We start from the raw sequence: 109,930 nt of genomic DNA, 5'->3' as shown, positions 1-109,930 counted from the left end.
TAGGAGAAGATTTTTAAATAAGGGTGGGAAGGCCCTGGCACGGGTTGCCCAGAGAAGCTGTGGCTGCTCCATCCCTGGAAGTGTCCCAGGCCAGGCGGGACAGGGCTTGGAGCACCCTGGGACAGTGAAAGGTGTTTGTAGCAAAGGAGTGGAATGAGATGAGCTTTGAATTCCCTTCCAAGGCAATATATTCTATAAAAACCCCATAGACTCCCATTGGAGAGGTCTCTGGGGGGAAGAACTGACTTTAAATCTGTTTAAGATCCCTCACCCGGGACTGGGCGTGCTCTGGGGCCCGGCCGGGGTGGGACACCACCGATCCCTTCCCCTTCCAGCCGCGCTCCGGACCGGCGAGTGTTTTGTGTTTTGTTGTGTTTGTTTGTTTATTTGTTGTTTTTCTGTTTTTTTTTTTCCTGGTGGGTCTGAGTTGTCTCCTTTATTTACTTGTTTTCCGCCGGGAAAACAAATAAATACGTAAAACCCCTCTCCAAAGCGGAACCCGAAGGCGCGGCGATGGCGCGGACGGTATGAGGGGAGCGGCCGCGGGTGGCATCCGGGCGGGTGTCCCGGCTCCAGCCTTTCGTGTCCCAGCTCCTTCTGCGCCCTCCTGGGAACGCAGGTGAGCACAGGGAGAGCAGAGGGTCCGGCACAGCTCCTTCCATCCACGCTCCTTTCCCTTCCGGCCGTCCCGGTTTGCTGCATTCCCAAGGCCTGGAGCGACACCAAGCTTCCCTGGAAGGTTCTGCACGGCAGCTCGGCTTTGGGAGCCTTCGTCCTCACCCTGCTGGGGCTGTCGGCTGCTTTTCTTTCCCTTTTCTCCTCATCTTTTTCGCCCTTTTTTCTTTCATTTTCCCACCTTTTTTTCTTTTCCGTTGCCCCTCACCGTTTCCGCCATTATTCCCCCCTTTTCCCACCCTTTTTCACCTCACCTCACATTTCCAGCCCTTTCCCCCTCATTTTATCTACTTTTTCCTGCCTCTTCCCCATCATATTCCTCACCCTTTTTTTTCTCCCTTTTCTCCTTACCTTTCCCACTCTTTTTCCCCTCATATTTCCCACCCTTTTTCACCTCACACTTCCAGCCCTTTCCCCCCCCCATTTTATCTATCTTTTCCTGCCCCTTCCCCATCATATTCCTCACACTTTTTTGTGTCCCTTTCCCACTCTTTTTCGCTCATCTTTCCTGCCCCTTCACCTCACATTTTCAACCCTTTTCCCCTCCTTTTATCTATCTTTTCCTGCCCCCTTCCCATCATATTCCTCACCCTTTATTCCCCTCTCTTTTCTCCTGACTTTTCCCACTCTTTTTCACCTCATGTTTCCAGCCCTTTCCCCCTCACTTTATCTACCTTTCCCTGCCCCTTCCCCATCATATTCCTCACACTTTTTTGTGTCCCTTTCCTGTTCTTTTTTGTTCATCTTTTCCACCCCTTTTCACCTCACATTTCCAGCCCTATCCCCCTCATTTTATCTACGTTTTCCTGCCCCTTCCCCATCATATTCCTCACCCTTTTTTTGTCTCCCTTTCCCCCTGAACTTTCCCACTCGTTTTTTGTCCTCTTTCCCCTCAGTTTGAACCCTGCAGCTGCCCTGTCCCTTGTCACCCTCACTGTCTGTCATCACACTTCTCAATCACTCTTAGAACCACCTGTCAATCAATTTGGTAGCCTGTCAATCACCTAGTCCCACCTGTCAATCACTTCTCCTCCCACCTATAAATGACCTTGCTGTCCCCATGGCTGTCTTAGCCCTCACAAGCCCCAACAGACCTCAAAGTCACATTTTAACATTCATGGATCCCATAGCCCCCAGAATCCTCACAGCCCTGAGAGCTCTCAAGGACCTCACAGACCCCAAACCTTCCAAGTCCCTCTAGTCCTCACAGCCCCCACAGACCTCAGAGCACTTATAGCCTCACACAGCCCCTCTGTGCAAGGCTTAAAATCAAAGTTTTCTCCTCCCCGTTCCTTCTGCTGATAGAGAAGGAAAATCACAGCTGCTATCCCATGACTGGTGGAGCCTGGCCAGGGCTGGCCTCCACCAGGGGAAAAATCCCAAATCTCCTCCTCTCTTTCTCTCTCTGGTATTTCTCATCCTAGCTGAATACCAAACTGGCTTTTCTATGAGGAGTTTCAGGTCGTTTGTGTAAAAATCGCTCCTGTAGTTAAATCCTAAAGAAGATTTGATCCCCTTTTGCCATGTATCTGCTCCTGGGCTCCACCAAAGCACAGCTGGGGGAAATCACTGCCTTCAAGGCATTCCTTGAAACAGAACCTCATATCTCTATAGCCACACAAATCAGTTTAAAGCCACAAAATGCACCCCAACCCCCTCAAAACATCACTAGAAGTCAGCAGGCCTTGGGACATGCTGGACACAGTGATGGTCCCTGAGCTTGTTGCCTTCCATGAGGGATTTATGCAGCTGCCAGGATGATGCCAGAGGGAAAGCCACTCCTATTATAGCCCAGTATCCCTTTCCTATTCAGGTAATTTAAGTGCCCTGCCAGAGCTCACCTTCTGGTGTGTGCGCCCAAACTGGGGAGGGAATGGCAATATGGAAAAGCTGAGGGATTGCCTAGAGTGCTGCAGCCTGGGCTGGGCCTTTGCAGGATACATAAAGATGGATAAAGCTTCCCTTAGAATCAAAAAAGGATCACATTCACCCAATAAATTGCACAAATATTTTCTGGTTAGTGATAATCTCACCACTGGCCAGGCTGGATGCAGGTCCTGCTAATTAAAGGACAACAAGCCTGATGGGTTGATGAATCAGAGCTGCCATGTCAGATGGCAAAACCCCAAAATTCCAAAGAATTAGGTTGCTCTGAAGGCAGAGAGGGAGCCTAGTGCAGATTAACTGTGAAAGAAATGCTGGTGTTTGTGGATGCTGCTTGTTGGCAACTTGCCATCCCTCTCCTTGCTGCTTGGGGGACCAGAGACCCCTGAGTGTTAGATAAAAAACCACACACAGATTAAAGCAAGAGAAGCCAAGGTTTAGGACCCATCCCTACTGATGAGTACACTCCTCTCTGTTTTCATGCATCCCATGGAGGTACAGGTGAGCTTTGAGCTGGAGCATCAGTTATCTGGGATGCAGAGCCTTGTCCTGGCACATGGCTGGGCAGCAGCAGTTTGCCAAAGGGACAGGATGGTGGAGGTTCCGTGTGTTTGGAAGGGGTTGGACTGGGCAGGCTGCAGCTGGACTTGCTGTCAAGAGGATTAAACACTCCCTGTGGAAATGGAGCAGGCTCCATACTCCAAAAATCCAGTGCCTGAGCTTTGCAGAGCAGGTTCAGATGAAAGGGACACCCTTGGGGGTGACAGTGCAGAGTGCCTGGTCACAGTTTGGGACAGGCCATCACTCACTGTGAGCTCATCCTCTCCATGCATCTCCTTCCTCGGCATGGGGATGTGCCAGCCCAGAGGGAAGGGGACAGCACTCCTGGCCGTGTTGTTTTTGTTCCTCAGGCAGCCATCAGGCTCATTCTGCCTGAGCTTTGCTCCCACAGATGCTCAGTCCCGTAAAGATCATCCCTGTTCCAGCTTGCTTGTAGGTGACAGGTGACCTGCTGCCACACTGGGAGTTTTTAGGGACAAGCACGCTGCTGTTCCACCTTGGGGAAATGATGTGATTTTCACGTGTCCCCGCTGCAGGATGAATGAATGAGCCATTTGACAGAGGATACTTTGTGAGGCTGGCAAGGCCTCTGGCTCCAGGTTTTATATGGAGAGCTGAAGGCTATTTTTCCACTCCTTCTGCCACGGGTGTTTGGAAAGGGTGATAAACAGCAACTGTAACCATGCAAAGCCATCCCCACCTCTTCCTGTCCCAGCACAGGTTGATCTTTCACATCCAGGGACATCCCCAGCCCAGGGGCTGCAGCAGGATCCTGGCACTGTGAGAGCTGCAGGTGCTGGTTGCCCAAAGAGACACCTAAATATGGGGGAAAGTTCATTAGAGGTTTCCCATTAATTTGGAGATGCTTCCCAATAACAACCTCCTGAGTCTCTCAAAACTGAACAACCTCCTGAGTTTCTCAAAACTGAACTACAGGAAAAAAACCTCAAATTCTCCTCTGGCTCTCTAAAACCAGGCTGGCTTCCTTAGCAAAAAAACCCCAAAAAAACCAACGAATCCTCTTGCCAAGCAAATTAGCAAAACTACATTATTTTCCTCAGGAAAGTAATTTCCTAGTTTTTTTTTTTTTACCCTTTTTATCCCAATTTTAAGCAGAGGCTTACACCTGGTCACTTGTGCTGCTGTACCAGATTAATTTGGTTTGTTTTTCACAATTTGAAAATTACTTCAGTACCCAATTAAGGTCTCCCACTTTCTTACTAGTTTGTATTTGACTGCGTGGGAATAACCTGGCAGTGCTGATGTTTGCTTTAAGAAAAATTCTCCAACAGAGCTGTCATGCAGCAAATACCATCTCTCTGAAAATTGCCTAGACCAGCTTCAAGTGAGCTTCTAAAGGCAAAACCTTTGGCTTTTTAGCTTCCAGAGATTTCCCTCCTTGTTTGAAACTCGGCATCTCCAGATGTATCAAACATCTCAAGCACAAGTTGTTCCATATGCTCCATATAAATTGTGGACAAGCCCCTCAGGAATAAATACATACCGACCACATACGTGCTGTTTCCTGGGATTTTTTGGACATGAGCTCCAAACAAAACAGCCGCGACGTGGAGATGATGTTTATGTAAGCTCCCCCATCAACCGACGGGAAGTTTACAGGGAAGAGAGGAAAACGATGCAGTCTGGATCCCTTTGCCCACCCAGGGGAACTCCTATGGCTCCAGGGAGACCTCAGAGAACCTCCCAGTGTCTACAGAGCCTCCAAGAGAGCTGGAGAAGGATTTTTAGGAGAGGCATGGAATCACAGGGTGGGGGGAAATGGTTTCCTGTTGCCAGAGGGAAGGGTTAGATGGGATTTTGGGAAGGAATTCTTCCCTGTGAGGTTGGTGAGGCCTTAGCACAGGTTGCCCAGAGTGGTTGCCCCTGGATCCCTGGAAGTGTTCCAGGCCAGATTGGATGGGGCTTGGAGCACCCTGGGATAGTGGAAAGTGTCCCTGCCCATGGCAGGGGGTGGGATTGGATGAGCTTTAAGGTCCCTTCCAACCCAAACCCTTCAGTGATTCTATGGAAAGAGATGCAGAGTGGATTCAACTCTCCTCAAATCCCTGTGAGCAGAATGTAGGGATTGTCCCACATCTTAATTAAAAGTCAGGAGAGTGGCCCAATTTTCACAGCTGAATTAAGCCTGTTCAACTTAGCCCCAAGATTAAAAAGCAGCAGCATTTTGGACAGGCACCCTGTCAGGAAATCACAGCCAGGGCTGACCTGGTGCTTGGAAGAGTTCCAGGCCAGGTTGGATCCCTGGAAGTGTTCCAGGCTAGGTTGGACGGGGCTTGGAGCACGCTGGGATAGTGGAAGGTGTCCTTGCCCATGACAGGAGGTGGGATTGGATGAGCTTTAGGGTCCCTTCCAACCCAAACCCTTCAGTGATTTTGTGGAAAGAGATGCAGAGTGGATTCAGCCCTCCTCAAATCCCTGTGGGCAGAATTGCAGGGATTTTCCCACCCCTTAATTCAAGTCAGGAGAGTGGCCCAATTTTCACAGCTGAATTAAACCTGTTCAACTTAGCTCCAAAGATTAAAAAGCAGCAGCATTTTGGACAGGCACCCTGTCAGGAAATCACAGCCAGGGCTGACCTGGTGCTTGGAAGAGTTCCAGGCCAGGTTGGATCCCTGGAAGTGTTCCAGGCTAGGTTGGACGGGGCTTGGAGCACGCTGGGATAGTGGAAGGTGTCCTTGCCCATGACAGGAGGTGGGATTGGATGAGCTTTAGGGTCCCTTCCAACCCAAACCCTTCAGTGATTTTGTGGAAAGAGATGCAGAGTGGATTCAGCCCTCCTCAAATCCCTGTGGGCAGAATTGCAGGGATTTTCCCACCCCTTAATTCAAGTCAGGAGAGTGGCCCAATTTTCACAGCTGAATTAAACCTGTTCAACTTAGCTCCAAAGATTAAAAAGCAGCAGCATTTTGGACAGGCACCCTGTCAGGAAATCACAGCCAGGGCTGACTTGGTGCCCCAGGGGAGGAGCAGAAGCCCTGGCAAGGTTGGGGTGTGGGCCACCATCCCCACAGGTCATTTCAGACTCCAGCATTGCTGATCCCCAGCTTCCATCTCACCCTACTAACAGGCAAGAAAATCCATGGAATAGTCTATCATGTAAAAAAATAAGACAAAAGATAAAAAATTTATTTTCTTATTTCTTTATTGGGGAACATCTCCCTGGGCTCTGCATTTCCTGGGCTCTCCTCTCCCTTTTGCCATTACACATGATTTTTTTCTCTTCAGCGCTGGGACACAATGACCACAGGTTTCCAAGGAACTGCCTACAGCAAACCCCCCCAGGTCTATTTTTCCCCTCTGCACCTTCCCAAACAACACAACACTCATTCATGGGTATGAATAATTCCTTACAATTCCTCTTGGAGTACAAATAATTCCCTGTAACTCCTCTTCGGCTCGTCTGCCGTTACATCATCCTGTCCGTGTGGGCAGTGAGTATTTCTGGCCTCTCCGTTTTTCTGACTCCAGCTCTTTTCAAGCCACCTCACCTCTCTCCCTGTAGTTAGTAACAGCCTTTTCCATCACAAAAGTTGGAATTTTCGTTGAACTGTTGAAATCCAGCCCATTCCTAACAGTTCTTTTTGTGCAGCACAAGTTGCCACAGGACACTGAGGCCAAGACTTGGGAAGGTTTTTTCACTCCCTTGTGCAAGGCATCACCTGGAAGGGTCTAAAACAAGAAAACAGGAGTAACCCAAAGCAAAGGCTGGCAAGGTCTGTGTTGACCAAAATGCACTTCGTGCTCCCTGAGTTATCTTTTATTCTGAAAAAGAGCTGAGCTATCTTTCCTAGAAGCCAAGCATCACAGTTCACATTAGAGTTTATTGACCTACAGGCTGTGCATTGTGTTAGAGGGGAAAATATCCACATTATTTACATACTTGAGCATAGTTTGTTCCCTGTAATCACTGAAAATCCCTTCTAGCAGGAGGGCTTTTTGCAGGATGTGGTTGGTTTGAGCTCCAAGCTTCACCTTCTGAATTATGATCTCTTTTGCAGGCTGTGGATTAAGTGTGTGTATATACACTCAGATAATGCACACAGCCTGGTGTGGGCTTGTTTTTGTTGCTGAGATTTTTTTATGAGAGGGAGGAAAAAAACCCCACAGAATCATAAAATCACAGAATGGTTTGGGTTGGGAAGGACTTGGAAGTTCATCTTGTTCCAACTACCTGCCATGGATAGGGACACTTTCCACTAGACCAGGTTGCTCCAAGGCCCATCTAACCCAGCCTTGAGCACTCCCAGGGATGGAAGATGAAAGATTTTGCAGAGATGTTTTAAATTCTTGGCCAGTGCTGCAGGATGGGAAGGGCAGATCCAAGTGTCTCTTATCTTTTCTTAATTCCCACTCTGACCTGCCCATCTAGAGATGCTCTTGCCCCTTTCCCTGACTGTTCCAAAACCATTTGATGAGACAAAAAACCATCAAGAAATATTTGCATGAAGGCAGACAGACCAACAGAAAGCACAGGAGAAGAGCAGAACCAAGAGAACTTCAGGAAAATATTTCCTGGACCACTTCCTAACCAAGGTGCTGGGGAGGCATTTGGATAAAAGCAATAGCAAATCCTTTGGAGCTAATGAAAACCATCTATTGCAAGCAAAATTAAAATGCAATCTGCAGCCCTGCCCTCTGTCCCAGCAGAGCTGCTCTTTGCCTTCATTTCCAAGCAGCACAAAGAGTTTGTTCTTTAAAACAGGGCTGTGAGAGGTGGGATCCTGCACCCCTGATCTGCTGTGCAGATGGGAAAGTAGTGGAGCAAGCCTGGGGTTTGGTGGTACTCCCTGATTTCAGAGCAAGAAGCTTCTCTCTCTGCAGGAGCAGCTTTTATTTGAGGGGCAAAAGGTGACTTTGGGTTTTGCAGATGCCCGAGGAGTCCCTGGAGGAAAAGCCAGTAGATGGTGCTCAAGGATGGAGCCAGGATGTTCCTGGGTGTCACCATGTGTCCCCAGGGACCCGCAGCCAGCCAAGCAAAATCCTCAGAGGTTTCCTAAGTCAGGGTGGAAATTGCCCAGCTGAGGCACATCAGAAAAGAACTGCGAAATTTAACCACTCTCTGCCAGTTTCACTGGATGTTTTTTTAAGCTGGGACCCTCCTTCTGGCGGTGGGAGGACATCAAAGCCACCTTTGCATCCTGGGGATGATGTAGCACACCGGGCTTTTAATTTTTTTCATGGGTAGAAAGAGAATTCCTCAAAACCCTCTTCCTGACTCATAGCATTAATCACGTCTAGTTACTAATGCACCAGGGAGGAAATATTACTGAACTTAGTCCCAGATGCCTCTAGAAATTACCAGTGGGATGTGATCCAGTCTTTAACTAATTATCAGAGGGTTTTTTTGGTGTCTGGGGGTGGAAAGTAGACTGTCCCTGCAGATGTCACCCTCTTCCCAGGGGTGTCACCCACCCCCAAAATGCCACAGCAGCCACAGCCCAGGTTCCCATGATGGATGGGAATCATTTCTCTAGGACTCACCAACACAAATTGTAAGGGAACTGCTAAAGGAAGGATTGTAAAGGGTTGTGAGTGAAAGGGGGGAAAAAAATAACCCCACCCCAAAATGCCCTGAGCATCCTATCTGGCTGCTCCCCTGCTATGTGTCAGTGATAAAGCCCCTTTTTGGAAAGGAAAATCTTCCAGCTTGGTTATTACAGCCATGAGGCAGTCAGATGGGAATTGAAGAGCTCTTGCAGCCTCATTTAATTACTGGAGCACTTGGTAAAAGTCACTTCAATATGAAAACCATGTTAAGTCAAAGGAAAAAAAAAAAAAGAAATGCTAACAGCATGAAAAGAAATCAATCTAACTCCCCAGTTAATCATGTTCTCAATTGAGCTGTGATAGGCACATTACACTGCTCACACACATTTTCACCAGTGTTGTTACATTATTTATCTGGAATTCTCTGACTTGGCTGTTTTTCACCACTGTTCCGGGGGTGCGTGGAGCTTTCCTGTGATTTGTTCTTTTGTTGTTTTTTTTTTTTTTTTTTTTTTTTTTTTTTTTTTTTTTTTTCAGCCAATTAAAGTGTTCCCCTGCACTCCCTCACTGCCACGCAGAAAACTCTGGTTTTCCAGGCAGATCTGAAGAAAAGGCCACACAGATCCCAGCTGCATACTGGTTACCACTGGTGAATATAATTCTTCATTACAATAGCAACTGTAGCCTCAAGTTCTTGCTTTACTGAATCTCAGAATAGCCTGGGTTGGAAGGGATGTTGAAGACCACCTTGTTCTATCCCCCTGCAATGGGCAGGGACATCTTCCACTAGACTTGGTTGCTCCAAGCCCTGTCCAAGCTGGCCAGGAACACTTCTAGGGATGGGGCATCCCAGCTGAGCTCTGCCTGACAGCTGAAATCACCTGGAAAGGCCTTTGGTTTGGATCCTTCTGCCCACATAATGCTCCTCCATCATATGAATTTTATTTTTTAGCCGCTGTCCCTCACCCTGGGTGAAAATAAAAATAAATTTTTTTTTTAAATGAAATAAAAATAAAATAAAATAAGCTTATTGTCATGGCTTTCCAGCAGTTCCTGTTTCCACTACCCCCAGTTCAGTGCCCTCTGACACCCAGTGAGGAGCTGCAGCTCCCTTTGGCCAGGCTCATTTGTTATTTGGGAACTCCCTGCCTGTAAGCTGCAGCTTGACAGATTTTGGAGGGGTGGCATAATGCCCTGCTTGCCTTTGGCCACAAGGCTGGGGAGTTTCTCCACTCTGTCTCCAGCCTCTGCCAGCACCAAGCCAAGCACAATTTCTAAAAGGAGTTATTGCCTCAGTCCAAGGGCTCAGCACTTCCCTGAAGCATTCCAGCTATTTCTTTATGTGGCTGCTCTTTCAAACAGCACCAACCCAAGAGCAAACATCATAAATCCCCCATTTGAAAAGAAAAGAACTTGACTGTTTGGTTCCAGGGGCTCCATCTCCACTCCCGCCTTATATGGAACCGAGCAAGAACAAGAGATAAGAGTTAAAGTTTCCATACCAGTGCTTATTGCAAAACACAGCCCAGCCCAGCCTGAAATCTTTGACTTTAGCCAGTGGTCCTGCTAGAATACAGGAACAGAAAACAGGATTAAATTAGCCCCAAATTTATTAGACTCTGCTTAATGAAAGGTTAAAGTATTCTTTCACTTCACATGTGCTTAAAAAATTTTTAAAAAACAGCCAGTCAGGAACTTGCAGACTGGACTGGCTGCCTTTTAAACTTATATACATTTTAAAATACATATCCTTATGCTAAGGTGTTATAAGTTATGAATAACATATACCCTCCACTTCTGCCTGCCCATCTGGGGATGTATAAATGCTTTATCCAGCCTCTCTCCCCTTGTGCTGGTGTTAGAACCATTCAGGCAGAGATGCTGTGCTTTACCCAGCCTCGAGCATCTCCGAGCGGCGCTGCTCCGTTGGGATGGTCCTTGGCACATCCCCGCTCCTGCAAACATCCAGCACCAAAAGACATGGTTAATCAGCTTCCTCCAATCCCACAGGGCTGTTTTTTAAAAATCTTTCCTCCTTATTTTATTTTTTTTTTCTGTTTGTTTTTTAAATTTTAATATCTATTTCCCACCAACAAGGGATCAGCGCTTTGGACGCGGCAGGGCCAGCGCGGCGAGGGGAAAGCCGCAGATTGCGGAGGCGTCCCCCGAAGAGAGAAGGGGGGGGATGACTTTGTGTGTGTGTGTGTGTGATGAGCAGCTCTGACCTCAGCCCCGGGAACGCCAGCACCAACCATCTGGATCCCATTTGCGACGCCCGGCCCCCCGGCATTGCCGAGCCAGCCGCCTCCTCCGGCCGCGCTCAGACCCACGGCAGCCGCCGCGCAGGGACCAGCGTCCCTCCAGAGCCCTGTCCCGCCGCTCTTCCCTCATCCCAGCACTGCCTGCACCCCGCCAGAGGGGACCGGGGAGGCTGAGCAGCGCCGCACGCCATGAAGCAGCGGTGAGAGGCGCTCCGGAGAGGAAAATCCTGGAGTAAGGAGCTCTTCTGGAGGTTCACTCAGGGGTAAGTGCTGCTTACCCCTCGGCAGCTGCTAAGGCATGGTTCTTCTCCTTGGTGGGGTGGTATATTTGGCGGTTTTTCAGCCACCCCCAGGTTTGCATCACTCTTGGGAAAGCTGCCGGCTCGCTCAGCCCGTGAGCTCCACCTGGAGCTGATGCACCGCAGGTGTGTGGGAGCACTCCTGTCCCCACCACTGCAGGGGAACTAAACCCATTCAAGTCTATTTCCCCTGTTGCCTCAGCGTGGGTTTTGGATTTGGTGCTTCGGAATTGCTGCAGCAGCAGAGTGATGGGATGGGATGGGAGCAGGATGACAGGGGAAGCAGTGCCCCAAGGAGGGCATGTGGTGGTTTTTGGGAAGATGTATCAGCACAGGGAGTTGGAGGCATCAATGGGACCTTGCAAGGAACGTGCTGAGGGGGTATCTCAGTGCCCCTTTCCTGCTCCCAGGACTAGGGGATGTTGGATAGCTGCCCTCACCCCTCCTGCCCCGAGGTGAGGTAGGATGAACCCAGCAGAGGTGTTCAGCTGTGCCAACTCAGGTTCTGCTGCCAGGCATGTCCCCACTGCTCTGGGGTGGGCCAGCATATGGCTCCAAGGATAATCCTCATCCTCTTGTGGTCATCCACAGAGAGGGAAATTACCCAAACAGCAGCTTTTCCCCTAAGGGAAAGGGCTCTCCAGCCATGCATGGAGCTACTGTCCCCCTCCACAGCTCCCTCTGCTCTCCCTCCCGCCTTCCCCAGCCCTTTCCCCCCGCAGCCCCAGTTGCCCTGAGCCTCCTGGGACGTGCTGAGGGGGTGGCTATGACTAATCTGGAGACACCCTGCCACCATCCCGCTGGGCTCAGCTGAGCCCTCCCTTCCCAAGCAGAGCTGGGGCGAGAGATGCTTGTGGCCAAACTGGTTTCCTGACCAAGCAGAAGGACCAAAAGTGGCTGGAATGGGGGTAGCCAGAGCCCCTCTGGTTCCAGTGAGTGCAATGGGAAACTCTCTCCTCATTTCTGGTTGCTGTGATGATTCATGTGCATACTCTTGGGGGAGGAATCTTTCCTGTGTTTTTCAAAATTTTGGTTTTGCCCCATTTCTTGCTGGTTTAGGGAAAAAAGAATCAGTATTTGTGGTTGTGTAATTATGGTGCTTATATAGTGATATGTATTATGTTTGTTCTGGGGCACAAATGCCCAGTTTAGGAGGTTTGTAGGGAGATGCCTCCAGACTAATGCTGTTGCAGGGAGCTGGAGAATTCCTCCAAGGTCATGTAAGAATGCAGTGGTGGCAGAGGAGAGACTCAACTCCACTTCTCCCTGGCACCATCCCTTCAGTCAGAGCTCAGGCAAACAGGCTTTTCATCCCCAAAATTTCTCTGTCTTTGCAGAGGGGCTGACCATGGCGAGGGTTGTGCCAGTGTTTAAGACAGGAGTGCAGGGCTGTGTGCTTGCTGCCGCCACACCACGGTTCATTCATTCCCTCTCCAGTTTCCAGCACCCTCCCCAGTCCCCTTTCTGGTTTTTCAAACATCTCTATGACTTTCCATTCAAACTCAGTAACTTTGCCTGATTCCAGGGTGAGCTAAACCAGCCCCTGCTTTATTCCCACATGTCAAGGAGGGGGGAAAATTTTTTTTAAAAAAATCACGTTCCTCCTCCACTTTTGCTACGTGCCTGTCCAGGAACAGGAGGGAACATCCTATTCCTTCCACCAGCGCAAGCTGTGGTAAGTGCACAGCCTTGCCAGCCTTGGATTGTGTTCCCCACAGGATTTGCAGCAGAGGGGTGAGCCTGCCCTGTGCTGGGCGTGCACGGCGCCGGGTGGCACTGCGTGCCTGCTCCCTGCCCTGAATCACAGCCAGCCTTACTTACCCCTCCACATGCCCATCACTTTTTCCACCTTTTTAAGTGATCTGTGTTCCACATTAAGGAGCTGATTTGTTTGGGTGGGGAGGCTCCGGGAGGCTCTGGTTACTATACATAAAGAGTCATTGATCTTCGAGGGTGTTTCCTCTTTTTTTTTTTTTTTTTTTATTTTAGCAAATACTCCCTTTCCTCTTATTAACGACTCTATTTTGGTCTCGGTCTTTGGATGGAGAAAAAAACTGGATTTTAAGCCAACAGCATGCTTAGAAGGACAGCAATGAATATGTGATTCATATTAAATTCTAGCACCCAGGGACCTTGCCTGGGTAGAACATGGAAGCACCATAACTCTATTGCTTTGCTGAACACCGGTTTTAAAAAAATCAAAGCTCCAGTGGCTTGCAAAAGCAGGGAGATTTTTTCCCATCCTTTCTGTCTTCTTTTATTTATTTTTTTTTTTTTTTTAATGTCCAGGTCTGCCTTGGTAGGAATAAACTTTTTCAGGGGCAGCCCTCAACCCCACAAGCCTCACCTTCCCAGTAGCACTTGGCAGCAACCTTTACACTTCAAAAGAGATGAGACAAATCTTAATGTCTCCACCTGGAGCCATGAATAAATCCAGGATTTGTCCTGTTCAGCCCATCCTGAGTCTCTAGAACCAGCTTTGCTTCTCCCAAGGGCTGTGGAACCAGGCAGAAAAGTGTTCTTCTGTGATGAAGGGGTGGACAGGCATGGGACACTTCTGTCCCTTGAAAAGGTGACCAAGCTTCTTTTTTTTTTTTTTTTTCACGGAAAAAATCATGGCATTCAGCCTCAGAATCCGGGAGTGGCTTTTGGCTAACGTTTTCCCCAGCTCAGGGAAATATGAGGGGGAATTCGTCGAGGCGAGAGAGGAGCATGCCTCGCCTCCAGAGGGCAATCTGCAGCTCCCTGGCTCCATCCACATCAGGAGTTGGGGAGCTGCTTCTCCCAGCTGCTCACTCCACAGCCATGACTGCAATCTTATCCCACTGCTGGGGATGCAAAATAAATTTAGTTGTTCTGGGTGCCTGGTGTCCACTTCCAAGCCACTGGCAGGGCTTACAGCTGCTGTGGATGCAGCAGAGAGCAGCCAAGCCAAGGGAATTTGAGGCTGAGCAGTTTGGTTGGGAAAATCCCCACAAAGCAAATGCAGGTGAAGGCAGAAACCTCTTTTTTTTCGGCTCTGAGATCCCCGTGAGAGACTTCTGGAGAAATCTAGAGTATTCTCACAGCATCCTGCACCAGCTGTGGGATGATGCTTTGCTCTCCCTGTCCCCCTTTCAGAAAAGCTGTTGAGACCCAGCTGCAAATGCGCCTCTTTTTCCATGAGAAAAGCACAATCCACCCCACAAGCACAAGGGAATTTAAGAGCTGCCATTGCTCCTCAGGTTTTTAGTCAATATATTTTTTGGGGATGCTGCATGGCTGGGCAGGAAAACTGGAGCAGATATCCTGTGATTTGGGGTAGTGGGGCATCCCAAATGTCCCTGGGCGTGCCAGCTGGGAAAGCTGCACAAGGCCAAGCCCAAATCCAGGCCATTTGTCCCCAGAAAATGTGCCAGTTGTGGCTCTGCCTGCCATGCTTGCCATGCTCTGCTCCTTCCCAGAGGCTGCTCAGCTTTCCAGCAGGAATGTGTCACAGGAACAGGGAGATTATGGGAACAAATGTCATAAATGCAATCACAAAATGGTTTGGGTTGGAAGGGACATTAAAAAGCATTTTGTTCCAGTCCCTTTCAACACTTGCAGGGATGGGGAAGCCACAGCTTCTCTGGGCACTCTGTGCCAGGGCCTCAGCACCCTCACAGGGAAGAATTTCTTCCCATTATCCCATCTATTCTATTTTAACTACACTCTAGTGAAAAAACCCACCCCAACACAAGCAAACAAGAGCTTAGCAAGTGAATTTAAAACATCCACTCAAAGGAAAAAAGAAATGTAAAAAGTCAAGTTTTATGCGCAGAGAAGTATGCAATATATGCAAAAAATAGCTGCTGGGGAAAATATTTAAGGAAATCACTTCATTGTGTCAGAGGTAGAAATGATTGCTTTTTGAGAGCAGTATTAGGAACAGATGTATTGCTTCTGATGAAATACTGTAATATTAAGAGGTCAGCACAGACTATATAAACTCTAGACAGACATAAAACTTTCAGATCATTGAAGGCTACAGGAGTTAATCTCTTAGCACATGAATCATGAAGAAATTGGCTCCCCAGGCTTTGGTGCTAACTTAATTCAGGAAAACTCTTTCCTTTCCTAAAGGAAAGGAGTCAGGTTTTTCAGCATATTTTTCCAGCTTGAAATGGATATAGCAAAAGCTTCACCAGAGCTTTCACCCCACAGGACTGCAAGGAACTTTTCATTTAAAAAATGAAATAAATCCACAATTAAATTGCCTTGTTGAAAATACATTATTGAAAACGCAACAATGCCAGAGAATAAAGTTGCAACACAAATACTTACCTTAACCAAGTATTAAAATGATTTCACATCTCTGGTTTTATCATCCACCCTCTGCAAGCTGGTGCCACCTCCAGCTCCTGTGACTGGTGGTAATTTGGGACGCAAAGCAAGAACACATTGAGCAACGGAAATTACTTCTTGTGCCTCGCCGAGGCAAGCCAAGCAATAAAAATCACATTATTCATTGTTTTAAACCCACTTTTCTCACTGAGTCAGAGACTTAGACCACTCAAAACAGAGCTGAGTGGAGTTTTGGGTGAACTTCCCCATCCAAGGAAAGAAAAAACAAATTATCCCCACCCACCCAACCCCCATTACATTACCTTTAAAAAAAAAAGTTGCTGTCTTGCTGCATCTTCTTCTACAGGAAAATCATCTCCTTGCCCACCCCTTTCTGCAAGCACTGAACTCTTCCTCATTAGCTAATGAGGGGGCTATAAGAGAAAACCCTGCTCAGGAGCAACTCTTCTTAAAAGCTTCTATTTTCCTTAACTTGTCAGTCTCTAAGAGACATCCATCATTTTTTCCTGCAAGACTTTGCTGCCTTTTTCCTTCTGATGGCCAATCCTGGCTCCTATGACTTTGGGATGGTTTTGTGTGATGCTAAAACTCATCTCTTGTTGATGGACAAGTCCCCCTGCTTGCACAGAACTATAAATACCGAGATGGAGGTCACAGAGAAAGCTGGAGATAGATCTGGAGTCCCCCTAAAAGAGAAAATGGGGAATGAGGTGAAATCCCTGGAGGTGTCCAAGGAACACCTGGATGTGGCACTCAGTGCTCTGGGCGGGGTGACAAGGTGAGAATCAGTCCCCGGGTTGGACTCGGACTTGGAGGTCTTTTCCAACCTAAGAAATTCTGTGGAAAATCTCAGCTTCCCACTGCTGTGGGAGTTCATGGGTGATCCTGTGGGCAGGGGGGATTCCACAGCCTCGGGGAGTTTCCCTTTTCCCTTTGGCTGCATCTCGTGGCTGTAAACAGGCTCCGAACAGCTGCTCGACATTAAGACCAAAAAAGCCCCCAAATGTTTGCTTCAGTCCTGTCACTTTTTAGCCAGCAAGACATCAATTTTCACTGGTTTATCTTGGTGCTCTGCTCATCCCCAGCTGTTGTGTCTGAAGAGGGATTGGCTGCCAGCAGCTAATAAACAGGATGATAACATAACTTCCTGCATTTTGGGAAAGAAATATGAGCAGCTTTACAGCACACATTACTTTAGTGGGCTGTTTTCCTTAGCATGCATTTTATTTCATGTTCTCCATTCAGTTCTAGCAGCCTTTTCGCTCTGTGACATCCCACCCTTAAGGGAAAGGGGGCTCCCAAGGTTTGTAGATGCTTGTGGCTGAAGGAAAAGACAGAAGTGAGAGGGCCTGCAAAAACTTACAAAGTTTTATTAACAAATTACACACTTGGCATGGAATTGGGTGTGTTAATCACTGATCTCCCTGATTTCAGTATAAGCACGTGGCAGTGGCTTTTGGATAAAGGACAGAGTGAAAGGGAAGAGAGGGAGGGTGATGGATTAGAGAGGGAGAGATAGAGATTAAAGGAAGGGAGAAAGAGAGATCACCACTCCTGACTCCAGCATTGATCCAGCTGACGGGGTATCCAGGGGCACAGATGCATCTGGGCTACATGGCTGTACCTTTTATAGTTGCATTTCCCCCTCCCTGGAGAAAAATTCTCACTTTTTATGTAAATTAGCCAACAAATTTTTCCTAGTTTTCTCATTTCTTGAAATGGGTCAAGGGGCTCTGGAGGCCTTCCTGCTTCTCAACGCCATCCCTGTGCTGTGCTTATCCTCCCTAGCCAGAATAAGGAAGTTTATCCCATAAAATGCTGCCCTATCTCCATGTGGCCTCTTCTCCAGCCACATCCTGCCCTTTCCCAGGGTGGGTTACTGCCAACAATCCTTGGTTGTTATCACCAGCAATCCTTGGTTGGCTGCACAGCTGTGAGGATTTGAGATGTGCACATCTTGAATCAGAGAGCCATGGGATATTCTGAGCTGGAAGGAAGCCACAAGGATCATCAAAATCCAACTCCTGGCCCTGCACAGGACACCCCAACAACCCCACCCTATGCCTGAGAGGATTGTCCAGCACTTTGGACTCTTCTAGGCTTCTATACAATCCCAAAGGATGCTGCAAAGTGAATCCCACTCAAAAACTTGCAGCTCTTCCATAAATTTCTTCCCAGAGGGAAGACTCTCCCATGGAGTTGGGTGGGTGGTTGTCATGAGCTTGGTGCTTTTTGCAGAAAAAAAGGTCTAGGACCTACAGACCCTTCTGTATTTGAAACTATTTTTTGGGTGAAACCATTATTTCTGGGAGCAAGATGCCCACCAGGGACACAATCCATCTGAGCAGGTTTGCTCCTGCTGGAGGCACTGGGAGGTTTGGCTTGCACTGGAACATCCAGGGGGATGGATGGCTGCCAGCTCACAAAGGTGATGGTTTAATCTCTTTGGGAATGACAATGATACCTCTGGGCTGCTGCAGCTGCCTCCATAAATTGAGGGGTTGCCAATAACAGGGAAGACTTTGCCATGTCTTGATTAACATTGTGCGCTGGCTCTGGGGGCCTGCTCAATGTCTCTCCATTTCTTACTATTATTATTATTATTATTATTATTATTATTATTATTATCATCATCATCATCATCATTATTGCTATTACTATTACTATTACTATTACTATTACTATTACTATTACTATTACTGTTACTGTTACTATTACTATTATTTTGGGGAAAAGGCAGAGGAAAGCTTTTCCCAGACTCATGCTATAGGGCAGTCATAAATTCCACCTGGAGCACAGGAAAGACCAAATGCTGCAAATCTCTTCTCCCAAAAGAGGCCAGACCCCAGCCCAGCTTTGATACACAGGGAGCCAGAGGAAGTGTCAGGATCACATTGGTTTCAGGAAACCAGGTGGAAGTTGTTCCTTCCTTTCCACAGAGCTGCCCTCTGATATCTCTGAGGAGTGTCTCTACAGCAGAAGTGGGATCAGCTCCTTATGTCCAGATGTTCCCATATTCCCAACTCTTTCTTCTGTTTCCAGCAATAACCATCAGTGTAATTACCACAATTTTCCTCAAAAATAATAGTTACTCTTCCCTTTAGCCCTTTTAGGCTCTTGTTTTGGTTGTAACTGTCTGGATTGATGGAATTGGCAAGGATGATAACAAGAAAATGGAATCACTTTTTTTTTTTTCCCTTTTATGATGACCTGGTTAGCAGTTTGATGTATTGGAGTAACTTTTGGCTGATTGGAGCGATTGATCCCCTCTGGGGAACGAAAGGTATTAAATCACTGTGTTCCCTTTTGGGAGGATATTTTCCCAGTTAAGCAAGCCTTGCTGCTTTCTGCTCTGTGGGCTTGGAAATGAAGATTAAATAATAAATTGGTCATCTCTATGACAACAGAAACACAGCCTTCATGGCGGAGACGTTGTTTCAGAAGGCTTGCCAGGTGGATCATAGATAAGAAACTTGCTTAAATTATATTTTTGGCTCCAGCAGATAAAATATTATTCTTGGTGTCTTTCCAAAATATGATCAGCCCAGCGCAGGCTATTCCACAACCGGGGCTCTGAGCCTGGGGGAGTCCAAGGGCTTTTTGCTGTGCAGCCAGATCATGTGGCTCACTTGGGCCTAGAGTGCTTAAATTTCCATTTGTATGTTTGGGACAGCTGAAAAGGTGAGCTGAGGCAAGGGGGGATGTTCAGGGCAGTTATTGTGGTGTTTGGAAGAAATAAAGTGAGAAAAGGCAACAGCAAGAGGAAGTGTGTTGGCAGAGATGTATCAGCTGGTCATCCATGGATGGGGAGGGCAGGTGGGAGGCCACTGTGTGTTGTGGTAGAGAAACCTAAGCATTTTCCTATGTATTACATATTGCCTGGGACAGCACAGGTAAAAAAAAAAAAATCATCTAATTCCACAGAGGTGATTGAAGGTCAGTTATGTGAATTGTCACTCTATCCAGCAGCAAAGAAAATTTTCCTGCCAAAGTGCCACAAAAGCCTTGTAAAACCACATGGTTTGGCTTTTCTATGTTGTGCTTCATCTGGCCAGCACTGCTGCTATTTCTCACTCTCCCTGTTTTCCTCCCTCAGGTCTCACGTCAGGTGCTTTGAAACAAAAGAGAATAAAAGGAAAACTCCTAAAAGAGCAAAATGAGGAAACATCGGCATTTGCCCCTGGTGGCAATGTTCTGCCTTCTGCTCTCAGGCTTTGGCTCGGTTGGTGCTCAGCAGCAAGCAGGTAAGAGCCCGGGCTGCTTCACCTGACTTTGGCCCTGTACAAGCACTCCCTGGCACTGTTTGGTGTTTGACATGCATGTCCGTGGGATGTTGTGGATGGATGTGTTCTGCTCCTCAGCTCCCACCTTGCTGAGGCTCCCTGGGACACGGGCCTTGGCCAACACTCACGGTGCCTCCCCAAGCATGACACTGGCTGGTGCTGTGCCATGGAGGATGCTCTGCAGGGCACCAGGGTGTGGGACCTGCACTCAGGGTGGTCCTGAGAGGGTCTTCTCCTCGGCAGATCTGTTCTGCCCTCCCTGCATGTGCAGGAGAGCTTTTAGCAGTGAGAAGAGCACTGCCACTGTCCTGCAGAAAGGCTGTTTAGAGAGGTGGTGCTGGCGCCTTTGAGACCAGACCTGGTGTCACCAAGTGTGACAGCAGGAAAAATGCAGGAAACTCAAGCCTGCACTCAGGCTGCTTAAACTAAGCTGTCCTTCCTTCCTTGAGCATTACCATGGAGCCAGCAAAAACCATGCAAGAGACACGGGCAGCTGGAAGCTGAATGAGCCTGAAATAACAGGTGAAGCTACCAGTGTCTCTGTCTGGCTCAGGGCTGGTGTCCAAACCCATGGGTGAGAGTGTAGGAGGGCAGGAGCACCTCAGCTCCCTCTCTCTGGGCAGGGCAGGTGGCATGCTGTCCCCCAGCACCTGCGGGGCTCTGGTGGCTGTGTGGTTGTTCTCCAGCGCTTCTCATTTTGCTGCGGGCGATAAGGGGAAGCTGAGCTTCACTTTCACCGTGCCAAGGAGGCTGTTGGTTGTTTGGGTGAGGAGGAGGAGGAGGATGAGGACGAGGCATGCTTGTGCTGACCGATAGAAAATCCTAAACCCCCATCTGTTTTTTTAAAGCTGTCAAAACCATTGCCGTGGCTGATATAATATTTCTAGTGGATTCCTCCTGGAGCGTTGGGAAGGAACACTTCCAACTTGTTCGAGAGTTTCTGTATGATGTTGTAAAGGCTTTAGATGTGGGAGGAAATGATTTTCGCTTTGCCCTGGTCCAGTTCAGCGGAAACCCCCGCACAGAGTTCCAGTTAAATACCTTCCCCTCCACCCAGGACGTCCTGTCCCATATTGCCAACATGACTTACGTGGGGGGAGGCGCCGAGCCCGGAAAAGGATTAGAGTACCTAATCGAGAAGCACCTCACTAAAGCTGCGGGAAGCAGAGCCAGTGAAGGCGTGCCCCAGGTTATTGTAGTGCTGACAGACGGACAGCCCCGGGATGATGTGGCTCTGCCCTCATCTCTCCTTAACTCGGCCCGTGTAAACCTGTTTGCGGTCGGCGTTGAGGAGCCGGTGGAAGGGCAGTTGCGGGAAGTAGCGAGCGGACCCCTCGATGCGCACCGCTTCAACCTGGAGAATTTTACCGCTCTCCACGGCATAGTTGGGGACTTAGTGGCGAGTGTCCGCTCCTCCATGACTCCAGAAAAGGCTGGGGCCAAAGGACTGGTTAAAGACATCACAGGTAATGCCTGGCTGGCTGGTGGTATCTGCTGGCGCTGCGCTGTTTGGCATTGCCACTCTGGAGGGGCAAGACTGAGATGGACGTTCAGAGGTGTAAAAATAAAGGTTTGAAGCGTGTGGCCCCGTGTTTGCAGCTGCTGAGGTGCTGTTTGCAGACTGAGCCAGGGCTGCCAGGAGCCAGGGCGGGAATCCTTGAATGGGCAGTGGCACCTTGTGGCCATCCTCTGGCACATATGGCATGGAAATTCAAGGGTAGGGAGCTCTGCAGAGTTAGCAAATTGCCATGTCCTGTTTACTTCTAAAGTGGGGAAACAGAGGGTGAGCACACCAGACCTGGTGGTGACCCTGACTGAAAATCCTCTGGAGACTGAGAAGGTTGCTACTGGTTGTGGGGACAGCATGATGGATGTCCCCTTAGAACCAGGTAGGGGGACAGGGAGATGTGCAGTGTGCCATTCCAGAAAGTCATGCTCTTGGCCAGTGTGCCATTCTAGAAAGTCACATTCTTGGTGAAGACAGCAAAAGAAGCTGGGTGGGGAATTTCTCTGCTGAAAGCCCACCTCTGAGCTGTCCCTTAACCTCTCTCCTCATGCACCTGGAGAAGGTGTGTGGTTGAAAAGTCTTCTCTACAAGCCCATGGCTTCCACCTGCTGGAGCACTGGACCCTTCCCATAACTGAAACCTCCCTGCAAACCATGTTGGCTTCAATGGATCTGCACTGACTGCAACACAGGGCCCAATTTCCCTGAAAAAAAAAACCCCAAAACAATCTTCCTCTGTCCCTCCTCTGTTTATGAAATTCCAGCATGGCAAGAGCCTTCTGAGAAGCTTTGTTGTTTTTCAAAACAGAAGTCCTGGGGATCAAACCTTTCTTTTTATTCCTGAGGCTCCATCTGAAGGTCGAGAGCTTGTGGGGCGACGTAAGGCCACAGCAGTGTGATGAGGCAGTGTGACATTAATCCCCCTGTGTTGTCTTGCCTGATTAACCCTCACGCCAGTGCCACTGGGTGCTCTCCATCACTGCATGGCACCGAGCAACACCAAGAGGCCGTGCTCATGTTTGTTTTTTGTCGTGCAAAGCGCTTGACAGGGCAAATATCCAGGTCACAGGAAAGCCACAGGGGAGTAGCTGCCCCACAAATGCTACAAAAGGCTCTCCAATGCTAAGGAGATGACACCAATATTGGTGGAAAATCAACGTTACACCCAACCTGCTGGCAGCACTCTGGTGGCTGTTGGGCATCTTAGTCGTGAAGGAACCCAGTGAAATTCCCTGTTGAAATCAATTGGGAAATTGGTCTCTGGAAGCTGGCTGTCCTCCTCTGGGCTATGCCAGCAGGTAACCCCATTGAATGGAAACATTTGGAACCACAGACATTCCCTTAAAAGCTTTAAAGCCAAATTCCTGTTTTGTGTATTTTGTGCATTTACAAGTTTGTTTCTGCTTAAAGGTATTTTTTGCAAGCATTTCCTTCCCATCCTATAACACAAATTTAAGTTAATCCTACTGTTGTAGTGTTGTCCCTGTGTGACTTGCATGGGTGATATACAGAGTATTGTTAAACATGGGAAAAGATGTTACAGGTCCTAAACCTTGGATGATAACAATGTGCAAAACATGGTACAAATATCTGCATAAGAGTTTAAAAAATCATTTATTCATCTGATTACTACATGTGGCATTAAAATGTCTAAAACTGCCATTGATGCTATGTTAGAAAAGAGCCCTAATATGAAATGGAAGTATAAAACAGCCCCAGTCCTGTAGTGGTTCTAGTAAAGAGAACCAGAACTGCTGGTCTGTGGCAGTCCCTGGAGCTGACTCACGTAAGTACAACAGTCAGCCCCGAGTTTGCCCTGAAGTATTTGTTAAATCTGACCTGTCTGTCTCATCTGACCCTCCTCGCTTAGTTGTGCAACCAGCATGCTTTTTATTTGTTCTCCACACCAGCTTGTTCCATAAATGTGCACTGAAGTACAAGGGTTTTTTTACAGTGATGACAAATTATCCAACGCATCTGTTTCATATCTATTTTCTCTTCCGTGGGAGCAACCCATTAGTGCCTGGAATCTTGTTCCTCCAAAAAAGATATTCAGGATTATCTAAAGCATCCCTGGGTAAAACCACTGTGAGGTTTCCCTTTCATTTTTACAATGAAATGGAATGTGTACATCCCAACTGATAATGGCTCAGTAAAACCAAGGCTAAGCAGCCCTAAATTTTGCCTCCATGGAAAAATAAATCCTGGAGCTCCTTGAAATTCTGTACCCTGGTGATTTCCTCTGAGCCAACACTGGCCATTGAGTTGGCCCAGGGGAGTGATGGTGACTTGGACAGCTTCTCCTTTGTCACTGGAATTGCAGCATTATCTTAATCTCCTGGTTTATGAAAACGTACTAGAAACACAAGTAAATTGGCAATAAATAAATATTTTACTGGCAGTGCTGGTTAATAGCAAAGATCTCAAGTTTATTCCTAGCCTTGCTAAACCACACGCCAGCTTTGCTGTTGGTTTCACCTTTGGCTTTCCAAAGTTGAGAGCTGACGGAGAGATTTCCAAATGTTCCTTGTCAGCCATTTGCAAATAGTCTGAAATTTGAGTTCTTAATGTGAGTGGAGAGTACCAGCATGGAAACATCTGAGCATGCTTTGGGGTTTTCCCCCCCACTCCTCTTTTTTGCATGCATAGAGCTCTTGATGATGTTAATTGTAACATTAGTTGAGCAAAAGGAGTAAGAGCAGACACCAGGGCATTTTGGGTCTGCTTTGGTAAGTCTCGAAAATACTGCCACTCAAAACCAGGTTCAAACCATGTGCAAGCTTTGTTTGATGTGTGTATATCTCAGCAAATGTTGTGATCATCTGGGTAGGGTCAAACAACTAGAGTTGGATAATTTTGTCATGACTGATGTCATCACCCTATTTTAACCTGATTCTGCATTCCTTGATTGAATACCCAGAATCCATATGAAAAGTACAGACCAGACCCCTCTGGCAATGATCAACCCGTCTTTGTGCAAAATGTTTAAAGTGACGCAATTTTTGCGTGGCCTGGGTTGAGAACTGTGTGGGTCAGCATGCTAGAGACATAGCTTCAGGTGGATGCTGGCGACTGGTAAAAGAGTTACAGTCAAGGAAAAGTAATGATAACCTTTTCAATTGTTTCTAACAAATGTGTTTTAAATAATATTTATTCATGGTGGGAGAAGCCCATAGATTCAGCTTCTGTGTTTAACCAGCAAAAGAGCAGAATCGTGACAGAGAAGCTGAAACTTTCCCTGCATCCAGTAAATGCTGGCTTTTTTCCTCCCAAAAAATAGAAGGCAGCAATGATGAAAACCTCCTCACCCTCTATCTTCACCGTGAATTGCCACCAAATTCCACCTTTTTCTTTTGGCTCTGTCTAAATATTTGGACAGTACAGGCCACTGATGGAATGTACCTAGATTTCCAAAAACTGTATTTTGCCGAGGTTTCTCCTTGCATGCCAGTAATGCTGACCCCATGTTACTACAGCCACTGGCTCGTGTTGTGTCCACTCAAGCCCTCCCTTGATGGGCTGTGGATGCTGCTGGGAAGGGCTTGAGAGCTCATATTCAATCAGAATGCAGAACTAAGAGGCAAAAGTCATCTCCTCAGTGATCATGTTGTTTTGTTTTCTCATTTTCGTGTTTCTCACTGGTTTTCCAAGAAACATGTCAGAACACTGTTACAACTGCATGTAATCACCCATTTTAATGCTTTCACCTTTTGCATTTCTTTTTTTTAAAGCTCAAGAGTCTGCTGACCTAATTTTCCTTATTGACGGATCAAACAACATCGGAGGTGTCAATTTTCCAGCCATACGCGATTTCCTTGTAAATTTGATTGAGACCCTCAGAGTTGGAGCTCAGCAGATACACATTGGGGTGGTGCAGTATAGTGATCAACCCAGAACCGAGTTCTCTTTGAGCAGCTACTCCACAAAGGCGGATGTCCTGGATGCCGTGAAGGCACTCGGATTCCGCGGGGGCGAGGAGGCGAACACCGGTGCGGCACTGGAGTTCGTGGTGGAGAACCTCTTCACCCAGGCGGGAGGCAGCAGGATAGAGGAAGCGGTGCCTCAGATTTTAGTGCTGATAAGTGGTGGAGAGTCTAGTGATGATATCCGAGAGGGCTTGTTAGCGGTGAAGCAAGCTGGTATATTTTCGTTTAGCATTGGGGTCCTGAATGCTGACAGTGCAGAGCTGCAGCAGATTGCTACTGATGGAAGCTTCGCCTATACTGCCCTGGATATCCGTAACCTTGATGCTCTTCAAGAATTATTACTGCCCAACATTGTTGGAGTGGCCCAAAGACTCATTTTGTTAGCGGCCCCAACCATTGTGACTGAAGGTATGTATGCCTTTCTAGACCCTTGCATTTCGGTGAATCCATGAATGATTAAGCTTTTGCACAATTTACAAGCATATTTAAAGCTTTAATTATTCTTTTTTTTTTTTAATTAATCTCTCTGGTCTGGTTATGGAGAAGCAGTGTTTCTGTGCAGAAACTCACTAACCCACTGAGTTATCTCTCAAAAACCATGAGATCTTGTTGCAATAACTGGCATGATATATGGGGTGTTTTAAAAGGCAGGAGCAGAGTATAAAAAAAAGGGGTATAATAAAAAAACTCACATAATCCTTATTGAGGTATCTAAGCACCCTGGGAGTAAACACTGCAGCACTGCCAGTTGTAAAAATATTTATGCCATGTAAGCTTACGTTATATGTCAGTTGGAAGTGTCATGACCATAAAATGTGGCTAAGGAAGGCATCAGGAATGCTAAATGGATCTCTATGTACCAGAGTTGAAATTATCTCCTTGCTAAAACAGTCAAATTCTACAACTCACTGAAGCTCTGGGCTGCCCTTGGTAAAAGGGTGGCATTCCTGTTTGTTGAACTTAAAAACTGAACAGCCCTTCGTTCTTCTGAGTGAAATCACTACTTTTGATCCATCATCTAAGTTTACTGTTTCCATGAGGCTGTGGGAATTAAAAATGCAGGTGTTAATATTCCACTTAGGTTACCTTGTCACCCATAAGTGCCATTGGCATTATTTCTGGACTAGCATCAGCTCAGGTGTGGTAGAATAATGAATATCTGGATTTATGGGGCTAATAGGTGATTTATGAAAGACACAACATGCCATATTGCAGAGGCCCCTGGAAGGGGCCAGCCTGGAGCTGCTGCACTTAATTAACAGCATGCTTAATGCAAGCAGCACTTGTGGGATCCCCTTGTCAGTCTGGAGTTCTGTACACACTGTTCCTCATGGTGTATGTTGACATATAAAACTGTATTCCAGATGTCTTTGCTGATCCATGCCTAAACATGGTTGCTATCCTGTGGCTCAAATCAAAGGGAGGAATTTGCCGTAAAGATCATTTTATGACCTTGCCTTGATTATTCCAGGAAAGAACATGAAGAACTTCTTGTAGCACCCTACAAGAGCCATATTTAGCCAAATAATATGAAGTCAGCATGTGTAGCTAAAATGTGAATACTGGAATCCATGCAACTCAGTGGAAAATCTCTCTTTCCTCTTGTCTGATTTTTAACAGTTTGAATGGTAAAATTTAAAAATTTTGGTACCTTTTTTTTTTCATCTCCACTTGTATATTTCTCACTTAAAGTTCCAGCTCATTTGTGGAAGGTGCTACGTCAGCCTGCACAGTTACATACAGATGGATGTTAAATGGGGAAGTAGATTATTTCCAAAGGATCTTTAGGGAATTTCCTTCCCCTGACACCCATGGAAATAAATTTTGACTGGTTTGCTTGATTGACATCGACAGCTTGGAAGGCTGCAGTGCAAAGCAGTTTGGGAGACACTGCAGCCCAAAAGGGATGCCAAACCCTCTGAGGTGCCAAGTGCTCCTATGAAATGCTGAAGTCATCTCGCTTCACTTTAGCTTGCCAGCTGTTCATCCTGGGCTGAAGGGGTGTTCCAAAGTGGCTTTCTGCTCCTTCACCCACTGGGGAACCTGGATGATGGAGTTAGATGAGGAGCTTCACCAGACAGCTGACATGGCAACGAGGATGGAACTATGCAGGGCCGGGTTCAGCGCTGACGCCCTCCAACTTTCCCAGCTTTGAGAGTCAAAGATACAGTGCTTTGATCCCAAATCCTTTGAAATTCTTGGGAGGCTTGCCATCAGCTTTACAGGGCTTTGGATTAAACCCTATGAGATGTGCACAGCCCTGCTCAAAGGCTTTTGCATTAATTGTGTCCATGCAAACCATAACCGTGGGTTGTTTCTTCCTGTGTGTTTTGGGTTTGATTCTTGCATTCCTCTGAGGGAAAAGTACTGCAGGATTTGAGAGCTGCAACAGGAATGAGAAGCTGAGAGAACTCTTCCTTCCCAGCCTCCCTCATCTTTCCAAAGCCCCTTTGATGTTTCCCCCAAAAGTCAAAAGTTTTCAGGCTCTCCACTTTTGTGTTTCTAGCTGCTGGGATGTGCTTTGGACATTTCTCCTGGGTCACCCAAAGCAGAGATTTCAGCCCTTGCTATCCATTTGGAAAGTTTCCTGTTTTCAGCCCTCTCCTCCTTGGAGTAACTGAGGAGGAAAAAAATCTGGCTGGAGGGATCAATTCTGGAAATCATGGCTCTGTGAAAGGGGTCATTTACACAAACCCTCGTTGCTTTGGTTGTAGCTCTGTTCTAACAGCCTGGGCAGCCAGTTGCAGACCACTGTCAGCTCACTTGAGGTTGTGGCTTGAGGAGGGCACCACCACGTTTGCTTTGTGCATGTCCTCATCATTGTATGCCTGACAGCACCATGGCAGGCAATTTTAAACTTCCATTTTTTACGATTGGTCCTTAATTATACTATTTCTAGCATGACTCCATGAGAGGGGTATTTGCAAAGGTGCTGCAAGGCTGGCAGATCTTTCAGGATCTGGAGGCAGAGGGGCAGCTGAGTCACAAATGTCAGCCTCAGCTCCAAGTCACCCCTTGGGGCAGCCCAGTCTCATGGCACTCATCCCTAGTGAGAAACCTGACAGCATCCAGCCTTTGGGAGCACGGCTATCCATGGCCAGCTGGTGGCTGGCCAAGGAGGACTGCAGCCAAAGTTTTGTTCTTTGTTGAAATCCAAAGTAAACAGAATCCATGCAGAGGAGCCCTGATGGGCTGGGGGCTGCTTTGCTCCATCCAGGCAGGGCAAGGCAGTGTTTGCTACCGCTTGCCCTGGGGGTGTGAGATCCCCGTGGGAGCAGGCAGTAAGCCTGGGAGGTGATGAACCTGCCTTCTTGGATCCTGAACCCATCTCAGGAGCCCTTAGATGGGTGGGTGATCTAAGGATACCCCAAATCCAACATAACACCATGATTCATGGTGCTCCAGCATGACTTGGAAGCAGCACAAAGTTTCCTTTCTCACATCAATAGCATGAAATCAGGGAGGTGATGATGTGAGAGGATTTGTCTAAAAGATGGTATCAAGGTTAGGCATCATGATAATCATGTATAATGCTGTTATCACAATCATTTTGGTCTTGTTAATATCTACCTTTTAAGAAAATATATTTGCTGTATTAAATATCATGATGCTTTGGTTCCAATGCCACAAAACAGGGTTTTTTCCCTCCCTGACTATATCTTTCTTCAAACTTAGCAAGGGCACTGGAAAGCTAGTTGTGCCTTTTCTGTGTCCTGTGCCATCATCAATAATAAAGTTTTGGAAGTTACAAGCCAGGAAACCTGTTTGTTAAAGACATGGCCACCAGAACATAATCCAGCTCATCCATGACTGGGCCAGCCGTGCCAAGAGAAACCGTAACTTATTTTTGCTAGAAAAGGAATAAGATTTAGGATGCAAAGACCCAAAATCCAGGTATGTTGAGTAGGTGGAGACTACTTGTGTCATTGTTCTCAGGAACCTACTCCTTCTCACACCAAACCACCACCATTAAGGTGGTTCCTCTGCAGATGGAAGAAGCATAACCTGCTTATTTTATCTCATGTGCCCTCTGAGTGCCAAGATTTCTCCTTCCTGCTTTCCATTTATGCTTTGACATGTACATATATTTTAATATTCAAGTGTGTAAAAAAAAATCACAGTTTTCGCAACTCTCCAAATCTTTGGAGTTTTAGAAAGGGGAAACAGTCAGATTTACTATTAGTCCTCTGCTGGAGCCTAAAAAAGTAATCTAGGCCTTTTTAAAGGCATTGAGAGTAACAGTACTCCACGTAAACAAGACATCTTGAACATTGCTGAGCTGTTGGCACAGAACTAATGCAGAGTGTTTTGAAGGCTAACATGATGTTCATGTGTTACTTGCAGTTATTGAAGTGAACAAGAAGGATATAGTCTTCCTGATAGATGGCTCAACTGCTTTGGGGGCCGCCCCCTTTAACGCAATCCGTGATTTCGTTGCCAAAATTGTCCAAAGGCTGGAGGTTGGACCCGAGCTGATCCAAGTGGCCGTGGCACAGTACGCAGACACTGTGAAGCCAGAGTTTTATTTTAACACCCACCAGACCAGGAAGGATGTGATGGCCAATGTGAGGAAGATGAAGCTCATGGGTGGCACGACACTCAATACTGGCTCGGCACTGGACTTTGTGAGGACCAACTTCTTCACCAGTGCTGCCGGGTGCCGGGTGGAGGAAGGGGTGCTCCCCATGCTGGTGCTCATCACTGGGGGTAAGTCCAGGGATGCTGTTGACCAAGCTGCAGCAGAGCTGAAGAGGAACAGGATAGTGACCCTTGCCGTTGGGTCGAGAAACGCTGACCTGGCAGAGCTTCAAGAAATTGCTCATGAACAAGATTTTGTGTTCAACCCGAACGACTTCCGCCTCCAGTTCATGCAAGCCATTCTTCCTGAAGTACTGTCACCTATCCGGACACTCTCTGGAGGACTGCTCGTCCCAGAGCCACCCTCAGGTAATTAAAGGCCTTTTTCTAATTAAGGAGCTGTGGTTTATAAGTTTGCCGATTCTTATTCTGTGACATGTACAGATAATGGGGAAAACCATACCAAATGCATGTTCCAGCATGGGTAAATGTGAGTGCATGAACAGGTCAGTGAACTCGGTAGCATGGTTGTTGTTACAGATTTATGGTTCCTTCCTAGAGATTTTTGTCCTATTCTCATTTTGTCACCAACATTTAAAGGCCTGGATGATGTGGAAGATGTGCTTTAGTAGTTAGGTACCCAAATTTTTCAGTGGAGGGTTTTGCTCCTCTTAGGGTTTGTGTAGCCTATGAATGGACACCTGTGAGCGTTAAAGTCTCTTCCTCAGTTTGGGAATTATCCATAGTGGGTGCTTGCTCAGGAAAGCAGAGGTTTCTTTGGAGTGTAAAGAACAGAAGCCAGTTTGTTTGTGGAGATGTTCAGAGCTAACGTTGGACGGAAACTCACCCTTTAAGAACATATTTCATTTTCTTATTATTTACTCAGCTCAAGCCCCAAGAGGCATGCAAAGATGTTTCAGAGTTGATTTTCATTTAATCTGCTTGGAAGATGATCCAAAGCTCCACAAAGTCAGTGGACTCTTTTTAGTTGTCCTTGCCATTGACATCAGTAGACTTTGGAAGAAGCCAACTGATAGGGTCATGGCTTTTGAGGAAGTTTCCCCTGCATTTAAAGAGTTGTTCTAGGTGCACAAAGATTTTATATCAAATTTATCAGGATTTCTTCACAGTAGAGATGCTTGAGGTGAAATCCATGTTGCACTAGACCATATTTGAGCCTTGTATTTTTGTCTCATGGCATGTGAGCATTAGAAAACCAGGATTTCTTCCAGCCCGCAGTAAGATCAATAGTGAGGTTCCCACTGGCTTAAGTAGCTGTTGAATTGTGTCCATCTTTTTTCTAGTTTCTCACGTAATTTAAAATTATAAACTGCAGTGGAAAAGAAACAGAATGTTTGGAAAGAATCCTGAAAGAATTAAAGCATGTGTCTGATTTACATGAAAAGAAGACATTTTGAAATCAGTTTGCCAATACTTGTCCTTAATGAAGATGAATATCACAGGACCTATAATTTAATAAGCTTTGTTTCAGAGTGTGTCTCCAGCTAATACAGTTTTGCATGGCTATACACCAATGCTGATGTGCTTATTTTTCAATGTAAATTAAAAATGTTCCTGTGTTTTCTTGTTCTTCGAAGGTCATTCATGCAGCTTCTCTATTTTTCCAGTACTTTTTTTGTGCTTACAGCTATTCACACACACAATAAGCAAGGGATCGTATCCTGCCCCTACAAATTATTATTGGTACCAACAAAACTGATTTTGACACTGGCCAGTTTTAACTGGCTATTGTCTCATCATGGGCCTCAAATGGCACTTTTCTGGGAAAAATTTAAAATACAGAAAGCCAAGACAATCTGTAAAATCTGAGAGCAATCCCTGTATTCCGAAGAGCCCTTTATTTCCTTTTTGTTCTGAATAGCTCAGTATTTATATATTTTATATACAGGACAGCAAGCTTACAGGGACAAGGCAAGCTAGAGGGTGGATGAATCTAGCCAGAAATGCTTTAAACATAAATATAATGGGCAGAATTAGCAATGGGCATAAATAAATTCTTGAATAATTCATTTGGAGGAAGGCATCTGGGGGGATGTCTTGGGTGACATCAGTTCTCCAAGATTTTATTTAAAAGCTTGGCATTCTGGTCTGTAATCTGGACATGTTTAGAGCAAAAAAAGAGCACAGGGTGATGACCCTGTGGTGTCTTTGGGGTGTAGACCTACATCCTGGAGCTCAGATGCCTGGAGATAGCCCAGGAAGGATTTAAACTTAAAAATGGAACTAAGAGCTGCCAAAAGTGGGAAATTTCTCCCCCTTCAACCTCCGCAAAACAAATGTCTGTAACAACAGACAGTAAAGTGCAGCACTCAAGAAGGCAGGTATCCTCAGGTAGCTGTTGAGCCTGACATTTAAAAGGGTTGCTGATCCTTCCCTGCTCAATTCAGTCATTTCCAGCAAGGCCCTTGTTACTTCTGTGCTGATCACACCTTTACTCCTCTCTCTGTCTCCACCCTAACATGGTCCACATGCGTGTACGGCGTACGCTGCATGCACACATGATAAAAATACAATTTTCCATTTTTCGTTTTGTGCCATGTCTCACGTTGTTTTCTGTGCTCTACCGCAGTTCAAGTAACCAAAAGGGATATCATCTTTCTTTTGGACGGATCACTCAACGTCGGAAATGCCAACTTCCCCTTTGTGCGGGACTTTGTGGCCGCCCTAGTTAACTACCTTGATGTCGGCAGCGACAAAACGCGAGTGGGCTTAGTGCAATTTAGCGACACCCCCCAAACCGAGTTCTCCCTGTACTCCTACCAGACCAAAGCTGACATAATCCAGCGCCTGGGGCAGCTGAGGCCCAGGGGGGGCTCGGTGCTCAACACCGGCTCCGCGCTGAACTTTGTGCTCTTGAGTCACTTCACGGAGGCCGGTGGGAGCAGGATAAATGAACAAGTGCCCCAGGTGCTGGTCCTGGTGGCGGCAGGGAGCTCTGCCGATCCCTTCCTCCAAGTTTCCAATGAATTAGCTCGGGCCGGAGTGCTGACCTTTGCTGTGGGCGTTAGGAATGCGGATAAGGCAGAACTTGAGCAGATTGCCTTTAATCCAAGAATGGTGTATTTTGTGGATGATTTCAGTGCCCTGGCAGCTTTACCCCAGGAGTTAAATAAGCCCATAACAACATATGTTAGTGGAGGTGTGGAAGAGGTTCCACTCGCCCCAACAGGTAATGCCTACCTTCCTGCATGCTGACTGCATGAAGTTGATCTTGTTTAAGTGAATTTCTTGTTTCCACAGTACACATGTCCAAGACCTGAGTCATCAAAGTGGTTATGGCTGTGCTTAACTTGATGATCTTTAAGGTCCCTTCCAAACCAAACCATTCTGTGATTCTATGAATACATGGCTTGACACTGGCAGCACTTAATTTTGTTCAAGTCATTGCTACCACACCTTAAAAGCACAGTTTTAAGTCTTTTGGTAGGTCAGGACCAAAGGAGGACCTGAGTGAGTCTCTGCCCACCAGTCACTGGCTCTGGTGTTCCCTTGCTGTTCCCATAAGAGGGCCACAACCTGTAAATGCATCATGTGCACTAAATCAGGCAATGGGAGCGTGAGATTTTGACCACAAGAAGTGGCGTGGAAAGGTTAAAATCATGCCAAAGAGCACACAGGAGCAGAGGTCTAGCCAGGAACAGGTGGACAAATCCATCCCCAGAACCACTTGGTCAAAGTGATGTTATCAGGCTGTCACAGAGCCTGGATTTGATTCCAGAAATTCAAAGCTATCCTCCAATATTAAACCCAAAGGTTTTTGGCAAGTTTAACCCTTTTTAAGCAGGCCTTTTCTCACAAATTCCATTATTATGGCTATGTGCCCAGGAAGACATAGGAACAACTGGGATGGGTTAGTATGAAAAGGTGACCATTAAGATTAATATGAAAGTACAAGAGGCTTGGGTTTGCCTTTGGTATTCAATGAGATCTAAAGGGCATCAAACTGAAACAGGTGAAAGGCTTTTATGGATTTAGATGCTCCTTGTGATGCAAATGGGAGAAGATCCGGAAAATGCTTTGTGTCTATGTGCATGAACTGTCTATTTGTTGTCTACTGAGCCTTTCAATAGGAAAAAAACCCCAACCAATCCTCCACTGCTGCTTTACTTCATGTCTGTATTGTCAACATATTGCTAGAGCTTAAACATCACTGAACCAGCCAATTCATGATGTGATACAATATATGATATTTCCGTCTGGTGCCTGAATTTATTGAGTCTTAGGATAGACATGTCCTTGCTTTCCCTTCTTCCTCAGATTCTGAATAATTCTGCAGACTTTGAATACTTTGGTAAATAAGAATACTGAAAGAATGAAACCCAGCTAACTTGCAGACAATTTTCTAGGATGGCATACGAGAAGAAAAACCCTTTCATTTCTTTTTTTCCCTCCCCTCCCCTTTTCATTTGTGAATTTATTCTAGAAAGCAAGAAGGATGTTTTATTCCTGATTGATGGCTCAGCCAACCTCTTGGGCATCTTCCCTGCCGTCCGGGATTTTGTACACAAAGTAATTTCTGACCTGAACGTGGGTCCCGACGCCACGCGAGTCGCCGTCGCGCAGTTCAGCGACACCATCCAAATTGAATTTGACTTTGACGAGTACTCATCCAAACAAGATATGCTTACCAAAGTGAAAAGGATGAAGATTAAAACTGGGAAGCAGCTGAACATCGGAGCTGCACTCGATGAGGCTGTAAGGAGGCTGTTTGTGAGGGAAGGTGGAAGCAGGATCGAAGAAGGGGTTCCTCAGTTTTTGGTCCTCCTCGTTGCTGGGAGATCGACCGACAATGTGGAGGAGCCATCAGATGTTCTGAAGCATGCTGGAGTGGTAACCTTTGGTATCAGAGCCAAAAATGCTGACCCTGTAGAGCTGGAAAGGATTGTTTACGCCCCACAATTCCTTCTGAACGTTGAATCCCTCCAGCGGATTTCAGAGCTTCAGCCAAGCATAGTCAACCTGCTGAGAACAGTCCAGCTTCAGCCAGCAGGTACAGGGAGCCTCGGGGTTTCCAAGAGGCTGAAAGACATGGCTTACATGCCCTGCTCAATTGGTAACTGGAGCATCTGGGTCTGGTGGTGTTTAAAATGATTGTGTAGAAACTGCTGTTGTACTTGGAGTTTCCTCTGCTCACACTCTGATCCGGCAAAGCTTTAAGTGCCAAACCAAATTTTGATGATAAGTGGGGAAAATGCTTTTGTTCAGCTGCAAGAGCTGTAGCTGATGCTGTTTCCAGTGTGTAGAACACAGGACAAACCTGAAATAACAGGACATTGTTGCCCCAGAGATGTTGCATTAATTGATGTGCAATGCTGGGCAAGAGATAAAAGAAGCAAATACTGGCTTGTCTCAATTTCTCTTTCCATCTTCCCTCTTCTGGAGGAGTGGATTCCAGCACACTGGATTCACTCTTGCTCTGCTATCTCTTCCAGGATATGATGGCAGTTTCTACATTTTCTACATACACACCAATAAATCAGATGCTCTTGACTCAGTTACCATTCAAACTCAGTAGATGAGATGGATTCATTGAAGAATAATTTTTAAAAGGTCTTCAAAAGAATTACATGGCCACAACAACAAATTTACACTGCAGTACTGGAAATCATGCATGTCCAGCTGTGTGATTTCCTGAGGCAACCCTAACTGAAGCATTAGCTCATCTCCCAACAGGAGATGGAAACAAGGAAAAGTGTGATAACATCCATCTCTTCTCTCCCTAAGGGGGCAGATGGACTTAAAATCATAGAAACATGAAAAAGAAATAGGGCTGGAAGGAATCTCGAGGTGCCATCTACTACACGCCCTTGTCCCCAGCAGGATCTTTCTGTCCAGAACTGTATGACATTGATCTAATCTGTTCTGGAAACCCTTTGGGGGAGACTTCCCAGATTCCATAGCCAATCTGCTCAGTTGCTTTTTTCACGTCACACTTCTGTCTCTCTAGTCACAGTTCAAGTCTTCTACATCTCCTTCAACCTGAGGAGGACACAGATGTCAGCTTGCTCCCAAATGTTCATTTTTTCATCTCCTTTAGATAGATGAAAATATTTTAGATTTTTCTGCAGCCTTTTCATCTACTGTAGGCTTGACATGTAGGTCTTGTCTCAGTCCTTGTGTACTATCTGTGTACCCAGGTCATTCAATCCTTCCTTGTAGGTCTTGTAGATTTTCTTCTACATTTTCACCCTTGCCTCCCCAACATCAGCCTGCTCCAAATGTCCAAGCGTGACAACGGCATCCCCTGGTCATCTCTTACCCCATCCTTTCCATGAGGATTCATGACCCTTCCCATATTTGTGCAGCTTCTGTCTCTTGTCTCTTGCAAGACTTGTGCAATCAGAGCTCTTGAATTCTGTCTTCCCTTTTAAAACAATTTCTGTCTTGTCCAGACCCGTTTGGAATTCCTTTGGCCACCAAGGACTATTAATAATTGTGCTATTTGCTCAGGGACAGCAGCATCCACCCAGTTTTCCTAGTATTCTTGGCTAAAAGACATCCATTCCATAGGAGCAACTGTATTCTTTTCCTTCTTTATATTTTTTTATCTTCTTATTTTATCTTATCTTATCTTTATCTTATTTTTCTTCTTTACTTTTTTTCTTCTTTATCTGCTACACAGGGATTTTTAATAGGACTTTCCCATTGTTCCTGAACTTTAGAGGAAGTATATGAAACTGGGAAACACCAGGCAATGTCTGTTCCCTCTTCCCACCTATATTAATATTCCTCTCCTATGCAGGTTTCCAGCAATCCTCTTAAGAAATATATTTGATCTGAAGTCTGCATTAAGAGTTCAACTGCCCTTGTTAACTCTTTACATGGCTAAGCATTCATAAGTAGATAATTAATATTTTCTTCAGAGGGGCAGATCATGCTCCTGCTTGTCCCACTCGACCTTGCTCTAAGCAAGCGAAGAGTACTTTTTGGGATGTCATCCAGCAGTTGCTGTGTTTGAGAGGCAGTGATGTTTTCTGCTTGGCCTAGCCAAAACTTTGCAATTCTATTGGTCAATAGCATAACAGGTCAAAGTTCTCTGATCTTTGACACTTCATGGTCTTGATTTTGAGATTTTTTTTTTGTTTGTTTCTTTGTGGTTTTTGTTTGTTTGGGGTTTATTTTGAGAAGAAGTGTTTGGCCGCAATTAGCATGTTTTTTTCCTGCCTGAAGATAGTAAAGAAAAAAACCCCCAGAGATCAGTATCTAGCATTTTAGAAGAGCATTTCAGCATTTTCAGCTGGATGTCCACCCCAGCAATTTCTTAATTTCTTTTCAGAAATATTTATTTCTAAGTTCAGAAAAGCTTTTCTCTCCCTCTCTTCACCATCTCCCTGTGAGCACTCCCTGTATGCGATTTCATCCAGGAACTCTTTGTTTCTTGGGAACATTATATCCCTGGCTCCTGTTGCATGCTGCAAAGTCAAATGCCAGCTTCCCATGGCCCTTGGGAGCTCAGGTAGGAGATGGCACCCAGAAATCCCTTGGCACCCCATTTCCCATGGGTCTGTGATTCTACGACTCGGTGGGTAAGGCACGGAATGCACTGCACTCCAATTTCCACCAGCTTTCACCCATCTGCCCCCTCAGCAGGGGTTGCATCCAGTGGCAAAGGAACCGAACCACCTTTCCTGACACCTCGCCCTCCCCTCCCCGAGCTTTATTCTCCTTCGGTTCAATGTACGAGAAGAACATTAACCACTGCAAAAGAGAATCTCACTTCTCATCCCCCATTCCCTTACTTGTCTCAAACTGTAGTTGAGAGAGGTGAGAAGAAGGATGTGGTGTTTCTGATCGATGGCTCGGACGGTGTCAGGAGAGGTTTCCCTCTCCTGAAGACGTTTGTCCAAAGAGTCGTGGAGAGCCTGGACATCGGCCGCGACAAGGTGCGCGTGGCCGTGGCGCAGTACAGCAACACCATCCAGCCCGAGTTCCTGCTGGACACCCACGAGGACAAAGCAGATCTCATCAGTGCCATCCAGCAGCTGAAGCTCATGGGAGGGTCTCCTCTGAACACAGGGGCAGCCCTTGACTATCTCATCAAGAACGTGTTCACGGTGTCAAGCGGCAGCAGGATAGCGGAGGGTGTCCCGCAGTTCCTGATCCTGCTGACTGCTGACCGGTCCCAGGATGATGTCAGGAGGCCCTCAGTGGTCCTGAAGACAAGTGGCACGGTGCCCTTTGGCATTGGGATTGGAAATGCTGACCTCACAGAGCTGCAGACCATTTCCTTCCTCCCAGATTTTGCTATCTCTGTGCCGGACTTCAGCCAGCTGGATTCAGTGCAGCAGGTCGTCTCCAACAGAGTCATCCGGCTGACCAAGCAAGAGATACAATCTCTGGCCCCTGACCTGGTTTTCACATCACCCAGCCCAGGTGAGAAGATGTTTGTGTCTGCACTGAGAGCCAGTGGCAAAATATGATGTTTAGAAACATCATGGCTGCAACACAAACTGAGAAAAGCAAAGATGGTCATGGCTAAGACTCCAATTCTGAATTCTAGAATTCAGAATTAGATAGAATTCTGTCACGGTCTCCCTGTTGGTGCACTCAGGGTTGGTAGGAGCTGTGCAGTTAAACTGAGCCACCTTTAAGCCCAGCCCCTCAAAGTGGTCCATGCTGCATTCACGTGGAAGACCCACAAAGTGAATGTTACCACCTTAATCTTATTTTAAGTGGATGGATTTTAAGTCTGTGCTGTTCCTTCTGGAATGGAAATTGTGTCCTTTAGATGCTACAGGGGCACCTTCACACCAATAAAAATCAAGGTCAGCTTTCTGCTAAATGTAAGACATGCTGATTTTTCCTACTTTTGCCTCCCTCATTCACTGGGGAAAGGGAAATTGGAGGCAGGCATCAGGAGAAGGATCAGCTCTTACATTTCTGGTCTCCCTTGGAATGAAATCCAGCCAGCATATGCCTGGGATGAAGAGTATCCACCCCAGAGAAGTCCCTTAGAAATTCGCTGTCCTACTCTGTTCATTCCCTTCTAAACCAGACCGCTTTCCTCCATCCCCATTTATCAGTGTGATGTTCTGCGATAATTCAGGCTCTGAATTACCTGAATTACCACTGCAGAAAACACTTTTTAGGAATCAAAAAATCATCCTGGAAAGGCAGAAGCTGAGAGAATAATAGGATAGAATCTTTCCTAGAGGGCAAAGCCAAAGAAGGAGGGGTCGTTCTGAATGTAAAGCAATCTGCCCTGAGTAAGGACTACCACCAAGTTACATTTTCTTGGGTGGAGATCTCACAAGGAATTACTGTTCCTGGTGTCCTATTGCTCCCTCTCACTTCCTTTGCTCTGGAATCTACTGTTCTTACACCCCCTGGGATGTGCCTGGCAGCCTGGTCGTGTCTCTGGGTTGAACCCAGAGCTTCCTGCTGAGGCTCCTAGGAGTTATCCCAGGCAGGGAAAACAAGGAGCACCATCCCCATGGCCAGAGGCATGGGTTTAGTGGTGTAGATGATGAGCTTAGCTGCTCTCCATGAGCAATTCCTGGTGCTTCTTCCTGACCAAAGCCTTCTCTTCTGCAGCGGGCGTGAAGAGGGACATCGTGTTCCTGGTTGACGGCTCCCGCTACGCCGCCCAGGAGTTCTACCTCGTCCGTGACCTCATCGGGAGGATCGTCAACAACCTGGATGTGGGCATCGACACCACCAGGATCTCGGTGGTGCAGTTCAGCGAGCACCCCCACGTGGAGTTCCTGCTCAACACCCACTCCACCAAGGACGAGGTGCAGAACGCCGTGAGGCAGCTGCGGTCCAAAGGCGGCCAGCTGGTGAACGTGGGGGAAGCCCTGGAGTTTGTGGCCAAGACCATCTTCACCCGGCCCTCCGGGAGCCGCATCGAGGAGGGCGTCCCGCAGTTCCTGGTCATCCTTTCCTCCCGCAAGTCTGACGATGACTTTGAGTACCCATCCCTCCAAGTCAAGCAAGTGGGGGTGGCACCTATGATGATAGCCAAGAACGTGGATACTGAAGAGATGATACAGATTTCCCTCAGCCCTGAATATGTTTTCCAAGTCTCCAGCTTCCAGGAACTGCCCAGCCTCGAGCAGAAGCTACTGACTCCAATTGAAACCCTGACTGTGGACCAAATCAGGCGGCTGCTGGGAGATGTGCAGCCCCCCATAGGTAAGACACTGGCTCTGTCTGGGCTGCCACTCAAACAAATGTTGCCCAAAAGACCTTCTCTTTAAGTCAAGATTTTCCTTAGTTAAAACCAAAGTCATAGCACATGTACAATTTTAGAAAGAAAGCTTTAGACAGATGGCAATTCTACCCAAGTACCTAAATACATTATAACCTATGATTTTCAAGTCAAGTACTTTAAACATGACACCTGTTTGGGTCAATTTCAATTCAAATACACAATGTATGCTATTGCCTGTTCTCGCTTAGCAGCTCTCTAGGAAACAGGCATAAATCGGGGCAAAAGAAAGCTGGAAACATTGACAAATCCAGAGAAGAGTATTAATAAATAAGACAGATAAGGCTGTGAGTAATGCATGCTTCAAATTCTAGGCAGACACACATTCCCACTTGTACACAGGCCCTTTTGGAGAGGCTCCCTGAAGCACTGTGCCTAAAAGTTGGCCAAAATATGCCACATGGTTCTGCCTCACATGACAGCAGATCGCACAAAAATCCTCCAGCAAAGCTTAAGCAAAGCATGGCACCCCAATAATTTCCTCTCTTCTTGCTTCCCCACAGATGTTTCTGGAGATGAAAAGGACATAGTCTTCCTCATTGACAGCTCTGACAGCGTCCGGCCGGATGGGCTCGCTCACATTCGGGATTTCATCAGCAGAATCGTCCAGCAGCTGGAAGTGGGGCCGAATAAAGTGAGGATCGGGGTGGTGCAGTTCAGCAATGGTGTCTTCCCCGAGTTCTACTTGAAGACCCACAAGTCCAAAAATGCCGTCCTGGAAGCCATCCGCCGCTTGAGGCTTAGAGGTGGGTCCCCCCTGAACGCTGGCAAAGCCCTGGACTTCGTGGTGAAGAACTACTTCATCAAGTCTGCGGGGAGCAGGATAGAAGATGGAGTGCCCCAGCACCTGGTGGTCATCCTTGGAGACCGGTCCCAGGATGATGTGGACAGACCCGCCAGAGTGATCACTTCCACAAGCATCAAACCTCTGGGTGTCGGAGCCAGGAATGTGGACAGGGACCAGCTGCAGGTCATTACCAACGATCCTGGGCGCGTGCTTGTGGTGCAGGACTTCACGGGGCTCTCAACCTTAGAAAAGAGGGTGCAGAACATTCTAGATGAGCTCCCAATACCTACAACGGACTCACCCGGACCAATCCTACCTGGTAAGGCTGCTATTCATCCTGAAGACTTTTCTGAACAGAGTACAGATGGTATTTGTATAAAGTGAAAATGATGCTGTAATAACACCTTTCGATTCTCAAACCTCTAGTTGCATTGATTAAAAGAACTCTTTGAAGTTGTTGAGTTAGGAAAGAATATAATTAAATCTGAAAGGAGATGAGGGTGACTATCAAAAGTAATGCTGTATGAAATGTTGTACAAAAATTTTCTTGTATGGATGTAAAATCCTGCCAAGGGTCAATGAAATTAAAATGGTAGAAAGGGGAGAGAAATTTCATTTGCAAAATGCTACTTCACGAAGCCCTGAGCAGCTTAAAAGCTATAGGTGCTGCATGCAATTACTAACAACTGTGTTTTCTTTGTATTCTTTTCAGGAGGCAAGAAGCAGGCTGACATTGTGTTTTTACTGGATGGCTCCATCAATCTGGGGAGAGATAACTTCCAAGAAGTCCTCCAGTTTGTCTACTCCGTGGTGGATGCCATTTACAGGGATGGCGACTCTATCCAGGTAGGGCTGGCCCAGTACAACTCAGATGTCACTGATGAGTTTTTCCTCAAGGACCACTCCACCAAAGCTCAGATTTTAGACGCTATCAACAAAGTCATCTACAAAGGCGGGCGGGTGGCGAACACCGGCGCAGCCATCAAGCACATCCAGGAGAGGCACTTTGTGAAGGAGGCCGGCAGCAGGATTGACCAGAGGGTGCCCCAGATCGCCTTCATCGTCACAGGTGGGAAGTCTACGGATGATGGGCCGAGGGCATCCGTGGAAATCACGCAGAAAGGCGTCAAGGTGTTCGCAGTCGGAGTGAGGAACATCGACCTGAAGGAAGTCAGCCTGCTGGCCAGTGAGAGCGCCATGAGTTTCAGAGCAGCCACAGCCCAGGAGCTGTCAGAGCTGAATGAGCAGGTGCTGGTCACGCTGGAAGCTGCCATGGAGGAGAGATTGTGCCCAGGAACAACAGATGTGACAAGAGGTAAGGACAATCCCTTCATGACGTTCTCAGGAATTTTAATGTCCAGTGTGTTTTGTTGGACTTGTCTGTCTTACTCTTGTACTTTGCCTATGGCCTGAGGTGCAGGATGGGCTCATTTCTCCTCCAGGAATCTGATGGAGGCTGCAAACTTTTGGTACAAGAGCTGCCTGTCCGTGGCCTTCAGCCCGTGAATGACTGGAGTAACATCACCACAGAGGTGCCACCATGGTGGAACTCATTTCAGATGTGACAGCCAGGCACTAAATCACTGGCCTCCTACCACCACATTTAGCCTTTGGACTAAATCCCACTTTGGACTTTCTCACAGGGACATGATACCAGTATTATCTTGACAGACCAACTTGTTTCTTTGCCAAAATGAAAAAGGATGGCCCTTGTTTCCCCTCCCTGTGTCTATTACAATATAATTGGAATTTTTGGCCATCCAGGCATGCATGGTATGCTGGAAATCACAGAATCATAGAATTCTAGTATAGTTTGAGTTGGAGGGCACCCCAAATACCATCTCATTTCAACTTCCCTGCCATGAAACACCTCCCACTATCTCAGGTTGCTCCAAGCCCTGTCTAACCTGGCCTTGAACACTTCCAGGGATGGGGCTGCCACAGCTTCTCTGGGCAACCACTGCCAGGGCCTGCCCACCCTGATATCTAAGAATTTCTTCCCAATATCCCTTCTAACCCTGCCCTCTGGCAGTGGGAAGCCATTTCCCCTGCTGTCACTCCAGGATCTTGTCCAAATCCTATGTCCAGCTCTCTTATAACCCCTTTAGACAGTGGAGGGGAAAACCAGGGAATTTCCCTTGCCAGATCATCCAGGATGCCCACCTTATCTCATGACAGGTATATGAGGAAAAACCAGGGCACGAGTGGTTGTAGTTCAAGGTAAAATTGCCTTAAGAAGGAATCCCATGATTTGGCTACTTCAGAAGCCAAGCAGGGGAATTGTGGTGAGTAAGTGAGCTGGTATTGCTGTCGGATCAGGCTCCCAGCAGCTGGTTTTACTTACTACATTGCAGCCAGTCCTACTCCCAGCACAGCTGATCATGCCTCAGCCCTCTGACTTTAAGCAGAGGCGTCTCCTAAACCTCTGGAGAAATGGAAAGATAGGCACAACAGCCCTGAGCTGAGCAGCAGCTCCAGCTGGGAAGAAAAACTGAGTGCTGGGAAAAGCAAACCACTGCTGGTGGTATTAACTTATCTCTAGTGTGGTTAAGATATTAACCAGGCTAATACCAAAGAGAATCCAAACAACTCCCTGTGATTGTCTGAGTGTCACTTCCAGCACAGGCAGAAGGTGCACACTGTACAACTACTGACAGGTTTCCATGTGCTGGAGAGAGAGAAAAGCAGTCTTAGCTGCCTGATGAAAATGCAAATTTCTCTTGGACTTGGTTTAGGCAGCTCGTCCCAGTGCTAAAATTAAATAAAGAAAATTAATGAAACGCAAGTTTTCCCAGGTTGTCACTGCTATGGTGAAAGGAAACAGAAGGCACTTGTGCAGCAAGTGGTGTCAGTTCTTGTTGCAGTGTCCTCATTAACTGCTAAAAGAATAATTAGAAATTGAAAACCAATCATTGCATTGCTCCATGATGCTCTTCTCTCTATCTTCCCCTTTCAGACTGTGACCTAGAAGTGATAATTGGCTTCGATGTCAGTGATGTTGGGCCCGGCCAGAGCATCTTCACTTCTCAGCGAGCCCTGGAGTCCAGAGTGGAGTCTGTGCTGAACAGGATAACACAGATGCAGAAGATCAGCTGCACTGGCAACCAGGCACCCAATGTCAGGGTGGCCATCATGGCCCAGGCCCAGGGGGGACCCGTGGAGGGGCTGGATTTCTCCGAGTACCGGCCCGAGCTCTTGGAGAGGTTCCTGGACATGCGGACCCGCGGGCCCTACTACCTCAGGGCAGACACACTGAGGTCCTACCTGAGCAAATTCCGCTCCTCACCCGCTGGCAGCACCAAGGTGAGCCAGGGCCAAGGCCTCTGGGGTGGTACTGGCCAGCTGGCTTCTGGTGTCCTTTAGTTGGTAAAGAAACTCTAAATTAATAATAATTTTTAAAAAATTAAATTGAATTTATTCACCATAAATGTAGTCACTTAACCCTACTTGCTTGCAGCAATCTCCCTGCATTGCCAAGGTCCTGACAATTGATGAGCATCACTGCAGCCAGTTCCCACAATCACTGCTTAGCTGCAAATTATTTCTCTCCAGATATTTCCTGTGTTGTTCTCTAGCAACACCTGCATGATGCACAGGAACGGGAAGGTACAGGAATCTGACACAGGAATGCAGAGCTTCATGGCCTGGAAAAGGTGTAAAAGTCCCCTCACCTTCTCTCATATGAAGCATTGGAAAAAGGCGTTTCAGGTTGCATGATGATTGTGTTTCACACCTGAAGTATTCTGGGTCCTGACAGAAATTTGTTTCTCTCCCAGGTCATAATCCATTTTACTGATGGTGTAGATGAGCCAATAAGTCAGCTGGAGGCTGCTTCGTCTACTTTACACTCAGAAGGTAACTTTTTTTGCTCTTCCAGGCAGTGATTATAGTCCATGTTAACATGTAGCCCATTTTACCACCACTTCTCCTAAATCCATCTGCTTTTGATAGTAAGAGCTATGGATTTTGTGAGCTCTACATGCACTTGCTGTTCTTCATTGCCTTCCTGTGATGTTTTACCTGCCTGCTGCCACCTAAACATGTGGGCAACTTACACTGGATGTGTCTGAAGAAGCTTGTTCTCTATTGAAAAGGAGAAATCAAAGATGTGGATGTGGATATCACAGGGGAGGGTGATAACACACGGTTAGCACCTCTCCCCATCACAAAACCCCCTCTGCTTCTCCCTGCCAGGAGTCAATGCTCTCATCTTCGTCGGGCTGGACCGAGTGGCCAACTTTGACAGAGTGATGCAGCTGGAGTTTGGCCGTGGCTTCACCTACAACAGGCCACTCAGAGTTAATCTGCTGGACCTGGACTTTGAGCTGGCAGAGCAGCTTGTAAGTAACTTGGCACGGGCAGTGCTGCCTTGTAATGATGGAGGGGAGCCCACGGCTGGATGTCCTGCGGGGCTGAGCCGTGGCTGGATTGCACCCTCTTGGCTCTGCTCCTCTCCCCTCCCTGCCTCACGTCAGCTCCTTTCACGGATGCCACAGCAAACAAAGTTCAGAGCAGATCACAGTCTCTTCCCACTCCTGAAGAAACCCTTCTCCAGCCAAGGCTTTAGGTCAAATGGGATGGGATCAGATGCCATCAAAAGCTGCAGTGCCAAAAACCCGCCCTCTGCTTGTGTTTACACTGTTGGTTTTTTTAGCCTTACAGTAATGGCCTGTCATGCCTGGTCAGTGCTAAACCTCTTGTAGAAGCCTTGCTTTCGAGGTTTCTTTCGCTGATCTCATGCACTGCCTGTATTTTAGACATGCTTTTAAGAAGTGTAGGAGTCACCCTCTAAGTCCCTTCCAACCTAACCCATTCCATGATGCTTTCCTCTTCATAGATTTACTTCTTTCCCAATGCATAGTCCCTCTTGAGTGTTGGGTTAATTTGCTGTCAGCCTCAGTATGTCCAGTTCCTCCCAACTTCTCAGCTGCTACCAGCACGATTGAGCTCCTTTTCCAGTAGATTTAATAAGATTGGGTTTAACCACTGCTCCCTGTGGTAGCCTTGCTGGGCCCTTCCCCACAAATCAAAGTGCAGCCCCTTGTGAGTGAGCCTTCGGTTTTGGGATAAGAGTTGGTCCTCAGCCCCTCCCCAGGTAATTCAGCCCAGAAAAATCCTTCCAAAACGTAAATGTGCAAAGCTGGCAGGAAACGTTTGCAGCCAGCAATGTACTTGGCAATGAAAGTGATTTTTTTACCTCTTTTTTCTGTTGGATGATGTAAAACCAAGCTGTGGTTTCTCTGAGTCCATATAATTCTTTTTAATCTTTTTTTTTTCCTTTACTGTGTGCTTGCAAATCGTTCTCAGCCAGTGGGTTGCTGCTGAGCTGCTCACTGCAGCGACTTTCTCATGGCCTGCTCCACAGCCTGGATCTTTTCCTTTGGAGATGGGATTTCTCTCTTCAGTGACAGGCACAGCTCTGGGGACTGATGTCCTACTACGTGCACTCCTGCCCCACACATTTTCTGTTTAAACCCTTCCCTCTGATGTCCAAATCAGCTGTTGGGACTCTGGCAGGTTTCTAACGCTTTCATTTCCCATTTTTCCTGCAGGACAACATCGCAGAGAGGACGTGCTGCAAGGTCCCCTGCAAGTGCTCAGGGCAGAGAGGGGACAGAGGTGTGCCAGGCCCTATAGGACCAAAGGTTTGTCACTCCATCTGGGGATGAGGGCTCCCTGTGCACAGGAACCTGCTGGTGATGTGCAGGTCCTGTAGTTGCAGTGGATGATGTTAATGGGGAGATCAGCTCCATTTACTCTGCCTCCCTTTGAAAACTGATCCTGGGACATGCAGAGCAATTGAAGGCTGCTCTTCTTCCCTTTCCCCACAGCCTCAGTGCTGCAAAACATCCAAGAGGGCAGGGATAAACATCTGGAAAGACAGGGTGAAACATCCTGTGAAACAATTTAGGGACATCAAAAGATTATATCTCTCATTAACACATATGACCAAGCAGCTGCTTTGTCCTTATCTAAGAAAACCTTGGATATCAATCACAGAACTATGAAGGGAGTTAATAATTTTCTTTGTTGTTTTCTAGGGTGTCACAGGGGATCTTGGCTACGGAGGCTACCCTGGTGATGAAGGAGGACCGGTGAGTGACTGCCCCTGTTCCAATGGGAACCTCACCATTGTCAAGTGTTTGGAGGTGTTTCCACTAAATGAAAAGCCTCCAAACTTTTTTTCCTGATGGGAATGTGGATGTGGGTTAGAAGAGGCAGCAGAACTCTGAGTTTCCCACACCTGACATGCTGAGTTGCTGGTCCCAGCTTCTCCTGAGAGAAAGTCAGTAGGGAGCTTCTCGAGAGCTGGAGAAGGATAATTAGGGAATAACTCCCATTATTTGATGTGACCCATCTCTGTGCTATTCCCAAGGCAAATAAAATCCTCAACTTCATCAAATCTGCAGGCTATGCCAAAGTTATCCACACCACCTGCAGCTGGAAGATTTGAGCTAGTCCAAAAGCGGAACCAAGAGTGATGTTCCTACCCCTCACCTGGCAGACAATGTGAATCCCATGAATTCTTACCAGCACTCTTCATCCAAACTCTGCATGAATCCCACGTCAGCCCTGGAATAAACATCCCTGCATGCATCACTCCCAAGGGCTGAAGCTGAGGCCAAGGGGCTGACAGAGCTCATAGCTTTTCCAACAGCACAGGCAGGGGCCAAAGTCTGCTGTGAGACATCCCGTGCCAGGCAATGCTTTCCTGGGGCTTGAAGGTCAGGATGGGATTAGACATCTGTGCAGAGCTCTGAGGGCTTCATCTTGTCATTTTGGTTTTGGAAGAGAAGCTTCACAAAGCTCTTTCACAGCTGAGGGACTGGGAAGGATGTTTCTCTCGATGGTGATGAAGACTTGCAGTTGGTCTCTACATGAGGAATGTTGTAGTGATGGTGGGGTGGCCAGACAAAACCTGCTGCTCCTGTGCCTCCAAGCCACCTCCTGTGGCAGGCAGCTACATAAACAGGCTTAGCAGGCAACTCCTGACTTGTTTTTTCCCCTCTATGCACCAGGGTGAGCGTGGACCACCGGGTGCGAATGGGACACAAGGTTTCCAGGGATGCCCCGGGCACAGAGGAACAAAGGTATGTGTGGAACAAGCCTGCAAAGAGCAGACCCAGAGTCCAGGGGTTGGGAGTCCCCCAGGGGTAACTCCTGCTGCTTCAGGGAATCACACTTGAGTGGTTGTGTCCACCTGGCCAGACACCAGGGCTTTCAGAGGCTGCTGTGGCTTTGGTGTTGCTGTGAAGAGCAAAAAGGCAGCCCAGAGAGCCAGGCTCAATCCACAGACAAGGATGATCTATCCTCTGCAGTCTGGCTCTGGGGGAAAGGTTTGGGAAGGGATGGATGTGCGTATCTTGGCACAGGGCTGGGACAGTGAGTGGGTGGAACTCTGCTGCTGGGGAACAGGGAGACAAGTGAGCCATGGCTGGGGCTTTGAAGAGGAACCTTGAGCTAATGCTCCAGGACAGCAGCTGCACCCCATGCCAGAAAAGGTGGTGAAACATATAATGGGAAGTACTGAAATTAAGGGGATGTTTCCTACCATTTGCTCTGACTACATGATCCTCTGGCAGGGAGAAAAGGAATGCATGAACCAAGCCCATTAGCTGAGCTACTGAGTTTCATTAAAAATCTGTTCAGCCTTGGACAAAGGCACTAAGTCTGGCTCTGGATTAACATAAAAATGGGTGCAGGGAGAAATGAAAGTCAGTGAAGGAAGAGTTGTGGCTGAGGAGTGAGATATTTTATTGGATCAGCTGGATTAACTCCCATGCCCCACATATTTTATCTTGGCACAAGTGTTGGGGAGGCAGCTGAAGACAAACATTGACATAGGAGAAATTAGGGAAAGTGCTGTCCTGGTCATGGCTCTGGGTCTGCCACCAAGCCCACAGTGAGCTGGACAAAAGTGGAGTAACTCTCTTTTTTATCTCCTCAGGGTTCTCGGGGATTCCCAGGAGAGAAGGTAGGGAGCCATTTCCTCATGCCACAGCAGTGGATAAGAGTGTGTGGCACATCAGTATCCCCCTCCCCATTCCCCTTCCTCTCAGTGAGCATTTGCCCCTTGCCTCCCTTCCACAGGGTGAACTGGGAGAAATGGGTCTGGATGGCATTGATGGAGAAGAGGTCAGTAATTTTAATTGTTTTTCTCTTAATGACTTGATGCTTCAGTCAAGTGTCTAAAAAGCACCTTGGAAGTGGCAAATATTCTAAAATATTTTTCTTTTTTTTAGGGAGACAAGGGTTTGCCTGGCTCCTCTGGAGAGAAGGGATATTCTGGCAGGAGGGTAAGATTTAATCTCTTTTACAGTGGAGCTAAATGATGGTGTAGTTGTGGATTTGGGCCAGGGGAGGGTGGAAAACCATTTTGTTCCCCTCAGGGCTGAGGGCTGGGCAGAGATGCTTTCCACAAGCAAGAGTTGCTCTTCCTAACTCTCCACCTCTTCCCACAGGGAGATAAGGGAGTCAAGGGAGAACGAGGGGAACGAGGCGACCGCGGGCTCCGTGGAGATCCGGTAAATACTGCTCAGGCATCTCCTTGATTTTCCACCCACTTCCCACTGATCCTGGGCTCATCAGAGAGGGGGGCTCTGGCCTATTAAATGCTGTTTGACAGTGGCAGGCCCCATGACAGAGCAAGGACTCAGAGTTGACGCATGAGTACCATGTTATACCAATCCATCAATCACTGCTTTGCTATATTAAAATTCCCCTTCCTCTTCTTCTTTAGTATTACTTCTCAGTTGAAAAGCTGTGTCTGTCTGAAAACACCAGCAATACCTGATCTATTTCCGTCAAAAAAGGGAAAAAAATACAAGAAAAGTTGGTTCTCAGCTCTAGCTGAGAACTCTCTCAGTTTATGAGATTTGATTTTCATGTCCCACTTACACAGATGTTTCTCATTGCTCTGTTGCTTTCAGGGAGATTCAGGAGCTGATAATACTCAACGGGGCCCCAGAGGACAAAAGGGTGAAATTGGACCGATGGTAAAATTTCTTTGTTTTCTTTGTGTTGTTTTTTGGTTTTTACAGCAGAATGGGCCAAAGAATGGGAGAAAAAGGGATGCTGCCAAAAAGATGCAAGTTCCTTAAACTCATTGTGCCTTGTCAGATGGAATATTCTTTTCCACTAGAAAATGTTGTTGATTTGGGACCAAAACTTTCTCTGGGAAGATGTCAGTTTAGAAGATGTTTTGTGTAAAAAGCACCTTTTAAATTTTTTTTATTATTTTACAATGCCTTTTTGGGATATTGCCTCTGAAAAGAACTTGGAAATTACCTTTGTAAGTTCTCATGAGTCATATACAAAAGCAGAGAACTGATTAGATTACACCAAATCTAAACCTCCTGATTCACCTGAATCAAGAAAAAAAACCCCACACACTCCTTGGAAAATTTCAAACCCCATCTGTTTTTACATCAGCTGACAATAAAAAATGCACTTAATTTGTCAGAAGGCATTTCCCAAAGAATAGGAATGTTGACTTCTGCTGGCTCAGGAACTTGATGGAAAGTCTCTGCGAGTTGTTAGAAGGATTCCCACCAAAGGCAGGACTTTTAACTTGTGTGAAAGCATGAAAGGAGCCATTTTTTGTGAACTGAATCTCTTTTCCCAGTGCCTGCTCATCTCAGGGCTCTCACTTGAGTTTTGTTTTTCCCCTAGGGAGATCCTGGACCGGCAGGGCCGGAGGGCCAAAACGGTGAAGCGGGGAGGAATGTGAGTAGAGTTGCCAGACCTCCAGTCAGCAAGGCCCAAGCTTAGATTGACCATAACTTTTCCCCTCCTTCCTTTCCATGTATTTTGATTCAAACAAACAGCAGGAATTCAACTTCAAAACCCAACAAGCCATCCCCTCAACAATAAGAAAAAAAAAAAATCTCAAAAGGAAAATGCCTCCTGGCTTCCTGGCTTGTTGTAGAGACTTTAAAAGTCAAATTTATTCCCATGCAAACAACTCAGTGCTCAGATCAGTGGCATTACATATGATTTATGTATGAGGCCAGGTTGGATAGTGCTTGGGGAAGGTGTCCTTGCCCATGGCAAGAGGTTGGAATTAGATGGTCTTGAAGGTCCCTTCAATTCCAAACCAGTCTGTGATTCCATTATATGCATCTGCATTTGGCTGCTGGTTTTGGAAAGGCAAAAATCAATCTGGAGCAGGGATGTCTGGGATGTGTTCCCTGCTGCGTGTCCCTCCTGTCCCAGGGATGGTGACACACTTCTGACATGCTTGAGGGAGCAGCTCACCTACGTGGGAGATGTGAGGTGGGAGAAAACATGCCCAAGTCTGATTTAAGAGATCTGACCACGTGGATTTCCCTCTCTCTTTCCCCCAGTAGTTTAAAACAGCCAAATGTAATTTTTGGACTGTAAGAAGCATTGATAAGAAGTATTTATATAAAAGTAATAGGGAAAGGTGTACTTAGATATTAGATCAACAAGCCTCATTGTTCCTTCCTTTGCAGGGCATGGCAGGACGAAGGGGGCCCATAGGAGTAAAGGTAGGTGGTGATGGGACAGCACATGGGGCTCCTGCCACACCATGGGCCAGGCAGCCTCAGCACCCAGAGGGATGTGCCAGGAGAAGGCAAATGCAGGCTCTGCTTGATCCTCTCTGCCTCCTCTCTCCTCCAAATTTCCCAACTCCTCCTCAGGCTCATCTCCCTGTATGCTCCTTGCTGGACTTGGTGCAGAACCAGCTGTCCACGTGCCTGCCTGTCTCCCACAGCATTCCCTGGTCAAATGTTTTGTCCCTGTGTGCGGCTGGAGCAGTGTAACAGAGCCAAGGAATGATGGTTGATGGCCATCAATTGCAGGAGGCAAATTGCCCCCACCATCACTGTGCTTATTGTCTGCTATCACCATATCTTGGAAAAAAAACAAAACAAGGAGAAAGCCTGACTGAAAATCCATTCTTACCTGCTCTTTGTGCAGCTGTGGATGCCCTGATCTCTCCCTTCCCATGGTGCTGACCACATCTAACCTGCCCTGTGCTGGACTTGGTGCAGAACCAGCTGTCCACGTGCCTGCCTGTCTCCCACAGCATTCCCTGGTCAAATGTTTTGTCCCTGTGTGCGGCTGGAGCAGTGTAACAGAGCCAAGGAATGATGGTTGATGGCCATCAATTGCAGGAGGCAAATTGCCCCCACCATCACTGTGCTTATTGTCTGCTATCACCATATCTTGGAAAAAAAACAAAACAAGGAGAAAGCCTGACTGAAAATCCATTCTTACCTGCTCTTTGTGCAGCTGTGGATGCCCTGATCTCTCCCTTCCCATGGTGCTGACCACATCTAACCTGCCCTGTGCTGTTTTGTACTTGCAGGGCACCAAGGGCGCGCCCGGCCAGCCAGGGCCAGCTGGAGAACAAGGCATGCGAGGGCCACAGGTCAGTGAGGGCACAGCAGAGGGAAGGCCTTGCCTCATGGTGCTGGGTGTTACCTCATCACAGCCACTTCCCCAGAGACCCTCACCCACAAAGGCTGTTGGGATTTGGGTATTTTTGGGTGTGCTGTGGCCTGGCTGTCCTGCCTGCCACTGTGTTCACACCAGCCAAGGTGTGACGTGTTTGCGAAGCATCCCTCAGACACTGCAGAATTTGCTCCCCCTTGGATCTTGGTATGTTTCTGCCCACATGTGCTGACAGCCTCTCTTTTCTTCCCACACAGGGTCCCCCTGGCCAGGTTGGCACACCAGGCATCAGAGGAGAGCAGGGTGTCCCTGGACCCAGGGTAATCCTTCTGCTGCTTCCCAGACATTGGCCCAACTAAGCTGTTGTTGAACTAATAAGATTCCAATGTGTCTTCACATTCCCCTCTCCTAGGGCTCCAGCTCTGCTCTAATCTCTTTTAACACTCTCTTCCAGCATGATTCTCCTCTCAACTTATGCTTAGGACTTCTTGATGAAGAGTTACAGAAGAGAAAGAGCTAAAAGCAACCACAGAGGGGTCAGGAATTCAGTGTTTGGCTCATTATTGCAATTTTAGTTAAAGGGGATCCCTGAGTGACTGGTGGGGCATCTCTGTGATGTTTCATCCTCTGAAGCCAGAGCACGACCATCTCACATGCCTGCAGGGGCCACCCCATGTATCTATTTCTCCCTCCTGCTGCATTCCTCAGCCACATCCTTTGACACAAAGCCACATTGCATTTCCCCACCCTCAGCATGATTTTCCCCCTCCTGCTTTCCTGTGGGTGTTCTCTTAGGGACAATATAAATTGCTGCTGGCATTTGCACTGAAATGAGCTGGACCTCCAGCTCCTCCCAAACATGAAGCAGACTTCTGAATTTCCTGAGGTGTTTTAAGAGACACCAGCCCAAGTAGTCAGTACATGATTTCTAGGGTCATCCAGTTCCCTAGTTCCAGGCACCCGGGTTTCCCTGAACGTTTCCAACATGCCTCTTCCCGTTTCCATTCCAGGCTGGGAGTGGACCTCCAGGACCCCCAGGAGACCGTGGCAGGATTGGTCCTCTGGGAAGGAAGGTATGTCTTCAGGAGCACTGGGCACCAGCAACTAAAACTGCATTGAAAAGCTGCTGGATTTTGCATGGGCTTAAAGAAACACATGAGGTGAACCTCTTGGGCTTGCAGTGTGGGCAGAAGCAACTCAGTGCTCATTGTCTCATGAGGCTCCCATTTCAGTGAACAGAAAGGCAAAAGTCGCTGAGCAACTGAGATTCCCAATGAACTTTCCTGGGCAGATTCTCAGAAAATGCCCATGTGGGAAGGTTTTAACTTTCCTGAAACCACCAAAGGTCCCACTAAAGAGTATGCACGTGGCAGCATTTTGGGCTGTGCAGGTCCGGTCGTGCCTTTCTGCTACAAGGAGGGCTGAAGACTGCTCTGTGAGAGGAAACCAGTGTTGATGGGGTGGGGAAGGCTCAGAGCAGCCTGGATTTTCAGAACATGCTTTAACAGATGCTCCTGTTTTTAGGGTGAGCCTGGAGACCCTGGACCCAAAGGGCCGAACGGACAGCCAGGCCCACGAGGAGAGATGGTGAGTGTGGCCATGCCCTCCCACCTCTAAGGACACTTAAGGAATTTTAAGGAACATTTAAGAGTTTCACAAAGCCCTGTGGCTTCAGTGGGTTCTTTCTATTGGTGCTGCTGGACCTGTGGGGATTAAGTTATTCATTTTCATATTCATGACTCTGGCTTTCCAATTTTAGGGTGATGATGGACGAGATGGAATTGGTGGCCCAGGTCCTAAAGGCAGGAAGGTAGGTGTATGCTCAGCATTCCCACCTCCTCAAGGTGGGAAGGAAGGACAAGGAAGAACCCAATATCTCCAGCACAGATGGATGAGGGAATTTTCTAGAACATATCCAAATTAACCTTTCTGTTGTTTCAGGGAGAACGTGGCTTCGTAGGTTATGCAGGGCCAAAGGTAGGTGCAGCACATGAGCTGTGCATTTATTTTCCAAGCAATTTTCCATGGGCCTGTGCAGGTTTAGAGCTGCTGTTTGTGGTTTTCCCCTCCTAGGGTGGACCTGGTGACCGTGGTGTTGCTGGAGGCCCCGGCCCCAAAGGAAACAGAGGCCGCAGAGTAAGTTGGACCGTGGTACAAATTTTCCCTTCTGCATGAATGCCCTGAAAGATGGACACTTCCTCCAAGTGTTCCTGGGAGTCCTCCTGCAGATGTTCATGGAGGGGATTTCTCTGCTCTCTTTTTCCAGGGAGATGCAGGAGTACCTGGGATAGCCGGTCAGAAAGGAGAGATTGGATACCCTGGGCCATCTGTAAGTGTTCATTGCATTGCTGATTGGCTTCATGTAATGGTCCCTGTGGGTGCCAGGGGTTGAAAAATAAGTCCATCACTGTCTCCTGCTGATTTCAAGTTGAGGAAATCCCTCCTTATTTGTGTTGGATGTGTCTCCATAAATTTTTAAGCAGCTGTTTATCGCTGACAAATATTTACCCTTCCTCAAACCAAAGGAAAAACTCAAGGGACATGCTCTTACCTGGCATTAGGAATTCCCCATGGCAATATGCCCCTTAAAATTCCTTCTAGGAGATTCTCATCTCTTTATCATTCACCACCCCATTCAGGATAGGGCCATGGCCAAATCTGGCTGGCACAAGGCTTCCTAGAAAGGCCAAGGTGGCTGGGCTTGCTTTGCATGTGAACCTGGAGCATCATAACTCATAGAATGGTTTGGGTTGGGAGGGACCCTAAAGACCATCCAGTTCCAACCTCCCTTTTGGGTTTGGCCTCAGCTAGGTTTGCTCCTCACACAGAAGAGGCCTGCACTCTGTTGCTGGAAACACAGCTGAAAACAGACAGATTTTCCCATGCCTCAGTAGTTATTCTGACAGGTTTCATAAGGCACCCTGGAGATACACTTTGCACTCAACTTCTCTTCCTTCTTTGAAACAGGGCCTTAAAGGCGAGAAAGGAGAATCCAGAGATGTAAGTGTGGCACAATTTCACTCTTATTTTGAAACACCCCTGGGTTGGCTGTGTGACATATCTCTCTCCCCCCCTTTCTTTATCTCCTTAAGCAATGTGCGCTGGTGCGGAACATCAAAGACAAATGCCGTGAGTACCTCCTCAGTGCCTTGCTGAGCCCCCCTCTCTCTACCCTTATTTGCCCATCATGTTACAAGAATGCCACTGACCAAGCTGTCCTTTTCTCTCCATCTTTTCCGCAGCTTGCTGCTATGGTAAGTCTCATTCAGTCCTTTAAACCCCAGGGTGGCTGCATGTTGGTCTCCCCATGTATGGATGATTTACCCCTGCTGAGGACATTGTCCCTGCATCCTGACAGCTGCTTGAGGCATGACTTGTTCCCAATGCCCATTCCCAACAGGTCCCAAGGAGTGCCCTGTCTTCCCAACCGAGCTGGCCTTTGCTATTGACACCTCCTCGGGCGTTGTGAGGGAGGTTTTCAACAGGATGAAGCAAACCGTGCTCAGAGTGGTCAACAACTTGACCATTGCTGAGAGCAACTGTCCCCGGGGGGCACGGGTGGCCCTGGTCACCTACAACAACGAGGTCACCACCGAGATCCGCTTTGCTGACGCCAGGAAGAAATCCAGCCTCCTGCAGCAGATCCAAAACTTCCAGGCAACGCTGACCACGAAGCCGCGCAGCCTGGAGACCGCCATGTCCTTTGTGGCCAGGAACACCTTCAAGCGTGCCCGCAGTGGCTTCCTGATGAGGAAGGTGGCTGTCTTCTTCAGCAACGGGGACACCAGGGCGTCCCCACAGCTCAACGATGCAGTGCTGAAGCTCTACGACGCCGGGGTTGTGCCGGTGTTCCTCACCAGCAGGCAGGATGCAGTGCTTACCAGAGCTCTGGAGGTTGGGCTCCTTCACCCTTTCTTTATTTTCTGCTCGTGCCCTCGGTCTGGTTTCATGGTGTTGGATGCCACAAGCATTTGAAGCTTGGCTTTCAAAGGCTTCTCATATGTGGAAGGCTGGCCAAAGTCATTAATCTATTAGGAGATAAACACTAATTTTGTAATCCCCACAGCACATGCTGGGAAATGCTAGTGAGACCACTCCTTTCCCAGGCCATGGCTCCAGTGTGGGATGAAACAGAAGGAAAAGTCTGAGAGAAAGGCAAAGGGTGGGAAGGTGGGAGTACATTAGCTTTGCTGGCAGAGGGAGAGTGGACAGACAGCCGGGAAAAAGCCCTAGATAAACTCACTGAGCACTGGTTCAAGTGGTCCCTTTTCTTGGAGTTTATGGCTCTAAACTGAAATCGGGAACACGAGGCTCCTCCAAAAGGGATCACCAAGAGCACTGTGCTGAGCAGAGAATTCCTCAGAGCTGAGAGCAGCAGAAGGCAGTGTTACTGACTCTGTGTCTTTCTGTTTCCATCTCACCAGATCAACAACACGGCAGTCGGTCACGCCATTGTTCTTCCAACCAGCGGCGGTCAGCTGAATCAAACCATTCAGAGGCTTTTGACTTGTCACATTTGTTTGGGTAAACATCCAATTTCTCCTCTAGACAGTTCCAAATCCTTCTGGCCAGGCAGCAGTGGCTTGTAAGAAGGGAAGCCCAACTTGGGAGTCAGCCCTTCTGTTGATGGATACAAGGGATTCTTGGGTTGAGCGGAAAACATTGGCATTGTGAATGCTGTTTGCTGGGCGTACTCCACTTTGTAAAGAGAAGCTCCTTTTTTGTCTGGTTGCCACTTTTACAGCCCAGATACTGATAGCTAAGTGCTCTAAAAATGGCCTTCTGCCACTTATGACAGAGTGCTTCAGGGATCCCCTTGGATAAAGGAACACATTAAAAAATACTGAACACATAACTGAATGTGTTGTGGGATGAAATTACTTTGGTATCCAGTAATGGGACCAGTGAATTTCCAGGGCTTGATGGTATTTCATGTGACACAGGAGATGTTTACAGTGATGAAGGAGGACTGTGTTTGGGTCCTGCAGGTGAAACCAACCCCCTGTGTTTCTTCCCCAGATGTGTGCGACCCAGATCCCAGATGTGCTGGAACTGGCCAGAGACCTTCCTTCCGAGACAGAAGGGCAGCCCCCACTGACGTGGACACAGACATAGCCTTCATCCTGGACAGCTCCGAGTCCACCACCCCCCTGCAGTTCAGCGAGATGAAAAAATACATTTCCCACATTGTAACCAACCTGGAAATCAGCTCAGAGCCAAAAGTATCCCAGCACCACGCCAGAGTGGCTGTTCTCCAGCAAGCTCCTTACGAACACGAAATCAACTCAAGCTTCCCACCAGTGAAAACTGAGTTCTCACTAACTGATTATGCATCCAAAGAGAAGATAACTAATTACCTCCACAACCAAATGACCCAGCTGCATGGCACGAGGGCTCTGGGAAGTGCAATTGAACACACAATCGCTCATGTCTTTGAAAGCGTGCCAAGCCCTCGGGATCTAAAAGTCATCGTTCTGATGATGACTGGAAAAGTGAACAAAAGAGAACTCGAGCACCTGCAGAGGGCTGTCATCAGAGCAAAATGCAAAGGGTACTTCTTTGTTATCTTGGGCATTGGCAGGAAGGTGAATGCCAAGAACATCTACAGCCTCGCCAGCGAGCCCAACGACGTGTTCTTCAAGCTGGTTGATAAACCAGGAGAGCTCCATGAAGAGCCCTTGCTGCGTTTTGGGACACTGCTGCCATCCTTCATCAGAAGTAAGTGCAACATCCTTGCAGCCCAAGTGTCATGGAAGGGGCAACACATGGCCTCTGAAAGGTTTTTAGCAGTAGGACCCACTGAAGTTAGTCTCTTTTTTTATGGTTTGTACTGTTTGGTGCAATTTGGGCTACTCATACTTTACCAATTTGAGTATGTCTGGGTTTTGCTCATTCTGGCCTCCCCATCCCCTTCCATGTTATCTACCAAGTAGAGTTTGCACTTCAGGGTGCTTTGCCTTGGTCTCCATGGGCTCACCTGTGGGTTCTGATCTCATCCCACCTGGCTTGTCTCTCACATAGATCCCACTGAGGCCCTTTGCAGCACTTCCTTGGAGCTGCTTCAAAAACCAGCAGATCTTTCTTCCCAACTTCACCATAAACATCATGTCCAGCAGGCCCTTGGCTGGCTCAGGCTGAAATCTGGAGTTTCTCTATGCAGATTGAATGACCAGATGTACAGGATTCTTTGCTCAGGGATAAATAAAGCTGCTATACTTGGGATGTGCTGACTGTACCTCGAAAATCTACATCTCAGCTTATCTAGAGAACCCTGGCTGGAGCTCCAGATCCTAAACACACCCATCCAGCAAGGATAAGAAGTAGAACTTTTTAGGAAATCTAGTTTTTAGCAAAAATTCCTGAAAACCAGATTAATGGGCTGATATACCACAGATTCAGGAATTTCTTGCACTAAATAGAAAGCAAACATCTGGAAATAAATGTTTAGGTTATCTCAGTTTACTTTTTCCATTTACTGCTTACAGCAGTCCTGGAAATTTCTAACTCTTGATTACCTGTGTGGTTGGAAGTGTCCTGTTACAAGAAATGTGTTTATAAGTGACAGACTCAGGCAAACAGCCCTCTTGTAGTTAAGGCCCTTGTGTTTGTAGGCTGCAATAACAAATCTCCCAGCCCAGGATGTTGCAGTAACTAAACATCAAGCAAGAAAAGGAAATTAATTTCCTTTTTTTTTTGGTTTTAGTTTTTTTGTTTCTTTTTAATTAAGAAGAAATAAATGTAATGTGTTGGTGGTGGGTATGAACCATCCTCAGCTCCAGTATTTAATGTCTCTCTTCATCTCCAGGTGAATATGCTTTCTACCTGTCTCCAGAGATAAGGAAACAGTGTGAGTGGCTCCAGAATGGTCAGCAAGTCCAGGGCCAGCACCCCGTGCTCGTTGGGCAGAAAGCAGTGTGAGTAATGCTTTGGGGAAAAGGAAAGAAAAAACAACTTCACTTTCAAAAATCAGGATTGTCTTTTAATTAATATAATTCTAATAGTATTTCAATTAATATTACTGGTTCCCTCAGTGCTGTGTCAAAAGACCAACAGAGATATCTTATAGAGAAGGGATGATGTATAAGTTTAAATTTGGGGTAAATTCCGTATTTACACATGCTTAAAAATATGAAGGAGATATATGTTGACTTTGATTGTGTAGGTCAGAAATTCCAGAAATTACTATGAATTTGGGGCTTTCTGCTCCAAACGTTATTTTCAGAGGCTGGGCTGCCCTGGGTTATCTGATACACAGAACCCAGCACAGCACCCATGCTAATATTTTCTGAAGAGAAGTGAAAGCCTGTTGTCACCCAGACTCACTGGTGGCACAGAGCTGTGCTGGCTTTAGAAGGCCAAGCCCCTTGAAATCAGGCACGCTGCAGATCTGTCTGAGTTCACTTTTTTCAGAAAATCACAGAACAGTTTGGGTTGGAAGGAGCCTTAAAGAACATCTTCCAACCCCTCGCCACGGGCAGGGACACCTTTACTAGGAACACATTTCACTGCTTGGATCTAAGCACTTTTCACTCACTGTGGGCAAATCTAAAGCTGACAAAGACTCTCGACCTCAGGTGGGTTCCTGCCAGTGGTTTTTACACCAACTCACCTCCATTTCCAAAATTCTGCCCAGGTTCGTGGCTCCCAACGCGACCTCCAGCCGCGCCTTCCCTGCCAGCACCACGGTCAGCACCACCATCAAGCCAGCGGCGAGTGCCCAAGCCAGAACCACTCCTGCCAGCACCACGGCCCAGGCCAGAGCCCCCGAGACCACCCCAGCCAGCTCTGTGGCCCAGGGGAACGCCACAGCCCAGGGAACAGCCAGTGCCACCACCAGCCACAGCAAAGCCAGCGGCCGGGCTGCCACCACCAACGCCACAGGCACCGCGGCTGGCGGCAGGAGGAGACACAGCGGTATGTGAGCAGCTCTTCCCGTGTGGGCAGGGCTGAACCACAGCAGGCTGTGGCTCTTCTTCCCCCTGAGAGGATTATTCCTGTGGGAAATGTCACCCAGAGGGCAAATTTCGGTTTTAGGTATAAATCGGGAAGACTGTGCTGGGGCATTGCCAACTTGTGTTAAGAATTGTGTGCAAAAATGGGTGCTCCTAGGCAAAACACAAGCAGGAATAATCCATCGAGCTACAGAGAGCTTCTCTCTCTAGTGACTCACTCTAGTGGCTCATTTGTTTCCATGATTTCCTTGGAGCGTTGCCCCTTGGCCAAGTTTTGCTACTGATGGTGGTTCATATAATGGCATTGTTTGAGCTCGCAGCTAATAGGAATTGTTAGTTCATCAATGGATCAGTGTGTGGAGACCTGTTTGGGAACACCAAGCCTCTTTCATGTGGGCACAGTTCATAAAAAGGGATATTTTTGCAAGGGGGTACAGGCAGATCTGCACTAGCTGAGCAAGGATCAAAAAATGTGTTCAAAAAAATGTGTCAAAAAATCAAAAAAGCACAGGGAAGCTCATCCAGTCACTGATGGCAAGTCCCCGCATAAATAATAAGCAAAAAGCAATAAATAAAAGCAATCAGCTTTTGCAAGGCTAATGCTTTTATCAGCTTGAGGGGAATAAACTTTTCTGGGTGTTTCTTGCCCCACCAGTGCTTCAAACAGTGTTTATAAAGGTCTCATCCAGTGATCTGCCAGAGTAGGAAAACTTTCCATAACAACTTCTTTGATCTGTTAAGGTTATCATCCCTGCAAGTGCTCAAGACCAGGGCTTGGAGCAACCTGGTGTAGGGGAAGGTGTCCCTGCCCATGGCATGGAGGTTGGAAAGAGATGGTCTTGAAGGTCCCTTCCAGCCCAAACCAGTCTGTGATTTTATGTTCACTCTTAGGCAGGCTTGGCGTGAAAATCTTCAGCAGCACAGTGAATCCATTGCACCCTAGAGAAGGAAGGATACGACCGGGCACATTTACAGTAGTTGGGAAAGTGCTGGGAATTTCAAGCTGTGAGAATCTTGGGGGAAAAAAGTCTTTGATTTGCTAGGTTGCAACAGATTATTAAAGATAAATAAACCACTTGGTGAATCATCTGAGCTATGGAAAACAAAGCCTCCCCTGCAGGGGCATTTGAGACAGCCAAGTGCCAGCCTGGCTTGCACTTGCCATGGAAAGAAGATTCTGCAGCACTGAGGCACTTCTTCCTTGAGATCTTTTCCCTCTTCACTCACTGCCTGGTGTCCCTTCTGAATCTGATTCTGATTCTGATTCTGATTCTGATTCTGATTCTGCCCTGCAGCAAAGACCCACGACATCCAGATCACAGATGTCACTGAGAGCAGTGCCAGGCTGCGCTGGGCCAGCCCTGAGCCCCACAGCACCTTTGATGTCACTGTCACCTTGGCACAGGACCACTCCCTCGTGCAGAGGCAAAACCTGACCGGCACCGAGCACGTCATCCGGGGGCTCCGGAGCGGGCAGAAATACGCTGTTGTCATCACTGGCTCCCAAAAATCCCAGCACAAAGTAACCTACACAGGGTCGTTCAGCACGAGTAAGTGACTCTCAGAAACATGTGGGCATTTATTTTGTTTCATTAAGTGGGCACAAAAAGTGGGAGGGGAAAAAAAATATAGGGATCGGGAATAAGTTGGTACTAGCAATCCCAACGTGGCAAATGTGTTTCTTTGAAAAATGGGAGTTTGCACTTCAGTGGGGTTAAATCAGCACAGAATGTGGGATAATTAAAGGCAGTCCCAGAGCGGGTTTGTTACATGCTGGAGGGTTTGTACATCGGTGCAAAAGGTCTTGGTGGGGGCCCAGCCTGCACTACTGCAATTAATAATGAGTCAAACTGGTAAACTCAGTCCAGCCTGATTTCAAAATAAGCAAGAAAAGCTGCTTTCCTAATAGCCAGTTCCATGGCTACTGATCTGCTTCCCACACTACCCAGAAAAACCCACAAAGAGGAGATGAAAGGGAAGGTTTAGTCCCTTGGGGATTCAAACTCCATGTGTGCACATCCATCACCAAACTCTCTGCCATGGCCAAAAGTTGCTAAGACACAGCCAATGTTTTTTTTAATACAGTTGGCACAGAGGTGACTTGGCTTGGTGATGTGAAGTTTGTGCTGGTCCTGCCAGTGCCGTGTCTGGCTTCCTCTGGCACTTCCAAGACAATTCCAGTGCCCATGGAGAGCCTTTCCTCTGGCTTCAGTGGGTTTGGACCAGTCCCTCGCCTTCACAAGCAATTAACATGCCCACAAAAATGTTGAGAAAAGACATCAGTGGGTAGAAGTAACATTTGCATGTGATGAATTGGAGCTCCCAATGCCCAGAGAAGCTGCTTTTCCCATGGAACAAACCTTGAATGGGAATAAATGGAGTAGGCAGTGGTGGCAAGCTGTGACCTGGACACTGAGTAGGATTGTCCCCTTTAGCCCCACCCAAACCATGCACTAAAGAAAAGCAAATCCAGCCCTTCCCATAGCTGCAGACCCCTCCATGGAATATTCTTCACCTGTGACAATCCTCACCATAGAGGGACGTGAGGCCTGATGGGAGGAGTGTGCTCCAAGAGAGCCATGAGGGAACAAGAGAGTACAGATCCATCATGGATTGGCTCCATGGCGGGGATGCCATTGTTGTTCTGCCATCTCCAAGGCCAGGAGACCAAAGCTATAGTGGCTCTAGAGAGGCCACATCCAGCATCCCTGTCGATGCTGTGGGGTGAGTGGGGCCATCCAAAGCAGCCCCATGGGGCCCTGAGGATGCTCCTCTGTGGTGATCCCCGAGGATGAGCTCAAGCAGAGCCACTGGGGAGGGAAGACAATCCCATCCTAGCACAGCCAGGCATCTGGGGATTGCTCCTCCCATCAGCTGCCTCCAATAAGCATTTCTCCTATGTCTGTGCTGGGCTAAACAGATCCAGACCTGGCCCCTGTGCTGGAGCTGGGGCTGGGGGTTGTTTGTGACTGTCCTGAGGGTGCTGCTGCTGCTCCCTCCCCCTGAGTGACCCTCTGCCTCTCCCCACAGAGACCCAGGCGCAGGCCCAGGTGTCCCTGGCCAACATGATGCTCAACACTGAGCCACTGGAAGGGCCTGAGAGTGGTGAGTGTGGGGGTTTGCTGGGCTGGGGGCTCTCACAGTGCCACTAACACCAAGGGATCTGAGCATGGCCCTGGTGACACCCTTGGCAGCACGGGCCAGAGCCCTGCAGTGGGGTCTCTGCCTCTTTTCGTGGCTTTGGGTGACATCAAGCTGATCACACCAGTGCTGTCACACACCATCAGTGCCACAACCCCTCCTCCAAGGGCCTGGAAGGGCTCTCAGCCTTCACCCAGCAGCACAGCCACTGCAGCCACACCAACAATGGCTCTGCAATCATCGCTACCATGTTTTCCTTCAGACATTCTGCTTGTGCTGGGGCTCATTTTCTTCACAGAGTGGTCTGAGAGCACAGGGAAATCACAGGGAAATGCAGCCAGGAGCTGTGGAGCTGCTGTGGAGCTCTGGCTGCTGCTGGTGTTGAGTGGGATGAGCATGGATCTCAGTCATGCCTGGCTGGTGGCACCACTGGAGCTTTGTGCAGCAGAGGGGCCAAGGGCTTGTGCTGGACCAGCTCGTTTCTCCTTCCTGCATGACCCATCATCCTTCTCTTCCCGTGTCATTTGGCCCCCTTTCCCTGCCACTGCCATCCCCCTCATCGCCCCTTGTTCCCAGCAGGGGACAAGCACCCCCTGCCTTTGTTTAACCCCTTGTTTAACCCCTTGTTTAACCCCCTGGCACCAGCCCTTGGCAAACCAGGTGTGTGGGCTTCTCCTGCCCCAGGGAAAAGGGATGTGCTGAGTGCTTTGCTCTGCACCTCCACACAGACCTCTCCATCTCAGCTTCATTTGCAGCAAACACCTCTGCCTGAGGATTTATGGCAGCCAGCGATCTGGGGGGGGCATTCCCCAAGGATGCTCATCCAAAGGTTTTTAATGGGATGAAGACTATAAAAATGGCAGGGAATTGGGGATGGGTTTAGCTGAGCCTCCTCTAGTTCATGGGAGACGCCCATGTGTAAATCTTCAGAGAGATTTTGGAGTAAACCCTACACTCTGCCCTCCTTGTATGGGTAAAATAGCATGGATGGCCCAGCAAAGCTAATAAAAACTCTGGGATTTGGACCTAAATTGTCATTTTTGGGGCAGGAAAGGAACGTATGTTTAAGTGTTCATTGAGCTTTCACATATGCCTGGTGCAACTTGCTTTTAGAGATAAACACACTTAGGGACTAGAAGTCACTGCCAAGACAAAGAGCTTTTAAAAGAGGGTGGGGGGATTTGTGTGAGGGCACCAGTGGGGAGTAAGGGGTTCCCACTATGCTGCTCCAAGGATCTGGGGTTTGAATCTGTGACAAAACCAAAGCAAGAAGAGGTAAACTGGAGGCTGAGGAAGGTTTGCATCCAGAAAAACACACGAGAGGGAAATGCCACCAGTCCTGAACCAGACTTTATTTTTCCTTTTTCCCCCCCTCTTTTCAGTCTCTTTGCTTTTTCAGCTTTTAACCCCCTCAGGATCACTTAACCTTTGCACCTTTTGCCATGCAGATTGGCCAGACCCTTGCTTGCTGGACTTTGACATGGGCATGCAGTGCAAGGACTATCAGATTGTGTGGTTCTTTGACTCCAAACACAAGTTCTGCAGCCAGGGTTGGTATGGTGGCTGTGGAGGTAATGCCAATAGATTTGAGACCGAAGCTGAGTGCTATAACAAATGCTTAAAGCCATGTAAGTACCCCATGAGGATTCACCCTTTTGCATTTTGTCCTATTGTCAAATGATGTTTGGATCAGAGGGAAAACACCATTTAAAATCCAAACCCGTGCGCTTTTTCCTCCTCCAGCAGCAGATGAGAAAGCCATGCAGCAGCCACCCCTTGAGAAAAGATTCTCATCAGGTAACACACACCCCCCCCCCCAAAAAAATGAATCATCACAAACAAAGCAAACCCATTCTTCCACCCTGACCATTTCACAGCATGCATCCAAGCCTGTCCAGCCCCAGACCAAAAGTAGCACAGATTTAGTTTTCACTTGCTCCTTCACACCACCATGCCCTTCCATCTGCTTTGCATGAGCCAGTCACTTTGCATGTGTGTTGCCCCACCAGGATGTGCTGTGCTGGCACAGCCTGGGTGGCAGAGCTCCCTGGATTTCACCAGGGACCTGGGGTTGCTGAACTGGAGCCTGGCATGGTCCCAAACCTGTTTGTGTTATCTCTGTGCGACCAAGAAGTGCCACCCCTCTGCTGGAATGCAGAGAATTCCCAACATTTCACTGCCTGGAACCAAAACACCTGATGGAAAGTGACTCCATGGGGCTTGGGCATTGCATGGAGACGTTTTCCTCCATCACCAAAAGAGAAAAGCCAAGCGTGAGGGGGGAGCCTGTGGGAAAATGGCGATGCCCTCCTCTCCTCAAGGATTTTCTGAGGTTAAGGGGTTATGTTTGCAAACCTCTTTAAGACCTGGGAAGGGAGAAAAGGCTTGAAATCACCTGTGTTGGTTCAGCCAGGGGTTGGGATGGGAACAGAGCCCAGAAAATCCTTATCAGAGCAACCTCCCCCTCCCAGAGGTGCTTTAGGGCCCTTTGTGGAGCTGGGAGGGAAACCAAGGAGTGAAGACAGCTCTGGTACCTAGAGGCAGGGCTTTAGTCCTTGCAGTGGCATGGCAGGGTTTGAAAAGGCAAATTACAGGCCTTTCCACCTCATTCGACTTTCTTAGGTTCATTTTAGGATCCTTAAATGTATTTGGGAATTTTTGTCTCTGGCAAAGATGCGCAGGCAAGGAGGAGGCGGCCACCACCAGCCACAGAGATGCCTGGGGTGGCCAAAGGGGATTTCAAGGTGCTTTGGGGATGCAAATAGGCACCATGGCTCCTCTGGCTGTAGTCTGAGCACTTTGCTGCCAGAGGAAGCAGCTCACAGCTTCACTCCAGAGCAGGATTCCTCCTTGGGAGAGGAAATCCCTGATGAGGATTTCTCTGGAGGGCAGGAGTTTCTGCTAGCCCTGTCCCACAGGCCAGCCCCTTCTGATCTCTGTCACATGCTTTGATGATGTTTCCAGCAACTGTTTCTGAGGCTAAAGTGATATTTCATCAACTTGGCACTGCTCTGCCCTGGGCACAGAGTCAAGGAAAGCAGCCTTGGGTCCCTGGAGGGATGTTCAGGTCTCTGCCCGCTGCGCTCTGCTCACTTTATTCCCTTTCCATTTTTTGCAAAGCCAGAGCTGGAATCCACATGAAAAATGGACACAGGACTTCAGGGCAGCTCAGCTTTTGAGGTGCTCAGGCTCTGGGTTCAGTCCTCAGCAGGTGCAACAATGAGAAATTAGTTGAGCTCCCAAACTTTAAGGCACTTTGGGTGCAAAAACGTGCACCAAACCCATTTCCCTTTGGAAGCCTTTCAAATGCTGTTATCCCCTTTAATTAAGGACTTTTTATAGATCATTTTTCATGTGTAGATGTGGAACATGAGGCATAGTTTAGTGGTGGGCTTGGCAGTGCTGGGCTCAAGGGTCTTAGAGGACTTTTCCAACCTTAATGGTTCTATGGTTTTATTTTTTAATTGTTAATAACTTTTTCACCATGACAAAAGTAACTCTTAAGTGTAACTAAGGAGCCCAGGCACACATTTTCTCTGTGGGATGACTTAAAACCCTGTCTCTCCCCATCTTTTCAACCTCCTACAGCTTAAAACACATTTTAACTCCCTAGTTCTTGCTCTCCATCGATTCTTGGAAAATTTTGGGGAAGATTTGTTTCATTTCAGACTGAAAGAGGGGCAAATTAGGTCATATACACAAAAGAAATCCTTCTGTTTTGATTAGTGTTTGGATTTCATTCTTGTGCAGGGTTTGGGGAAGAGTCATTCCTGTGTTCACATCTGCTAGATTTCAGTGTTTTGGAAAGTGGGGAAGAAAGGAGATGTCTTTGGAAAAAGAAAATCTGAATATAAAAAAGGCAAAGAGCTTGCCAAAGGCATGGGGAAGCTTTAGGCTGTAGGAACCCAAAAGCAAAGCTGAACTGGAAGGTCAATACTGATTTCTGACTCCCCCTTACCTGTGGTGTTTAGGCTGTGCTGAGCAGAGGTGGCATAAGCTCCTTCTCCTTTCCTGTGTGAAGGGAGGTGTGTGACCTGATGGCAAATCAGTGGCTGATATCAGATATTTTTTAAATTTTATTTTTTAAAAAGTATTAAAAAAATAATGTGGCGATTTCATTTTGCCACAATCCAAGCGCTCTGTTGTTTTGTCCCCTGCTAACCCAGCCAGGGATGCAAGATGCAGTGTGGTGCACCCAGGAGCATCTTCACGTGGAAAATTTCTCTTTTAAGTGAAGCCAGTCATTCTGGTGGTGCCAGTACTTCTTGCCTTGCAGCCCAGCCAGTCCTCTCCCAGTTCTGAGACTGCCAGCTGATTTCCTACAGATCCAAAGGATTTGCAGACAACCACTGCCATGCATCACTCCTCCTTCATCACTCCTGGATGCATGGCAGCAGCACAGGAGACAAACAAACTGGTGACCTCCAGGGAAAGAGGTTCTCTTTGCAACCACTTACCCCTGTTGCTCCTGGTTTTCCCCACAGTGATGGATGTCTGCCGGCTGCAGAAGGACGAGGGCACCTGCAGGAACTTTGTGCTCAAGTGGTACTACGACCCCGAGACCAAGAGCTGCGCCCGCTTCTGGTACGGCGGCTGCGGCGGCAACGACAACAGGTTCAACACGCAGAAAGAATGTGAAAAACTCTGCACCCCTGGTAAGAGAGCCAGCCACATCCCTGGCATCCCCCCTCTGCTGCTCCCGGCTGTTTATCTTCCTTTAAAATCCTGCATCAAAACCTTATTTGTTCCTTCTTTCCCCACCAGGAGCCATCAACCCCGGCGCGGTGACGGCGATGGGGACATAGAGCCAGGGGCCGGCCAACACTTACCTCTGAGACAGCATCACCTTTGCCACCTTGCCCCTATAGAAGCTAAGGGTATAGACAACCTTGCACTGTAATATTTCATGCTTTTAACTCCCAGGCAAACCCCGAGGAGAGGGTTTTGCTGCATGACCTATCAATATGGTGCTAAACTGTTTGTGGACTGAGTGCTACACGTGCCCGGGTTATATTGTATAGCTTCAACATTGCCAAATATTTACCCAAGTGCAGATTGTTATTGTCTCTCAACATGTCTTCTAAATTAGCCCTTTTTCCCCCCAATTCTGGCTGTCTGCCTATACAAGGCATCACAAAAATGAGTCAAAAAAAATCAAATCATAATAATTTCACTGCAACTTGATACCTGCTTGCTTTTATCCTTCTCATAACTGAGTGTAACTTTACAGGGGAAGCCTTTTTGTAAGAGAGTGGCTGATTCTGATAAAAAATTGGTTCCATTTCCACTCTTCCTCTTTTTTTTTTCTCCTTTTGCTGGATTCAGTCTCAGACTACATCTCTTGTATGCATTTGTACCACATGTGGCCAACCGAACTAGCAAGGAAAAGGAAGCAAAGTTTCCAAATGCAAATGCACTGCTGGGACCAAGGCCTCAGTTAACAAATCTTTAAATTGTGGTGTAGGATGCCTCTGGCGTTCTTCTGATGTTGTATGTTTTATAAAATACAAAGCAAAGCAGTCTGGGGAAGGGGAGCAGTGGGAGGGAGGGGGGGTTTTATTTTTATTGTGGATTCTGTGTCAGGAAGTCTATACAAAGAACTTTTAAATAAAGTCTAATGGAGGTTTTGAGAAACTTGTGGATTTGTCTTTGTTAAAGCCAGTGTGGGCATCAATGGAATAATTTTCCAGGGTCTGGAAAGCAATTATTTGGGCGGGGGTGAAATCCCACTGTTCCTCAAAGGGAGGATAAATGTAGTAAGGGTATTCAGGGGGACAGCACTGAGAGGCTGCTGGCAACCTGGAGATTTCCAGTGTGGAAAAAAGGTGGAAACAGAGATGTCTTGGTTGTCAAATCTCCATCCTGAAGGAATTTAAACTGAGCTGGACATGGCATTTAGCAACTTGGCCTCAGCCAGCCCTGGGTGTCCCTGTGTATTATTATTATGTGTATTATGGTACAATGACCATAAGTATTTTCATCTGTCTCCTTCGCTTTCCACAGCCATGAGTTTTACCCTTCCTCTCCTCTGAGCTCACCCAAGGAAGATAAAATTCCCAGAAAAAATGCACATTTCCCTGCCCCTCCAAAAATCCCCTCTGAAAGCAGAAAGCAGATAAAAGTGGCCATCCCAGGGCACAGGGCAGCTCTGGGTTTTGGGGCTCCGTTGCTGTCCCCAGGCAGGGATTGATAACACTTCTATGGCCTGCTGGAGGTGCCTGGAAGGAAAAGGGGAGCCTTGCCATGGAGAGGGCAGCTGGAATACCAAACCCAGGGCATTGCTGAGGGAGAACTGCGAGAGGGCACTGACACCTGGAGAATTGGGCAGGATTGGTTAAACCTTGGAAAGGAGACCCTTGCCATTCAGAGCTTATCCAGGGGTCAGGATGGGGCTGGCATGAGGACAAGGCCACCTGGTACTGTCCTGCTGCTTGCTGAAGCACTTCAGGCAGGTCCCCATGACTCATGACAGGAGTTATTCCACATGTGCTGCACACACAACAACAATTCCTTTAGAGGTGTCTCCCAGGAGGATTTGCCCTTCACCACATCATTTCCAAGACTGAATTATCGCACCCCCTTGGATCCAGGGGGTTCCAGGGGCGCAAGAAGAGCCCACAGGGCTGTTCTGGTCTTTGTCCTAGTGGGGATTCACAGTTCAGGCATCCCATTCCTGGCAGGAGGAGCGGCCCAGAGCCCAAAACTTCCCGCCAGCACCGAGCCGCTTGCGTGGGGACAGACTGGGGACAGCTCGGCGGGGGACGAGCCAGGCCGTGGCAGCTGAGCTGGGGAAGCTGAGCTGTTTGTTTGGCACCTTCCCCTTAGAGCACACCACTTCATTAGAAAAAGAGGGGAGCGGGTCAATTCCACTTATTAATTATTTATTATTGTAACTGGCTCTTGCAGTGGCTCTGGGGGACTCTCGGCATCTCACTGCCAACCGGGCACGGCCAAGCCCCTCACTTTCTGCTCCCAAAGGCTGCACTGGGGTTAAAGTGATCCCTCCCTCCGTCCTCCCAGCCCTCTGCAGCACGGGAGAGCTTTTCCCGATGCCTGCGCCGCCTGCGTTTCCCGGGGCAGCTGCTTTCCATGGAGCGCTCCAGGATGCCGGGTGGCATCCCGGGATGTCACAGCGCGCCGGGGGGAGAAGCAGCAGCTCGGGCAGGGGCCCCTCATCCCCTCCCATCCCCTCCCATCCCGGGGGCGTTGCAGGCGCCTCCCGAGCCTTTTAAGGAAGCGAGCTACGCCCCGGGCCCCCGGCCAGGGCCACGAGGGGCTGCACATGGAAGTCATCTGCAGCCGGGAGCGCGTCTGCCAGCGTGGCTGCGGCAGTAAAAATAGCCCGAGCCACGCGTGCCGCTCCCGCTGCCGCTGGGGAGCCCCCAGAGCCGCGCCCTGCTGCTTTTGGGGTGGCCCCAGACCCCCCTCTAAGCAGGGTTTCTTCTGCAGACACCTCCTGCATCAGAAACGCCCCTGGAGTTGGTTCAGAAGGTCAGTCTTACAGCCCTGCCCCGGACCAGGGCTAGAATTTCCCTTCAAGCTGAGGGCACGTTGTGAGATGGAAGTGTGTCCCTGGAATTGCTCTAAATCTCTGGAGGTTTCCAGAATTGGGGCAGGGAAACCTTCACAGGGCTGTTGTAGGTTGAGGTGACCATGCCTAAAGTCCAGGTGAGCCTCGAATGTGATGCTGTGTCCTCAAATTTGAGTGCTGATTCTGTCCCAAGGAAAGAACCACAGAATGGTCTGGGTTGGGAGGGACCTTAGAGCTCATCTTGTTCCACCCCCTGTCATGGCAGGGACAACTTCTACTAGCCCAGGTTGCTCCAAGCCCCATCCAGCCTGGCCTTGGACACTTCCAGGGATGCAGGAACAGCCACAGCTTCTCTGGGCACCCTGTGCCAGGGCCAACCCACCCTCACAGGGAACAATCCTTCCCAATATCCCATCTAAACCCTTAGTTGGAATTCATACCCCCTCGTCCTGTCACTACATCTTTCTTACACTGCCCCTTCAGGTCCTGCAAGGAGATGGGTGAGGCAAAATCAGCAGAGCCACCAGCCCTTATTGTACCAGGGAATTTCCTCATGCTGCATTTCCCAGTCGGGCTGCCCAGAAGAAGCCACAAAATCCTACACTCGCTCCTTCACCCACACTTCATCCTTAAAGAGTGATAGTGGACAGCCCCTGGGACAAACTACTCCAAAAAGTCATTGTCAAATCTCACTTTTCCCAGTTGAAATCCAGAGGGTTCTGGATGACTCTGCTGCCCTTGGAGACCAGAAGGCTACGAGCCTGCTGGTGAGAACTCCAGGGTTCAACCCTAGAGCACAGACATAACCACTTATGGTACCAGTGGTGTCATAAAAACCAAGAGCAGGACGTGTCCTAGAGTTCAACACTGAGGCCAGGCCCTTAAATTTAGGACAGCATCAGCATTTAATGCTTGGTTGGGTTCCCTCAACGCTGCAGCTTTGCATTTAATCACAGCCTTCCAGGGAGACCTTTACAAGGAGAGGCAAAGTGGCTCTGACACATTTTATTAGCCACTATTAAATTTATTACATCGCTAAAAGAAGCCAGTCTAGAAGTCTATGGATGCTCAGATGTACCTGCCCAGATCCTTCCTGGGTTTCCCAGCAATGCCAGTGTTGACATTCCAAGGTCAGGAGTTCAAGGTAAACGACATCCTGCCATGCTGGGCATTCCTGGAAATTAGGAATGTATCCAAGTGCTTCAGCAGAGATGCAGATAAACCTGGAGCAGCTGAGCCTGCAGCAAAGGATCTTTGGGAAACAGGGACAGGAGTGTGGGCATTTCCTTGGCCAGGAGTCTGCAGCTTGTGGGATTGAAATACTGCAGCCCCCAACCCCAAAATCACTGCAGTAAGGTGGAGATGATCTGGTAAAATGAGGGGATCTGGAAGATCCTAGATTTTCTAGGTGCTCCATTGGTTTTTGACAATGTTTTGCAGCCCCACAAGTGTTTTGGGGGCAGAATAGTTGGAATGTCCTGGGCAGCAGCACCTGGCAGGGCAAGCTCCATTCCCCTGAGCCAAGCTGAGCATCCCGGGTGGTTCTAAATCCCAAAAAACTTTGATCCACGGTAACTTTAACCTTCCCAGACCCTGCCCAGAGGCCGGGGATCGCTCAGAAGGGCAGCAGCAGCTCTGGGGAAGCGCAGCCTTCCCAAAGCCGCCCCCAGGGCTCAGCGGGACGTGGCGGGACAAACAGCCCCGGCGAGAGCCGGGAGTGCGCTCCAGCTGCGGCAAGATTTATGGGACAGCAGCAGCACGGCTTTTTTGGGTTTTTTTTTTTGTTTTGGTTTTTTTTTTTTTTTTTTGGTTAAACAGAGCAGATCCGAACCAGATGTGTAACCTTTATCTCCATCGCTGCGCAGAGAGACGGGGGAGCAGACGGGGGAGAGGGAAAGACGTTTGAGTTTCCATGAGCCCCGCATGGTCCCAGAGCCAGCTCACCAAGAAAAATGAGCCCCGGCAGCCAGGAAACTTCAGCAGCCAGGCTGCTCCAGCCCCGTGTTTTGTTTCCTCCCTCCGTTGCCGCGGAGAAATAAAAGCGCTGCTGCCGGCTGCGATGAGCTCACCGTAAAACCCGATATTGTAAAGATGTGACCCGGCAGGGGCTGGGGATGAGCCCAGGGCTCTGCTCCTGGGAAGGGCAGGAGGCTCAGACATCCATATTTTGGGGGTTTTCCCTCCCAGGCAGCAAGGTGCAGGGGGGAAGGGATGTGGGACAGTGGTGGGGGCTGCCTGGGGATGCCAGGGGAGAAGGCAAAAATGGGGAATTCTGTATTGGATTTATGATGGCCCCAGACGCAGGAAAGAATGATGTGCATTTGATTTTATGATATCAGAAGGTTAATTATTCTATTCTATTCTATTCTATTCTATTCTATTCTATTCTATTCCATTCCATTCCATTCCATTCCATTCCATTCCATTCCATTTTACACTGTATTGTACTAACAAGAAGTACCTCAAACTGAAGAAACTTGTGGCTGACTGCTGACTGTCCCTGGATCCCTGGCAGTGCCCAAGACTGGGTTGGATGGGGCTTGGAGCAGCCTGGGACAGAGGAAGGTGTCCCTGCCCATGGCACAGGGCAGAACCAAGATGATCTTCAAGGTCCCTTCCAACCTGAACCATTCCATGATTTTCTGATTTCCAAACTCAGCCCCATGCCTTGCAGCCAGGGAAGCACTCTAGGAATAACACCCAGCTCTCACTCACCAAAAATTAGCTTCCAAACCTGGGATGAAAGCACTCCAAAGTGCTGCTGGGGATCTCCTCTGAGATGGGAGTGGGCAAAGGCCAAATAAGCCATTGCTCTTGAAAAAAAGGCAGAAATTATTTAAGTGGGTGAAAGTTAATATAAATATATATTATATATTGTATATATAATATAATATAATATAATATAATATAATATAATATAATATAATATAATATAATATAATATAAATATTACATGTATATTATATAAAATATTATTATATATTATTATATATTATACATATCTAACGTCATATGTAATATAATTAATATAATATAGTTTATATATAATAAAATATAATAAAATATATTCTATTTATTATATAATATGTGTTATATTATTCTATATTTTATATTATATTATTATATTTATGCCTTACAAATGGGCTCTGCAAGAGCATGTTCAATGAACTGGAGTGGAACAGAAAGGCCTGAAGAAAAAAAAATTGGGGATTGTTAGGGACAGAATCAGTAGTTTGTTATTTCTAAAATACTCCAGCAGTGATTAATTCAGCAGATGGGGAGGTTGCGTTGGAGGTTAATGAAACAAAATGAGCATTGCATTAGATTGACTGGAATATTGCAGGGGCCATGACACAGCTGCCTTTGGAAATCAGTGCAGCACCGTGGCTGCCCCTCTGCAGGGTTTGGATTCCAGGCTCCTCTGCTGCTCCCCTGCTCCATCCCTCAGAACATCCCTCCCTTTACTGGTGGTGAATCTGGGGTGGCAGCATTGCCACCCACTGTCCTGCAGCTGACAGCCTCAGCTGGTGCCACTGGGAAGGGCAAGCCAATATTCTCACTCACTGCTCACATATTTATCCCTGATTTTAGGGGCAAGGATGGTTTTCTAGGTAAAAAGTGTTAAAAGAAGAGTTTTGCAGTAGGAGGGTTACATACAGTGAGCCTGACCTTTCCCACAGCTCTCATGGCATTGCATTATGCTCCAGTTCTTTTTTTTTTTCTTTTTAAGCTGCTAAAAATGAGAAATTACTTTGGAAAAGCCAAAATGCTGCCCTGGGTGCTGGGGTCCCTACATGGCTTGCTGGGTCAAACATCCAGATCCCTGGATGTTTGGAGTGATGAAGGGATGGATTTTGGACTGGACACCCAGTAAAAAGTCAGAGATCCAGAAGCTTTTTCCAAAATAATCACTCAAAATCCTCACCTGCACCATGATTCTCCTTCTTTTCTCTGTGCTTTCTCATCTCCCATCCCTTTTTTCCCTGGGCTTGTAAAGCAGCTCAGCTCTGCAATGGATGCAGGTGGCCCCAGAATGTCAGGGGCTTTACATTTAATGCTATTTCTCCCTCAGGATGGACCATGGAATGCTATTTCTCCCCCAGTTTGGAAACAGCCATGGGAGGAAGGCAGAAGGGCACCCCCAGAGCTGCCTGGAAGCTGCACCCCCTTTTCCTACCTTCAAAGCCTGCAGGTTGTAGGTGTCAATCTGGGATCAAAAGCAGCAAGTTGGGCAATGGGAAACTTACAAATGGAAATGTTGCCCTGAAAAACCACAGGGGACAAGCCCCTGGGTGTCTGGGGACAGGCACAGCTTGTCACACAGGGGTAAGACACAGACTAAGCAAGGAGAATTAGAATTCTCTCCCCACTGTGGGATTATTTCTTGAAGTTGGCCAAGCCAGAGCATCCTCCCAGTGCAGCCCAGAGCCCCTTTTTGCCCTGCAGGACAAGGCAGGTGAGCCAGGTTTGACACCCAAGTGCAAAGGCCTTGTTAAGTGCTAGAAAAATATAGGCAGCTTGGAGGAGCTTAAGGAGACCTGAAGTGTTTGGGATTAAATCCAGCTCCACCCTGGAAGTGGGAGCTGAGGAAGGAAGGGAGCCAGGTGCTGGCTGTGCAGGGCAGGGGCCTGCAGGGATGGGGTTAATCTCACATTAAACAGCCTGGGGAGGAGACTGAGGTCAGATCTCCCAGGGGACAGCTCCAATCTCTGCTCCCTGTGATAGGGACAGCACACAGGGAATGGCTGGGGCTGTGCCAGGGGATGTTTAGGTTGGATTTTAGGAAAAGGTTCTTCCCCCAGAGGGTTCTGGGCACTGCCCAGGCTCCCCAGGGAAGGGGCACAAGCCCAAGCACATCCAGAGCCCAAGGAACATTTGGACAATGCTCCCAGGGATGCACAGAGTGGGGTTCTTGGGGTGTTGGACTCCATGATTCTCGTGGATTCTTTCCACTCTGGATGTTCTGTGATTTGATGATTCTGGCTTGAAGGTTACCTCCCAATTTTAGCATTTTCTCCCCTAATCTGGCCTAAGCAGCCACATCTGCCCCATTTTCCTGCCCCAGCTGCCTTGGGAAGGGCTGTGGGCATAGGGAAAGGGATAGTGACTCTCCCTAAGCAGGGCTTGCAGCTCCCCATCTCTTTGGGAACCAGCAACCATCCCCTGCACACCTGCATTAACACTCTAGAAGGTCTTTTTCTGCTTTTCCACAGCTTTTTTTAACCCCTCCCTTTGACCCCTCTCCATTCAAAGACCCCACTTTGAGCCCTCAGTCCTGCCCCAGGAGTTTGGGCATTGCTGGGTTGGGAAAACTGAAAACTGCTCATCCTTTCCACCCCTCCTCTCCTGCTGCTGCAACAGGCAGCAGCTGGAAGGCTGCCTCCCTTTTATAATCTTATTTTTGGGAATAAAAAGGCAGTTTTACTTGCAGCCTGCAGCCAAGCTCCTTGCAAAAGAGCAGGGCTGTGCTCTGGTCAGCCCTGTGCGTCGTCCCCACAGCTGTGTCCCATCCTGGGAACATCTGATGCTGGTGGTCACGTAAGGATGGGGAGGAGAACATCCTCCCTGCACGTTTCCTTTGGCAGGGAATGCTTTTCCAAGGGGGCTGTGCTGATCCCTGGATGCCCACGAGGCAGTGTGGGCTCAGATCTTTTCCCAGATGGGTTTCCCTATGCAGGGGCAGCTCATCCTGACTCACAGGATCACAGGAGGCTTTGGCTTGGAAGGGACCTTGGAGATCTTCTAATTCCATTCTAATTTCCCTTCCTACACACCCCAGAACTGTGCATCCCACCAGGCTCCTCCAGGCATGCCAGAGGTGGACGTGATGAGTTTTCCCAGCATCAGCAGCAGCATGGGAGAAGCCCACTGCCAAAATCCACCGCCTCCCCAGGAGTTTTCATCGTGCCTTTGCTCCCTCGGTATTTCCAGCAGGCAGGGAGAGCTCCAAGCCACATTTCCAACCTGCCAGAGGCACAAAGCAGCCAACAAAAAGTTGGTGCAGCAGTGACTGCTTGAGCCTTCCCTTGGGTCTGGGGTACCACAGGGTGAAAAACCCTTTGTTGAGCAGAAAAGATTCATTTCTGTGGAAAATGCACCTCCTGAATGGCTGCCTCCTCCTTCCCTACGTGTCCATCCACAGCAGAAATCTCAGGAATTTCCATGGCAGCGCTCTCAGGAAATCTCCGCGTTTCTCCCAGACATGTCTACGATGGGACACGAATTGCACAAGAAGCTCTGACAGCTGGGCAAGGTTGAGTCTAGAAAAAAAAAAAGGAGAGGCAGAAATCCTGAACAACAAAAAAGCAGCTTGGAAAAAGCAGTCAGAGGTTTGAAGCACATCCAGACCACTGCTCTGGAAATCAGGCTGAACAGTCTTGTGACATCAGGCTCTCAGGAGGTCGCTGCTATTTCCCAGCTGTGAAGGCCTGGGAATGCTGCTAGCAGCCCATGCTTGACTCTGGAAGAGCTGGAAAGGACAATCCTGCAGTGGCCAAGCAGCAAATCATAGAATCACTAAGGTTGGAAAAAGTCATGAAGGTTGGAAAAGAACTCCAAGACCATGGAGTCCAACCTTGAGGCCCACCTTGTCCCCAGCCCAGAGCACTGAATGCCACGTCCAGGCCTTCCTAGGATGTCTCCAGGGATGTGGGATCCACCACCACTTTGAACATCTTTTCCAATGCCTGACCACCCTTTCCATGAAGAAATTCTTCCTGATGTCCAACCTGAACCTCTCCTGGCACAGCCTGAGGCCCTTTCCTCTTGTCCTGTCCCTTGTTCCCTGTGGGAAGAGGGCAACCCTGCCCTGGCTCCTCCATGCTGCCAGGGATTGCAGGCTGGCAATGAGCTTCCCATGGACTGGCAAGCTCAGAACTGGGAAGCACAGACCACAAACATTCTCCACAGCTCCTGGATTTGCCCTGAAGGTCCAACAGGCCCCTCAGTGCAGTTTCACCCACTCTGGCCTCAGCAGAGAGCTCCAGGAGAGCTTTTGATCTCAGACACGACCGGCACCTGTGAGTTTCATGTTTGAGGAGATAAATATTTGGGCACACGCTCATTCCAAGGGGCATCGCTGGAAGTTTATAATGTTGGATAAGTTGGATATGTTGGAAAGCCACTTATAAATGGATTGGGATTATTATCCCAAACGAGGCAGCGCAACCCCTTTGCTTTTCCCCTGCGCTCCTCCATCCAGAGAAGCTGGGTCTGACCCCGAGCTCAGAGTGCAGCCATCCCTTCCCAGAGGCACGAGGAGCACTTGGATGTCGGGATCAGCCCCCACAGATCCCAAACGTGGCCAGCCCTGGGCCGAGCAGCCTCCCTGCCTCCCACGCAGATCCGGGATCCAGCCGGGAGCCGCGTGAGCTCATGGCTGGGGCGGCGCCAGCTGCAGGGAAGGGACAGACAGGGAAAAGGGAAGGGAAAACCAGAAAAAGGAGGATTGGAGAGGAAAAAAGAGGGGGGAAAAGAAAAAAGGAGTAAAGGAAAAAGGGAAATGTATGTGTATTTAAATAAGGTGTATGAAAGGGAAAGGGGAAAAGGAAAGAGGAAACAAAAAAAAAGGGAAATGGGAAATGTATGTGCGTATAAAAGGAAGGAAAAGGGTAGGTAGAAAGGAAGAAGGGGAAAGGGAAAAGGGAGAATGGACAAAGGAGAAGGAAAAGGGGGAAAGGGAGAATGGAGAAGGGAGAAGGAAAAAGATAAAGAAGAAAGGGACAAGGGAGAATGGGGAAGGGAGAAGGAAAGGGAGAAAGGGGAAAGGGAAAAGGGAGAAGGGAGAAGGAAAAAGAGAAAAGGGAGAGTGGAGAAGGGAGAAAGGAGAAGGAAAAAGAGGAAGGGGAAAGGGAGAATGGAGAAAGGAGAAGGTGAAAGAGAAAGGGAAAAGGGAGAATGGAGAAAGGAGAAGGAAAAAGGGAAAGAAAAAAGGGGAAAGGGAAAATGATAAAAAAACCAAAACAAAAAAACCACACACACACAAAAAGACCCCCAAACAAACAAACAAACAAACAAAAAAAAAAAAAAGAAAAAAGAAAAAAATAAAAAGGAAAAGAACATCAGGAAAAAGGAGCAAGATAAAGCAGAAGAAAAATTTAAAAGAAAAAAAAGAAAAAGAAAGAAATATCTTGAGGCCAAGTCCACATGGATCAACAGCAGCTCCCAGAGGGGACAAGGAGAGGGATGGGGACAGGGCAGGGCAAAAGCAGCCTGTAGTCTACTGAAAACAGTTCCTTTGCCAACTCCACAAACTGGGGGGAAAATCATCTTAACTCCATGCCTTTTGAGCCCCTATGAATGCTGTGAGCCCTGTGTGTACTGAACACAAGGATGAGCAGGGAAATCCCTGTGCAAGGGGCCGGAAAGTGACTTCTGGGATTTCAGGGATCTCTCTGCTCACTGGTGGGGGGCAACAACAGCAGCACCAGCTCAGATTGTGAGGAATGCAAGGAAATAACCCATCAGTGGAGAGCCAAGTGTTTTTAGAGACCCTGCATGGCTGGGCTGCCCTCTGGGCTGGTTAAGACAAGGGGATGATTTGTGGCTGTGAATCCCTGTGTGAGAGATGGATGAGGTCCCTCGCTGACGTTATGGCTGCTGTCCCTGCTCTGGTGGAGAAAAAAGAGACTTTTGTCAACAGCCCCAACAAGTTTAGCCCTCCTGAGATCACCGCTGTCTGCTCTGGTTCCTGCACGCTTGGGATGGCATCATGGAGCAGGATCCCACGGGAAAGCTGATGGGGCAGCTCTACCTCTCCACGTCACAGCCAGGCCATCCAGGGAAAAACCATTACATTTTCCATAAAACTTCTCCAAATTTGGCAGAAATGTGGTTTTCGTGAGCTCAGCCACCAAAACCCCATCTACCCCACCTTGGTACTCCAGCAGTCCTCACCCCACCTCAGGATAAACATCAAACATCCCCTGGGAACTGGGAAAACAGCTGCAAGACAGGATTTTATCTGTACTGTCCCTGTGGGAGCCAGCTCAGAGGACACCCATCGAGGGGATTGGACACCTAAAGCTGGTGATGCCAACACAGGGGGACTGAGAAGAACCCAACCCTGGTGTAGCCACAGCCCAGCTGCACTGTGATTTTTCTGGAATGATTTTATGAGCGAGGCAGGGTGGAAAAGGAGATCTTTCTCCCCAAACGCAGCCCTGTTAATATCTTGAAAAATGGGTGAGGAGTGAGGCTGAAGCATGTTTGGAGCCATCTGCCATGAGGGTGGGAATCAGGGATGTGCTGTGGGGAGCTTGGGGTGGGGTAGGGGGCTGTTTCCCCATTCATCCCCTGCAGGCTTTTTGATCCTAAAGTGTGAGACTGGCACAGGGATGGGGCTTTTCCATCCTTCTTCCCTTGACTTTGCAGCTTTCTCCCCATGCCTTTTTAACTCCCAGTGTTCCCACACTCTCCCAGTCCTTAACCAGGTTGCTAAATGAGCTTTGATTCCCTTGCAACCCTACCAACGTGGCCAATCCTCAGGAAAATATCCAGGAATTCCTCCAGCACTCCGAGCCCTTGGCTCGCCTCATTTCCAGAAGTGCAGGGGTTGGTACCGGCTGATCCAAGGCAGAAATTTGAGTAATTTCCTCCAATTAGTATCTTTTTCCTTTACTTCAGTGACACAATTTTCTGCAGAGAGCTTTTCTGCAGCATGTGGTGTCTCGTGTTTTTGAAACACCTTCTTGAAACAGCCCAAGCTGGGCTTAAAGAAACTCAGCACTTTCTAGTAATACCTAAACCTAATAATACCTTAATATGGGAAAAACCTCAAGCTTTAATTTAACTCTGCACCCTCTGATTCCCTGGGAGAAAGGGAGAAAACTGCCTGTCCAGAATTCCTCCTCCACCTCCCGGTGACACAGGGCTGGCTCAAAGCGTGTCCTCAAAAGCTTTGCTCTTTGGCTGCTGTCCCTGTCATTTCTTCAGATGAAACAACATTTTGCAGCAAATCAAAGCCAGGCGTGAGAGCCCGAGTTTCCTGGCAGCCACTTGGGGCGTGAAGCTGGCAGGTAACTGCACACTCTGCTGGGCTGTGCTGGATAAAGCACCCCTGTCCCGCTTCTGATCCCACCCAGCGCTGAAAAACGGGATCAGCCCTCCCCTAGCAGACAGGAATAAACAAGTTTTGCCATGAAATACAGCTTTAAAGCAAGCAAATCAGGGGGGCCATGCTTCTCAGGGGGGCAGGAAGATTCCCAAACCATGAGGAGGCAGGGGAGATGCCAATCCCATAATGGCCAAAGATAAGAGTCAGGCAATCCCCAGGGATGTGTTAGCAAGGCCAGACTGATGGGTGAAGGAGACAAACATGCTGCACAGGGGGATGGCATGGCTTGGAAGCTGTCACTGTGGGTCTCAATGTCACCCTGATCCAGACCTCTCTTCCCACCCATGCAAAAGATCCCGTTTCACAGCACTGCAAAAGTGAGCTTGCATTCTCTGGTGGCTGGAACAGACTTACGCAGCTCAGCTTTAATGTTGCCAGGTGTGTGGCAGCACAACAGTCCTGCAAAGGTCTTTAAAATGCATTAATTTAAATTTCATTAATTTAAATTTCATTAATTTAAAATTCATTAATTTAAAATTCATTAAAACCCTGCTCCTGCCCGGAGCCACGTGGGTGCTGCTCGGTTCCACGTTTGCTGGGCACCAACTAAAGCAGGGCTGCCAAGCGTTGCTGAAACACACCAGCTCTGCCCCAAAATGCTGTGTGAGAGCCAAAGCCTCTCTCCTGGCTCCTTATCATCCTGCTGTCCCATAAATGCAGCAGCTGGCCCTTCGCTTCCACTATCACCAAACAGCAGCAGGGATCAGAAGGAATTTATTTCCTTGGGAGCCTGATCCTATCCTGGCAATCACTGGGTAGAAAAGAAAGACCCCAGGGAGGGGTGATGGTATTTAGTGATTAAAGGTGCTCCACCATCCAGTGCAGAGCAGCAATGCCACCTCCTTGCTTTAGAGCACCTTCTGTCAAAGCTGCTTTTATAGCACTCAACTGCTTTCCTCACTTATTTTTCTGCTGGGATTATGTTATTGAGCGGTTTATTTGCCTGGCACAAAATGCTCACACAAAGTAAAAAAAAAAACCCAAACAACACAAGCCAAAACTAATTTTTCTATTTCTGTGTTTGCTTTTTGGCCACGTGCTTCCAAAATAAGTTTTGGACACCTTGGGTGGGGACTGTTGGCTGTGACAGGTTCGTTCAGCCCCGAGGGCACACAGGGACATCCTGCCCCATGGCTGGCAGCACCAACAAATCCCGGCCACCAAGGGGGAGAAGATGGCCCAGCTTGATCAGGGTGAGGGGCACAACTCCCTGAGATGAGGGGCAGCTGGGTGGGTTCCAAAAGGGATTCCAAAAGGGTGGGAGGTGGATGGTGAGAGGCACAGATGGTGCTGCTGATGGGGCAGTGACCATCTAAGCATGGCAAGAAAGCTTCCCCCAGCTCAGCCTCCCCACCTGAGGGATTGGCAGCAGGCAGAGAGGTGTCCAGGCAGTGGGGTGACGTGGATTTTTTGGGTCCCCATTTGGGGATTTTCTGGGTCCCCATTTGGGACCATGCTACTAAACTAAGAGGAGGTGATGCTTGGATTTCCTCTGACTGGTTTTTGCCTTTTCTCTCAGCACATTCCAGAGCTTTCTGCAGTGTTTGCTGAGGCCTGAGCTGGAGCCAAGCCACTGGGAGGTGCAGAGGTGGGACTTGGTTTAACATGGAAGTGCCAGGATGGTGATTTTAGAAGCCTTCCATTGGTTTTTAGGGAAACATGGACAAAAGGCAGGCCCTGGGCTGGCATCAAGGGATGCTGGCACATTCCTCAAGCCACTCCCAAAGCTCTCTGGAAGAGCTCAGAGGAACTCAGCCCCAGGAAGCCCCAGCATGTGCTACTTACAAGCAAGGTCGGGTTTGTCTCAATGCCTTGGCATTCCCCAGCATCACCAGGGAGAAGGGACAGAGGGATATTTGTAATAAGCACTGACTGCAGGAGTTTAGAGCAGGGGCTCTCTAGAGTCACTAAGCAGTGCAGAAGTGAGGTACCTACTTTATAATGCCTGTGACTTTGCTATCAATGCCAGCCTTTTCTCAATTTTTTCTTAATTTTCTTCATTTTCAGGTTGCTGCTGAAGCCTGCACTGTGCCAGATACCCAGATCTTGGACCAGCAGTTTCCACTGGATCCAGCTTTTTCCCCCTTTGCATTTACCCTTTGCTCTTGCTGCTCCTTCTGACCAGTACTGGGAAGGGCTGGATGCTTTTTGTCCCCTGAATTTTGCCTGAGGTTGCTCTTTTTCATCCCCTCCTTTTTCATGTGAGAGGCCTCAGCGTTTCCTTCGGCCCCTGAACCTCTCACATGGTTGCACTGGCACAGAAACCAGAAAAGTTTAGTCATGGCCTCTGTCCATCCTGCGCCAAGGAGGACAGAAATGAAAACAACCCCATTCAGAGCCCCTTGAGGGAATGAATCCCAGCCCAGGGCTAATGAGCTACGGGCACAATTAGCCCAGGAATCCCATTAGCCACACTTTCAGTTAAATAAAAGCAACCTCCAATTCAAAAAACCTGAAGTTTTAGGGCAATGATCAAAGCAAAAAACCCACAAGTTGAGGACTTTTAAAAGAAGTTTGTGTTATTGAGTATTTCCCAGTTTTCCCAATTTCTGTGAGTTCTGCCTCAAGGAAATGGCAATGATCCTCCCTCCCTGCAGCAGCTGATGCTGGGGATCTCATCTCCCCCTGGTCTCCTGCTCCAGCCTTGCCCTTGCCCCTCAGGGAGCTGTGTTTCCACCTCTGCCTCAGCTCTTACAAAATAAAACAAGTCAAACCTCAGCAAAATCCTGATGTTGCCTTAAAAATAGGAGCTTTAAAGAAAAATTGATGTCATCTTCGTTCTGCTTATTCCTGTGGGTTTTGGGGGATTCATGCTGAAACTCACCTGTGAATCCTTCCCCAGGAGGGCTGGAAATTCCCCACAAGCTGGGATTTCAGGGAATCCTTCCCCAGGAGGGCTGGGAACTCCCCACAAGCTGGGATTTCAGGGCAGATCCCAGAGCTCTGTGTGAAAAGCAGGCAGCTCCACAACCTGTGGCTGCTGCGGCTTTCGCTCTCGTTTTTCTTGTTTCTGACAGAAGAAACAGAGCAAAAGAAAAACCAATTAAATGTTTCCCTTGGTTTTCAAGCAGGAATTCCTACTTTGGTGACACCACCTGAGCCAGTCACTGCTGAAGGAGGGCCGAAATGAAGTCTTGCCATGGAGCAAAGACAGGCAAAATTCAGGTTTCCCAACCCCTCCAGCTGCATGCCCAGCTCATTGTGCTGGAGGGCAAGGCTGCAAATGTCCACTGCATGAACAGCTGTGGGCTGGAGGACATTTTCATCAATTCTGTGTAAAAAAACCCCTGCTTTTTGAATGTCTTGAGGAGCTCCAGTGAGCCACTTGGAGGGTGCAGGAGATGTAAGAGCTGGGGGGACTGACATGGATAAAATGCCAATCTGAGCTAGGCTGCAGGGGCAAGCCATGAATCTCTCACAAAAGAGAGGAGTTTGGCTCCAACAAGAGGTTCACAGAGGTTCTTCAAGGATCTTTCAGGAAGAAAATAAGCAAGAGAGAAAATTCTGGAGTGTTAAATGGGCAAGTCATGGTCGGAGAGAACAGATGAATGTGGGGAGAAGTTCACTGCAAAACAAGAGCTTGCATTGGTCAAAACGATGGGGAAACTCACATGGAAGGAGAAGCAATCCAAATCCCGAGCCCTTAAATGGATAAAAATGCTGGGATGCATTGGAAGCAACATCAGGACAGATGCTGTCCACAAGCTCTGGCAAGGCAGAGAGCACAGGATTGATGAGCTGTGGGCAAGACACTCTGCTCCTCCAAGGACATCTGGGAGGAACTGGTGTCCAGAGCTACTGCTAAACAAACATGCCATCTGGATAAATAACTCCTCTGGAAAAACCTTCAGGACACAATCCAGCTGTGGCCATTTAAGGGGAAAAAGAAAAAAGAAGAAGAGGTAAAAAAAGTGGGAGCAGAACACGAGCAGCACCTCAGGAAGGTCACAAAGCTTTTGTGACAGGGCTAAATGGTGAGTGTAGTTAAAACTAGAATCAAAATAAACCTGCAACCTTAGAATGCCAGGCTGCAAGCTCCTTTGGATGGAATAATGGCTCATTCCCAGGGTGAGGAGTCCCATGGTATATTTGGGGTTCCTCCACTGGCACCTACCAGTTGTTTCCCCCACTCTCCATGGATGGACCTTGACTGCTCTCTCCCCTTTCGAGGAACAGCCTTTCGCTGCTCAACTGTGCAAATAAACCCCAAATATAGGATTTTACAAGCTCCCATTTTAACTTGCTGTGCTAGCAACATGCCTGAAACATTCAAGCCCCAGGGAATCTAACAAGAAGAGGTTGGATCCCAGAGAACAGCAGCTCCTTTTCAAGGAGGATGCATTATTTAGGTTTAAAGTGACATCAGGGGGATTTTATAGGGTGCAAAGTGCCCTGGCATTGTCAGATCCGTGTCAAACAGTGCTGTTCCCCTTCCCTTGGCCACTGTGGGGGCTTTGCAGCCACTGCCACCCCCTTGCTGCTCTTGCCCCCAGCCCTCAGCCAGGAACAGGATACAGGGATATTCCCATGTTAGGAAGTGAGCTGTTAATTCACTTCTTCTGGCCAACATTGATTTGTGCAATTTGACACTGATGAGGGACAGAGCCCTTGCACAACACACTCCACTGTCTGCAGCACTTTCAGTTTTCAGCAGATCTTCCTCTCCCTTTGTGCTCAATGATGGTCAGAATACTTAGCAAGGCAAGATGCCAGGATTGGTTTTAGTGGGGAATGTACCTGATCATGCTTGGAACAAGAGGGTTTTTAAGAAGGAACTTTTTAAGAAGGAACCTTCCAACACAAATGACTGTGATTCTATAATTTCAGAACCATCCTCTGAAAAAGCACTGTGGGGATGTAAAATACTGCTTTGAAGCATTTCCTCACTGGAAAAAGACATGGCTTTGATGTGGGCTGCATCACAAACCAACCCTGAGGGGCAGCAGAGCTGGAGGAGCCTTCCCAAGTGGATTCCTCCATCTTCCTAACACTGTGTCCCAAGGCCACCCCCCAGCACTTGCCTGCACAGAGGCACCTCAGAGGAGTGGCAGCAGAGGCCATGTGCTGTGGTGGGACCATCAGAGATGTGCTGCTCTCCTTGCCCCCAGCGTGGAAGGAGAATTGCTTCCATTACCCGCAGTACTCCAGCAGCAGATGTGGCTTCCAGGCCACCGGCACCACGGAGCTTGGGAGGGATTGTCCATCCCTTAAACTGCCCATAATGAGCTCCAGAGGGCCTGTGCTCAGCCCCAGGCATGCCAGGAGGGAGGGACAAAGGGCTGGGAGCTCTGGGATCAGGCTCTTTGGAGGTAGGACATGCACGCTTGGCCCGCTTTGAACTCTCTGTGAGCGCATTAATGTGCGGGGAGGAAATGTCTGGTGGTCAGCTGGGACAACACACAGCACAGCTGGGGACCCTGGAGGAATCTCAGGCTTTCTGAACTCCTCTGAACACTTCCTTCTTCCCCCCCTCCTCCATACTCCATTTGCTTTTTTTCCTAAAAAGTGTTTCTTTTCCCAGGGAGAGATATCAAGTTCATGATGTAATAGCTTTGTGGTGAGGGCTGTTCTTTAAGTCAGAGAAATATGAAAAACCCTGCAAAAAGTACCTTTAGTAAAATCAGCCTCCTCTCAGCTCAGCACACAGAGCTGATCTTTAAATACAAGCTCTGCCTTCAGATCCATTAACCCCAAATTTGCAAACATCATTGGTATGCATGCAGATAACTGTGCCTGGTTTAAAACAAGAAGTTCTGCATGTTTTGCTCTATTTACTGCATTTCTGGAGAAATCCTTCCCTGTGAGGGTGGGCAGGCCCTGGGACAGTGTGCCCACAGAAGCTGTGGCTGCCCCTGGAGCCCTGGAATTGTCCAAGGCCAGGCTGGATGGGGTTTGGAGCAACCTGGCATAGTGGAAGGTGTCCCTGCCCATGGCAGGGAATGAGATGAGCTTTGGGGTCCCTTCCAACCCAAACCACCTATAATTTTGTGATTCATTTTATGATGAAAGCACAAGTCAGCTGTCCAGGAGCTGGGCTGGCCATTACCAACCTGAAAAGAGAAATTGAGATACCACAGAGCCCTTCAAAGATCGTGGAAGTGAAATGCCCATCTAAGCTACATGTGCGGGACTCTGCGGCTGAAGGAAAGAGACACAGGGTGAGTCAGTCTCTCCAAAGATAGGTGGAAGGAATGCATACTTGAGCCAGCCTGCCATTCCCTTGGGAAGACAAACCCCACTTTGCAATATTTTACATGTTATCCCAACAATACAGTAATTTCCAGGAACCTTTTGCCTTTTTTTTTTTTTTTTGCAACATCTGCAATGTCTTTGGGAGCCTTCTGGAAGAAAGGGCCTCGTATCCCTGAGTCATTTGGAGGAAAGGGAAGCCCCTTGGACATCATGGGGATGTGGCTGGTTCACAGGGCTGCTTGGAAATCTGGAGAAGCCATGGATGGGCAGCTGTGGGCATGGAAATCCATGCAGGGACTGGGAACAGTGATCCTGAGCCAAACCAGGGCAAGATTTTTGCCCAGTGGAGGAGGAGGAGGAGCCAAGGGGAGGGGGAATTTGACAGGAATGTCACCAGCATGACAGCCATGGAAATTGCTGGCAAAAGGCACAGAGCCAAAAGGAGTGGGAAGAAGGGAGAAAGTCCCCACAGAATCTATCCCATGTACTCCCTTCCCATCAGGATATTAAATATCCTTCCCAAGTGGGTATTTAACAGGCTGGGGCTTTTCCAACCTACCTCTTTTCATCTCTTGGAGAATACCACAAGCTTTTCTTAATTCAAGCTTTCCTGACAGAAATCACAAGTTCAGGTTACATGAGAACATGGGGACTGAGGTTTCAGGGCACCCAGAATCTTGCACAAAATACAGATTTTGCCAGGCTGGAGACCCACAGTGCCTGTGCCAAGGTATTTCAGTTACACACAAGATTTGGGAGAGAAAGCCAGATTTTTTTTTTGGCTTAAGTTCTTGCATTTCTGAAGGCCTGAAAAACCTGCAGATGGCCTCTACAAGGTCACTTCTGGACACTGGGAGAGGAAGTGGCCGGGAGCAGTGGCTGCCCTGGGTTTGTGGCTACATGAAAATGATATTTTCCCAGAGATGAGCACATCCCTCCATCACTGCTGGTGGTCCCCACCCCGACAAGCAGCTCGAGGCTATTGAATGACAAGAGGTGGAGAGACAAACCACAGGGCTGGCTGGGCCATCTGAAATGAGATTTTTCAGCCATCCTTTCCTCTGGTTCCTCATCCTGGGGAAAACAAGGGTGTGGCAGCACCAGGAAAGGCTTTCTATGCCCGGGAACTTCCATATAAAGCGTCTGGGGCATACATTTTCTGCAAGATGTGGTGTTTGGCATCTCAGTGATGTGAAGAGGAGGGTGGAAAGTCAGATAAAAGCACTGGGCCATGTGCAAAAGAAAGCAGGAGCATGGATTTCTCTCTGGGGAGAAGGAAAACCCCAACAAAACCCAGCAGGTCTCAGAAACAGAGGTAAAGACAGCCCTGGCCAGCTGATATCCTGTGCAAACCTTTACCTCCCCCTCAGGTTAAATACCTCTGGCTCCAGCCAGAAATGATGTCTGAACCTAAGAAACACCCAAAAAACTCTAGGGCTTAGGGTTTGGGGTTTCATTTTGATGGAAAAATATATTTAATATATTTATAAAATAAAATTGTTGTCCCTGGTTACATCTGGGAGCAATGCAAAGATGTGGATGAGTGTCTTTGTGCAATCCACTAGCATGAATTAGTTCTTTGTGGCTCAAAGAGCAATGTCAGAAGTTAAAACTGGTGTGTTTTTGTCAGGATAATTTCCTCTTGGCTTTGAATGGGGGCTCCAAAGAGATGGAGAAGTCTCTTTACTCATGTCACTTGACCTCCTGTTTCTCCAGAGTTTTGTTAACAGAACCCTGCTCCGATGGGTTTGCTTTGAACAGCAGATCAAAAGTGCTCTTAGTGGAGCAGTTAGAGCCATATTTGGTTGCAAAGGAAGCTGTTTTTCCTAGAAAGCTCAAGGAATGGTGAAAAAAACCCAAAAAACAAACCCCTAACAACAGAAAGAATGGAACTGGCTTGGCCCAAACATTTGGTGGGTAACACTTGAAGGAAGCAGCCCCTGGCAAGCTGACTGTTATCATGTTATCTTAAACCTGATTATTCTGAGCCTGGGGAGCTGCAATATGGGCAAAAAGCTGGAGGATGGACTGCATTTCTCAATACATGGAAAGGGCAAGCCCTTTCCTAAGATCTTTCACTTCAGGATCTGCTTTACAGGTAGCATCTAATGGTTCTGAAAAAGGCAACCACAAAGCACAAAGGCCAGTCTGAAACGTCCCCAGACTCCTGGATTTCCATGGGGCAGGGGAAGCTTGGGGTGTGTCTCCTTGGATAAAGTAATAGATTATTATTATTATTATTATTATCATTATTATTATTATTATTATTATTATTATTATTATTATTATTATTATTATTATTATTATTATTATTATTATTTTACAGCATTTTAAAAGCTGCAAACTCAAACATGCTGCTGCAGGGTTGTCTGTCTCCAACCTCCCCCTGTAAATCTGTCCTAAAGCACTGGGTAACTCCCTCTAACTCCTCACAGGGGACAGCAGGATTTCTCCAGGGCAGGCAGGGCTTGCAGTCTCCACCTCAAGCCAGGCTCCAGTGCACCAGATTCCTGCTTGGGCATTCCACAGATATCCCAGCCCCTGCCCTCCTGTTGCAATCTGGCTGCCCAGCCCTTGCCATTCCAACCAGTTTCACCCAGATGGGGTCAGAACTCTGCTGGCAGAGAGACATCAGGCTCTCCTCTGGATAAACTGGAACAGAGGCCATGCATGTGCTGCAAAGATACACTTCTTTACCTGAGCAGGACCAAAATAAACTGGTTTAAGCTCTGTACCACACCCAAGCTGGGCTTTAAAGTTTGGAACAATCTTGGTGAGCTGCTAACTGTGAGCAAATCCAAAAATATGCATGTGCTGTCCATCTCTCTCCTCTTCAGAAAGCAAGGATTTTGGATGGGATGAAGCTGTTAAAAAATCAGTTTTATGCAGGATCATGTCAATTAATTTCCTGTGATGCTACAGCTGAAGAGAGCACGAGTTTCAAGAGAGGGAGCAAAAATTATGTTTCCTCAAGGACAGAGCAAAGCTTTAAACAGCACATAGTGGATGCTCCTGAAGGAGACTTACAAGGCCTCTCTCTGCAAAAGGCTGGGATCTGGGAAAAACATTGGCAAGACGAAATGGAAAACACAGGTAGCACCTGCTGGACCTGCTGGGGGTGCTGGTGCTGTGTGGGAGTTCTGGCACCAGCACTCATGGTTTCACCTCCCTTTGATTCCCTGCACCACCTCTGGAAAATAATTGCTGTCCCAATTCCCAAATCCCCCAGGTTATAATGGGAGGATTAACAAAATCCCTCTGGCTGTGCCTGGCATCCAGCCTCAGGGTCAGTGAAACCCCCCTGGGGGAAGTCAGGTACGTGTAATAACAGATATAAAATCAGCAACATTAAATTACTGCAGGTTCTTATTGCCAGACCACTTGGATCATGAAATAGGCTTATAAAGGGACTCTCTCACCAGTGGAATAAATGCATCCTTACAAAAGGATGCAAAAAATGCATCCTGCAAAAGGATCACACTCATGTGGGCTGGGAGGTATAATTTTTGTTCTCTGGAAAGCCCCAGTATTTTTCTATAAGCTCCTAGAAAGGCAAATAAAATTAAAACTGTGGAAATTATTCAGAGAATTGCTAAAAAACCACCCAGAAGTATCAGTATCGTTTGATTTAGTAAAGCTAATTTTTTTTCTGATAGCATAAAAATCTCTTCTTCTCAAAGATGCAGAAATAGATTGGTGCACTAACAATAGATCAAACTATTAACATACTATAAAAATCACAGTCTATAGCATACTGAAGTTAGATTTTGATAAAAGCATCCCCATCAAAAAGGCAAAAAAAAAGGAAAAAAAAGATAAATGTTTTGACAGTGTCAAAACAAAAACTGTTCTGTCAAAGGCTAAGAAACCCACGCCAGCCTAGAAAAACTCAGCTCCCCTTCCTGGCTGCAAATGAAACATCCAGACATTTCTATCACCATGCCTCCCACTTGATCCAGATTCCTGATAGCTGATCCATGGATACTGATCCTGAGACAGATGTTGGTGAGCAGCTGCAAAACTACACAAGCACATCCCAGCTCTCCCCCAAGAACCCACAGCTCCCTCCGGACCACCAAGGATTTGTGCACAAGTGACAGCAGCACCAAGTGGCCTTGCCCCATTAAAGAAAGGGCTCCATCAAGGTTTCAGGGCGTGATTAAATCCAGGATTGAGACCCTGGTGCTCCTGCTAGGATTTGCTTCCTGCTTGGAGACTCTTCCTAACCTTTAAGCAGCCCTCCAAGGGATAGCGTGAGGATCCCAAAGCAGAGTCATTCCACTGGCCACGGCTCAGCTTTGCAGAGAGCAAATGAAATCCACAGCAAACCCTGGAGCATTTCATGGAAAGGTTCCCACTGGCTCCAGCAGGCTTTCATTTGGATTTTTGGGCCACAGCCCAAAACACCCAAGGTCTCCAGGTGTGTTTGAGGGCTGAGGTAACACCTCTGGGTGTAACTACAGGTGGAAGCAGTCCCAGCAAGGGGCTGGAAGGGAGCCCTGCTTGGCACAGGGAGGAAAAGGTGACTTAGACAACAAGATTGTTTTTGCCTTTGTCATGCAAATAGAGCTCATCTCCCCGGGAACAGCTGTGCATCTTCCTAAAGGCAGAAACTGCTGGAAGCCACCCCACTGGAATATTTCACAGGCCCCTACACCCTGCTCTGTGCTCCTGCACATGTGAGCGTAGTGTCTGCTTGGTCACAGGCTGCTCAAGTATTTTCTATTTCCTGGCCATCCTGGAAACCATTAGTGACCTCAGAGCACCACAGATGGCCTTGCCCTGATTGAGGGAAAAAAACCAAAAACTACAAAAGCAGGAAAATGTGCAACACCTGTTCAGAGCCCTGGGGCCAGCCCTGCTTGTGAGAGCCCAGCAGTCCAGAGGGACCCAGCTGCTTTGGGGACAGGGTGGGATGGGGCAAAACCTTCAGGGAGTTCCATCTCCTATGGCTTTTTGTAAGTGTGCCTGGCTAATCATGCTGGGATCTGGCAATCCAGAGGCAAATCCTGGCTCCTTGTCCCTGGTGCTCTGAGCAGGGAGAGGAAGAGGCTCATTCCCTCATTAAAAGGGATTTCATGGAGCAGCTCCAGCCAAGAGCCAGCATGCTGGGAGATGGAACTGCCTCTGCTTTAGACAGCTAACAATGCAAACAGCTAAAGAGAAAAGTAGCACCCCATTTAATTGATGGGAAATTGAGGCAGAGAGGAGTTTAAAAGGTAGGCTTAAGTTTGCATGGAAAAACCTCTGGCAGACCACGATGTGAACTTGCTGTCCTGAAAGAAACCCACGTCCCATCCTATCCCATGCTATCTCTGTGACCCCCAGCACGACTCCTGTCCTGCTCAGGGTGCCAGCAATGCTGGGGAAACAGGATTTCTGGAGAGGAACTACAGGGTGGGGTGAGCTGAGACTGACTACGAGGGAATTGGGGATTATTATTATCATCATTGTGGTACTTCAGACTTTTTCTTGGTCTCTCTCCATCTCCAGCCTTGCAGATGGAGGAGAAACTATGGCTATCAGCACTGAAAGTTCTCCCTGGCACTTTCACTGCTGCCCTGGCTCTGACCCCTCCTGGAAGCAGAGTTGGGAAGGGAGGGATCAGCAGCTGTGAGCAGCACAGCCCTGCAGCTTCCTGAGCCTCTCTTCCTCTCCACAATTGATACAGGATTTACAGGGATACAGCCATCCTTGGTCCTAACTTCTGGAGCAGCTGAGCTCCTTTTAACCTTATTGAAACCTTTCTTAGACAGTCAGCTCATCCAAGGAGGCACCTAAGAGCAGCCAGGGGAGCCATCAGCCCGCACATCTGACCAACCCTCCTGTTTCTTGTTTCAAACTTGCAGCAGCAGTTGCTGTTTCCCGTTTCTCTTGTGAGCAGTTTCCTGGGGGCAAGAACCCATCCCTTTGGCCTCTCCCACCAGCACTGCCCAAACAGCTCCAGGAATTTCACAGCAGAGCTCTCCCAGACTCAGCCCTGCCGGTCAGGATTGCTGGTTCTTGGGATTGCTGTAACACTTTAAGGCCTCACCACAGAGCTCTTTTACCTCAGGGATGTCACATGGATTCAATCATCTCCCAGTAGCCACCCCCAGTTCTCCCAACAGCTGCGCAGAGAAGAAAATACCCGCAGCCATGAGTCAAACAACAACAGTTCTAAACTCCCAAAGTCTCATTTTCTCTGTCATTTGGGGCTTTTTTCCCAAATCTGCTGACTGCCTGGGACTCTTCCCACTGATCTAAAAGGTCAGGGATTGGCTAAATGCAATTAAGCAGGGACTCCATCCTCACTAACAGCTGAAAAGATCTTTCTGCAAGGTGAACATCTTGCTCACCACAGGGCTAATTCCTGCTCTCCCTTCTCCCCACCTTTCAGGCACAACACAGTCTTCCACCAGAGCACTAAATTTCTTTGGAAAACCCGCTTTTTTTCTAAATTTCTTTTTAAAAACCCCTCAGGGAAGGTTTTTGGTCATAGCTTGATGGTTTTGTTTGTTCCTTTCTACTTGGAAAAGCCCTCTGACAGCGATTCCAATTCACTGTGATGCTCACGGTCCACTCAGAACAACAGCCTGAGGGCCAAGGAGCAAAAATGATAAAAGTGGGAAGCTGGAACCAAGTGTCAGGCCTTGTGGAGCCTGGGATCTTGCTCAGGGAGCCACGGGAAGGTCAGCTCTGCCTCTGGCAGTGATGGTAAAAAGCATCCTCAGGAGAGGTGATTTCAGCTCCTGGCTCCAGCAGCAGCCTCCTGCCTGACTTGGCCCTCTCCATCTTTTCTGCCTTTATCCAGCATTTCTCTTGCTGTGCCACAAGTTTTATGGAGGAAGGGTGAAGTTGGGCATGTGCTTTCTGGAGCATGGCTGTGGTCCCCAGCAGCTGTGATCCCAATGTCTGCCTTGCTGGAAAACTGCAAATGCCCCTTCAGCCCAAAGAGGATCCTGGCTCTGCTCAGGTTTTACAAAAATCATTATTAAAGGCATGCCTCAGCTACTAGCGTATGATTAATCAACATATCACAAATAAAGAAGATTTTTTTGCTACTTTGGGGCCCTCTCCAAGAAATTATTCTAATTCTTGATGACTACTTGGCCTATATTCTTGTGGTGTGCTTTCTTGCTGAGTGTTTTTGAATGCTGTGTTCTCCCACTCCCCTCATGAAAAATCTTGTTTTGTCAGAAAAATAAAATGTGTTTTTATTAGAATGGAATTTATCTACATTGGGGACATTGGGGAAGAGGTTTTTTTTTTTTTTCAGATCTGAAATAAATTTTCAGTTAGGGGAAAGGGAACATATCCCAGCACGTGCGGTGCTAACTTGGGGATCAGCATAAATTTTGTTTTACACATCCAGTGACACTGAGCAGCACTTTAAAGAAGCCTTTCCAGACCCCACAAAGGGTTGGGGTTGACTCAGATATTGGCTCCAGAGTGCCATTCTCTGCCCCCATTTCCATCTGGGAGAAAAACAAGCCCTTTCCAGGAATATTTCTGCAATGACTCCTATTACCATGGTACAGAAAATATCTGTTCTGAAAGCAGGACCCCATTTGGTGTTGATTAGCCTGAATACTAACAGTGATCAAGGCACTGTGGTGAGCCAAAGAGTGCACCCAGAGAGCAGCTCTGAGCACTCCTTCAGTGGGAGAAATGTCCACCACGCTGGGAATTGGGCAGCTGAAGGGATTAGGGCAGCTCTGGGGAAGAATTCAGCTCTGTCTCCTGAGGAAAGGAGGCTCAGGGGAAACCTCCCCACCCTAAAACAGGAGCCAGGTAGGGATTGGCAGCTTTGCCCCACAACAAGGGACAGGACAGGAGGAATCGGCCTAAGCTGTGCCAGGGGAGGTTCAGGAAGAATTTCTCCATGGAAAAGGCTGTCAGGCATTGGAAGGGGCTGCCCAGGGAGGTGTTGGAGTGCCCATCCCTGGAGACGTCCAAGGAAGGCCTGGATGGGGCACTCAGTGCTCTGGGCTGGGGACAAGGTTGGGATCAGGCACAGGTTGAACTCCATGATCTTGGATATCTTTTCCAACATAAATGATTCTGATTCCATCACTCTTTAAACTGACAGAGGCTAGGTTAGGGTTTTGTATTAGGAAGAAATCCTTCCCTGGCTGCCCCTGGATCCCTGGCAGCGTCCAAGGCCAGGTTGGATGGGGCTTGGAACAGCCTGGGACAGTGGAAGGTGTCCCTGCCCATGGCAGGGGGTGCAGTGAGATTGGTTTTAAGGTCCTTCCCAACACAAACCATTCTGGGATTCTTTCTGGGATTCTCTGGCGGCTGCTGTGGTTTCCCAGAGTCAGCCTGGACACAGCAGCTGCAGTGGAAGGTGTATTTGGGAACCTGTTTCACTCACAGCCTCTTGGATCTCCCCTTAATGTTACATTCTAGGTGGGATACCTGGAGCCCTGGCTTTCCTTATCCCAGCTGAGGGAAGCAAAGACAAGGATCCTGTAGATGGTGTGACCTTACACCAAGCAAATCCTTCATCTTCCTTGTTCAAAAGGGACATTGGGCTCACCAGTTTTCAAGCAGCTCCTCTTCCTGGTGTTTCATCCTTCTCTCCCATTTCAGTGTTAAATACCTCATGGCTAATTCCAGCTGTGACCTAAAAAACAAACAGAACTATATTCCCTTTTTATGCATTTCTTTCTCCGCTCCTGAGCCAGCAGGCAAAGCTTTGGGAGCTGGTGTTTTCCCCCTCCCAGCTCCCACGTGCCCTGAGTTTGCAAGAAGTATTTGCCTCAGGATTTCACACACTTCAGCCCACGAGAGCTGCTTGGTCTCTCCAGGTCTGTACACTTTTCCCTAGAAAAGTGGAGCCAGGAATTGCCTCTCAGCTGTGATAGGAAAGCAGTTCCCACCAGTTTTCCAGTGCACATCCCCAGGGAGCAATTCAGGCCTTCAAAAGTGACGCCAAAAACCAACAGACGGGAAGCAGAAGAGTTTCTGTTTAACAAAGAGAATGCTCCTGAGGCAGGCTGGGGTGAGGAGGAGGAGGAGGAGGAGGGAAGGGCCTTTCCAAGCCTCTACCATGGAAAGGGAAGAGCCCTTGGTGTTAACAGAGCAGCCTTTTTGTCTCCTTCCTTTATAATTTCTGCAGGCTCTTTGAATGGAGATGAATGCAGAGAGCTGAAGGCTCCCTGGCAACCCTGCTGCCTTCATATTTCTGTTTCCATCACCACCAGCCCAAGGAAATCCAGATTTGCACCTTCTCAGCCATGTATACATTATTAACAGGGCCCTGGGGATGCACAGCCTCTGCCATGAAAGCAAATGTCAGCTAAGAACAGTTAATTCTATTGACTAGCAGGGAGTAACAGCACTTATTTTTGTCAGCTGGCAATATCTAACCCTTTAAATGATATCAGATGGGCATGAGTCAACAACCTTGCCTCCAACAACAGGCCACTCAGACTGCCTAAAAATAGATTTTTACTTTCCCTCTCTCACATAAAGCTACACACCGCCAAGGGGTCTGCTGGGGACAGGCACTCACTCCTGCCTGAAACAAGGGGGTATTGAAGTAGCTGCAATTCCCTCTAATCCCTTCCTGCCAGAGGGACCACTAAAAATACAGGAGCCACGGAGCTGCTGTAGCTCTCAGTGTGGCTGGGTGGTGCAGGAGCAGGGAACAGCAGCCAAATTGTTCCCATCTCCTCAGTCTCAGCTGAGAAAAAAAAAAAAAAAAAGCTCCAAAGCAGATGATAATTAAGCCCTTAATATTTCCACTTAGATTTCACAGAGGGTTATTTTTACCACGCTGACATGCAGAGCCAGGAGCTGCACAGACTGGGAGAGGCAGCTCTGAGCTGCTGCTGCTGCTGACACAGCTGGAGCCCTCACATCTGGGACAGGGAGAACTTCAACAAAAGTTGGCTTTTCACTCAGATTTCAGTGGGGTTTTTGCCAAACCAGGTGATATTGAGGACACTGCTTTATTTTAATAAACTACAGGAAAAAGCTGTGTCAACTCCTTTTGAGAGGATGCAACATTTTCTAGCTGGGACTCAAGAAGAGGCCCCTGGAGGAGTGGAATTGAAGTTCAGCCTTTCTCCAAGAAATGGAAAGCTCAGTCACACAGCATTCTGTGAAACCAAAGCCAGCCAAAGCAAGGAAGTGAAACAGCATTCCTCAAACCAATGGAGAACACAGCCTTAGGCTGATGAATCAACCTGGGCCGAATTCTGGTGGAAATTCTAATGGAGTGACCACTTGGAGACTTATAGTTCAACCAACTATATCATTTTATGCCCCTCTCCCACAGCACCACCTTGATCTACTTACATTACAAATAGTTCAGATAGGACCCACTCACTTCCTTTACCTGCAAATCTCAGTCTCACATCGAATCATTGATCAGAGGCTGAAATTCCCAACCTCTGGATTAAAATAAGTAAGAAAAAGATAAATTACCAAGTTTTGGGTTTTTATTGTTGGAATTATTTTTGGTTTGGGTTTTTTGTTGTTGTTGGTTTTTTTTTTGTTTTGTTTTTTTTTTTTTTGTTTGTTTGTTTGTTCGGGGTTTTGTTTGATTGTGTTTTTGTTTTGGTGTTTGTTTTGCTAGTTGGTTTTTTGGTTGTGGGTTTTTTGGTGTTTTTTTTTTTTTTGGTTTAGTTTTAGTTTTTCTCCCCATTCTTTTAACTCTACAGCTTAATGACATGGCAAGGAAAAGGAGGAATCCTTCCCTGTGAGGGTGGGAATGCCCAGACACAGGTTTCCCAGAGAAGCTGTGGCTGCTCCATCCCTGGAAGTGTCCAAGGCCAGGTTGGACAGGGCTTGGAGCAGCCTGGGACAGTGGAAGGTGTCCCTGCCCATGGCAGGGGGTGGGATGAGATGGGCTTTAAGGCCCCTTTCAGTATGATTGTTATTGTGATAATTTTGGGAGAAATCTGCTCCTTCTAATGCCACCAATGTCACTCTCTGCACACTAGAGCCAAGGTGATTCATAAAATGTCCTGATACTTCAAGACCAAGGATCATTTAACTCAAGATCACACAGGGATATATCTGAAAAGAGCCCATATTTTGTTCAGATTCCATCTTTGAACACAAAAAAGGATGTAAGAGCATTCAGGCAAGTTCACAAGAGGTCTCTGCTCCCACACTGTGTGCTGAAGCAAGCAGGCAAAATGTCATGTTCCTTTGGGGTCTCCTGTTGGGATTTCCCTTCTTGTACTTAAAGAGAATTCAGGATGGCGAGTGCTCAAATCTTGGCTTGATTTGTGGGATCCTACAAAAAATCCTATTGTTGCTCTGACCCTGCTCCCACAAAAATTGAGGCTGCTCACCACTTATTTCCACAGAAGGGCTGTTCACAGGGTGAGTGCTTTGGAAAAATCCCATCCTCCATCTCACAGCTGCTAAAGGGTTAGGAAAATCTTGTTCCCATCCCTTGCAGGCCATGAGGGATGAGCTCATAAGAGATGAGAGATGTCAGAAGAAATGTCCCACAGAACCTGGGAATGGTGATAAGGAGGAGACTGAGATGACGGAATTAGGTCAGAAACTTCCTATTCCTCATCAAATGTTGAGGGTAATGAGGGTCCAGCTTGCACCATGAGGTTTCTGGGGGGTTAAGAGTACAGGATTTTGCAACATGCCACAAAAAAATTCCCAGTGAGCGAGCCAAGAAGAATCAATCCTTCCAGTGTCACATACTGTATGTACTGGGGCAGGGTGACCAACCCAGCTGGGAGTTGAGTCATCCCAACCTGTTGAATGGGATCCAAAGGTTTCCCCACTTGGCTTGACAGAAATAGACACATTTTTAACAACTCTCTGATTGCAAGGCAAGTTTCCTTCTGTTGCAGCTCAGGGCAGGGTCATGTTGCACCACAGAATATAAATCAGTCACAGCTTAGAGACTGTCAGATAAGGTCATATTTTTCTCCATTTGTGCTTTTTTTCCTGCCCACAGGATGACTTTGAAAAACAATTAAGATTTTCTGCATTAGTCAGAGATTTCATTGAGTGTCTGAGAGACCTGCACAACGAGGGATGGGAAATCCAGCTCTCAGAGAGCTGTGCACACGTTGTTTGTGCATCCAGAGCAGACATGGGCCTTCCACACAAGCAACAGATTAATTTCTGCCTGAATGTGCTGGGAAATCCCAGTAGCCACCCCAAGGAGGGGAAACCCCACGTTGCTGGAGATCATCTGCTCCAGCACGTAAGGAATTGCAGAGCCAAGAAATCCTCAGGGAGGTGTGGTTGGCACGGAATTGCTCACTACTGTCAGAGTGAGGAATTCCCTTAGAGATGAAGGGAATGAGCAGAATCCACTCCTGCAATGCTTCATGCATGGAATAACAGTGCTCTGAGACACTGTGCTCCCACCTGGAGCAGATTATCCCACCCTGCTGTAGGATATTGTCTCTCCTGGGATTCAGCACTGTCCCCCACACTCAGCCCTGACATTGGGCTCTGCTGGGCCCTCAGTTATAAATTCAGAGGCCAAGGCCAGAAAGAAGCATCACAGGACCACAATCAAATGCTGGTTTTAATCCAATTATCCCCCATTATGCCTCTGTTTCCCTCCTATTCTATAGTCCACAAGGGGTGAGGAATAACACCTGGTGAAATGTAAAATGCAGTGCACGGTCCAAAGTCAAACAAAATACAAAAGTCAGTAAAAATATCATCTTGTTTTACTCCCAAGCTAAAATATTTTTCCTCCCATAATGTTGCCCAATTGATAAATGACACAAAACTCAGATAAGTTTTGTGGGTGCTTTATTAAGGGCCCGGGGAACTGGGGGACTCACGTCCCAAAGTCCAAGCCCCCAAATTCACGTATGGGTGCTTCCCTCTTATACATGCGATTCACAACAAAGTTTCCAAGAAACAGTTCCCTGTTCCCCTTGCCTAGTCTCTAAGAAACAGTCCTCCGTTCCCCTTGCCTGGTCACAGACCCCTTGTGATACATTCCTTGGTTCACAAATAAGATCATTAATCCTCTGTTTATCTTATTCTAAGAGCATTGTATGCTGCCTCTAGACAGGTTAGCATTCTTACTTTCTTGCACTAGTTTAATTATTTATTAAATCTCTAAGACTACCTGCTAGGTAACACACAAAACCCAACACACACTTTCAACGGCTACAAAACTACTTTTTAACAAACCAGTTCACACACAACTCACTATAATTAAATATTTTGCTAAATTTCATTTCTTTTCCAACAATAACATTATAAACACACAATTACTTTGGAAGTTGTGGAGTGACTCTGAGATCTACTAGACCTATATATAAAGGAAAGGAAACAAACACCTAAGGAGAAATCTTGAAGGAAGGAGCAGGAGACACCCTCAGGAGGAGGGAGACAGGCAGACCTCTTGGGACGCAACCTGCTCAAGAGAGCTGGAGGCTTTTTGACAAGGAAGCTGTTTGTTTCTTTTGAGGTCATAGCAACAGAACATCGCAGGCATGGCGTGTGAGGAAATCATGAGTTTTCCAAGGAATACCTCCCTCCAAATAATCGAATCAATTTCTCATCTTAATGGGGAAAAAAAGCCCCAAACCTATACAAACCTGCCAGGCCAGAGAGACAACAATATCTTCCTCCAGCACATCTTCTGTTTTTCCAGAAGCATTTCCCAGCTGTAATTCCAAGGCAGTGAGTCCTCTCATCCTGAGAGTTGAGCAGCCTATTCTTGAGAAACACAAATCACAGATAAGGAGGTGACCCAGACAGTTCTCAGAAACAGTAAAAACCCAAAGTTTGTTTGCTTTCAGCTGCTTCCTGCAGGCCATCCCCATGGCTGCTGCTGGGAACTGATCCAACACTCTCCAGCTCAAATAAAAGCCATTACCCCACAGCAGCTTTGCAGGTAGCTCTGCTCACCCTTACCTGTTACAGCCCAGCAATTCCCCAAACCTGGGCTAGGGTGAGGGAATTTCAAGGGAATGGGAGCTCTCCTCCAGTTCTTGGCTGTCTTTGGTTTCACAGAATGCCAGGATGGGTCAGGTTGGAAGGGAACACAGTGGGTCAATAGTCCAACTTCCCTGCTCCAGCAGGGTCATGCCAGGGCACAGGATTGTGTCCAGATGGCTCTGTAATATCCCCAGTGAAGTGTCACCAGCTATCCTGGTGGGCTAGTGGCAGAAAAACATCCTGACATGAGGAACAACACTCCTTTCCTTTCCTTTCCTTTCCTTTCCTTTCCTTTCCTTTCCTTTCCTTTCCTTTCCTTTCCTTTCCTTTCCTTTCCTTTCCTTTCCTTTCCTTTCCTTTCCTTTCCTTTCCTTTCCTTTCCTTTCCTTTCCTTTCCTTTCCTTTCCTTTCCTTTCCTTTCCTTTCCTTTCCTTTCCTTTCCTTTCCTTTCCTTTCCTTTCCTTTCCTTTCCTTTCCTTTCCTTTCCTTTCCTTTCCTTTCCTTTCCTTTCCTTTCCTTTCCTTTCCTTTCCTTTCCTCCTTTTGGCCTGGCAAACAGGAAGAAATAAATGTTATAGATATTGCATTCTCATTTCATGGAATAATTTCAAGTGACCTCTTGAATCTCTTCAGGGACTTCTTTTGGAAACAGCTACAGAGGGGTAAATCCCATCACGGACAAAGCTGCTGTGGCCCTGCTATGTGGGAAAAGTGAAAGCCACATTAATCAGCAGCTTAATTAACATATATGGGGGGTAAATGATAATTAGGACAGGTCATTGGTCATTGATACCACATGCTGAATTATTCTGTCTGCTGGGGTTTAGCAGCAACAAGGGACACACAGAAAGAGAATCAGGGAGAAGCTTTCCATCCTGGGACAACACATCCCAAGTGATGCCTCAGGTTTTATCCTTTATTATTATTTATTATTCATTCCCACTTGGTAATTAAGGAACTGATGGCAAATAAGCCAAGCACCAGTGATGCACACACTTCACTTTGTTTCTTTGCTCCCTGATATTTCAGAAAGCAAAAGGTCATGACACAATGTTGATTCAAGGTTGCACATTGAACAGATGCTGCTCTGCAGCTGATTTGTTTGATGCTCGTGATGGCTGGGAATCAATTATTTAATTGATCAATTTCAATTATATTGAAAAGTGCATACAATTAACATTCCCAATTAGGGATATTTCCCTAAAGCTATGCTATATCTTAACTGATGTTCCACAGTATCAGTTTGATTCTTGCCTCATCTTCCATCCAAATCAAATGAACACACAGTTTAGTGGAGTAAGCCTGGATGATTATATTAAAATGAGACTTCAATAAGTTTTTGGTTGAGGATTTCCATACTGTATCCAGATGCTTCCATGACTTCATAAACATGACAGAACTCATCTAGCCTCATCTCTGAATGCCCTGTTCTTAATGACATTAAAACTATGAAGAAAGTAGTGTCTAAATTAAAACCTTGATTGTTTTTGGAATATAAATGGAGGCTTTTTAAATTTAAGTTTCAAAACTTCATGTTCTGGAAAAAAAACCAACAGAATAGACACTTCTTAGTAGATAAAAAAGTATTTTTTCTAACTAAACATACTGATAAGAATGTGTTCAGAAAAGACAAACATATGCAGATGGACTTTTTAATGGCTGCAGTGACTTTGGGAAACTAATTCCTTTGAGCCCATTTGTTTATCAACACAACAATTTGTCACAAACTCTCCATCCTCACTCCTCTACTCCAATGATTTGGGGAAAAAAACCCTGTGTGCTATGCATGGTAATGTGTCTTTTACTACTTAGGTATGAGAAAAAAAAAAAAAAAGACAACTTTGAGTTTGCAAAAATAATTGCTGCAAGCAGAAACATTCCAAGAGCAGGTTGAAATGACTGACTACATTGCTATCCAAGATGAAATATTTTGCAAGGGGAAGCCAGGGTTCATTAGTATAGAGCTTCAGAAGTCCAAGATAAAAACTATCTCTGGGTGGGGAAGGGCTCAATTAGGAACTAATTTTTTAAATCTTATCTCAGGCTGACTCCAGTCAGATGATCAGATTTATGTCTGATCTTGCCAAAATCCCTTCTCTGCCCTGAGGCATGTGCTTAAATGCCTTGTTAAACTCAAAGGAAAGCTTCCCAATGGGAACCTGACTATTCCAGAGCATCCACATTCACCATGGCTTTGGACAACACCTACTGACTGCAGGCACCTTTTTTTGTTGGGGTTTTTTTTTTGGGTTTTTGTTTTTGTTTTTTTTTTTTTTTTTTTGGCTCAGGACCCAGCCTTGTTATTTATCCCACTCTTACTCAGCATTCCCACTGTTTTTCAAGGCCAGGAAGGAGCCTATTGGCTCTTCCTGCAGTGGTACCCAGAGGGTGGTTGGTGCCTGAGTCAGGGCTGCTTTGGGACCACGGTCTGTGTGTGATTACCCACTGGAATTTGGTGGGAGACTCTAATTTAATTACACCCTTCCCTCCAGAGAAACAGGCAGCCAGAGAATCCCTGAGGAGCACAAGATGCATTACAAACTCTTTACACAGCTGCACAAGTGTAGCCAGCAAGGAGACGGACAGATCAGCCCCAAAAAATGAAGGATAGATGGAAGCAGGAGGGCTGTAGTGCCCTGATCTCCAGAAAGCAGTTTTGCTAAAAATAGTTAAGGGTCTTGTAGGAAACTCAACCAATGCCAAAACTCTGCTTCCCTCCAGTGCTGTCACCAGCTTCTCCCAGCTCATTCCAAGCTAAACAGATGAGGATTACTGTCTGTTCATGATCCAGTTTTCCCACATGAAAGAGGAGGATAACTGTCTATAACTTTTTTGCTGCACAGGGGCCAAGGAAGACATAGATATTATGCTCAGAGATGCTCAGACTCCAAGAGACTCAGAATCCAAGAGTTACCACGGTCAAAGGAGGATTTTCACAGGATTTTATGCTTTTAGTCTAAAAACACGGGAAAAAGAAATTGGCATCAGCAGACACATCGATATAGCTTGATGTCACAGAAGAGACATCTCCCAGTGATGAAACTTGTTCAATATTCTAAACAAATCTGAAATGTGTTTAGTCTGGAAGTGATTATTTTGCTTATTCTGATGCATTTGATGTTTAACCACACATTGCAAATATGGCTAGGTGGCCCAGGTCCAACACAGGAAGGGAGATCACAGCACCACAACCAAAAGTGCATTACACAGGGCTGAATAATACAGATACACCATCATTAGAATCCCACAATTTAAACCATGGAGCCAATGTTTTATGGTGGCTGGGACAAGCATGATACATGTTCTCCATTTTCAGATCCTGCAGTGTTTCAGGATGCATGGGAAAGCAGATGTTTTTAATAGCCTGAACCCTAAATAAGCTCATTCTTCCACAGCAACTGCATGCAGCCAGGAGAGAGACGGTGCTGCACAAATGGGCACAGTGTTCCATCTGTTTCAAAGTGTTCTGGCTCCAGTGGAAAATGTGTATTCTGAACAAAACAGAGATTTTCACATTAAGATTGATTTTTCCCCAAAATGTCCAAGGCCAGGTTGGAGCAACCTGGTCTGGTGGAAGGTGTCCCTGCCCATGGCAGGGGGTGGATTGAGATGAGCTTTAAGGCCCTTTCCAACCCAGATGGTTCTGGGATTCTGTGATATTGCTGTCCTTACACAGGGTAAACCCATGGATACTGCCTTGCCATGCACCCACTGTGGTGTCACCTGAGGTGGGAGAACCAGGATCAGAGGCAAGGAGAACCCAGAGACCTTCTGTGCTGCACTGCCTTCAAAGTGTTTGAGGAACATCAGTCACACCAAGAGCTGGGAGAGGCTCGAGCACACCTCAGGCTGCCACAGAGGGTGTTCAGAAAACGGGGAGAGAACAAATCTAGAAGCAAACCAGCAAAGAAGCAGCCCACAAGGAAAGAAACCAGAGAGGAGTATCAGGAAGCCCCATTTTACAGGCAGGACCACAAGCACCCAACACAGGAAAGCCTTTGGAAGAAATGTGGCGTGGGCTGAGACCAGAAACTGTAAAGCACAGCTGCCCTGATCATCTTACACTGTTAAGGGAGAAGGGAGAGATGTTTGTTGGGAATACTGCTCCTTCCCACTGCCCAGAGGATGCAGGCTGCACGGATGATCCTCCTCTCCTGCTCAGCCCACAAAGCAGCAATCCCTCCAGTTCAGCCAACAGAGCCTTCCAACCAGGAAACCATTCCCAAATGTTACTCAGGTTATGTCAGCTGCTCACAGATGTCTCTGTCCACATCTTGCTCTGTGGCAAACCCCTGGTACACCTGTGCCACCCAAAAGCTTCATGGGGAGAAGATCATCATGTCATGTCAAATCCTCATGGCTGCTTCTCAGCAAGGAGGCCAGTGTTGAAGGATTTGGATCTCCTTTATCCCTTTTCAGCTTGGATGCTTGCATTCTTTTCTAAGTAGCTTTGAATCTCCTCTGTTGTGTCTGCAGCCCTTTTTGTGAGCACAAGTTAACAGATTAAATAAGTTTAAACAGTAGATTCTAGTAAAATTGGTTTCTACTTTAAGTTAAATTTCCTTGTCTCTCTGCCTCCCAGCTCCTCCAGGTGCAGGAGTTACAACAACATTGAAAGTTCTGCTTCTGAGGTGAGGCAGCTCCTGCACAAGAGGACTTGATGGAGATCTCAGTTTTGTGTTCAGCCCCTGCTGGCTGCTCACTGGGGAACACTGTGCTCCTGTGAATGCCAACTCCTCCTCATCTGGAGGTGTATTTTCCGAGGATTTGTGGGAGCTGCACCTCTCAGGTGCCACAGGACACTCAGAAGTGCTGAGAGGACTGTGCATTGTCACAGGTCACAGAGATGGCAGGAAAAGAGTGGGGAGCACTAAATCCCATTTATTCCCTTTCCTAGGCTCCCACTGAGCTGTCCAGTGCCACACATGAGATAGGTGCTCCATTCAGCAGAGCAGCAGCTCTACTCCTTGATTTCCTTAGGATTTTAACTGCAGCTGGATTGCAGAGGCTGGGAGCAAGGGGCATGTGGCCCTTGGGGACAATCCACATCAGATGCAAGCAAGAGAGACACCAGCAAGGCCTCTGCCTCCCAAACCCCAGAAAAGATGCACTTGCATCATGTAAAATCTCTTTAAAGACATTCCCAGTTTTCCTTCACAGTGACAGCAAGGAGGGAGGAACTGGCAGAGTCCCCTCTCCCAGCTGCACACAACTCATCCAGCTGAAGTTTTTTTCCATCCTGATTCACGGAAACATTTGCTGTGGAAGAAGCCAAGCCTTTTACTGCTTTCAGCTCCAAAGATGCTTCTTCTGCATCATCCATTTTCTACCAGCTGCCTGAACTAACAGCCCAAGCCAGCCCAGAGCTGCAGGAGCGAGCCTGGTCCCTTCCACAGATGGAGCACAGGCTGCCCCCTCCATCCCAGCCACTCTGGCCTTGTCCTCTCTCTTCTCCGCACTGATCAATCCCTGCCTTTCTCTTGTAGGAACTTCCATCCACAGACATCTGCCAAACTGCTCTGAGCTTCCCAGAAATGCCCTGGCTTCCCTGAAAAGCCTGTATCCAGCTCAGAAATGCACTTCCCTTGCACAACATTATGAGAAGCATCATCTCGCTCCCTGCCACGAGCAGGGACACTTTCCACCAGACCTGGTTGCTCCAAGCCCCACTCAACCTGGCTTTGGACACTTCCAGGGATGGAGCAGCCACAGCTTCTCTGGGCAACCTGTGTCAGGGCCTCACAGGGAAGAAATCCTTCTATATATCACTTTTCTCCAGGCTAAACAGCCCCACCTTCCTCAGCCTGTCTCCATAGGGAAGGTGCTCCTGTTCTCTTATCAACTCTGTGGCCTCCTCTGGACTTGCTGCAACACTTCCATGTCCTTCATGCATTGGAGGCACCAGAACTGGTCACTGTATTCCAGATGGGGTGTAGGAGAGCAGAACAGAGCAGAAGATTCTCCTCCCTGTGCCTGCTGCCCACTCTGCTGGGCGTTCAGACATCCAGTGACTTGAGAGAGCTGTCCTCCCACCTCTTTCCAAGGAAAAATGGCACAGGAGAGGGAAGATCTGCTCCTCTGGCACTGATATATCCAGCCTAGCCCATGGAGAACCTGATCTGGCACAGCCCAGGTGTTCCCAACCTGCTGATGTTCCACCCACCAGGAAACAGCACTGCTTACTTTGGAGCAGGAGCTGGAGCTGCTGGGAGGGACACAATACCAGGAATCAAAGCAAAGCAAGGAACCTCTGCTGCCACCTTGTCAGGTCAGTGCCCAGTACAGCAACACCTTCACACCTACCAGGACATGACAGGCAAAGCCTTACCTACATGATCCAAACCCCAGGAAAACACACCAGTTCCCCTGAATCCCAGCTCTTCACCCCATTTGCCACAGGAAACCTGAAGTGCCAAGTCATATTTTCCCCCTAACTACCAAAACCAAGCAATAACAGTACAAATTATTTTTCTCTTCCCTCCTTCTCCCCCCTCCTGAATTCCCACTCACAGCCCCTCATTAGGCCTGGTGTTAATTAGAACAGGCTGTGAAGTTCATTACATCTGTGCAAAAAAAGCAGGGGTGGACAGACACATGACATGAGCTCTTGCGAAACCAGGTCCCAAAAAAATGACCCATATGATGGTGACAGCTTCTTCAATAATTTCTTTTGGTATTTAGCTTCCCAAAAAGCTTAGTAAAAAGAAAAATAAAGAGGAGGCTGCAAAAAAATAGCCTCAGGCATTTGGAGGGAGAGGGAGTTATTTTGCTCGAAGGCCTTTCATTAATAATCCCCTTAATAACAGCTTTTATTAGTTTGTAAATGTTCCCTTTCACTCAGCCATTTGATGGCATCCTTGGCAGCAACAGCCCATAATTCTTCATTGCATGTGTGTCTGTCTGCTGTTTAAAATTTAAATTAAAGCAAGGCTTGTGGTTGAGACTCTGGAGCACAAAAAGGAGAGGAAGACATCAGCCTTTAAAGTAACAGCGTTGCTATAAGCGTGTCAGCCTAAAACACAGAAAAATCCTGCAAAATTTCATCACCCTCCTGAGAACAGGATTCAAACTCTGGCCCAATCCATCCTGGTCTGGAGCACTTGCAGGGATGGGGCAGCCACAGATTCTCTGAGCAACCTGTGCCAGGGCCTCACCACCCTCACAAAGAAGGATTTCCCCCCCCCAATATCAGATCTAAACCCACTTTTTTCCAGTTTCATGCACTGAAATTCATGAACTTCCTCTTACACACTGCTCAGTTTGGTGGTGTGACCCTCTCTGGTCCTCCAAAGCCTCTTCATGGTGCACACACAAGGATGGGAGCTGTATGACTTTGGCCCATCTCCTGCTGTCCTTCCTGCTCTCTCCTGGCTTGGTTATATGGAGGCTTCTGGAGAAGAAGCCTGGATGAATATTCTCAGGATAAAAATGAGTAGGAGGCCTGGCAAGCAAGTTTCCCCTCTCCCCATGATTCATGAGGAAGTCAGACAAGGAATGTCTCCATCAGGAGACAAATGGGCTAGGTTTAATGGCATCTCCCATGGTGACATATTTCTTCAGGAACTGCCAGTTACTTACTGGAAGAGCCTCAGCACAGAACAAGAGTGACTTCTAGTGCAATCCAGGGATATGGCAAGAGTTACTGCTTGGCATTGTCCCTGCATGTGTTTGAGCTCATCGGCCCTGATGCAAATTAGGCTTGGTCTGAGCTGCAAGGTGCCTGTAAAAGTGACAGGGATGTGGCTGCTACAGCCTTGTCACGCTCCATCTCACAGACACGGAAAGCCAGGGCATCCAAGGTGAATCCATGAGGAGACAGCACACACATGGATGCTTGTGGCAGCAAACTGTTCTTCCTAACTCAAGAGCTCATTCAGCCTCTGCAGAATTTCCAATTCCAGTGATAGACACAGTGACCAGTGTAAGAGCTGGGAGAAGTCAGACAGCTGACAGCAGCCTGGTTGGTCTAAAACTTCAAGAACCACAATCCCACTGTTTCCATCACTCCCTTTCAGAGCCTCTTTCTGCCCGCATTTTTATAGCTTTACACTATCCTCAACTCATGGCAAGTAAAAACAAGCTCTCTCCCCACTTCTACTCCAAGTGTTTTAGATAAAATAGTACACACAGGAATAGAAAAGGATAAAATAGGAGTGTCAGAGGGTGGTAAAAAACTAAACTGTTAATACAGTTCATACTTGGTGCAGCCTTTGTGCAAACATGTCAGCTAGAAAGTGCTGGCAAGCAAACCCAAGAGGGATGCATGTCAGCTGAGCAGCACATATTCCCTGGGAAAGGGAACATGGAATTGCCTGTGAGTGCACGTGGCTGCCCTGTTTGTACAGGATCAGATTCCTCCCTGTGCACGTAGCAGCTGTCCAGGAACCGCAGCCCACGGCTGCAGGCACGGTGCCAAACGTGCTCCTCGTGGCTGGGCTTCCAACAGACAGACAGACAGACGGACAGAGACACCAGGACAACCTCATGGACTCGACAGGTCATGTGCAGCCACTGCAGGTGAAGCCCTGGAGGTCACAGAATCCCAGAGTGGTGTGGGTTGGAAGTGGCCTCAAAGCCCATCTTGTTCCACCCCTGCCATGGGCAGGAATACCTTCCACTATCCCAAGCCTCAATATCCAACCTGGCCTTGGACACTTCCAGGGATCCAGGGGCAGCCACAGCAACCAGTGCCAGGGCCTCTCCACCCTCACAGGGAAGAATTTCTTTCCAATACCTGTTCTAAACATTTTCTCTTTGAGTTTTAAATCATTCCCTCTTTTTCTATCGCTCCATGCCTTTCAAAAATTCTCTCTCCATCTGCCAGCACCACCCAGCTGGTCAGAATGAATGAAGGTATCCTTGTACTTCAGGCTCTCCCTG

The 109,930-nt window shown here is 47.7% G+C and overlaps 1 protein-coding gene across 1 annotated transcript; it reads left to right on the top strand.

The window, feature by feature from the left end:
• Positions 1-10,959: 10,959 nt before the first annotated feature.
• COL6A3 (collagen type VI alpha 3 chain) lies at positions 10,960-68,865 on the top strand. Its single transcript, XM_058809227.1, has 45 exons — positions 10,960-11,152; positions 19,608-19,755; positions 25,032-25,634; positions 29,571-30,173; positions 32,395-32,994; positions 34,249-34,815; positions 37,581-38,198; positions 39,360-39,959; positions 40,539-41,141; positions 41,535-42,137; positions 43,779-44,125; positions 44,599-44,677; positions 45,017-45,162; positions 46,375-46,467; positions 46,864-46,917; positions 47,842-47,913; positions 48,771-48,797; positions 48,914-48,958; positions 49,066-49,119; positions 49,285-49,347; positions 49,753-49,818; positions 50,495-50,548; positions 51,298-51,333; positions 52,158-52,220; positions 52,501-52,563; positions 53,254-53,316; positions 53,768-53,830; positions 54,003-54,053; positions 54,185-54,220; positions 54,317-54,379; positions 54,510-54,572; positions 55,211-55,243; positions 55,336-55,372; positions 55,486-55,497; positions 55,644-56,137; positions 56,668-56,767; positions 57,263-57,961; positions 59,049-59,157; positions 59,877-60,157; positions 61,491-61,745; positions 63,226-63,300; positions 64,785-64,964; positions 65,080-65,133; positions 67,821-67,991; positions 68,101-68,865. Exons 2-45 carry the CDS (start codon positions 19,668-19,670, stop codon positions 68,139-68,141), a joined length of 9,027 nt encoding a protein of 3,008 aa, XP_058665210.1. The 5' UTR covers positions 10,960-11,152; positions 19,608-19,667; the 3' UTR covers positions 68,142-68,865.
• Positions 68,866-109,930: the final 41,065 nt, after the last annotated feature.

The sequence above is a fragment of the Ammospiza caudacuta genome, chromosome 8 (assembly GCF_027887145.1).
Source record: "Ammospiza caudacuta isolate bAmmCau1 chromosome 8, bAmmCau1.pri, whole genome shotgun sequence".
Taxonomy (NCBI): Eukaryota; Metazoa; Chordata; class Aves; order Passeriformes; family Passerellidae; genus Ammospiza; species Ammospiza caudacuta.
The sequence above is the reverse complement of the archived record's forward strand: the minus strand, read 5'-3'. Positions and strand labels throughout refer to the sequence as shown.

Coding starts and splice junctions, on each gene's coding strand:
- COL6A3 (XM_058809227.1), top strand. CDS start 19,668: ATGAGGAAACATCGGCATTTGCCCCTGGTGGCAATGTTCTGCCTTCTG. Junction 44,678..45,016: donor GTCTACTTTACACTCAGAAG/GTAACTTTTTTT, acceptor TCTCCCTGCCAG/GAGTCAATGCTCTCATCTTC. Junction 52,564..53,253: donor AGGGTGTCCCTGGACCCAGG/GTAATCCTTCTG, acceptor TTTCCATTCCAG/GCTGGGAGTGGACCTCCAGG.